This window comes from Zootoca vivipara, chromosome 11 (genome assembly GCF_965207765.1).
Source record: "Zootoca vivipara chromosome 11, rZooViv2.hap1.1, whole genome shotgun sequence".
Lineage (NCBI taxonomy): Eukaryota > Metazoa > Chordata > Lepidosauria > Squamata > Lacertidae > Zootoca > Zootoca vivipara.
Genome location: NC_142594.1, coordinates 37,856,126 through 37,984,138, shown reverse-complemented (window position 1 = coordinate 37,984,138; position 128,013 = coordinate 37,856,126). Strand labels below are relative to the sequence as shown.

Genomic DNA, 128,013 nt, shown 5'->3' with positions numbered 1-128,013 from the left:
TTCCCACCAATGACACCCCTCCTTGACCAGCTCACGACCCTCTCAGTAGTTTTCCAGGACCCCAATGTTCTCTCTGACTTGCTTCTCCTTATCCGGTCCCAACCTGTCAAATCCTGCTTCCTCCTGTTTTGCCTTGCTCTGCCCTGTTCCATCCCACTCTGCCATGACCTACTACCCTGCAATGTCCTCCTGTCCGATACGTGTATCCTATCCTGACGTTTAGCGTGGCTTGCCAGCGCTACACTCTTTATGATTTATTCCTGCACTTTTGACAGGTTGACGCGGCATGCCGACATCACCCTGAAATCGCTACTACACAAGTCCCTGAGCAACCCACATGAAACTGAACCCATTTTACCATGCCACTACTCTGTCTGCATTAGAAAAAGCAGCTTATTTCCATGCAAACATTGGACTGTTATTCCACAGGCAGCCTGCAGAGAGCAAAAGTGGAAGGACACTGCCTTAATTGCTTACCATCTAAATTAGCATCTTTAACTTCTTTCTTCTTCCATAATGACCTCTAACTGATGCATCATCAGTGTCAAAATAATTGTTAACTCTATACTGGGGAATAGCAACAAATGATGCTTCCATGAAGGGGGGAAAATCCCGGCAATGTAACATTTTTGGTACTCTCTATTTGCGATGCTTTCCTGCAAAGCACAGGAACTTTTCCAGTTATCCTCTCCACTGCTAGATCAGACTAAAGGCCCTTCTAGTCCAGTATCCTATTCGCATGGTGGTGAAACAGGTGCCCCTGGGAAGTCTGCAAGCAGGACATGAGCACAACACTGAAAATTCCATTTGTTGTCCCTCTTATGAAATTATCAAAATCAGAAATTCTTGTGAATTGGATGCTGGTGTCAACAAAAGTGAAAGCGAATGAGGTTGTTTAGATACTCAATAGGAGTAACAAAATGCACAAATTCCCCAATATTTATACTAGGTACTCCCCATTTGCAACCACCGTGGCAACTTGCAGTGGTGAGTTCCATAGTTTAACCCTGCACTGTGGGAAGGTGTCATTCCTTTTGTCTGAGCTGAATTCCACCCCCCAATCTTTCTGCTTCAAGAGATGAACATGGTTTACTCACAAAGCTATCCATCAACCACCAACCCTCTTGGGCTTGCTGAATAAAAGGTTGGCAGTGTAAATCCACGTGATGGGGTAAGCTCCCAATGCTCTGTCTCAGCTTCTGCCAACCTAGCAGTTCGAAAGCACGCCAGTGCAAGTAGATAAATAGGTACCACTGCAGTGGGAAGGTAAGCAGCATTTCTGTGTTCTCTGGCTTCCGTCATGGTGTTCCGTTGCGCCAGGAGTGGTTTAGTCATGCTGGCCACATGGCCTGGAAAGCTGTCTTTGGACAAACACCAGCTCCCTGGGCCTGAAAGCGAGATGAGCACCACAACCCCATAGTCAATTTCAACTGGACTTAGCCATCCAGGCATCCTTTACTTTACCTTTACCATCATCACAAAGGGAACAGCCACCTAAAGCAAGAAACCAGACAAAAATAGTCATCTAGCTAACTGATGTGTTAATTTCTTCTACTGAACTAGGTGACTCAAACAATTGGCCAACACTAATCTTTCACTGATTCTTTAACATTGGCTATCATCCCGAATGAGATGTCTTTCATTCCCAACCTAAGATGACTCAAAGGACAACAGCGGCAGCTATGGGCTCCAGCACACTTCATTTTTATTAAGCAGTAAACAATGAAAGAACTTCCGGGGTGGGGGAAGGGAAGGGTCAATTCAAGGGAATAACATTTCTCCTCTGTAATAGAACACATAGCAAATAAGGTTTTCAAAGACACGCATGCACCAAGGACAAAGATGAGAGGATCAAGCTCTGCTATTACGTAACTGCGATTCATCATCAGGATTTCTATGAAAGATAAATGCTTACCTTCACAAGACAGTCAATACATGCTAGTGGACCAGGAAATAACAGATGCTAGACATTGCTTAATGCAGTAAAAGGTAGGAAAGCGGCTGGTGGTTAAAGCAAGTTGGAGGCAGTAATGTTTCTGAATACCAGCTGCTAGAAACCACAGAAGGGGAGAGTGCTGGCGTGTTCCTGCTTCTGGGTTTTCCACAGGCATCCAGTTGGCTGCTGTGAGAACAGGATCCAGAACTACCTGGGCCATTGGCCTGACCCAGCAGGCTCTTCTTATGTCCTTATGTCTGCATCTGGCTTCACCACCAGCCAATGTTTTGTTCCTGCCCCCTCCCCTTGCTTTACCTAGCCTGATTGAAGAGTTCAGGAGGACCTGAAAATGTGTGTGCTATTTTGTAGCATTTGGGTTGCAGAGAAAAGCAAAGGTGGAAGCTCCATCTTGTTTTTAGGAACCCAGAGGTGCACCTCTGTGAAGGAGCCCAAATAGCATGATGGGTGGACCTGAGACAAATGCTTAACTGCTGTGCTGTGTGAACTGACAAACGGTGCTTATTTATGCCTCTTCCCCGGCCACCCTCAGAAAATAAGGAACTAAGAGAGCCAGTGTGGTGTAGTGATTAAGAGCGGTAGACTTGTAATCTGGGGAACCGGGTTCGTGTCTCTGCTCCTCCACATGCAGCTTCTGGGTGACCTTGGGCTAATCACACTTCTCTGAAGTCTCTCAGCCCCACCCACCTCACAGAGTGTTTGTTGTGGGGAAGGAGGGGAAAGGAGATTGTTAGCCGCTTTGAGACTCCTTCGGGTAGTGATAAAGTGGGATATCAAATCCAAACTACTCTTCTTCTTCTTCTTCTTCTTCTTCTTCTTCTTCTTCTTCTTCTTCGGGCCCTGAGCTCAAGTAACACTGGGAGCCCAGAGGTCTTCTGGTTGAGAAAGACTAGTAATAGCTCTGTTGGTAGAGCATGAGGCTCTTAATCTCAGGGGCATGGGTTCGAGCCTTATGTTGGGTGAAAAGTCCCTGCATTACAGGGGGTTGGACTGGATAGCCCTCGTGGTCCCTTCCAAATCTGCAATTCTGTGATCTCTCCTTGTGAAGACCGAAGAGCTGCTTGAGTGCTTGGCAAATCCTCTGGTGTGTGGGGTGGAACACTGGGGCAGACAAGTCACAACAGTTCCTAGAGTGTCCACCAACAGGAACTCACCTGGAGGGAACACCTGACTAAGTTCCTGTTCCCTCAGACATGCAAATGAGATGGATTAGTTAAGCCCCTAGCCAGCAGTCACTCGCTCTCTTAGCTACTTCCTCCTTCGATGGGAACACATCTCCAGAGAATCTCTAGTTAGGATGGTTCTCCCTCTTGGCCTGCAGCCAAGAGTGAGACCAAATGGAGTCTTACTTTACTAAGTAGTCTCCAGATGTATATACTTGTAACTTTTCTAAGCAAGCCTGCCTTTCTGAGATTATGCTGTTAACTCAGGATGAAACTGTAAGTAAACTCTATCTTATTTTATAAACACTGTGTTGTGTATTTCTTTTAAGAGGGACATAGGAGACCTTTGCCAGGAAGTGTAATATTGTACAGGTTTTAGCAAACCTGAACGCACATGCTTTGCTGTGCACAAAAGGGGAATGTCACTCTGCTGATATTGGAAGCTTGCTAACACAAGCTTGGATAGGATCTATCTAATAATATATCCTAATCCACATCCCTAACATTCCCACATGGTGCAAGCCCTACTTACTGAAATTACAATCAAATAGATTCGCCCTTCTTGTTTGAAATCACTCCTAAAAGAGGATGTCTGCAGACCACATTAGCAGCTGGGATCTTGTTGATGCTTCCAGTTTGTTGATGCCAAAGAGACCAGAAGCAGCGACTGGAGCTTCTTTGCGCCACCTGCTGGTTGGTATACAAATGTGTTGCTGGCTGACTGGCAGCCGTCGGCTGAAGTATTTGCCAAAGATGTGCTGACGTGTGGTATCTTCCCTGTTGAATATATTTTGGTGGGATATCTCAATATGCTTTTGTTTGATGGGGTATTTTGTCAGCAGTTGTTTGATTTGCAGGAATGTTTTGCCTGCCTTTTTGTGGTTCTCTTGGAGGGGGTGTCTGTCCAAGATGTTGCTTCAGAGATGGGTTTCTGCGGCACCCATAAATAGCTGCTCCCTCTTCCTACTGACACTGAAAGCATTGGATTCAATTTCCATCCCTCATTGTAACCCACCCTGCATTCAAACTCTAGACTAGGATGCACCCGCACAGTGCAAAAAAAAAAAGCAGATGGACGGACTGACTGTACACAGAGAGCAGAGAGGAAGAGATGTGTTGCTTAGGTTGCCGGTTTCAAAACCCTCATGAAATATGCTTCCAGGGAAAAAAACATGCTGTAGATGATCTGAAAAAGTTGCAGATGGGAAACTCAAGAAATGAAGTTACAAAGAACAGAAGGGGAGTGGAGAAAATGACAGTGCACTTATTTAAGACAATTAAACTTAATTGAGAGAGAAATGGCCATATCAAAAAAACCTTTTTATTTTTTCCCCCCAAGCGCAGTTTTATTTTGAGCGACTAAGAAGTGGGGTGTGGGGGAAAATAGCAAATGTCTCTAGATAACAGCATCTGCATTCCTATATCCAGCCCATTTTAACTACCTGGTATAAGTAACAGAAGCTAATGATTATACACCTTGCAGACGGCAGTGATGCTTTTCTGCCAGATGCACCAAATTAAACTGTTTCTCTGAGATGTGGTGCTTTGGATTTGTCTCTTCCCTGTCACCATTCTCTCCTTTTCTAACAGCAGCTAAATTTGTGAACTGCTAATTAAAGAAAGGGGCCTTCTCTTTATATATATATAAGGGAGTTGAAAGGGAGCAGAATCGAAGAACTCTCTCGCTGCAGCTCATCAAAGGAAGAAGCAAAAATGTGGAGACAGAGAGAGAGAGAGAGCAAGGAATTCTGTTTCACAACATTCCCCCAGAACGGAACCCATATGTTGTGCATTCGGGGTGGGAGGGCCAGGGAATGTGGCCCTCTGTAGAACCTGAGCTCGTGATCAAGGCAGATCCTTCTAAGGACGGGTGACTAAAATATACAAATTAATTCACATCTTTCCTTTTCATTAAAATAGCAATAAAAGTAACTGAGCATTCAGGTGCCACCCTTAGTAGCCTTTTCAGCATGCAAGCATGTATCCAACTAAGCCCTACTCAGAGTAGACCACCTGGCATCAATGCAGCTAAGTTAGTCATGTTCATTAATTTCAGTGGGTCCACTCTGAGTCCGCCATTGGATATAACCCAGACTGCTTTACTGCCAAATCTGCACAAAGGTCCTAGGAAGCAAGATCGTGAGCATCCATTGGATTCTCCATATATGCACACCTGGAGCACCTGCATAATAGAGCTTCCCATGCAGTCTGTTAGAGAGTTAAATTCTCCTCTACACACACACACACACACACACACACACACACACACACACACACACACAGCAGTCTTCTCCACTGAATGGTAGAGGAATCTCAAACAACCCAGAGAGCCAGCGAGGTGTGGTGCTGGACCTTGAAGGTGGAGGTTCAAATCCCCGCTCAGTCATAAAGCTCATTGGCTGGCCTTGGGCTAGTCACATTCTCTCAGCCCAACCTACCTCACAGGGTTGTTGCAGTGATAAAATGAGGATGGGAGAGAACTACAGTAGGTAAAGACAGTCCTGTGTAAATCCACCACTAATGCATTATGATTATGTCAATGACATGTTGCAGAATACTCCCCACCCACCCACCCCCAAAAAAGGAAAAAAACCACCAGTCCTGGGAATTGCCATTTACCCCTCACAGAGCTACAATTCCCAAACTTGGATTCTTTTGGAGAAGCCATGTGCTTTAAATGTACATGGGTGACACCAATGATCCTGTTTGATTCATTCAAACCAATAAAATGAAACTTCTAGTCTAAAACCAGAACAAACAGAGATCACAGATTATATTCAGTGATTACAGGCTTTCATTAATCAGTTCCTTTGTTGCAAAAAGATAACAGGGATTCTGTGTGGCTTCTTCCTACAATGTGGCAATGTACTGTAACACTCTGTTACGGTTACCAAGTTTTGTTCCAGGACTTCAGGCATAGAATTCTAAGAGGCCTCCAGTGACTCTCCCAAACATACAGCTAACTGGCCATAGGCTGCACAGCTCTCCAGCAGTACTACAAGAGCTAAGCCATAAGTAACCTCGCCCTCTGCGATTTCAGAGCAAAAGAATCCAATGGCAGGAGGGGAAGTAAGGCAGGCAAAGAGGCGAAGGAGACTGCAAAGATCAAAGAGAGGAGAGCCGGACCGCCTAGAAGGGTTTGGCTGCACCCGCGGCTCCTCCAAACTGGTGTGTTATATTGTGAGCATGTTCTGCAACATGTTATTGACATATGAATGGGGCATTCATGGTAAATTTATTCTGCTTTAGTTTGTTCTGCAATGCTTCCCCACTGGCTACTACATCATTGCTGTCTGGAGGGGCTACCATGCAACAGGACAAAAATAAACTAGAATATTTGTCATATAAAAGGTCACCGTGTCTATGCACTGACTGGAAATGAAGATGAATGGCTGCCCCAATTTTTTGCAGGTGCAAAGGGTATTGCAAGCAGGATCATATGTGATCATGAGCACAAATAATCACAAAAATGCAATAAGAAGGATGTCTGGAGGGACCCAAACAGCCCATCAAAGGGATAGTCTTTTGGCATACCTTCAGCATATTAGAATTTAATATTGTTGTGCATTTTTTTTCCTTACTTGCAACATTAAAAAAAAAATCTCAGCTGCTTCTCAGCCTTATTGCCATTTTCCACCAGGATAAATTTCCACTTCAGATGGAGATTATTACTTCATAAAAGAGGCTGCCAAGTTTAATTTTCATAATCATCGCATTGTTTTATTAACTGCTAGGAGGGTTATTTGCTCTTCATAGGAAGCTAAGGAAAGAAAAATGGCCTTCTCTCTCCCTTCTCCCTCTTGAATATGTACATAAAGAGGTGTTACTCACATAACAACTAACTGTCAAGAAAATGATATCAGGTTCTTCAGTTAAAAGCATACCTGGTGCAGTGGCAGAGCACATTTTGTATACCTATTTTTCCCTGGTTTATTCCTGGATCCATTTCTCCTGTTGGCAACTTTCCCCCTCTTGAATATCATACACTCTGATAAAATAATGGCAATGCTTGTTCCCCATACCTTATCCATGGCCATAGCCAGGATTTATGTTAGGGGGGCAGGACACTTGTGCGGGGGCAGCTTCCCCCTGCACCCCCTGGCTACACCCATGCCTTATCTAAACCCTGCTTTAGATTATCAAGAACAAGGTGCAGTAAGCCTTGGGCTTGCATGCTCCCTTTCCTCTGGGATGCACCTGAGGAGAGTGGATTTGCATTACAGCAAACCACAGTTCTGCATTACTAATGAACACAGGACACTGCGGTTTGTTCTAACCAAAGTCTTTGAACAAACTGCAGTTCAGTCAACAATTGCAGCCTTTCCCAGCTCTTTTCAGTGCAAGCAGCAACTTTCAACATCAGTGGAACTGTTAGGGTCAGACTGGGGAAGAAGACTGGAGTTGCCCGCTCAACTGAGTGAGCAGGAAGTCCCGCCTTCCAAGGCAGGCACTGTCTTATGTACTTCAACAGCCCTGGAGGAAGAGCACACAGGAATGGAGAATAGGCATCTCCATTGTTGGGAGAGTAGCCAGGCCACTGCTCTGTGCCCATATACACCCCACTGTCCCCTGACATGAGTGGTCCTGATTCCTCCATCTCTGGGCCAATTTGAATGGCTGGTAGGGAACCTGGAAGAAGTTGGGTGGCAAGGAAAGGGTGTGGTGAATCACAAACTATGCAAGCCTTGCATGCCGCATGGAATCAGCAAGAGCCTCCTATGTAGGGGGATTTTCTGCAATCATTCCACTTGCACCATGGCTACAATGCACTCCGAGAGTTAAGGTACAAAATCACAACTTTACGAAAATTCAGAGGGGAGGGAGGGTTGATACATACTCACTTAACTGGGCTACAACTGGGGTTTGACAACTTGTTTTCCTGGCAGAGCTACTTGTCCTTTAATGCCTGCCTATCAGGCAGAAATTCAGCGGGCGAAGTTTTCCCCATCATGTTGGCGAAAGGTTCAGCACCTGAATTTCCTCATATCTTAAGCTTCTGAAACGGATGCCTGCCAGAAGATTCCTCCCAAGCAGATTATATTAATAACATGGAGAATCAGAATAACAAAACTGGATTTCCTACACAGCGTCCCATATCATTCATACACCCTTTCATTACTTTCTCTCATTAATTACACCGCCGTAATCAAAGTAATATCAAGCAGCCAATTGGAAGAAGAAGTAGATGAGCTCAATTTCATACTCTGGGCTCACATTCTCTTTCCTCCATTTATCTTCATTAGCAGCATCTCACTGGACTTCTCAGAAATGAAAGATTATGCATTAAAGGGGGGGGGGTTCTCTCTGGGAAGGGCAGAAAGAAAATAGGAAAATTACACAGCAGTCACAGAGAATAATGCCCAGGATGTGACAAGATCAGGTTTGTGAATAGATAAAGGTAAAGCATTAAACTGCTAGGTTGGCAGAAGCTGGGACAGAGCAATGGGAGCTCACCCCATCATGGGGATTTGAACCGCTGACCAGGAAGCCCAAGGGGCTCGGTGGTTTAGACCACAGCGCCACACGCGTCCCTAGGTTTGTAAATATCGGCAACAGGGCTATCCTTTCCTGGGTTTCCTTGAAAAGTGGAATTGCTGTAAAACCAGTTTGCAGGTGTACCCTCTTTCTTAGCCTCATCTCAACATAGTCACGTGATACTGTTCAGACATTCCTAGACTACAACTCCCAACATCCTTGATGGGAGCTGTTGGAAGTCTCAACACGTCAGGAAGACCAGATATACCCACCTGGCTACCCATGCTAGCTAAGTTAGCTAGCATGTTTATTATAAGGCCAAAAAGATCCCACCCTGAGCTCTTTAAGGTGACATATTCAATTAACAGATTTGGCAATCAAAAATAAAATATTCGTCTTTCCTTCCAGCCCCTCAATCAGCTTCCAGTTCGCCGGCTGTCCCTTCCTGAACCAGTTAGTTTTGCATTGATTTTTTTTGTAGATGGCGGCACTTAATTGGATTCATTATAGCAGCGCTGGCCTGCGCTTAGCATCACCAGTGGTATGGAACATACATGCATTTCCCCATCCTCATTTTCAACAAGATGTCAGTCAGCCACCTACGAGTTTGGCAGAGAGAATTCCACTGGCAAAGAGAAGATATTCCCTCCCGCCACGCTGCTGTCATATCCTTGACAAACCTTATTGTATCAGGCAGATGGCTTATCTTTCTGTCAAGCAGCTCTTTTGTCATTAGAGTGGGAAATCTCCCTTGTAATGCATTTGCATGTAGGAGAAGATTCTTTGCAGGAGAACCTCAGAGTTATAAATAATGTTGGAAATGGAACGTCTCATCTAATAGATGATCACCTCACTGAATGTCCCTCCTTTTCACACACTCCAAATTCCCAGCACCCCTGTGGCTTTTTTTTTTTAGACACCAACACCTGTAGTAATGGATAATCCAATAACAAGATGGGAGACAAGGCTGAGTTCCCCAAAGGCCAACCCCGGGCGGAGCTCAGGAGCCTGTATTTATTGACAGCAACTTTGACAGCTAATGATTAACTTGTAATGCAGCTTCCAACCAATTACAGAGTGCAGCCTCGTGCATAGTAATGTTCAGGTACATGTCACTTCCTGCCAACACCCCAAAATTTCCGCCATGAAGTGGTGAACTGCACATCCCACACATCATGTAACTATCACATGCTTGCTCTTTAAACATCCCCCTCCTCTCTATCTTGTGACCCTCAGTACTTTTCCAAGGCTCTACCTGCTTCCACTGTTTCTCCCTAACCCAAGTTTGACCCATCCTGGTCTTCTCCTGTCAAGCCTCCTTCAGCCAGATCTATCCCAATCTTTCCAGATCCACTAAGCCCCATCCAGTGCAACTGACCTATGCCTTTACCTCCTGACCTGTCATTGTACTGGCTTGCCAGTATTACACTTCCTAATCCTAGTAGATCGGTGGGTGTGCCACGCCATTTTTCTAAATCAACCCCACAAACACCGACACACAAACACATGTATACAAATGTTTATCCATTTCTTCTTTATTAGGGTGGATAATTGCACATCACCCAAAAGACGGGGCCAAAGTTGATACCAATTTGCACAACTGGGCGGCCCTTCAGTAGGAGGGCTGCCTTCTGTGAAGGTGGGCAAATGGCCACTCTATTCCTTCCAGAGGCCTTCCCTTATTTTCCCCCATTCATTCATTTATTTCATAAAATTTATACACCATTTGATTGTTTAAAATACACACACATCTTGCAAGAGCCCTGGACTTTCTCTACAAAAAGAAGGAGGCAAACACGATAAATAAATATAATACTCAAAACAAACCAGAACAGATGCGCTAGTAGAAGATTATACAAAAGTGTTTGGTTATACAAAAGGGGATGTTTGAAAAGAGGCAGTTGAGGGGTCAGGATTGCAGAAGCAGCTAGTTTCTTTCTTTCTTTCTTTCTTTCTTTCTTTCTTTCTTTCTTTCTTTCTTTCTTTCTTTCTTTCTTTGAATAGCCTCTGACTCTTTGCAGAGAAGCTACTTCATCCATGCAACTTGGAGACTTCGTTGATCATGAAGCTTGGAGGCTCTCTAGAGAGTAATACAGTAATTGACATCTGCACAAGCAGTGTAGCTGATGAGCCTGTGATTTCTTCCCAAGGTGCTGTGGAGACTTTGTACTTCGCAACAAGTACCTCTGCGATAAAAGCCAAGTGGGCTCTGTTTTCAGCCTCCTAATGGAACAAAAACTGTGGCAGGAGAGAGGGGGAGAAGGGCATAAGATCCTGTCAAATTACTGCCAGAGCAAAAGCTGGCTGTCATTTCCCAAACAACGTTGCTTTATTAGTTGAACCCTACTCTCATACCGGTAGGGTACATGTGACATGACACAGGCATGAGATGGGCAGACTGGCAGGACTTCTGTTCCTTTGGGCAAGCAAAATCCTGCCATGTGATCCCCATGGTTTCTTTGCTTGCTAATTGGTAGAGGGGATGGAAGAGAAATGAGAGGAAACTGGTAGACAAATACTTAACATTAGCTTCTGGGGATTTTTATGTTGTCCAAAACACTGAAGCTGTAAGCCAGGCATCCCCAAACTGCGGCCCTCCAGATGTTTTGGCTTACAACTCCCATGATCCCTACCTAACAGGACCAGTGGTCAGGAATGATGGGAATTGTAGTCCAAAACATCTGGAGGGCCGAAGTTTGGGGATGCCTGCTGTAAGCTATCCAGGGTTCCGAGACCAGTAGATAGCGTGGCAGACCAGGACCCAAGAAACCAGGTTCGAAGGGGACAGCTGATTTCACTCTGGAGTCTGTTACCTGCCACTGCAATGTTTGGGAGTCAGATAATATGGGTCTGTGTACACATATTTGTCACTCTAGCTGGATTTCAATCCTTTGCTAGCTCTCCTATGGACTGTATGGGCTTTAGTATGGGATTGCATGGCAGGTGGCAAGAGCTTTGATGACAATTCAGTGCAAAACAAATAACTGTTAAGCAAAATTAATATTTCTTCATCACAATTTCAGGCATATCAAAAGGAACATAAAATAAGGATGAATGCAGATTCTGCTTCCTATATTTTAAAAATGCAGAGTCATGTTTATCTGGATCAGAGAGCAGAAAGGTAACTCTGCAAGGAACGAACACCCACTGCATCAAGCAGACTTTTATCATGTTAAAAGGACAAAACTGCCTCCAGATACTTTGCTATTTGGTTTAAATACTGTGGGACGCAGGTGGCGCTGTGGGTTAAACCACTGAGCCTAGGCCCTGGGCTTGCTGGTCAGAATATCGGTGGTTCAAATCCCCGTGATGGGGTGAGCTCCCATTGCTCGGTCCCAGCTCCTGCCAATCTAACAGTTTGAAAGCACATCAAAGTACAAGTAGATAAATAGGTACCACTACAGCGGGAAGGTAAACAGCATTTCCGTGCGCTGCTCTGGTTCGCCAGAAGCGGCTTAGTCACGCTGACCACATGACCCAGAAACTGTACGCCGGCTCCCTCGGCCAATAACACGAGATGAGCGCACAACCCCAGAGTCGGTCACAACTGAACCTAATGATCAAGGGTCCCTTTACCTTTACCTTTACACTAAATACTTAGATCCTCCCAAGCAGTAGATATTAAAAGCAGTATTTCATTAACATAGCCAAGCATCAATCCAGGTGATTCTGAAGGCAAATGCAGCTTGAGTTCAAAGGGAAGGCAAAGAATCTTTTCAAAACACATTCAGGGACAACCTCTGTAAACTGCATGCTCGAGACAGGTTGCAAAAATTAGTTTTAAAAACCCATTTGAGTCATTTACCTTCTCTGATTCTTTAGCAGCTCTCCTCTGAGGCTATGCAGGAAGGAACAAAATGTGATTTCTCCCTTTTTTGGATTGAGGTATTCTGATTCGCCTTGAATGAACATTTAGCAAAATTCAGACAAGCTTGTGATTATTATTTTTTGTTACCAATTATTCTATTTTTACCACAAAAAAGCAAAAATTAAGCCTTGGCAGAAATAGCCTTATTCTTTTTTTAGACTGGTCTCTGCTGAAGCTAACCAGAGCAAAAAAAAATAAAAAAATTAAATGAGCAGAGATATGATCACCCCATGCTTTACAGTTCAGAGAAACTAAACAGAGATGGTGAGTTTTTAAACAGGCATCAATAAATGTTCTTCAGATGTGTGGTGGCTGTACAGTAAAAGGTCAAAGATTCTATCCCATAGTGCCAATGGTTATTTTCAATAAAGCTCATTCAGCTGCTCTAAGGGCCAGCAAGCAGCAAGGACTGAACATCCTGGATTCAGTGGCAAAGAGGGCCATTCTCTTTTCTTTTAATACCTGCTGAAAGCACCAAGCCACAGGTGATATTTATTTTTATAGGTGGTATGGTGGGTGGTGGGGATGGAATGAAGACACTGTGAAAAAGAAGACTATGCAGAAATACGGATTTGCTGTGCAGACTCTTCAAAAGAAAGCAGCAGGAGATGTTTCTCTCTGCATGCAGCCTCTCTTTCTCTCTGTCTCTCTCCCCCAACCTCTTCTCTGGAGCCAGGCAGAAAGAATACAATGAGAAACCCAACATAAAGGACTCCAAAGAGAACAGATTCACAAATAACAACAATAGGGCTTCATTCCAAATGTTTTTCTCTGGAAAGACTGTCATTTATCGATCCAGGGAATTTGCAAACCCACAGACAGCTGGGCTCTGAAATGTTGCTTTTTCACCTGGTGAAGCAAATTGTGTTGAAGGTATTGTTAGGCTATCCATGGAAGGTATGAAATGTTCTTTGGCTCAACAGCTCCTCACCGTCTTTGTCTGGCCGGTTTTAGGAGGGAGGTCTGAGATACACTTTTATAAGATGTGGGAGGCTGATACATGAAGATGAAGGGGTGTTGCCCAACCAACCAGGCCTATGTATGGGAGGCTGGCGGGTACACTTGCCCTGGGCCTCAGAGGGCTAAAATGGTCAAAGGCCCTCGCCAAGGACTGGCTGCTTTATTGTTTGAGTTTATAACTTTATTCTAACAAGACTCCCGCCCTGGGCCTCAGACAAGCTCTGCATGGGCCTGCCACCAGTTTTGCCCTGACCTCTGCTAGTCCCTGCCTGCCTGCCTGCCACCCGTCCAGGGGGTGGCACTGTTGATCAGCTTTTTAAGGGTTGCCATATTCCAAAAAGTAAAAACCAAGGCACCCCAAAAGTTGTTGAGCTCTTTTTAGGAAGACCCCCAAAATTTTGTGCTTTTTCAAGGAAAACCCCAAAGTCAATTCCACCTTTTAAATCCTGGGAATGTCCAGGAAAATCCTGGCATATGGCAGCCCCATAGGCATAGACGATCTGATTGGTCAGTTAAGTGATACCTCGAGTTACAAACGCCTCGGGTTACAAACACTTCAGGTTACAAACTCCGCTAACCTGGAAGGGTTACCTCGAGTTGAGAACTTTGCCCCAGGATGAGAACGGAAATCGTGTGCGGCAGCAAGAGGCCCCATTAGCGAAAGCACGCCTCTAGTTAAGAACAGTTTGGGGTTAAGAACTTACCTCCGGAACGAATTAAGTTCGTAACTAGAGGTACCACTGTATTGTCTTATTTGATGGGGGAGGGACAGCTGCCCCCTGTGCCCCCCCCCCGGTCCTAGCTTTTTCCACCTCCTATGGCTGTGTGCGTACACATCATAAATTTAAAGCACATTCCCCCTGCTACCCCCTGAATCCTGGAAACTGTAGTTTACCCCTCACAGAGCTACAATTCTCAGCACCCACAACAAACTGCAGTTCCCAGGTTTCTTGGGATGGTGTGTGTGCTTTAAGTGTTTGGTAAAAAAAAAAAACCTACTGTTGGGCTTCTGTGCCTTCTGTTCCACCAGTTCCAGAGGGCCCCAGACACCGCTGGTGTCAGATTAGTTCCCTGATTGACATGTCCCTGCGCATGCATGTTGGTAAGCTGCAGGCATTTGGTTGTATGGGGAGATTCTGTGCATTTGCCTGCCAAAGAGGGGCCCATTGCTGGGTGGTGCAGAGTGCAGGCAAAGCACATACAAGAAGCTCCCAAATTCAATCATTGGCATTTCCAGTGATTAAAGGATCAGAGAGAAGGTGGAGGGAGGGCTGCTGCCTGGGACCCTGGAGCCCTGCTGCCCATCAGAGGAGATATTGCTGGGCTGGATAGACCAAAGGTTTGAGTTGGTTTAAGGTAATTCCATTAAGAGATGGTTTGCTGGCTTGTGGGGTAGAGAAAGGGGAGGACAAAGTTCAAATGTTTGAGAGATGCTGCTCTATATGCCTATGAATCCTGCAGCTGCACGTTCAGACAAGTGCGCCGAAGGACACACCACTTTGCTTTACAATGTTTTAATTGGACCGTGATAGAAATACGTTGCAGAGGTAGGTAACAATATGTGGAACTATGTTAAATTTACAATTGGGTGTGTGTGTTTTTAGGTTTTTGTTTTCCTTTAATTTGTAACGTTTTATTCTTAAATTTTGAAAAATCACATAAAATGCAAATCATCATCATCATTGCAGCAGTTTATTCTGGAGGGTATCAGAACAGATTTCAGGAAGGAGTCACAGTTGCAACATCAGCCTCAGTTGGTAGAATGCGTCCCAAGTAAATGAAGTTATCTGGGCTCTAGAGACAAGTTTAGATCAGTGAAGACCCCTGTTAGGCGTGTAATAACTCCCTCCAGCTGACTCTATTAGCCTTTCTCCTTTCTCTTCCGGTGTGTGCAGGATTTCGTCTCATGGAATGTGATCCCGAACAACTTGGAGGATTAACCTTCGTTTTGCTCACATGCTGAAGAGCCCCCTCAATTCACTCAAGGACATTCTTAAAATTCCTTTCCTGCAGCACATTGTTTGAAAAGCCATAAATAGCAGCTCTTCAAACACAATAGTGAAAGCTGAAACTAATAACAAAACAAAAAAAGAAGAGGAAGAAACCACACAATTTCAGTCTAAAGCACTGATTGTATGCTGTTGTTTCAAAAAAAGACCAAATTCCTCTGGCTTGCCCAAGGCCACCTAGTGTGCTTGGTAGATGAGCAGTGCCCTGAAACACATTTTGCCTCATTTTGCTTCTAGCCCCAGTGCCATCCTGGCTCAAAACGTATGCACCAGTTTTGAAATAGATTCACAGAAAGTGTGGGATGCAGGAGGACTAGTATAAAATGCTAGGGCACCTGTGTTTCTTGGAAACCCCACCTCCCATATTACAGATGGGGGATCTGAGGCATGAATTTCCACAATGACCTCTCTCTCTCTCTCTCTCTCTCTCTCTCTCTCTCTCTCTCTCTCTATATATATATATATATATATATATATATATACATACTTAGCTGGCCCTGCCACCAGTTGCTGTGGGTAATCCCTGTGACTGCCACCACCCTGTGTCGATCCATGACATATCCTGCCCTTCCCCACCCCACCCCGGCTTTTCCCTGTGATTCCCCCCAACCTGTCCCGTCCCATGACGTATCATGCCCCCTCTTCCCCCCACCCCCGGGTCATCCCTGTGACTGGCCCCACCGTGCCCTGACCTATCCCGTCCCCTCCCCCCCACCCCCACCCCCACCCAGGCGAGTCAGCACCTCCATTCGGCTTAGTCTGTAAAGGCTTCGGCCTAGTATGTAAATGGCAGCCGAGGTGCTGTTGAGAGGGAAGATTCTATAGGTGCAGTACCAGTGTAGCCGCCGCTAGTGGGCACTGGTTTGCAACCTGGTTCTTTTCCCAGCATGCACTTTCGGCTGAGTGGTGCATTCTGGAACAGGGTTTGGGGGGGGGTTTCAGCTGGCAGAGGTGTGGCACCTGTCTTTGAAAACCTTATAAGAGCCTTCGGACATTCGTTTTGGACGTTGTGTTCGAATTTGAACGCAATCAGTGAAGCGGTTTCAGAGAAAAGTGGATAGTAACCCACATGGCCAGTTTACATTTTTATATATATAGATATATAGAATAATAATAATAATAATAATAATAATAATAATAATAAAGTTAATTTAGAGTTAAAAATAGTTTTAAAATGCAGCCTCATTTTAAAATGGCCCTTATCAAATCCCAAAGGCCAGGCGGAACAGCTGCATCTTGCAGGCCCTGCGGCAAGATGTCAAATCCCACAGGGCCCTGGTCTCCTGTGAGAGAGGGTTCCACCAAGTCGGGGCCAATACTGAAAAGGCCCTGGCCCTAGTTAAAACTGATGTGGAAATGTAGAATACTGACTGGAAAAAATGAGAAAAATGAGACCCACAAAGGTCTTCTCTAGTGTCTCCCCTCCCCACTGAAATTAGACTGGGAATAAGCATCCTTTTGTAGCCAATAGAACAGATTATGGTGCCTGTGTGATTCCCACAAGAGTTTCTCTGTTTTGCATATATGCCTACATGGACCCCAAAGAGTTGGTAACGCTCTTTACTAGACAGTGGCCAATACCCTTAGATAACTAGATGAGAGAGAGAGAGAGAGAGAGAGAGAGAGAGAGAGAGTGTCTCGTATATAAAAATTCACTGATTTGCTTTAGAATTTCTAGTTTCATGGGAGTTGCTTTCTACCCTGAAACCTTGTGGATAGGTTGATTTGCCAGCCTCAATAAATAACTAAACCTCAATTGCACTTTCCCCTTCTTTTCTCCCTAATTGGTAGTGAAAGTCAGCGAGCTGCTTTCCCATGGGAAAGCTAAAGGATTAACTATAATTCGCATATACCAGCATACTTGTACTTATTAAAAAGGCATATTTACAGTGCGGGTGGCCAAATGAGGGGGTTGTGAATTGTAACAACAGCATTTGCAATAACATGGTAGAAAGCAAAAGGAGAGGTTTGCTTTAGCAGTCTTTTTGCTTAGAAAACAAAACCCTAAATTCTTTTTTAAAACTAAAGTTACCGCCTGGAAACAAAGAAGAGATTCTCTCACTGTAGTGGATGGTTTCTGACAAGGCAAAATCATGTCAGTGTTGCAATTAAAACTGAACTGCATCTGCTCTCCTTAGGCAAGCAGAATAGGAACTGGGGCACTGTAAAAAGCCACTCTGAAGGGGACAGATAAGGTGGGAGAGATTTTTATCCAAGAGAAAAAAGAGGGCACTGGAAGGGTTTATCTTAAAATGGTTGATGGAGAGAGAGAGGAGAGAGAGCAAGCTGCTTTTCCTAGATATTAATAAGCTCATTTTCAGGTTCCTCCCCCACCCCAAAGCTACACACTTCAAAGGTTTAGGGAATGGGAGATTTTTTTTCCCCAGCAAAGTATTAATCTCAATTAACTGTAACGAAGATTAATGAGCCAAAGAAGGAAACCAAGGTAGATACAATCTGCAGGGACATTTCTTACTGGTCAGCATGGGGAAGAGGTTTGCAACTGGGGAACATCACAGAGGAATTGGGGCAATGGCTTCTAAACAAGTATCCATGTGTAGCAAAGGGGGCTCCTGTTTAAACAAATCACATCAGTAGACACAGGGCCGGCGCGTCCATTTAGGCGAACTAGGCCATCGCCTAGGGCGCCAAAATGGAGGGGGCGCTGGCCAGCCTGCCCCCAAACCCCCCCAGCCACCGCCCGCCACTGCCGCCCTTGCCTGTGGCATCCTTTCTTATTTTTTTCTTCTCCCAACATTGCCGGGCGAGGGGCGGGCTAGCAAGGCGCCACGCTAGTGGCTGACTGGCATGACGCCCCTCCTCGCTGGCCCGCCCCTCGCCCGGCAATGTCGGGAGAAGAAAAAATAAGAAAGGAAGCTGCCGGCCGAGCAAGGCTGCTGGCTGCAGCTTCCTTTCTTATTTTTTCTTCTCCCAATGTTGCCGGGCGAGGGGCGGGCTAGTGAGCAGCCAATCAGAAGCTGCGGGCACCTCTGGGCCCAGCAGGAGGAAGCGGCCAGAAGCGGCCGAGAACAGGAAGTAAGCGGCGCCAGAAGCGGCACGGAGACAGCGTCCGCTGCCCAGGCCAGCAACATGGGCTCTGTGCCCCTTTTCATCCCTCCTGCCATTCACACTGGGGGGGGGGCAGAAGGTGACCTCACCTAGGGCGCCAAAAACCCTAGCACCGGCCCTGAGTAGACAGGGCTTGGCTGTGAGATGTGGAGTGCCCAGACTGTCACTATTTTCTGGGAGGGGTTCAAATGCACACCAAAAATTAAAGTTTGCACAATCAAAGTGGATTGAAGTGCTCTGTCACTCTAGCAGAACAAACCACTTTTTGTGGTTACAGAAGCAGTAGGTAAAGTCATTGAAAAGTGTGGGGTGAACAAACGGTCAATAAGAAAATGTGCAAACATCTCACAAGGAAATCAGGATGAATGCTCAATGTTTAATAACCACCCTATAAAGAAATCAGAACCCATGCTCGATAAAGGCCAGATATTGTCCAACCACTGTTTTAAGTTTTGTGTGAGGAAATCAAGATGAATGCTAAATAAACAGGTCATCTTGAGGAACCTGTGGTATTCCTCATTAAAGGAAGTTCCCTCTCATACCAGGTATTATCTATAATTCAGGAAGGAGGAGTTGGAACTGGCAAAACTGACCCCCCAAAAAATACTCCCTCTAACTTTCAAGACTTAGGCCCTAGGGGATAGCTGTAGACAATACCAGGAGTGGGTGGTGCTGTGGTCTAAACCACTGAGCCTCTTGGGCTTGCTGATCAGAAGGTTGGCGGTTTGAATCCATGCAACGGGGTGCCATTGCTTTGTCCCAGTTCCAGCCAACCTAGCAGTTCAAAAGCATACAAGTGCAAGTAGATAAATAGGTACCACTGTGGCTGGAAAGTAAACGGTGTTTCTGTGTGCCCTGGGATTTGTCACGGTGTCGGCTCCCTCGGCCTGAAAGTGAGATAAGTGCTACACCCCATAGTCACCTTTGACTGGACTTAACTGTTCAGGGGTCCTTTACCTTTACCTTACCTGTAGCCAATAACCAAAAGAAGGTAGATGAAGTGAAGTAAACTGAATGTGGTAGAGAAGGCAACAGATAGTCTCATACACATTAAGCAATGTAAGACATTCTCTAGGAGTAGATTCCTATGGTTGGAGTCCAATGGTCCATTCATAGGGTGGTGAGCATATGAACGGACTGAATATAACAGGCACTCAGGTTGAAAAATAATACCTTGAAGCACCATGGTGTTTTTATTAAATGTGAAGAATCACAGCAAACAGAACGCTGAAAGTGGCACATATTTTGCCCAATATGCAACAGCAGTCGTGACTTTTCCATTTAGTGGTACATTCAACAGGGAGCTGAAGACCATCGAACCTCCCAGAGAAGTGTGGCTCTATGATACACATTATCAAGTATATGTTTGCCATATTCACAGTCTAATTTTTGAAATATCTTAAGTTGTTGAAGCAGCCCAGAGCTTGATGGGAAATGAATGGACCTCAGTACTAGGGAAACACAGCTCTGCCTCCTTCTTCAGAATAATGACTGAAACAACGACTGTGGAATCGAGCAACCAAGGCATTCTCTTGCTAAATAATATTGTAGTGACAGCCAACAACTTGTATGGCTTTAATAAAAGAAGATTAGACAAATTCATGGAAGGGAAACTATCGGTGGCTACTAGCCACCATTTCTCTGTTCTACCTCCACTGTCAGAGGCAATATAGTCCTGAAGACCAGCTTCTGCAAAGCACAAGTGTACAACTGGGGAACTGAGGTTGACTGGTAGCTGTTATCTACCTCATGGCTCTCATTACATATCACTTAATGCCCTCAATTATTCTCCTTACATGGATTCCTCCTCTTCAAATAAGGCACCTCCTCTTTTCCTGTCTTACTAAGATCATATAGGCATTTTTTTTCCTTAATATTTTAATTTTTTTCTATTCTGACTTTCCTCCCAAAAGGAGCCCAGGGCGGTGAACAACAAAACAGCAAGGCAATGTGATTTTAAAACATTTAAGCCCTTTTTTTTACAGATCTGTTTACAAGAACACTTGAAACTATTTTAAGCGATCAAAATCACTCTGGCAGGAGGGGAGAACATCATGCTGACAATAAGGCTGTTTGTGTTCAGGGGGCATTTTGAATTGATATCCTCCTTTAAAGGAATATGATCCATCCCTTGAAAGAAAATATTATCCATCTCCATTAGCATGAAACAGAGTCAAAGCAATGTAATATCCAAAGGGACTTGAGACTGTTCCCTCAAGGAGATCATGTAAACACAAGAGAGCAAATGAACAAAACAGCCATTAGGCATGAGAGTGGTCAGTCACCTTTTTGTGTGTATATATATATATATATGCAATATAATATCATTTCTGAGCAAACGACTCAGACACTTCCTCCTGGGAAACATTATACCCTCAACAGAAGAGCCATAGGCAGCTGACAGATGGCTACAGGGGAATGACATAATGCCTGGAAAACGCAGGATAAGAGAGACACGATGGGGGAACCAAGTTGCTGATATTTTGACGCAAAGAATGTGAACTGTTCCATCCGAAATCATGGCTGGCCTACAGGAGTCCTCAGAGACCGAAACATTTCAGAGGCAAGTGTGTGCCTGTGCTTCCGTGAATGCCCCAGATTTCCCAAAGGAACAGAAGATGACTCCGTTAGGTGGTGATGAACAGGCGGGTAGAGCCACAGACAATCCACACTTTATTCCTTTCATTAGAAACTGTAGCACGGGCATCTTCAAGAGGAGCCTCCTGACCAGAGGACCTATATTCTTGCTAGCCTCCCTCAATTCAGAAAAGGAGCCTGCATGGTGGAGCTCCCAGCAGGTGTGTTGCTGCCGCTTACTGGGAGAGGAAGGGCGAAGTCAGTCAGCAAGTGCAAGCACACCAGCACAGCCAGGGCTGCTTTTTTTGGAAAAAATATCCAACAGCTTTCCTTGCCACCACACTCTTCCCAGTAGTAGTAGTAGTAATCATCATCATCATCATCATCATCATATAATTTTATTATTTGTACCCTGCCCATTTCACTGGGTAGCCCTAGGCACTCTGGGTGGTTTCCAGCAAATATAAAGGCCTAATAAAACATCAAACATTAAAAACTTCCCCATACAAGACTGCCTTCAGGTGCCTTCTAAAAGTTGTTTCTCCTTGACATCTGATGGGAAGGCGTTCCACAGGGTGGTCTCCACTACCAAGAAGGTCCTCTGCCTGGTTCCCTGTAGCTTCACTTGCCTCCGCAGTCTGCAGGAGCCTAACATTGAAGAACTACATGAGGTTCTCTGGAAGGTGGGGTTTACTGCACTGTGGTCTATCCAATGTATATAAGGATTCAGTTGGATGTAGGCACTAACAGAGTTAACACCTTGCTGAGCCATCGTAGTAGGACCATGTGACAGAGGCACCAGAAGGACACCCTTTGGATTCCACTCTTTGTTATAAAGTTCTCTCTTTTCTTGACCGCCCAGGTTAGGGTGTTAAGGATTCCATTCGTGCTCCAAGAATGGATAAGATATTTGCTGCCTACATGCTGCTTTGTGGTTAGAAGTGCCTCCCCACAGAACAGCAATGCAGGTGGTCACTCTGTGGCTCCTCTGCCACACTCATGAATCGAGTCACAACTACTCTGCATCGAAAACACACCTTAGAATCATAGAGTTGGAAGAGACCACAAGGGCCATCCAGTCCAACCCCCTGCCAAGCAGGAAACACCATCAAAGCATTATTGACATATGCCTGTCAAGCCTCTGCTTAAAGACCTCCAAAGAAGGAGACTCCACCACACTCCTTGGTAGCAAATTCCACTGCCAAACAGCTCTTACTGCATAGCTGCCAAGTTTTCCCTTTTCTCGCGAGGAAGCCTATTCAGCATAAGGGAAAATCCCTTAAAAAAAGGGATAACTTGGCAGCTATGTCTTACTGTCAGGAAGTTCTTCCTAATGTTTAGGTGGAATCTTCTTTCTTGTAGTTTGAATCCATTGCTCCGTGTCCGCTTCTCTGGAGCAGCAGAAAACAACCTTTCACCCTCCTCTATATGACATCCTTTTATATATTTGAACATGGCTATCATATCACCCCTTAACCTTCTCTTCTCCAGGCTAAACATACCCAGCTCCCTAAGCCGTTCCTCATAAGGCATCGTTTCCAGGCCTTTGACCATTTTGGTTGCCCTCCTCTGGACACGTTCCAGCTTGTCAGTATCCTTCTTGAACTGTGGTGCCCAGAACTGGACACAGTACAGAATTGCATTGGCTTTTTTAGCTGCTGCATCACACTGTTGACTCATGTCACGTTTGTGGTCTACCAAGACTCCTAGATCCTTTTCACATGTACTGCTCTCAAGCGAGGTGTCTCCCATCCTGTATTTGTCCCTTTCTTTTTTTTCTTTTTTTGCCCAAGTGTAGTACTTTACATTTCTCCTTGTTAAAATTCATCTCGTTTGCTTTGGCCCAGTTGTCTAATCTGTTAAGGTCATTTTGAAGTGTGATCCTGGGGTATTAGCCACCCCTCCCAATTTGGTGTCATCTGCAAACTTGCTCAGGATGCCCTCAAGCCCATCATCCAAGTCATTGATAAAGATGTTGAATAAGACTGGGCCCAAGACAGAACCCTGTGGCACCCCACTAGTCACTACTCTCCAGGATGAGGAGGAGCCATTGACCCCTCCGCACTTTAAACCATGCTCAAGGTGGCTAACAACAGGTTAGGAGTCCCTGGCTTGTGGGAGTGGCGGCAGGAGGAGGAGCCACCCACCATGAAAGCCACACCGCTGCCACATTCCCGGCTTGTCTGACCTGGTGCGACATCCGGACGTCATCTCACAGGTGACATCATAACATCACATCCATAATGGTTCCCTCTCACTTTGTTCACAAGCTGGCGCTTCTGAGTCACAGCGAGCAATCATCTGGCCGAGTGTGAGATGCAAACCAGGACAGAGTAGAGACTTAAGAAAGCACAGCAATTCAGATATGGAGGGAATTAGAATGACATGTCACCAAAGAGCTGGGAAGATTAATTTCATTATGAAGCTGTTGAATGTCATTTAACTTACCCTACTATTGGAGCAGGTACTTCATTATCCTGAAGCTGAGGCGCCAATACTTTGGCCACCTCATGAGAAGAGAAGACTCCTTGGAAAAGGCCCTGATGTTGGGAAAGATTGAGGGCACTAGGAGAAGGGGATGACAGAGGACAAGATGGTTGGACAGTGTTCTTGAAGCTACCAACATGAGTCTGACCAAACTGCGGGAGGCAGTGGAAGACAGGAGTGCCTGGCATGCTATGATCCATGGGGTCACGAAGAGTCAGACACGACTAAACGATTAAACAACACTATTGTTGTTGTTTGTTTAATAGGTCCATATCTCTCACTTACATAGCAGGCTGGTCGTTTTCCATTATATTTTAACTGGCTTCATATATATATATATATATATATATATGTATGTATTTACTAAGAAACCCCAGCAAATTTATCACAAGGCAGGAGCCTGTGTGCCATATGGTGCTCATTCTGAGATAATGAAATACAGTACCTGCTAAAGCACATAATGGCTCTCTTTTGTCAGTGAATGCAAATCCTTTTTGTTATTCATGGGTCTGCTTTCCAATATTTCCCAGGCCGATGAACAGAGTATGGCTGCTCATGTGGCTGGAAGATGCCATAGGCTGCTACATTTTTGACATCATAATCCATCAACTGGATTTTGCAAAGCAAAAATAAAATATCATATTCCCAAATACTGTTGTTCAAAAACAGATTATTATTTTTTAATTTTAGCTTTGTAGACCTGTCCAGCAGTGGAAGGAGGTTTAGACTAGACTCTTAGAAAATGGCTCTAGTTTATCTCACTGAAACACCTTCCGAAGACCCCTTTTCAGTATTTTACACTTCAGGGACTTCCTTTGATTTTTCCCCACTACCACCCTTTTGAAAATAAAATAAAATGGCCTAATCTGTTTTCCTAAATCAATGTTATGCTGTTATCACTTCATCCCGCTTGAATTAACTTGGGACCCCCCCCCCCCATGTGCAGAATGGAAAGACGGTTGCTTAGTTTCTATTTCCCTTCCCCATAGGCTGTGTTTTGAACTACATGTGAGGCTTCCTTGGGAGCAACTCAAGTGGAGTGCCAATTGTTATAAACAATTCAATGAGCCTCTGTGGTGGCAGATCCAGCAACACATCCTGAGTCCTGCTGGATTGCACTTGCCAGTGTGGAAAATGGAGTGTGGGTGTGTGTATCTTTCATTTTCTTTTGCTATAATAGCTCCAAGATTGTCCCTCTCAGAGGATCCAATGGGCTTTGGGTCCAGCTGGCTATCACCAATGGGAGAACTGCCAGCAGAAGCATCTTATCTGACTGGAAACTCTGCCCCCCCCCCAATTGTCAGTGCTCCTCTCCACCACTGGAGGCCAGCAGAGAAACAGCTACATGCCATTCAACAGCCCCACTTCCATGGGGGAACAGGGGTTAGGACTGCACTGTTTACATATTGCTCTGGTTACTGTGTAATATTAAAAACACATACCCAAAAATGCTCTGAAGATAAACAATGTTTTAGCAATTTAACTTTTAGTACAGTGGAACCTCGGTTTATGAACACCTCGGTTTATGAATTTTCGGTTTATGAACGCTGCAGACCCATCTGGAACGGATTAATTCATTTTCCATTACTTTCAATGGGAAAGTTTGCTTCTATTTATGAACGCTTCAGTTTATGAACAGACTTCCGGAACCAATTACACCCATGCTTCAGTTTACGAACGCTTCAGTTTAAGTACTCCGCTTACTCTGCGGACCGTCTGGAACGGATTAATTCACTTTCCATTACTTTCAATGGGAAAGTTCGCTTCAGTTTATGAACGTTTCAGTTTATGAACAGACTTCCGGAACCAATTGTGTTCATAAACCGAGGTACCACATCTTGTGGGGAGTCACGCCACCCTCCACTTACTGTATTCAAGGTACCAGAAGAAAACTTTGTTTGTTTGTTTGTTTGTTTGTTTGACCTTTCCTTACCTTCCCCACCCCAGTCTTTATCACAAATCAGGTGTTCTTAACCAGGCATCCAGGCATGGGCTTTAGGGAATCTGTGAACTGGGTGTTCTTGTTGTTTTTAACAATGCAATAAAATAAACTGCATGCAAAATTGTGTGTATATATGGTAGCTTTGTGTACATTTTTTTCTGGGGAGGGCGTCAATAGCTTTCACAACACTCTTAAAGAGGTCCACAACCCCCAAAAAAGTTTAAGAATCACTGCCATAGATCCATTTCCTATGTAATCACTTATAAGCTATTGCCGAAAGCAAAACAAATTTGAATAAAATGATCACCTCATTGTTCATATGTTTTGCAAGTTGTACTTCTAATGATGTGTGCATGCCCTGGTGTGTGTGTGTCCAGTTGTTAAGAGAATCCTCTAGGACTCTGTTGTTAAGCCAGGGTGTTTGCAGTCTCCAGGGCACAATAAACAAGTTGTTGCAACCCTGAGCTGCTTTACATTAAGCACAGCTGAGATCTGACAGCCAGACAGGAGGCATTCCTGTGACAACTGATATGCCATGTAAACTATTGCAAGCTTCTTCCCATGGAAAGTCAGCGCAGTCAGTCTTCCGATGGTTGGTTATGGTTTCCACAATCAGAAAAGAAAGAGAAATGTTGTGTAATATACAAGAAGCTTTAGTACCCCATTAATCCTTTCAATTCTCACAGTATCATCACATGCGAACCAAACCAGGAGCAAGTCTGGTGAGAAATAGGTTTACGTATCAGTGGAAAGACATATTCAAGCAAATGTCTTTCTTTACATATCTGCAAACACAGAGTTATTTATTGTGCAGCTCCCCAATGCATTTGTGGCATAGAATCATAGAGTTGGAAGAGACCACAAGGGCCATCCAGTTGCACATCTATTGCTTTGTAACTAAAGCCACAATCCTCAAAAAGTGCCAGGCACTGAGCACTCGCCAGTTTGGAGAAGGTTGGCTTTTGGCTGAGCGTTAAGGCAGAATAGTGCAGCATGGGTGGGTTGTCCCTACCCCCATTTATCTCCCCAAGTAGAAAAAGCTGAGTCATAGGGTAATAGACAACCTTAGTCACATTCAAGAATAGACAGACTGAAATCAACAAATTTGAGTATCTTAAGTCCATTGATTTCAGTACCATGACCCCAAGCTAAGTATGAGTTAATTGCATATCACTCCTATGTTAAAATCAAAACAAACTGAAAAGGGAAAGCATGGTGAAAATTCAGTAATGTTCTGCCCATCATGAAACTGTACTCCTGGGGGGATTCATTTATTTGTCCTTTTGATTCTGTATTCTTAAACTACACACACTGATTTGAAAACCTTTTTTAAAAAATTCAGTAAGGAACCCTGGAACATCTTTGAAGGGTTTAGACCAGTGTTTCTCAACCAGTGTGCCTCCAGATGTTTGGGACTACAACTCCCATCATCCCTAGCTAGCAAGACCAGTGGTCAGGAACGATGGGAGTTGTAGTCCCAAAACATCTGGAGGCACACTGGTTGAGAAACACTGGTTTAGACTGTAGCACTACAAATATTGATTTTATTACAGTTAAATCCCCCCCCCATTTCTTCCCATCATGGAGCCCAAAATGAACATACAGTTTGCAGGCAATCATCCATTCAGGCACTGACCAAACCCCAAATCTCCTTAGCTTCAACAAGGTGGTAGCCTTTATGGCACCATGGAAGTTTTGGGACCAGCTCTTTAATGGGAATAAGTGCCGATATGTTTACATGACACCACCTGTTTATTGAGCACCCCCCCCCCTAATTTTACATACATGCCATCCTAACCACTCCCTCTCAATGCGGTTGCTTTGACAATGCACCAAAGTAAGAGGCAAAGGTTGTCCCACCTTCCTGTGAGGAATTGCTTTTTCCTGCCTACAAGCTGAAATATGGGCAGTTCATGTTATGCCAGTTAAGCAAGCCAAAAGATAAAATAAAAACCCCACTCTCCCAAATCCTAGTCTACACACAATTAACCTGAAATAAACTTAATGCATTAACCTCAAAGCTCCTATTAATTTCCATTTTTTAAAGTTTATTATTCTAACTCTTTGAATTAATATGGCACTAAATTTACCCTACAAAGGATGGTTTTACATTCCTTTGTAGGGGGAGCAGACTAGAGTGAATTAAAAATGGTTCTGCTAAAATGACTTTATGATAATACGTGACAGTGAACGATTTGAGCGTATTACCCAGACAGCTGCTCTGCAAACAAAAAAAATTACCAAGGTGGTTTCAATGACACTCCAAACATTTAAGTTATGAGAATGATTCCCCCCCTTTTAACCATCTCTCCACTGAGAAAAGAAGTGTGCATAGATATATACGCACATACAAAATCAACTTAGACTAAACATATAAATGCTGTTTCCAAGAGCAGGGGGAAGAAAAATAAATGTGAAATGGTACTGAAAACATTTTAAGGAGAGAATGGAAGCCATGTGGGAAAGAAATGAAAATGCCAACCCATAGCTATACCCAGGGCCGGTGCTAGGGTTTTTTGTGCCCTAGGCGAGATCACCTTCTGCTGCCCCGCCCCCCAGGCGTCTGCCTCCTCCCTGCGGGCCTGGCCCAGCCTTCACCCCCTTCCCTTCCCAGCGCCCCTCCTGCTTACCTGCGACGTTGACGGCTGGGTTGCTCTGGCTGCACTCGGGCTTTAGCCACGGACCCCCGGGCGCAACAGCAGATGCTCCCGCCTGCCCGAGAAGTAGAACACAGTGACAGCACCTGGAGCCGAAGGCCCGGCTCTGGTGCGCGTGCGCCGAGGGAAGGGACTGCTCTCGCCCCACATGTCCTCCACACGCTGCTGCCCTTGGCGATCCGGGCACGCCTGGGCTGCAACGGCGCCGCTGCTGCCGCCCACCCTGGACGCGAGTAGGTGGCATTGGGGCGCAGTGGCCGCATGGCAGAGTGAGTCCTGCAAAGCCAGCAGAGCTCTCCGTCGTGCCAGCGCCCCCTCCATTTTGGCGCCCTAGGCAACTTCCTAGGTTGCCTTAATGGATGCGCCGGCCCTGGCTATACCAGCGGACTTCAGAGGCAAGGAATGAGGCTTTGCATAAAAGTTAATCAAAGGAAGTGAGGACCAATAGCTGGCGTACAAGCAAGAACTTTTCCATGCTATTACCTGGTGTGAGCATTAAAACCTTACTGCTGTATCCAATGTTTCTCCTAGTCAGATCAGACCCACTGAAGATAACTGACCCATTAATTTCAATAGGTCTGAGTATAACTAAGACCTCATCCACACTATGCATTTAAAATAACATCATACTACTAGTTACAGGTAGGTAGCCGTGTTGGTCTTGCGTAGTCTAAACAAAATAAAAAAATTCCTTCCAGTAGCACCTTAGAGACCAACTTAGTTTGTCATTGGTATGAGCTTTCGTGTGCATGCACACTTCTTCAGATACACTGAAACAGAAGTCACCAGATCCTTATATATAGTGAGAGGGTGGGGAAGGGTATTACTCAGAAGGGTGGTGGGAATGGGTGATTGGCTGATAGGTGTGGAAACCCGACTGTTTACGACTGCAATTGGTCTTACAGGGAAAATTTACGACTGTTTACGACTGCAATTGGTCTACACAGGAAAAAGCAAGGGGTGAGATGGCTAAAGAGAGCTTTATCATGTATAATGAGATAAGAATCCAATGTTTTTATTCAGACCAGTTTTCTCCATGGTTTTAAGTTTGGTGTTAAGTTGCAGTCCAGCAACTTCTCTTTCCAGTCTATTTCTGAAATTCTTTTGTAATAAGACAGCTACTTTGAGATAGAATGTCCTGGGAGTTTTGGCTTCCCCCAAAGAATCATGAGAACCAGAGTTTGCTAAGAGTGAAAAGAGTTGTTAGGATACTCCCATTTGCTTGACAGAGCTCCATTTCCCAGAATGGCTTAACAATCAATTCCTATTTCCAGGGAACACTGGGAAATGTAGTTCTGTGAGGGGAATAGGGGTACCCCAACAACGCTCAGCACCCATAACAAGCTATAGTTCTCAAGATTCTTTGGGGGAAGCCATGACTGTTTGAAGTGTTGTGATACTGCTTTAAACCTATAGCAGATACAACCCCCAGTTCTTTAGTACCAACCAATTGCTCCCCCGCTTTCCCCCCTCTGGCTGGACTTACGATAACCAACTATTTATGTACCAAATGCTTCATGTCTGTCGAATGATTAACAAGGCAAGGAGAGGAATAGAATGAGCAGTAGACAACAATCTCCCTATTTACAATCCATCCACCAAGCCCAGATTTAAAATAGTTCTCTAGCAAGTTTAAAAATCCCTCCCTCTTTCTTTAGATGCCACTAATTGCCGAAAGTGTTCCTAGTAGCTTAAAAGGCCTACATTTTGAGCTTGGATGATCCCAGGAGATCAGAGCTCTGCGGTTCCATGTATGTGTCAGCACATCCGTCACTCCTGCCGCCACCTTGGCTCTGGGAAGCTGGCAGGGGGATTGGAACTGACAGGCCTCCTGCTCTCTCAAGCAAGAGCAAAAAAACCTCATCCATTTCATTGCTCCCTGGACTCCTAAGAGCAGGCACAGCCCAAGTAGACAGGGCAGAGGAGGAGCATAATAGGCTACCCAGGCTTATTTGAATAAAGCAAAGCACGGCGGCTGCTTAGGTGGTTTCTCCTTGCATGGCATTTTAATATTTTCTAAGATTTCATTAAGACCGCAGCGGCAATGCAGACATTTGGAAGAGTCTGTCTCCCCCAGGCACCTGCTCCGGTGTGTGTGCCCATGGTGTAATGCAAAGGGGAACACTGATGCTCTCGGACTTTGTTCAGAGCAAAAGAAATGGCATCGTCTGTAGGAGCCCTGCACAATTGGATGAGGCGATAATGAGGCTTTCAAGCTCATTTCATAGCACGGGGGAAGTCAGAGAATGAGGAAAGCTTGCTATTCTATGGCTGTCAGCTGATGCTAAATTGGGTATTATGCTATGTACTGTTGCGGGCAGCCTGCGGGGGTGGGGGCCATGGCAGAGGTTGGGCACCCATGGGCACCCACTGCAAAAATGCTGTGGGCGCCTGGGTCGCTGGCACCAGTGACTCAGACCCCACTATAATAGCATAACAACCCATCTGTGAGAGACCGTCCTCTGCTCTGAGGAAGAGCTAGTCAGTGCTAAAGCTGGCCCAAAGGATTTTGCCCAACAATATTTTACGTGTGCGGTGCTTCTTTGCATTTCTTCTTCCCACCTTTTAAGGAATTGTGATGAATTCCCCACCCCACCCCCAATTTATAAATATTTCTTTTAACAATTATAGCTAACCTTAATGCAAGTCCAAACTTTGAAATGAATGTTAGGGGGAAACCTGGATGTATGGCAACGTGATATTTGATGTTAGCCGCCCTGAGCCCAGTCTTGGCTGGGGGGGCGGGGTATAAATAAAATTTACTTACTTACTATGTAAAAAGCAGCGAAAACACTATTTTGGGGGGAGGTTCCCCCCAAAAAGCTCAACAACTTTGTGGGTGTCAGGAATTTTACTTTTTGAAATATGGCAACCCTATTACATTACTAAACTACTGTTAGCAAACTGTTAAGGATGCCATCTTGTGGCTAACAGCTAAATACTGTTGCACAAAGTATCTCCCCAAAATTATTTGTTATTCCTTCCCCAGCCAACCAGAAACATCTGTTGAAGGGCTGTAGCTCAGTGGTAGAACATCTCATTTGCATGCAGAAGGTCCCAAGTTCTTCTTCTTCCTCTCATTAGCTCAGTCGGTATAGCATGAGACTCTTAATCCCAGGGTCATGGGTTCGAGCCCCCCATCGGGTGAAAGATTCCTGCATTGCAGGGGGTTGGACTAGATGACCCTTGTGGCCCCTTCCAACCCTACAATTCTATGACAGGGCAGAGAAAAACCCTGGAGAATTGCTGCAAGACCATGTGAGCAATACTGAGCATCCACGACTTCCCTGGGAACCATATGCTAACCTTTTCTATTTTCCTCTTCCAAACAATGATCTCACCTTTGGGAATATGGCATTATTATTTTTCAACAATACTTGTTTTGTTTCTTACACTGCATTCAGTGCGCATGCATCTAAATATCTGGCAGTATATAATCACTAAAAGGTGGCTACTGTGTTTACTAAGCATTTATTAAAACAAGCTTTTGGGCAAATGGGTGGGGAGGAGGAGGGGAAATATTCAAAGCGCCATAGGAGGCAAATGTCAAATAAGCCTACAGTTAGAAAACCTTCATGAAGTGGTTTTGTATTAAGGATTCAACGTGTTCCATGAGGACGTTCATATCAGCAGCACAGACCTGGTACTGCTGTTTCTCGTTCTTTTTCAGAGACTCTAATAGGCCCCTGTGGACCGGAGGCAAAGGGTTATAAGAGTTTAACAAGTGAAGCTGACTTAACGGAGTCTGCTTGATTTCTCCAATCCTCAATGCCTGTAGGACAGCAGGTGCAAATTTGGAATAATGGGCCGTAGAGGAAATGATCACTGGGCAAGTTTTATCTTGCAGTCGATCTGCAACCACCTTTGCGAGAGCTGTGTGCGTATCTAAAATGTAGCCTGTGGCGTCGAACACAGAGCGAATGGCACCCAGGCAGTCGTCCTCAGAGCACCAATCAGCCACCAAGTCCTGCTGAAGCCTGCCCAGGAAGTGTTCCTGCAACTGGAAGCAGCGCTGATTCTCCAGACTGCTAAACAGTTGCGTCACCAGCTGCCCATCACCATTAGCAATCAAGTGCAAATGTCGCTCAAGGTTGGAAGACTTCAAAATGTCCACTGCCGGTGACAGACTTTGCATTAATTGCCTCTCCTTTATATTGTACAGGCCTGTTTTTATGAATTCCGTCAAGACATTGTTTTGATTGGAAGCACAGATACATTTCCGTATAGGGATCCCCATCATTTGTGCATACTTAGCGGCTAGGATGTTGCCAAAGTTCCCTGTGGGAATGCAGACATCGACAGGGTTCCCAAAGGAAATGATGCCCTGCTCAACAAGGTCAAGGTAGGCAGAGGCATGATAGACCACCTGGGGAAGCAAGCGAGCCCAGTTGATAGAATTTGCTGCACTTAATGCTGTCCCATATTCCACAGTGAGAAAGCCGGTAAAATCTGAATCGGTAAACATATGCTTGATGGCAGACTGGCAAAAATCAAAATCCGATCTGACACCTATTACTTTTGTGTTTGCTTCCTGGTAGCCGACCATCTGTGATTTCTGAATCTGGCTAACTCCATCCTGGGGGAAGAGGGTGACCATGGCAATCCTTTGTTTATCTGTCTCCTTAAGCCGACTAAAACCATCCAGGACGGCACTTCCTGTGTCGCCGGAAGTAGCTACCAAGATCAAATAGTTACAGCTTTGGGGGATGCAATATGCAAACAGGTGGGGCATCAACTGCAACGACAAATCCTTAAATGAAGCTGTTGGTCCATGAAACAACTCCAGAAGAAACTGATTGCCTGCCAGGTGCCTAACGGGGGCAACTTTAGAACAGGTAAAATTTTGTCCATAGGCAACCTGAACTATTTCCCATAACTTGGAAGCAGGCACATCAGCAGGATGTATGCACCTTTCCAGTATAACCTGAGCTCTTTCAGCATAGCTTGCCCCTAGCAGATGTTGCCATTCTCCTGCAGTGAGTCTTGGAAGCCCCATCTCAGGAACAAAAAGCCCACCATCGGGTGCCAGTCCCTCAACAAGAACATCGCTGAAATATTTCACAGAGCCTTTTGGCTCAACCTTCTTATTGCATCTTAGACTCCTGGTGGAAATGAAGCCATCTGAGTCAGAGTCTTGGTACCGTTTCACTGCACGAAGCACTTTCTCTGCTACAGCGTCGGCTGTAATTCCATCCTCACAAAGCACACGGACATCGTACCACTTCTTATAAAACTGCTTCCGAAACTGGAGGATGTCTCTCAGTGAGGTTCCGGGCCCCTGCCCCACAATACGGTCTACTTTCATCAACTGCAACCGATCCATGATGCTTTGTGTCGGTACGTCCAGATAGACCACAACCCCATTTTTCTTCACATGCTCCATGCTGGCAGCATTCATTGGGTTGGAGCCAGTAAGGGAAACGACACTTCCAGATGCTGAAAGATTTAACAAGGCTTTTCCTTCCTCTTCTAAAAATTGCTCGTTGCCAACATCCTTCAATTTTTCTGCCACACTCATGTTCCAGGTTGTTTCAAGGACGTCGTCGTCCACATCTATGAAGCAGGAGCCTAGTTTCTGCCCTACTATTTTCCCCACTGTTGTTTTACCAGCGCCAGGGGGTCCCATCAGGACAATATTCTTGTCCCTGACAATAGAATGCCTAGACATCCATGGTGTCCGTGCAAGGGCAAAGCTTCTTGAAAAAATCAACTTTAAATACAAATCAGAAACCATGATGCGACTCATTAGCTTTAGATGCCGATTCCAGACCACATGAAACATCTTCTTCTTTTCTCTCGAGCCAATTTCACAAGGAAAGGAAACGCTTTAAAAGAAGAGGAGGGAAAAATCCAGTGAGCCAGAAATACTTTGAACCTTCGCTACTTGACATTTAAAATAATTACTAGAATGGGAAGACACTTCTGACTGCTCCATTCCCATCTTAGGGGAGCACCGTTGTTTTTTTTTAAAAAACAAGATCGCTCACCCATTCTGTGACCTGGTCATGACAAATAAAAGGTGAGGATTTTATTGAATTCCACCTTCTGTGAAATCTGTGCAGAGGGGAAAGGTTTTCCCTTTAAAGTATGTGGGTTTGTTGTGAAATTTCTACTCTGAAAAGTAGCCACATGCTTAAAAAATTAAGCCTCTGTGCCTTCCTGCATAAAATCCTTAACTTAGTTCATTTTCTGTGCGTAGGATAGCTTAACTGTTTCCTTGGCTAAGAGCCACAAGCAGAACAGGACAGAACCACCTCTAACACCACAGAGCTACAATGAATACTCAATAGAGGCACTACTGACTGTAGGCAGGAAATGTTCTCAGAATCAATAAAAAATCCTCAATGAAGCTCACGAAACTGGCTGCTAGAAACACCAATATCTACTCCATTTCTTAGACATATTGTACCACCCCTGCCCTCCCCTTGCCTTCAATTGCACATGTAAGGAAATATTTGGGGCACACTAACAGTAACTACCAGAGGATGGGGAAACCTGTAGAAGGTGGCAGCTGATTACAATGAATACTGTAACTTTTTATTTAAAACACACAAACAAAAGCACCCATGGGTGCAATTCAACTCCCACTGGAATGTCAAGACTTCCCCAGTCGTTTAAATGGAGCCAGAGTGTACTTTATGCATCTATATAAAATCCTTTCTTAGCATCCAAATACATTTTCTTCCTTTGAAACCAACCAACCAACCAACCAATCGTTTTGCTACGTAACTTACGGTTGCAAGAGTAGCTCACTTCTGTCCCGTTATCGTCTGAGCAGGCATTGCAAAACATTAATAACAAGCCCAACCGAATGGCATCTGTGACGTGCTCTTGTGGAGGAACTACGTATGGCTTTCTTTCCTTTTTTTTTTAACCCTCAATCTAGATGGAGCAGAATAAAAGAGAAAGATCAGAGTGAAGCAAATGCCGCACAAGCAATTGCTCTCCAGAGGCAACAGAAGAACAAGCACCGGGCAAAGAGGACTCTCTCCAGCCCCAGCACATGAACAGGTTGCCAAGAGTAGATTCGTTTTGTTTGCTCAGGGAGATCAACAGCGACGTCAACATGTACCGAAAAACAAACAGTGCACACACTTCAAGTCAGGAGACTAGGAAAACCTTGTATCTTTGCATTTTCAAAATTAAAACAATTTGGCCCTGAAAACAATATAACCCTGCATTCTGGTCGTGCTAGATGCTTAGCTCTTGCAAGTAAAATATTTTGGGTGAAAGCAGAGTTTAATGCAGCCTTTGCTAATCTGGTACCTTCCAGATGCTTTGGGAAACTCCCATCATCCCTAATCATTGGCATTACTGGCGGCTCAACATCTGGAGGGGGGTGAGTTCCCTACCTGTTCTAGACAAAGCTTCCTTCACTTGCTGAGCTACTTTAATAGTGTCAGGTGAACCATTCTCATTCACCATCTTATACTGCTCATTTCCCCCCCTTGGCATCCTCGGACATGTTTATTCCATAATAAGAAGTACAGTGGTACCTCGGTTTACGAACTTAATCTGTTCCGGAAGTCTATTCTTAAACCAAAACCGTTCTTAAACTGAGGCACGCTTTCCCTAATGAGGCCTCCCACCGCCAGTGCCCTTCCACTGTTCAGCTTCCGTTCTTAGACCGAGGTAAAGTTCTCTAACCTCCGGTTTTGTGGAGTTTGTAAACCAAATCGTTCTTAAACTGGACTGTTCTCAAACTGAGGTACAGTGGTACCTCTACTTACGAATAACTCTACTTACGAATGTTTCTACTTACGAACAGAGCTCCGTCCGCCATCTTGGATGCGGTTTAGATAGGATTTTCTCTACTTACGAATTTTTAGATAGGGTTGCTTCGACTTACGAATTTTTTCTCCCAATGCATTCCTATGGGATTCGACTTACAATTTTTTTTTAACTTACGAATGTGCATTCAGAATGCATTAAATTCGTAACTAGAGGTACCACTGTACCACTGTATGCAGTTCGTAAGACAGAGGGCATAAATGTCCTGAAGGGACTCCCCCATTCTAGTCATAGCACAGGGGCAGGGATATCTGTGGTCCTCCAGAGGTCGTTGGACTACAACTATCACTTGCAGCCAGCACAGCCAATGGTTAAGGAGTTGTAGGCCAACAGCATCTCCAGGGGTGGAGGTCTGCTCTGTCAAAGTGTTATAGTCAACTAGCATGACAAACAGAGAAGTACGACATTCACACAGCAATTGTTTTCCATACGTCATGCTCCCACTTTTTCTGTGCTATTCAAGTCTTCTGGGGCTTGGAGCAGGAACCTTCTCCCCAACTCTATTCCATTATCCAGCTAAAGCTTTTTTTAAAATAAAAAATAAAAAAATTCAGGTGCATTTCCTGCTGGATAACTAATTGCAATGAATCCCAGGTTATGGTTTGAAGGCAGATGAAACAGTTTGCTGAAGCTAGGCAGGGCTGAGGCTGGTCACTACTTGAATGAAAGAAAGGTGGGGTATAAAGGCATAAAAACATATTTTTTTAATTACATTTCTGTGGTGACCTTTACATAGACATTTAATATTTGTAGTGATTTTGTTTGTTCTACTGCATTACTAGAATACCTCCAATGTACTTTAAGTATAACTTTATTCTTTTTAAGTTGCTTAGTGTCTTTTATTTAGAAAATTTACCTGATGTATACAAATGAATGCAGGCCAGAGAGCTTATACCTCTCCAGTGGCAGCTTGTCTCTCTACAGGAACATGTGCTGATTACTTTGGGAAACCTAGATTTACATGCGACAAACAGACAAAAGGTGGTGACTGGGCCAGAAATCAGCAAAGTCCTTCTGCGTTGTGGGGCCATGACTGTGATTGTGCCAGTGCAAATATTTAAGTCACAGCACTTTGCTCTTCCCTGGCTAAAAAATGTGGCTGCAATTCACAATCTATGTAGAACACTGGCCACCTGGGACATGGCTGATTTTCTGAACTACACTATAAGTATTATATTTCATACAGTTCTTGTCACACACCCAAATGTGGCCCCGCTGAAATTTCCAGGCTGAAATTTTATGAATGCTAACATGGGCGTAGCCAGGATTGGGAGGGGAGGCAAGCCTTTTGTTGGGGGGGAGAACCCCAGATTGCTATGTATTATTATTATTATTGATGGGGGGAAGCTGCCCCTCCCTGCCCCCCTGGCTATGCCCATGAATACTAATGTAGGTACACATAAAGCTCCCATAAAGGCATTGCTACCCCACCTCCAGTAATGTGTGCTGACCTACTTTAACCAGAAAGCAATGAATTGAATATTTCTACAGCTCTGATTCCAAAACATTCAAATCTATCCCAATGATTTGCCCTTAAAATAGCATAGATCTGAGTGATGTCCCCTTGGAAACCCCAAAGGGTTTTTTCCATTACATTATCATTGCAATGCCACTACCGGTAGCAATGACCCCAATTCAAAGCAGAATCTGACTTCTAAGAAGGCTGGAAGAACAGGAGTATAGCAAGAACAGGAGTATGGCAAGTGAAGGGTCAATGTATTCATTTCAAATGTGATCATAACCAATATGAATTGTCTTAGTTATCACTGCTTCTCACCCAGCAGCAGCCAGCTTTCTTCTATAGGCAATATGTGTGAATCTTCTCAAATGTCGTTTTAGTTATTATTACATTTACATCCCACACTTCTGCAAAGGACATCAAGGAGCATAAGAAGCGTCTGCTGGATCAGACCAACGACCTAGTCCAATACTCTGTTCTCATACTGGTTAACCAGATACCTAGGGGAACCCTACAAGCCTAATTTGAGTACAAATGGTATTCAGAAGCCTATTGCCTCCAACATCCCCAGCACCAAATGTTAAGTGTGTGGCACTTACTTCAAGAACTGACTACCAGCACCTTTTTTTATTCTTTTTTTTTAAAAAAAAAGCACTGGGATCTGCCTAGCTCTGCTGAGCAAATTTATTGTATTGCCAATTTACTGGGCTGCAGTTGTGAACATATTCATGTAAAACTGTACATCTAAGCTCTGCGTAAGAAAGCCACGGGTTGCGCCTCTTGCACTTTACTGCTTTTGGTTTCTGCTGCTTAGCTTTCCCCCTCCATTATCCCCATGTGTGAAAGTTTCAGCCTACTCGCGCGGTGCATCTGATGCCGGCGGGCCCACCAGACCTCATGCATGCATGCCACAATTTTAACACCCTTTAAACTTTATTCAGCGGCCCATGACTTTTATCTTTGCTGCAGCAGAAATACTGTAAAGCAACGAAGAGGACCCCTTCTTCTTCAAGATATGGGGCGCCCAGCCGGTCTCGTCAGTGGGTGGGGAGGGAGGCTCCTGCTCCAATGCAGCGCCTCGCGCAGGATGGAGACCGAGTCTCTCACTTCAGGGCAACCAGAGGGCGACCCGCCCGTTCCCCCATTCCCTGCCAACGCTGCCAAGAGCAGAGGGGAGGCTGCTCCTCGTGAGCAGGGAAAGGATCCATGCACGTAGCATGGATCCGAAAAGGAAGGAGGGACCACCTAGGAAGAATCCGTTTCAAGGCACGCAAAAAAATAAAAATAAAAGTCCTGCCCTCCCGTAAAGCGCGTAACCACATGCAAGCAGACCTACCTGCTACTACGCGTGCGCGAACTCCCACGCCGGCGGCGTCCTCCTTCCTATCTCTGCGCTGTATCTCTACGGCGGCGTCCTTCCCCCCCACCCACGCTGCGCCTGCGCGCTATTCCTTTCCTCTCCGGACCCGCCCCCTCCCCGACTTCGCTTATTGTTCGCGGCACAGTCCCGGAAATGGCGTCACAAAGCCACTCTCCCGTTCCACACACCCGCACACAAGCGCGTTGCTAAGCGGCCGTTTCCAAGGGCGACCAAACAGTACCGCTCGTTCTCGTTCTAATCCGCGGCAGCCGAGGAGGCTTCGAACGGGAGCGGAAAAGGGGTCGGAGGAGAGAAAGGAGAGCGGGGTAAGGCAAAGAGGGGAAGGCGGGGAAAGGATGGGAAGGGCGGGCAGGTAGCGGGGAAAGCAAGAGGTACTCTGGGCGGGTGCAGACGGCGCGCGTGGGAATGCGGGGCAGGCAGGTCGTTCGCCCCTGGACTCTTTGTGTGTTGTTAGATTGATACACCGCCTTCTCTCATAAGGAGCTCAGAGCGCTGCACGTGCTTCTCTCGCACACTATTATTATTATTTGGTCCAAATCTCACACATTTTTAACTTCACAACAGCCCTGCGAGGTAGGTCTACTTGAGAGAGTGGCTGGCCCGAAGTCACCCAGTGAGCTTCTTGGCGAAGTGGGATTTTGTAGTCCAACAACATCTCAAAGGCTAAGATATCATCATCATCATCTCATCTCTGCACTATTCCCCTGCCTGTTCAGATAAGCAGCAGCAGCAGCTCTCCAAAACCTCCCTTTCCCAACTCTGTCACTTTGACAGCCTTTTAACTGGAGGTTTTTTTTTTTAAGCCCAGATCCTGAACGAAAAGCAGTTGTGTATTTTTGGGAACCATGACCCGTAATAAAAAACAATTGTACGCGCTTTGACATTGCATTATAGCATTTCTGGAGCCTATTCCGATATCCGCTTTTAACTTGCGCAGCATACATCTTGCACATATGACAGCTGACGTGTGGCAAAGCACATCGCCCGATCACTTGGCAGGGTGGTGTTAAAACTATCCAAGCTACCGCAAGGTGAGGTTTAACATAACTGGGGAAGTCATACACTGGTTTCCTCAGCCAACTGCAGTATAATAAGACCTTCCTCACCCACTCGGCAGGACAATTCAGGTGTTAGGTTGTAGAGTGATGTTACTTGGGAAAATGGGTGAGGAATCATGGTGCTGCAGATGTGGTTGGACGATTCTCTGCAGCCCTGATTACTGGTCATGCTGGTGGGGGCTGTCCCAACAACTTCTGGCCCAGAGTCAACTCTGTGCAGACCTAGAGAGGAGGCTGGGAGTGATAATGTGAGCAATATTAGGGCAAACCGTGGAACTGGGGTGGTTGAAATATTGAGGTCAAAGGGTAATAGTGACCAGCCAAGGAGGAATGTGCAAACGAGAATACTAGTATACAGTGGTACCTCGGCTTAAGTACACAATTGGTTCTGGAAGTCTGTACTTAGCCTGAAGCGAACTTTCCAATTGAAAGTAATGGAAAGTGGATTAATCCGTTCCAGACAGGTCCGCGGAGTACTTAAACTGAAAATACTCAAACCGAGGCATACTTAAACTGAGGTATGACTGTAGAGTGTAAAAGAAGGAAGGGAAGGGAAAGAAGTGGTATGTGCCTGCGGGACAGGATGGGGGGAGAATAACCGAAAGGAGAGGTGGAATGGTGTTTATGAGACAAAATGTGACAGGCAGTTTACTTTTTAAAAGATTTTTTAAAAAAATTTTTTTAATTATTCACAAGTTACAATACATTTTCAATCAATTTATCCCCTCCACAGACACAGATATTTTAAGACAGTTCACTTTAGAAGTCTGGGCAATTTAAATTATCTGCAGACTGTGTCACTGTGAAGATGGCAGCAATGTGCATGGAGGAGAGCATTTACAACCTTCTACCTTACAATCTGGATAAGTCTTGCAAGGCACCTAGGTATGTGGGTAAGGACACTTGGGACTCATTCTGACAAACCTTTTATACTTGTCAATCAGTGATATACCTGTAAAATAAAATGAATTCTAAGAAGGGACCTTTGGGTGCATTCACATGGCAGTTTATTCTGTTTTCACAACTTTCCCCTAACTCTTAATGTCTGCATTATATCTGAACTTTAACATGAAGTAAATAGCACTTCTGGAATTATAGTGGGATATAGTGCAAGTTTATTACTCATTTCTATGTTATTTACTTCAAAAAAATCTGTTAGCAAATAATATGGAAATGAGTGCTAAACTTGCATTATATTCCATTACAGTTTCACTGTAAACCACCATAGTTCTGGAAGTGACTTTTACATTGTGTGAAAGCTCAAATATAATTTTTGAGATTTTGCCTTTTCCTTTTTTTGCTTCCTAGTATTTAATGCTGTTCTCCTTTCGTTTCCATCTTTTTAATTTTTCAAGATATGCTTCGTATCCTCTCACAGCATACTAGTGTGGCTGATATATAAGGGAATTGCTGCAAATTGCAGTCAAAGAGAACACTCCCCAGCTCTGTCTTATGTGGTTAGGATTTTTATTGGGTGAACCACTAATGGCAGAATTATACAATGGACGCGTCTTTTTGAATATACGGCAATCAATAACCGAAATTTAATTTCACCAGCTCAGGCAAATGTTATGCCTTTCTCATTCATGTGGCCCAAACCACTTGAAGTCATGGCAGACCAAGAGAGAAATTCAATATAATCACTATAAAGTGATAAAATGAAAACAGTGTTTTCAAACCCAGTAAAGTGAAGCACTTTGGAACAGCAATTCCCTATTTTTGCTCACTTTTATTCCACTGTTGATTTAAGCCTGGATAGGTGTATAATACCAAGCTATGGCTTAATGGGACCGTGTGAAGGTGTCACAGTAACTTATTTCCTCCCCAGTCTTTATTATCCCATACTGTGCTCAACTAAGCCCAGTTTTGACTTCGCATGTCACCTGAACCTGGGCTATAAACTCTCCTTAGCTGTGATTCCTGCATTGTGGGGAGTTGGACCAGGTGACGCTTGGGGTTCCTTCTAGTTGTACAATTCTATGATTCCTTGCTACAGCCAATAACAAACTTTGCACAGGAGTTGGGAAGACGGGGGCAGAGCAATGTGACTACAACCTCCTCTCGAGGCTGCCCATTTGCATGGTCCTGATGAGCCATAGTTTGGCTTACTGTGTCATGTGAACCAGGTCAATGAGTGTTGCTGATTTCAGGCACAAATGAGATCAGAACAATATTACTTTATTTCTTTTCAGATATTTCATTTTTTACTTTGATAGTTAGACTACAGTCATTAAGGGACAGTGCTCAAGAACATAGTGGTCTGTGGGGGGGGGAATAGCCTGTAGCTTCTCTCTCAGTTCTAATTATTGTGTGTATATTTTCTCTTCACTAAAGATATGTTTCGGCATTGAAAACATATGTAAAAGATACAATACAGCAAAGTAAATCACCATGGAAAACCATAGGACCACCCAAAGTCCAGGTGCCAAATCCAAAAGACTTCCTTCAGAAACATTCCAAGGAACCAAAGTTACCGCAGAGTATGTTTCATTAATTTGTATATGTTTATTAAATGTATACCATTTGTATGTCTCTTTTTCCAGTGCATAGAATCATAGAATTGTAGAGCTGGAAGGGTCATATAGTCCCAACTCCCTGCAGTGCAGGGATCTAAACAAAAGCATCCATGACAGATGGCCATCCAATGCCTGCTTAAAAACTCCCAATGAAGGAGAGTCTACAACCTCCCAAAGGAGGCCGCTCCACTGATGAACAGCTCTTACTGTCAGAAAGTTCTTCCTTATGTTTAGCTGTAATCTCCTTTCTTGTAACTTGAAGCTATTGGTTCAAGTTCTACCCTCCAGACCAGGAGAAAACAAGCTTGTTTCATCTTCCACGTGACAGCCCTTAAGATATTTGAAGGTGGCTATCATATCTCCTCTCAGTCTCTTCTTTTCCCAGGCTAAACATGCCCAGTACCTTCAGCCACTCCTCATAAGGCTTGGTGCAAAGCAAAAGAACAAATCATGTAAAAATATCTGTAAATGCAAGATGAAAACTGAGCAGCTAAACAAAGCAGCCAAGAACATAAATCAGCCATTCCAATTCATTCTCGGAAGAAATCTCCAAAGCCTGGTGAGAAAGGATGTGTGATGTTAACTTCCTTTCTCACCAGGAAGTTTCCACCAGGAGGAAAAAGTATTCAGTTCTAGAGTGAGATCATCCCACAGACTTGGGGCCACTGCTGTAAAAGCCCTACTTCTAGCAGCAGATATAAGGATTGTCTGCAGAGATGGTAACTGCTGAACACAGGGAGCAGAGAGCTGATATAACAAAAGCCTACCAAACCTAAGCCTAGATATTTATTTCATTTTTATCTCATCCTTTATCTGAGGAGCGTTCAGCGTTGTTCTCCCCACCACCACCATTTTATTCTATTGGCTACCCCGGAAGATATAATGACTTGCCCAAAGTCAGTACCATTGCTAAGTACTGTAGTTATTTGTATCCCAGTCTCCCTAAGCCTAGTGTAATATTCTGACTATACCACATTGATGAGCATCCCAGGCCACGTAAAACTTCACTACAATTTTATCCAGGTTAACATCCAATAACATCTTCTGCATTCTCTTGGACACATGGGCAATTCTGTTCTAGTGATTTTAAGGACCATATGTTAGTTGGCTAGTTGTTTTTGTCTCTGCTCTGGATGTGCAAGGCTAGACATCAAGGCTTTTGTTAATCGTGCCAAGTCTTCATATTTTAAGCAAGACTTAAGTTGGCCAATCCACACCATGCTTGGGAAAGCTCCGCTATTATTAGAGATATCTACTGAGGTCCCCTTATAGTGCTTAAAATGGAAGAGTTTGCTTATAAATGTATATATTGTCAGAAAGAGTGGTTATAGAATGTGGCATTTTGTTTTCACAAATGAATTTTGGGAATTGTGACAAGTCCAGGAGCATTACAGTTGGACCCTAAGTAATCAGGAGCCTCCGTGTTGCTGACTCCAAATGTTTTTCTAATATTATTATTTGTTAGATACCTACTACAAAAAAAGTTTCAGTGTGACATGCAATATGAAAAATAGGGTTAGGAAAAACAAAAAAGATACAAAAAATTAACAAGAACAACAAGAAACACTTAAAATGTTCATAGACTAATTATAAAAGCAGCAGACAAGAACGCCACCTCCCTCCAACTACATACACACAATAGCAAATTTTTAAAAAAAGTTTGAAACTTCAAAATAATGAACGGGTATTTTCCTGTATCACAATATAGTTTGGGTTTTTTTAATGTACATTTAGTTAGCTTTTTAAGCCTTTATGGCAATATGTCATCAAGTTGTTTTGTTTCTTTCCACAACTATTTTGAAATGTATCTTTTGCCCTTCACTGGGATGTCTTGGGCAATGGCTTAAATATTGTTGATCTTGATAGTTTACAGCAGTTATTTTACTCATTTATCATCCAGGACATGACAAGTCTCTCTCTACCCAGTCCTTCGTGAGCTGTCACCTCTCCCTTCTTACACATCACTTCTTATACTTGCTGCTCCCCAAAATAATCCTCCTTATGATGCAAAGTGTCATAAGGAAACGAGCTGTCTAGGGCTGGAAGATCAGAATCCAGAAAACTGGAGGCAAAGGTGAAGGTTGAATTAAAGGCATAGACTTAGCAGAATCCTGTGCCACGTAGAAGAACATTTAAAAAAATGTAATTCATTTTGTTGCTTTTTTTTTTTAAAAGAACCAGGGAAAAAACATCAAGGAGTTAAGAGAGTAAAACAATTTGTGCCTAAATTGTCAGATCACCCACTCATGGGAATTCAGAGTTCAAAGAATTTCATAAGCACAAATGCAGCTAATGTCATCATGGGAGTGCCTAAGAAACCTCTTCGAGCTTGTGTTGACCGAAGACAAGGCGACAAATATGTCCTTGAAACTTCAGGACTCATTCCAAAATATCTCAAGAAAAAGGTATGCTTTATCAAAATGATGTGGTGTATTTACTAACGGTGAAATCCTCTACATGCCTCCTTAGAAATAAGTCCTGTTGAGTTATATGGGGCTTACTCCCAGGCAACATCAACCCATTTGCCTTGTGGGAATCCCTTGTGGACGACTGCAGTGCCCGGAGACAAGCAGTCAAGTTGTATATCCATAAAGGTAAAGGGACCCCTGACCATTAGGTCCAGTCATGTCCGACTCTGGAGTTGCAGCGCTCATCTCGCGTTGGCCGAGGGAGCCGGCGTACAGTTTCCAGGTCATATGGCCAGGATGACAAAGCCGCTTCTGGCGAACCAGAGCAGCACATGGAAATGCTGTTTACTTTCCCGCTTGTAGCGGTACCTATTTATCTACTTGCACTTTGACGTGCTTTCAAACTGCTAGGTTGGCAGGAGCTGGGACCGAGCAATGGGAGCTCACCCCGTCGCGGGGATTCGAACCGCTGACCTTCTAGGCTCAGTGATTTAACCCACAGCGCTACCCTCGCCCCATATATGTATCCATAGCAATGACCAAAACGAGAAAAGACTGCTTGGAGAAGCGCAGAAAGAAACGCCATGGTATATCTGCAGCAGCACAATTGGATGCCTTCATCTGCAACAAGACCTGTCTCTTCCATATTGTTCTCTACAGCCACAGCAGGCGTGGCATCCTTTCAACAGCTTGACCTCGCCCCCAAAGGCGCACTCCTCTGTCTTCCGAGACAGACAGATGCCAATATCAACTCCCAGGCATAGGACTGCAGCATAAGGCTCACTTATTTGCAATACTGAGTGAGCCAGATGAGCCATTGGTGTGATCCAGCAGGCTCCTCTTCTGTTCTTAGGGCATGAGCAAAATTTTTAGAAACCAGAAGTGCCTGACCCTGAATATCTTTGTCAGGAATCTTAATATTTTTAGCCAAAGTGAAGTAGTGGACATTAATGAGAAGTAGGAATATTTTTGAGTATTTTATAAAAGGTGTTAGATGTTTAATATCATAACTGAAATCACATGTATTTGAAAGCAACAACAGATCAACAAGATAATCCCATCCATCTCCAGATCAGTCCCTTTGCCCACAAGGGTACCAGCCACATCCCCCTTCTGCATGCTTCATTATTCATAGGAAATGGAATAATTTTTCTGCTAAGGCTCCAATCCTGTATCTGCTTACCTGGGAATTAGCAGCATTGAGTTCTGTGGGGCTTATGTCTGAGTTGGTATGTATAGGAGGATTTCACTGTGAATCTACAATTCTGAAGTCTAAAGGTCCCTAGCCAACATTTCTATAAATTTTAGTTAGAGGCTTTGTGTGTGTGTGTCCATTATTGATGTATTTCTTTTCTAAAGGTTTTGTTGTACTTTTGCAAACCCTCATGCCTGTTGATATGTCCCACTTGCATGTAGATGCTGCTGTTGGCTACATAAGGATTCATACCCAAATGAATGAGTTCACTATTAGTATATACTAGGATTAATTAGAAAAAGTTCAAAGTAGGCTTTTTCTTAAAAAAAAAGAAAAGCAAAAAAGTTATATAACATAAGGGTCGTTGTTAATAATAATAATAATAATAATAATAATAATAATAATAATAATAAATGAATGAATGAATATCTGGAAGGTGCATTTTTCTTGTAGGATTACGGCATTACTCCGAAATATGTAACTAAGCGAAATGAGGAAGTAAAGAGAGCTCAGGAAGAATACGATGCCTATGTCAAGGAAACTCTCAGACAAAGAGCCATGAAACGGCTCTCTGATGAAGACAGGGACAATCTTCTTGAGGTATGTGGGTTGACTTGAATTAGACAGACTGAGGCATAAAAGATACATTTGTACAGGCACGAATGGGAAAGGCTTTATGAATAGCATTGCAACTAAGAAGGGTAGATTTTCACTAGATGGAGCTCTAGAATAGCTCTGCAGGATTGAGCAAGTTGGATGTGACAGAAATGTTTACAAAGTCTATTCTGGAAGCTAGATTCCATATCATCACACACTTCATTGCATCAGCAGTAGTGGCCCATTGTGGAACCCAACTGCAGTTAAAGGCATGCAAAAAGGTTTTGTCCCACTTTAAAGAATAATCGGTAGCCAACATCTTCAGGTTTTTTTCTTATGTTACAGTGTGCGGAAAATAGTGTTGTGCAAGGCAATCTTTGCATGTTTAATATGAAGTAAATCCCATGGAGTTCAGTGCACCTCTCCCAGGAAAATGTATATAGGACTACACTGTTGGAGTGTGGGCCTATAAATGTTTACTCCGAGGAAAGCCTTACTGAGTTCAGTGGAGCGTAGCTTACACTCAGCTGAGTATAGCAGCCTTTCTCAAACCTGTGACTTCCAGCTGTTTCTGGAGTCTCAACAATCATGGCCAGTGGATAAAAATAATACGAGATGTCCAAAAACATCTGGAGGTCTCCAAGTTGGAGCATAGGATTGCAGTCCTATATATCTCTCTCTACTCAGAAGAAAATTGCATGGAGATCAATGGGGCTTATTCCACTGTAAGTATGCATTGCAGGGTGGTGAACTGCATCAAGTAACAACACAGCATTGGGCTGGGCAGAGAGATAAGCCCAGCCTCTTAATGGGAAGGGAAGCACCATCTTCCCCACTCTTCAGATCAATAGTCTGAAGAGGCGGAGGGGGTACAATTCCCTCACCCCTCTGTGATGCTAAACTGGGCAGAGAGGTCCCTAGTATGTGTCTTCTAGTCATGTATTTATGTATACTTGCATTTGCATGTGTGCTCTGATGTATGTATGCAATGTATATATGGTGTGAATATAGGGTATGAATATAGGGTGGCTTCCCAGAGGGCTTGTATAAGATTGCAGCCTTGTTGTGTTACTGTATAATGCTGCCGTATACTAATTCTTCTCTTTGTATACTCCAAATAGGGTCTCAAGAAGAATTGGGAAGATGTGCATCATGAATTTCAAAGCCTTTCCGTTGAAATAGATACACTACCAAAGAAACATCACAAAGAAAGGCTGGAAGCAGAGATGAAACAGCTGGAACATGACATTCAGACAATTGAGAAACACAGAATTATTTATATTGCAAACAAATGATCAGGGCATCCTTAGGAGGGCGGGAATCCTCTGAGATGAAAACAAATTTTACTTTCACTATAGAAGCACAAAGTACCCATATATTCACCTGTAGATTAATACTTAGGTTTTGACAAGTTAGGTAGAACTTTAGCTCTATATTATTTTTGAAAGTTTTAAAATATCTATTTTTTTCAAATAAATATATCTATTTATTTATTTCCTGATTGTTCAGTGACCTCTATTTAAAAAAAAATACCCTGAAAGTTTCATTGTTCATGTAACATGATGTACAGCAATAATTCAAATAAGATGATACATAGAGTATGGGAAATATATGAGTAATAAAGCGTTGCTAACCAGAGCTCCAAGTTCCTTCTATTTATGGTTTGGATTCTACATTACCCAACATCCAGGAAACAGTGTAATCTTCCTTTAAAGGTGAAAATAGGGGCAGTAAATGGAATGTGATGCTCACCAAAGCAGTTCTATAAATCCAAAGCTCTTGATGTTTAAGGCATGCACAAAGAACAGGTATATTCCAGGATTAAAGTATTACAAGATTTAGTGAACAAGACAAAGTTAGACTTATTGCAGCTCCTACATCTTTCCAAATTGTCTAGCTTTACAGCACTTCCAAACCACATTTGCATTTAAGGTTATGGGAATGTGAACAAGCTTTGTCATCACAAGTCCAACACACTTAAGATTTTTTGTGGGTTAGAACTGAGACATGAACTCTGCTTCACACATTACCTGCACTGTAGGCAACACGGATGGCATTTTACTAGGCTGTGCATTTTCCGGACTTGCAGAGCATTCTAAATTTCCCTTCTGCCAGGGTTGGATTGAATTACGGTATCCTTCCACTCAGCTCTGCCTTCTGAACCAGCCTCCCAGTGGCTTCTGACGTGTATGAAATGTGTCCTAAATGACATACAGGACATCCTCCTCACCAAACTTCACAGAAAGTCCCTGGAATTGCAAATATTCCTGTTAATTGCCTGGTTCATATACACCAGCATGGTACGGTTTGTTTAACAAATCACACAACTTGTACCGCGAATGATCAAGCAAACCATGGTTTATTTCTCCAAAGGTTTTTGTTTTGTTTTCCAGCTGTTCTTGTCTCATGCCTGTCTTTTAGTGAGTTGCTGGTGTGGGGTGGTCAAACAAACCATGGTTAAAGAAGCAATACCACATAATATCAAGCTATAGTTAAAACAAGTGAAGATTTGTAAGATTTGTAATCATAGCTTCAGATCATGGTGTTGGCAGTAAAACCATAGGTAGGCTGCTGGGCAGGGCTCAGGCATAGTGCTAAGCCATGGTTCAACAAACCATAGTTATGCCATAGTTTAGTGCTGAATGTGTCTCAGCAGCTTGGGACAAGGCAGCTTGTTCTTACTTTCACTTCATGGTGGGAATTGGGCAGTGAATAAGAGTCAATGCCTTATTAAATAATTCCCTCATTTATCAGAATACTGTAATGGCTTTTTTAAAAAAGTAATTAGATATACAGTAAGTCATCTCATAGCACAGGCTGTTTGTACTCTTATACTTCACCCAAATCCAACCTGAATAAAAATGTCTTGCAGCGCTGCTGCTGAAAGATGTATAGGATACATTCAGCTACAATACTGACCATTAACCAAGGCTAGGCAAATTAATTCGTGCATGAGCTATGTGCCATTGTATTTAGCCCACACACTCCCACCTTTCAGTGAGGAAGCAAAAGTGTTAATGGTGCTCCTCTTTCCCTCTTCTTACGCTGCCAGTGTTGTGCTCTGCCAGTCTTTGAACACCACAATGGAACAGGATGCTCTTTGCTACTTGATGCACATGGAAGCATCTATCAAGTCAACATATGGAACGGACATATCTTTCCATTTAAAACAGATGTGTACTTTTCATAAAGGTCATCAGTATGGCTGATTACCGGGGGTGGGGGGAATTGCTGTAACGAAAAACATTCAAGCTACAGACACATGGAAAACATTCTTATTCAATTCATTCTCTCCAGGAAGTTTGACAAAATACATTTAGAGAATCCTAGGAATGTTGTTCTATCTTTATGTATATGTAAAAGAACTGCCAGCGATTGGATTGGCAGTGTTTTTCAATTGGCTTGTGTGCCCTTGCCAGTATAGCAAAAGGAACAAAGGTGAATAAACACAATTGAGATTTCATTAGAATTCTTTCTTTCATTAGAATACTAAGAAGAATTGTCAAGTTGTTTTTATAGGACAATCTGTTCTCATTGCTGTTCGGTATATATTGACTTGCTCCAATTGTGAACATATGAAGCTGCCTGAGATCCTTGTTCTCTCTAGCCTGTGTCAGTCTCCCAGTATTTCAGGCCCAAAGCTATCTGAGATCTTTAGAACCTGGGACCTTCTACATATAATCTATGGCCCAGTCTGCATGTCACAGTAAACCATAGTTTAGTAGTGCAAAGGACATTAACCACAATCTCCGTGTTATGGTGTGTTGGGCAGGAGCAGAGGAGGTATTTCACTCCCAACAAACCACATTCTGTTGTGAAGGTTTGATCTTGGCTTACTAATTCTGGTTTGTATGTGTGAAATAAACTGTGGCCCCAGACAGAATACTTACCCAGGCATCATGATTTGATTCCTCCATGTGCTAGCAGGGAGGAGCTAAAGCAGCCTTATTGGTTCGTTCATAGTAAACCACTAATTTTGTCTTGGCATGATGTGTTAACTGAGCCAATGGCAGACCTTATTTGCCCTGAAAGGGTAAACCTGGGGCCGAGGGCCAAGCCACATGTTACACTCAATGCACAACTATTGTTTTAAAATTGCCATAGGCAGCACACAGGGAAAGGTTAATTCCTTTCCCTTGGCTTTAGTTCTTCCACCCCAAAACACTGTTTGCTTTTAACTGATAAGCAGAAAGTGGTGTAATGCTAAAATTAAAACCAGTGTGTGCAGTGGTTAGGGCATTGGGCTAGGATCTGGGAAGCCCAGGTTCAAATGCCCACCCAGCCAATAAAATCAATGGGTGATCTAGGGCAGGCTTCCTCAACCTCAGCCCTCCAGATGTTTTTGGCCTACAACTCCTATGATCCATAGCTAGCAGGACCAGTGGTTAGGGATGGTAGGAACTGTAGTCTCAAAACATCTGGAGGGCCGAGGTTGAGGAAGCTGATCTAGGGCAAGTCACTGCCTCTCAGGAAGATCTGGTCACTAGGCTTTTAGGAAGCAGCTAGTTTCCATCCCAGCTGTTATGTATAAAAAAGTTGTAACATTAAGAATTTGTTTGTTTTCGTCTTTTCTTCCCCAACCCCCCCCCCTTTGTGTCATGTCTTTTCAGATTGTAAACCTGAGGGCAGCAAATGTGCTGTTTTCATTTATCAGTAAGCCACTCCAGAAGACTTTCTGGCTGAAGAGTAGAGTATAAATGCTTCAAATAAATAAATACTACCACATTTGATTTGGCATAAGCTTCTGCGGACAAGAGATTATTTCATCAAGTGCATGGAAGGCTGTCTTCTGTTGCCATCAGTGCATTATGTAGGTGATGAAGTGGTCTTTGGTCCACGGATGTTTATCCTACAATATATGCTAGCCTTTAGGATACCACGGAGTCTCTCTCCCACTCCCTCCCTGGTTTATATTGTACAACACTCACCCATCTCAAATCTATGGGCTGGATACAGACAAAGGCTGCAATCTGGGAGAAAGCGCTGTTAAACCCAATGAGTTCTGAGTAGACATTAATAGTATTTTACTGTTACTTGAACTAAGGTCCCAATATACTTATTGTGACAAATTAGTCATGACTTAAGTCCCACCAATGTCACATGTCTACACATGCAATCCTGCGTCCGCTCAGAAGCCCCATTAAGTACAATAAAACTGATTCCCCAGTTAAATCAGCCTGGATCCAACCTCAGATGTGTAAGATTGCAGACTCAGAGACACCTTTAAGTCCCAGTGAAATCAATGCCCAATGTAGGGACACGGGTGGCGCTGTGGGTTAAAACACAGAGCCTAGGGGTTGCCGATCAGAAGGTCGGCGGTTCGAATCCTCACGACGGGGTGAGCTCCCATTTCTCGGTCCCAGCTCCTGCCAACCTAGCAGTTTGAAAGCACGTCAAAGTGCAAGTAGATAAATAGGTGTGCTGGGAAGGTGTGCTGCTCTGGTTCACCAGGAGTGGCTTTGTCATGCCGGCCACATGACCTGGGAGCTGTACACCGGCTCCCTCGGCCAATAACGCGAGATGAGCGCCGCAACCCCAGATTCGGTCACAACTCTGGACCTAATGGTCAGGGGTCTCTTCACCTTTAAGAGGAACCGTGAAAGTCAGTTCAAGGACAAATTCCAGCCAGGCAAAAACACTCTGTGCAGGGCTGGTGCAAGGTGTGGCTGAGGTATAGCCTGCTGAAATTCCCGATGCCCAGACACAGGGGTTTGGAGGGCCACATTGGCATAATATTCCCTAATATCTAGGTTAGCATGTAAGCATATCTATTATGTATTCCTTTTCTTACATTTATATCTCACTTTTCTTCCTTTCAACCTGGAACCAGGCCCGCTGCCCTTCACAAGGCAGCGGTCTCCCAGGCTTTAGGCTTCCTAAGACCTAGGTTCAAATTCCGCGCTCCCCAAAGAAGCCCCGCAGGGGTGTGTGTGTGTGCGCGCGCTGTGTATCATATTTCAAGCTGAGAGGGAGCCGCTGCTTTGAGCTGAGCTCCTTGAGAGAGGCTCCTTGGAGGAACTTTTCCTTCTAATGCCAGGCGCGGGCATTAGAAGGAAAAAAAAAAGGTTCCGGGGCTGAAACCGGGGACAGACAGCTCTTTTGGTCCGTCGAGGTAAAAGCAAGGTGGTTTGAGAGGCATTACCCCGTCTCTGCGCCAGCTGAAAGAAACCACCCTAAGGGCGGCTGTGTATGTTTGGGAGCAGTTCTGCAGAAGCCACGACGGCGCGGGCCACGTCGAGCAGAGACTGCCGAGTCTCAACCTCTCGCGGCAGCGGCTGGGGGCCCCTTTTCTTTCCCGAGCGAGGCGCCGCCTCTTTCCCCTCCTCCTCCTCTGTCTCAAGGCTCTCGCCAACCTCCCTTCGGAAGATGGCCGGGCTAAACAGCAAGACCCACGCAGCGGAGGCGCCGAGAAGCAGCGGCCGAGGGGTCGTGGTAAATGCGAAAAATAAAAATAATAAAAATCCCTTCTCCCCCCCCCTTTCCCTGCTCCCGCATCCTAAACTTTGCTGCCTCCCCTGTCCTTTCTTGCAGCTAAGCATCCGCTTCCGTCAGCTAACCCCTTTCCCTCCCTTTCATCTATCCAATCCCTGCCCTTTATGGCGGCTCCCCCCTCCCCCGTTATGAAACGCTCCCCCCCCCGCCCCCAAGAGATTATTTTAAATGTAAACTGATGAGCCCGCTTATCTGTGAGAATACCTCCCCCCACCCACACTGAACCCAGTTAGTGTCCGAGTCAACGTGCATAGATAGGAACTGGGTTGCGCGTGTATGCATTCTGGTACATTGAAATATGATGCATGTTGTTTGCCACTGCTTTCCATTGGGATTCACCCCCCCCCCGGTAAGTATGTGTAGGAATGCAGCCTTATTGCTAGCACACACACAAATATTTCGGATGCGATTTCCTCAGGGGTTCTGATACGTGTTTTGGTTAGAGGAGGCTTGTTCCCTCTGTCACCTTAAGAGTGTGAAATGCTGCAGCTGCAACTTCGTAATTTCATCTAAAATAGTCTTGGCTTTGTACTGGGGGTAGAAATCCATTCAGTGCAGCCACCACCACCCAAAAAACAGCAATGTGTCATTCTAGCACAACAAGTAATGCTTCTGTGGGAGAAAAGAACAAGAAGACTCTTAATTTTCCTCACTAGGTGCTGTATATGAAAATGTGAGTGTTTGTGCGTAGCAATCCCTAATTCTGCATCTGCAGCCGCCAGAATGTATTACCCCACTTGCAGCCATAATTACAGCATGGGGGGGGGGAGGTTTTGGTATTGCTTAGCCTCCCGGATTAACAGGTTCACAACAGGTGTGCTTAAAAGAATGTTAAGATACAGCGATCTTAAGGTGTGCATTCTTATCAAACATTAACTGTTTTCTATTCCTATGTACTCTTAAGGGTGCAGGTAATAAGTACAGCTGCCTTCTGAATAAAATAAATCATAAAGCCCAGTCCTAGGCATGTTTACTCTGAAGTAAAAGTGTTATTTTGGACAATGTTGCTTACTCCCAGGCACATATGCATAGCATTTTACTGTTACTCATGTCTCCAGTCTACTGACTGTTAATGGGCTAAGACAGTCTTGACCCTAAGCACCCACCTGGCAGACCTAGACAAAAAGGAGTTGCATGTGAGGGGCTGTGCCCTTCTTCTGCACTTGGTATAGATACCACTTACTATAGGAAAATGATGCTGGGCGAAATAGGCCTTTGTTCCATTCCAGCAAGCCTGCTCTAACACGCTTTATCTGCCTTTCTCTGAAGGACTTCCATTGAACCCGTCTCCTGTGTTTGCCTTGTCTTAGATTGACAGAAGTGTTTGTATCACGGAAGGAGGAAGCAAACCTCTGCTTTGGCAGTATTATATACGTGTCCACAGCGTTTTATGACGCTTATGTTCATTTCCTTAAACCAGGACTAGCCAGTGTTGCTCCTTCCAGATGTTGTTAGACTGTAGCTCCCACCAGACCTCATCATAGGCTGTGGTGGCTGGAGCTGACATGATTTGGAAAGCCTGGCAACATGGAGGGCACCATGTTGGCTACCCTTGCTTTAAACTATCCGAGAGTCCTGGGGTTTGGGCACATATAGCAAAGATCTTATGGTACTTGATACAGAATGGAAGATTTGTGTTAGGAGAATGAGATATATTTCCCCACAAGAGCTGCCTAGAGTGCAATGATATGTTGCTCCTTTCCACATGTCTTGGCACATTGTGGAAAACTCTGTTAAGGTGAATATGTTACCATTCCAAAAAAAGAATAATGTGTTTGTTTGTTTTTACTGCATTTGATTTACCAGACAAATGTCAATATTTTATTTATGCATTGCCTTCCATGCTCATCTCAAGGCAGTGTACAAAATGCAATAAAAACCAGTTTTAAACAATATAGAAAATAGCAAAGAAAAAAAAAACCAAATAGACACCTGCGGCAAAGATCCTTTCATCCTGCTGGGAAGGCTTGTCAGAACAAAAATGTATTCACTTGTTTCTGGAAAGGGCAGAATATGGGACGCCTGTCACATTTTGGCACAAATGCTGCTGCACAGAACATGAGCAGCTACACTAAAAGCTATCCTGTGAGTTACTGGAGACTGGGCTTCTGAGATCTTTGGAACCTGTGGAAAGGAGAAGCTCTCCTACAGCGAAAGAGTCTTAATGAAGTCGCAGCATTTCTTACTAAGTTCTTGTTCTACGGGTGTAGCCTCACGTACTTTTAATGCAGAACTCCTGCGCTCTCTTCGGCAGCACATATATTCTAAAATTGGAACGATACAGAGAAGAGGAATGCAGAACTCCCATGCAAACTTCTACATGAATTGAGTTTGTTGCTGTGTCGCTTGTGTGCTAATAATCTCTTGCAGAAGGTTACTAGCCTAGATTTTTGACTTGCTCACTCTAAAATGAGGACAAGCAATAAAGGACTAACCCATAGACTTTTGCAGGGTTGTTTTCCACAGTCATGTACCGGTAGTTACGGACAAAGCGACGTTTTAACTTTGAACCTTTGCCCAGATGAACCGTGAAATGATCCTTTCCAGTATCTTCTTGTGAAAGCTGTCCAAGGGAAACTCAGCCAAGGCGGGATGTTCCAGCAATAGTTCAGAGTGCATTTAGAACAGAGCACATACTGGTGCTTGGAGGCCAGAAGTAGTCTTCCCTGTTCTTGCTAGAATACTAAAAAGGCCCAAGAAGCACCATGTGATCCCCATGTGATCTTCTGCTTCACTCGCTACCTTCTGTCTGAGGTGAAGAAGAATGTTTGAGCGAGCCAAAGGCCCTCTTCCAAGCACAACCCAAGTAGATTCCTGCAGAGAGATAGATTGTCTCTGCATGCCCAAAGACTAATTTGCTAGGACTTGAAGCCAGAGAGAACGTTTCTCTCTCTCTTTTTTTAGAAGAGGGGTAGCAGAAACAACAAAGAGTTTTATGGCTCCATCAAGACGCAACACGTTTGCTGTGGCATAATTCTTTTGTGGGCTACAGCCCACTTCAAGAGGTGAATCAGGTTGCATCTGATGGGAGAGGGCTGTAGTCCACGAAAGCTTAAGGCGTAAGAAATGTGTTTAGCCCTGAGAATGCCACAAAACGCCACTACAGTGGTACCTCGGTTTATGAACACAATTGGTTCCGGAAGTCTGTTCATAAACTGAAGCGTTCATAAACTGAAGCAAACTTTCCCATTGAAAGTAATGGAAAGTGAATTAATCCGTTCCAGATGGGTCCGCGGCGTTCGTAAACCGAAAATTCATAAACCGAGGTGTTCATAAACTGAGGTTCCACTGTATTTATTGTTGTCTCTTTTGTTCTAGGTTAACCCACTTGGATCATTTCTTAGAATAAAGGCTTCCTATTAAAACAAGGCTGAGGAACCTCCCCCACCCCTACCCCCACCCTGGGAATATGCTGGCAGTGGGTTGGAAGAGGGACAGGGATGAGCAAGGCCGCCCCTTTCTCCTCTTTCACTTCTTGCCCACCCCCCACTTCAATTCTTCATTGTTCTCCTTGCCCAGCAAACTACCAGGAGAGCAGCAAATCAGTCTTGCCAGAAATGTGAATCAATCGCTTGCATAAAAAAAGGTAAAGGGAGCCCTGACAGTTAAGTTCAGTCGCAGACGACTCTGGGGTTGCGGCGCTCATCTCGCTTTACAGGCTGAGGGAGCCGGTGTTTGTCCGCAGACAGTTTTTCCGGGTCGTGTGGCCAGCATGACTAAGCTGCTTCTGGTGCAACGGAACACCAAAACCAGAGCAGTGCACAGAAACGCCGTTTACCTTCCTGCCAGAGTGATACCTATTTATCTATTTGCACTTTGGCGTGCTTTCGAACTGCTAGGTGGGCACGGGCAGGGACCAAGAAACAGGAGCTCACCCCGTTGCAGGGATTCGAGCCGCCGACCTTCTGATTGGCAAGCCCACGAGGCTCAGTGGTTTAGACCACACCGCCACCCAAGTGGTCCATTAGTTTCAGCATTTTTCCTCTTTCACCCCCCCCCCTTTCTGGGCTTCCCTCCCACATGAAATTAGGGTGAGGGCTGCAAGTTCCCCACCTCTGTGTTGAAGGATCAAGCCATGCTCAGCTTTCCATGACACTGCTTCTGCTAAACCAATTGCCAAATGGTGCTTAAACACAGAAGATGCAATCAATTTGTAGTGCATACAAAATTAAGTTTCTAATGAACATTTTATCTCTTTTACAGATTTCAGATGATTGGCCTGGGTATAGTTTGGAACTGTTTACATATCCACAGCACTACTATGGAGATCTTGACTATGTGCTCATACCACATGGGATCATTGTGGACAGGTGAGGATCTGAGAGTATGACATTTATGAAAGCCACATGTTCAGTTCCTCCCAAGGTAGGAACAGCCCATTTAATCTCTTGCTTGTTAAAATATTGACACCCCAATTTAAGCTGCAATGCTTACTGTAACAGCAAACCTAAAAGCTCGCTCTCTTCTTAGCCTGGGACCAGAAATAAGTTCCTGTCTCTCTGTCAGCTGGACTGTGCTGTTACCAGCTCTGCTTTTTCCTCTGACCTTGAGGCAAGGCCTGCAAGATTCAGGACGAACAAACAGAAATAGCTTTTCACATGGGATGTAGTTAAATTATGGAATTCTCTCGCACAAGAGGTAGTGATGGCATCTTGGATGGCTTTAAAAGAGGATTGGATGAATTCACAGCGGATGGGGCCATCCATGGCTGCTAGCCACAACTGCTGTGTTCCACAGTCAAGGAAAAGGGTAAAGGCACCCCTGACCATTAGGTCCAGTCGCGGATGACTCTCGAGGTGTGGTGTGCCACTCATTTTGCGTTATTGGCCGAGGGAGCCGGCGTACAGTTTCCAGGTCATGTGGCCAGCATGACTAAGACGCTTCTGGCGAACCAGAGTAGCGCATGGAAACGCTGTTTACCTTCCCGCTGGAGCAGTACCTATTTATCTACTTGCACTTTGACGTGCTTTTGAACTGCTAGGTTGGCAGGAGCAGGGGCCGAGCAACGGGAGCTCACCCCGTCACGGGGATTCGAACCACCGACCTTCTGATCGGCAAGCCATAGGCTCTGTGGTTTAACCCACGATGCCACCCGTCAAGGAAGCACACTTCTAAATACCAGTTGCTGGAAACCACAGGTGGGAAGAGGACATCTGATTGGCCACTGTGAGAACAGAGTGCTAGACTAGATGGGCCTTTGGCCTGATCCAGCAGGCTCTTCTTTATGTTGTTACGAGTATGAAGATGAGGGAGCATCCAGCCCAACACCTGCTCCTAGGGCAGGGATGTCCAACATGTCGATCGCAATCTACTGGTCGATCCCTTTGAGGCTTTGGTAGATCGTGGTAGATCGCCGGTCTCCTTCCGGCCCTACCCCCTCTCCCTCTGCTGGCCTCCATTGTTGCAGAAGGAGAGCCTGAGGGGAAGGCTGAGTTTTGAAATGAAGGCTTTCATGTTGTCAGCAATTGGAAGGTTAGTGGCTGCCTCTGTTCCTTCCCCCAATAGTGTGGTTCCCCCTCCCTAAAAAAAAAGCTCAACAACTTTGAGCTGAACCTCCCCAAAACGGGGGTAGATCACCACCAGATTTTTAATTTGAAATTAGATTGCAGTGTCTCTGAAGTTGGCCACCCCTGCCCTAGGGGAGCAGGGCCTAAGCATGGTGCAGTCAACAAATATCGCCCTCTGGCAGCTAATTTTAAGAGGATTTATTAAAAACCAGGCTTAAGGGAGCCAAAAGGAGAAAGCAATACGCAGAAGAAATGTTCCATGTTTGTGCAACCCAATGCAACTCTTTACAAACAAGCTTCTGGTCTCCTCATGAGTAGTATCATGGCTGGTCAGGAGGACAGTGAGAGACAACGGACTAAGGCCAACATTCAAAGGAATAATTATTGCCAGATTTTGCCTGTGAGATGACCTGGTCTGCCAACTGCTAGGAAATGCAAGCTGAGTGACCTGGAAGTGTTTAAAGAGACAGGCTGGGAGTAGGCCACAACTGCACCATGGTTACCGCAGTTACTGGTATGTAAGCTCAGTTGAAATTGGGGAGGTGTGTTTCCAGAATAACTAACTCGGGTGGAGATACTGAATGCCCATTCAAGAAGGCGGACTCAATGATACATTAATGCAGCTCTGGTAAAGACAGGGTCCTTTCATGGTATTGCATGGATGGGTACAGATTTTTAAGTCTTGGTTCTTTAATTATTTCATTTATTCATCTATATCTTGTTTTATTTATATACTACTTAATGCCAAAAGTAGGCTTCCAATCTTTTCTCATTTTCTGTGCTCAATAAGTACAAGTTGTGACTTGTTTAAACTAGATACATGTAACCAGTGCTTTTTTTCTAGAAAAATAGGTGCCGGTACTCATCATGACGTTGTCACAGTAAGTGTCACATTTTTTAACCAAAAGAGAGAAAGGTAGCAGTACTGTGTACTCTTGAGTACCCCCTGGGGGGAAAACATGTAACCCTTCTTCTTAATGAGACGGTTACTATTCTGCATCAAGCTAACATTGTGTGTGGCTTTATTCAGATGTTATGGCTATAATGTGGCCTGCGCTAACCATGGTTGGAGCTTCCAGATGTACAACAGGCCAACCATGGTTTAGAGTGGCTTGCCCACTTTCATTTTTCACCCTTTCAGCACTCACCTTGATAAGTTCTTAAGTTCTTAACTTGAGACGTCTGCAAAGTTGGTATACGGGACAGAATGTAGGATTAGGGTACTGTCTCTAAGCTCGATTGTTGTGAGGCTAAAATGGTGGGGTGGGGTGGGGGCATATATGCTGCCTTGAGCTCCTTGGAGGAAATGTGGAATAGAAGAAAAAAATTATCTGTATTTTCTTCTTTGTCCAAGGAAGAGCAGCAATTATAATCATGCAAAGTAGGCTGTTCAAAGACACCGTGATATTCCAAAGGCATATAGCTGAGTTTTATAGTCAAATGTGGATTTGTACCTGCATTTTCCACATCCATACCCAACACTCTGGGTACTGTACTGTACTGTACTGTATCGCCTACCTTTAAATATAAATACGGGCTTTAATGAGAACTTGTCTAGTTTATACCTTTTAGAGAATAACATTATTATTATTATTATTATTCAAAATTAATTTTAGAAAGCTCTGGCAAATTATATCTTTGTTATTCGTAGCTGGGGATTGTTAACTGCTAAGCTGTCATCTAGAATAAAGTTTAAATACTTAATTTCCGAGATGTTTTGAATGCTAAAGCTGAAATAGCTTCAGGGCCAGAAAGTCACTGGAAATCACTCAAGGTGCACTTTGTAGTCCTCAGAGTAGCAAAAGGGTTAGGAAAATGAGGAGATCTTAAAAGACAATTCAGCACCTCCTTCTGCATAAAAATAACAGCAACCAGAGGTCACTAATCCCCTTACTGGGTAATCAACATATTTTAAATGCCTGAATTAGCAGGTGTGGAAAAAGAACTTCAACTGTGAGTGAGCAATTGTAATTTCCTCAGCAAAAAAAATTAACAAGCTGCCAAGAAATCGCCACACACCCTCCTTTGTAAATATGAAATGATTTTCTGTGTGTGAAATATGTGTGAGCATTCTACTGAGTTCTGATTCTTTTGGACCAAGAAAGATAGCCTTCACCTGTGTATGTCTACCTGCACCAGGGGTCAGCAACCTTTTTCAGGCGTGGGCTGGTCCACTGCCCCTCAGACCATGTGGTGGGCTGGACTATAATATTTTTTTTTGGAGGGGGGTGAATAAATTCCTGTGCCCCACAAATAACCCAGAGATGCATTTTAAATAAAAGGACATATTCTACTCATGTAAAAACATGCTGATTCCTGGACCCTCCACCCTTGAGAAGGCGATTGGGCTGCATCCGGCCCCCGGGCCTTAGGTTGCCTACCCCTAACCTGGACCTTCAGATCCTCTTTAGAGACCCTCCTCTATATGCTGAGTGGGGTTTGCAACTAGAGAAAAGGACGTTTCTGTGGTGCCACCCATACTGTGAAGTAGTTTCCCAAGAGAGGCTCACATGATCCCATCCTTATGGCCTCTTTTTGGTGCCCAAGTACATTCACCTAGGTCTTTTCGAAGCAACTTGTGTTTAAAGAGAGAGTGTTGTAAGCCTATTCTTCCAGTGGTTGAGTTGTGTTCTGTTTTCTACTCCGAAATGCTGGTTTTCGTTTTGTTTTCCTCGGCCGGAAGGAAGGTGTTATGCTACATTCTGTGGTTTCCAGTATATTTTAATTCATTTTGTATGTGTGTGTATGTGTGTGTTGTGTTGCTTATGTCGAAGGAAAGTCATATAAATTCAGCAATAAATAAAATAAGTACAGAGGATCCCAGGAACTTTGCGGCTAGGCTTTCTGGCTATTTTGCTTGTCCTGCACACATGGAACTTGATTTTTTTCTTACATGTGCCTTGATATGCTGCTAATATTTGTGCATAAAAATGAGAGTTATGTGTGACCAGTTGCACCAGAATTTGGGTGGCGATGATCATTTGAATACAGATGTAGTCTATCTGCACCGAATTATTTTAAATGGCATGCACATTCAGACGCCCATCTCCATCCATATTCTGGCGCAACTGATACTGAAGTTGAATCAGGGTTAGCATGTTTTTTTAAAATGAGACTGTGAACTTTACTATTTTTTTTATTGCACCATAGAATATACTTGCATTGAAAAAATCACAAGTCTTACCATATATTTATCCCTAATTTCTGCTTTAGGACAGAATGTTTGGCCAAAGATATCATGCAAGACATTGGATACAATGACATTGTAGTTCTCTGTGTACTTAAAGGTGGCTACAAATTCTGTGCTGACCTTGTGGAGCATATTAAGAACCTCAGTAGAAATTCAGAAAGGTTCATCTCCATGAAAGTTGACTTTGTCAGACTGAAAAGTTACCTGGTAAGTAATGATTTTGCTTACTTAAAGGGGGGGGAGAACCCCTCATGAGTTGCATGTGATCTGATTACAGTTTGTATACATGGATTTTATTTTATTTTTAAGGCACGCATCAAAGTCCAACCTTCCCAGTTTTTGCTGTTGCAGGTGTCAATGAATAAACCGATGTAATGTAATGAATTAACTTTTCTCCTTTCGTAAATAGAATGGGAATTTGGGAGAAGACACACTCAACTCAAGATCTGGTTGATTTTTTTAAGGATTCTAAATGATTTACTCCACTACAGCTTTATTGCATCTGTTATTCCTTCTCTCTCAGTGAAATTGAACCAGCCAACACAAAGTTCCATTTTTTAATGTTGGCTTTATAGAGAGAGAAGGGGGGGGGGGACTACCCCCAGAGTTCATTGGGTCAATATAGGAACCGTATAGGAAGCTTGCGCGAAGTCCATTGCACTGTAACTCCAGGCTAGAAACTGGATCGGTAGGAGCACTTGAGATGAGGTCTGAAGGGAAAGAGAAATAAAAAATACCAGCCGCCAGGAAAACCAGTTATGCTATGAGCAAGAGTACGAGGGTAACTAACCCATTAACCAGTGGCCTTGGAAAAGGTGAGAAAGTGGTGATGGAGAGTAGAATGGTCCTGACCAGAGGCCTTGGAAAGAGTGAGAAAGTGGTGGAACCTCACGTTATGGACGTGAAACTAGGGAGAGGGGCCTTACATACAGGGGTTGATGATTCTCACGTGAGAAGCCATATCAATAAATAACCGGGTATAAAATACACTTCCGTATTGAAGAGAAATATTTCAAGTAATGTCTGAATGTAAGATAAAGAAAGGTAGTGATTAATGGATATTCATGAAGTTATACATAAATGCACGATATATAATAAACATTCTTAAATCAGAGTAACAGGTTATAATACTTAAATAATACTCATATGGTATACAGTGGTGCCTCGCAAGACAAATTTAATTCGTCCCGTGAGTCGCTTCATATAGCGAAAAATTTGTTTTGCGAAGCGGCTCCCATAGGAACGCATTGAAGTGCGGTTTCCCATAGGGTGCCTCGCAAGACAAATTTAAAAAATATCGTCTTGCGAGGCACCCTATGGGACGAAAAAAATTGTCTCGTGAAGCACACCATAGGAAACTTCGTCTTGCGAGTCTCCATTGAAATCGCAAAACGCATTCGTCTTGCGAAAAATTAGTCTTGTGAGGCATTCGTCTAGCGATTTACCACTGTATAATGTTATGTTTAAGCCTATTTAAGACCACAGCATAGATGTGCCTTAGGTTTGACGCAAGACTCAAGCCAAAATCCAAAGAAAGAGTGAAACTGGGCCCAGGTGGTGGAGGTGGGACTGAGATCTGGCACTTGTTTCTCTTACACAGCACCATCCACACACCCAGTAGCAAATGGCTAAGGAACAGGGAGGAGTTTCTAAAGCAGTTTTTGATATGGAATGTGGTTCCACAGATGTTTGAAGAAACTATGTGAGCAATTCTAGCACAAGCCCCTTGGTCAAACCAGAGGAGCACTTTTAGATCTTTGCCATTTTTTACAGTGAACTATTTGTTTTTGTCACGAATCCTTATAATAAAAGGAACAGGAAGGTACCAGTAGAAGCATCCCACCCACAGGGCTGGCCCCAGACCAAATGCAGGGAACATCTCCACCAGCCCCCTCTCTTTGCTCTGGTTTTTGGGTGTCTTGTTTTTTATTGGATTCATAGCCCATTTCATGACTCGGCACAATTTGCAATCATGCAGTTTACACCCCCAGGAGCTAGTTAAGTTAGCAGGGAACAAAGAGTAGGATAGAGCTCAGAAAATGGATTGTTCCCTCCCCCTCTCCCCCCAAGGATCGGTATTAGGACCTGCGCTTTTTAAGCAGTGATGTGAAGAACAAGTTTGCTGTTGATACTAAGTTGTTCAGGGTTGTTGAAAGAAAAGAAAAAAAGGATTCTGAAGAACTCCGAAAGGACCTCTCCAAAGGGTGAATGGGCTGTAAAATAGCAAACACAGTGTAAAGTGCTGCATGTCAAAAAATATTAAATTCACATATACATTCATGGGGGGTGAACTGGCAGCGATTGACTAGGAGCAAGACTTTGGAGCCGTAGCAAATAGGTCAATGGAGATTTCAGCACACCACGCAGTAGCTGTGAAAAAAAGGGCAGATTCCACGCTGAGGGATCATATTGAAAGGAATTGAGAATAAAATTCCCGACATCATTAATGCTGTTATGGGGTGCAGCCACATTTGGAATGCTGTGTACCATTGTGGCTGCCTCACCTCATAAAAAGAGAAACTGTAGAGTTGGGAAAGTTGACCCAAATGATCAACTGGATGGAGCAAGTCTCCTAAGAGGAAAGGTTGCAGCATTTTGGCCTTTTTTAGTTTAGGGGAAAGGGCAAATAAGGGGTGACATGATAGAAGAGCATAAAATTATGCACGATGGAGAGAAAGCGGCTGGAGAAAATTTGTCCTCCCTCTCATAACATTGGAACGCGTGGACAACCAATGAAAGCTGAATGTCGAGAGATTAAGAACAGGCAAAAGAAAAGAGTACTGTACTTCTTCACCCAGTGCATACTTAAACTATGGGGTTCGCTCCCACAGGAGACAGTGATGGCTAGCAAAATGCATGGCTTTAAAAGAGGATTAGACAAATTTGTGGTGATAAAGACTTCTAGCCAGGATGCTTCTAAATACCAGTTGCTGGAAACTGCAGTAGGGGAGAATACTCTTGTGCTCAGGTCTTGGTTTCAGGCTTCCCACAAGCATCTGGTTGGCCACTGTGAGAACAGCATTCTGGGCTAGATGGGGCATTGCCCTCATCCAGCAGCCTCTTCTTATGTTTATCCCTGTCATAATAAGGTTAGAATGTTGCACATATGAATCTGATTCCAGTTGCTTACACACACACACATTCACTGTCCCAGTAAATATTAATATTAATATTTATTTATACATACATACATACATGCATACATACCCCATCCATATGGCTGGGTTAACATCAAACATTAAAAACTTCCCTAAACAGGGCTGCCTTCAGATGTCTTCTAAAAGTCAGATAGTTGTTTATTTCCTTGACATCTGATGGAAGGGCGTTCCACAGGGTGGGTGCCACCACCAAGAAGACCCTCTGCCTGGTTCCCTGTAACTTGGCTTCTCGCAGGGAGGGAACTGCCAGAAGGCCCTCGGAGCTGGACGTTAGTGTCTGGGTTGAACAATGGGGGTGGAGACCCTCCTTCAGGTATACTGAGCCGAAGCCGTTTAGGGCTTTAAAGGTCAGCACCAACACTTTGAATTGTGCTCGGAAACGTACTGGGAGCCAATGTAGGTCTTTCAGTTCACATCTAACGCCAAGCCAAACCGTGGCTAAGTGTGAAGGAGGAACTTGCTGTCAGAATCATGGCCGTTCCTCCCCTGGTGCTGCTGCTCTGCAGAGTGCTATATCACGGTTTGGCTTAGTGTTGCATTCAAAATCCAGGCTCATGGTTTGTATGGTTAACAAGACAACTAGTTAACTAGATAGCTGGAGACCGATTCTTCCCCTTGTCTCCTCAGAGGTCACTTCATAAATCCAGCCCTGCACCCCAACACTGGGCAGGAGATGAAGATAGCAGTCTTGCACACCCCAGGAATACATCCCATTCTGCTGCCAACCCCGGGGGGGGGGGCTGCATTCAGTTTATGCACCTATATTTGTAGACACATTTATATCAACCAGAATCAATGCTGGTATGCTTTTCATTATTTTTCTGTGTGGGATCAAACCTCCTCGCTTTCCTTGCTCTGTTTTTCCATTGCATTTTAACATCTCGGTTTTATTTTTAACTGATTCACTTTCTGTGGCCAGATAGTGGTTTTCCTTGAACACATTTACTCCCCAACCCCGCCATTCTCTTCCAGCTTCCCCCTTACTAACCATTTCCTGTTTCTCTCTCTTTATCTCTCTCTCTTTCTTAAGGGAGTCCTGCTGCTTTCTGTTCACTTTCCATGCAGCTGTGCTCTCTTCTGTCTCCAACTGTTTGTCTCCGAGAGCCATGTCCAAGTCTTGTAAACACTGGTGGGATTCTGATGTCTTTTCTTGCTCCGCGTTCAGCATTCATGGCTAACAGGTTAGTTCATCGTAGACAATGTTAAATGGAAGCGGGGTGGGAGAGATAATCTGGATTTAACCACTTAGGAAATACACTACAAAGTTTTAGTGCAGCTTCTCCCCCCCCCCCGGCCTTCTTTTTTCTTCCTGTGTGCAAGGAGAGGCATTTGGCAACTGCCAACACTTGCTACCTTACCAACACAGCCTGACAGAAAGCCTTGGCTGCAACCCACAGCAAGCAAACACATCAGAACAACGCAACTCGGCCAGGCTTTCTCCCGCTTTCTCAATACCGGACACAAAGGCAAGCGCTGGACAGTTTCAAAAGCCGTGCAGGGGGGCAGGCAGTGTGAATATAATTTCTTTGTGCACATGCAAATGGAGTCTTTTTGGATGGCAGGTACCGCCTGAGCCAAAGGAGGTTCCATCTGCCTTCACAAGTATATAAAAATTCCAGCTAGAGGCAAAACTGCTTGTGGATGGTGGTTGTTTTTGCAAAGAATTTCAGTTGAAAAACACCCCTAAAAAACCCATAACCCTTGAAAAGGTTTTTCAGCACTCCTTTTTTATGTTCATTTGTGAAACTCTCCACTTTCTTTGCCTATTTTTTAAATTGATTTTTGAAAATATGAACCGACGAACCATATATTCTGCCTTTCTTCACCCCCACCTTTCAATGTGGCCCACAGCGAGAAGACGAGGGAAAGGGGTGATTATTATGTGTATCTATTTGACCTAGCTCTGTATTGTGATGCTGTGGCTCCAGTGCCAGGCTTGTATTGTGCTTAATCTCAAGTGCCTTCACTTGCCCTCAGCGACATCTTTATATCACTAAATCTGATTGGTTAGGTAGATTGTGACATTTTTCTCATTCACCATGTGATCCCTGATGGGCTAGAATTGCCCGGGAAGGAGGAAGAACCACAAAATATTTGCATATGATATAAAGGTTTTGAGAGAAAATGTCTGCACAACTAGTACAGCAAGATGAAAACTAACTGGGAAATACTCATTGCAGTTCCATCCTTAAGCATCAACGTGGATTTATTGCTCATTTATACTCAGGCACTCGGCCTGGAACTTGATGAAAGCAGGGCTTTTTTTGCAGCCTCCATTCAGCTGCAATGTCCGCACAAGCTCCATTGAATTGAATGGGAGTTTGCACAAGAACTCACCACGGCTCTTGTACAGCTCCTGTTTGGCTATGTTCTGCCTCCACTGTAATAATAGTAGTAGTAGTAGTAGTAGTAGTAGTAGTAATAGAAGAAGAAGAAGAAATATACTCGGAGCCGAAAGTAAATTTCATGCTCTTTATTCGGCTTGTAGTAGCAATAGAAGAAGAAGAGAATATTGGCTCTTTCCCCAAAACGTCTGCTTATATACATTATTTACACAATGGGCCTTGCATGATTGGCTACTTCAGGGCTGCTCCTGTGGGCCAATCAGGTTGTGGATTGACTTCTGCCAGCAGCCTGATTGGCTGCTCCTGCAGGCCAATCAGGTTGCTGATTCACTTCCACCTGGAGGCTCCTGCAGACCAATCAGACTGCTGCATTCTGGATCCTATTGTTCTAGGATTCAGCTCAGTACATAACAACAACAACAACAACATACATCATACATACATACATACATACATACATACATACATACATACATACATACATACCCTGCCCATCTGGCTGGGTTTCCCCAGCCACTCTGGGCGGCTTCCAACAAAAGATTAAAATTACATTAAAACTGTAAGGGGCACTATGCTTCTGATAGTAGTTGCTGGAAACCACAGCAGAGGAAGAGTGTTGTTGCACTCGGGTCTCCTTTGCAGGCCTCTCATAGCCATCTGACTGGCCACCGTAAGAACAGGCTACTGGGCGAGATGGACTCTGCCTTGATCCAGAAAACACTTGCATTCTTACTTCTTTCAGAGGGGCTTGGGAAGGATTTGCCTTTTCCTAAGTCATGCAGCCCTTTCGCCCTTGCCCTCCCCTCTTTTCAGCATCCCTGAACAAATTGCGAGAGTTTTCAGTTAACCATAGTTTTCCTGTTTGGACCAAACAGGCCACTGTGATTTAGGCTTCAGAACAATTCAGGCTTTTAAACCTTGGTTTGAAGTTAGGTGAAGATCGGGCTTGTTTCAAAAACCTGGTAACCCCTATGACAGGCACCCCCAAACTTTGGCCCTCCAGATGTTTTGGACTACAATTCCCATCTTCCCCGACCACTGGTCCTGTTAGCTAGGGATCATGGGAGTTATAGGCCAAGACATCTGGAGGGCTGCAGTTTGAGGATGCCTGCCCTATGACTTCTGCATTTCATTCTGGCACACATGACTGAATGCAGCCATTGTCTCTCACCAGCTAAGGCAGAGATGAAGAACCTGTGGCTGCCCAGGTGTTGTTGGACTACAGCTCCTATCATGCCTGACCATTTGCTATCCTGGCTGGGGCTGATGGGAGTTGGAGTTTAAGAAGATCTGGAGGGCTACAGATCCCTCATTGTTACATATTTTCAAAAATATTAGAGAGAAGCCCTCGTTTAAAAGTTGCTAAATGTGACTGGTATTTTAAATAAATTTTCACTGTATTTCTACAGAAGGGATGCAGGCAATTTGAAAAAAAAGTGTTATATGGTCTCCTAGGAGAATATTTTTAGTAGTGACTGATGAGTATGTGTTTCAGCTTTGAAAATGGCATTTTCATCTTCTGTTATCAATAAAGCAACTCTTTGTTCATTCCTGTGTTTATAGGAAATCTTCAAAAGAAAGTTGTTTTGCCGATGTCTAAATCATGTGGTAGAAAGTGTAGAAGATATGTGGTTTGAGCTAGCTTGCTTAATCCTTTGAAACTCATCACAATTATTTATGGTATCCAGAACATAACTAATTTTAAAAATGTGACCTCCCTACCGAATAACAACCAAGATACACAATGGGTGCATTGATATGTGCACACAAGCAAATACATTGATATTATATGTTTGTCCCCCCCCCCACATTCCATTATTTGCAATTTATTTTACAGTTTTTCATTCTCGGCGGTGTGTTTTCTCAGACAGAAGGATCCATGCCTGAAAACACTTGAGAAAAACATACAACAATGCGGGCTTTGTGCTTGAACCTTTTAGGGAATCTGTTTACATTCAGCTAATAGTTCAGGTTTTGGTAAACTGAGATCGGGGTAGCCAAGGTCGTGGCTTCCAGATGTGGCTGGACTGCAACACCCTTCATCCATGACCATTGGCTGATGGGAGTTGCAGTTTGACAACATCTGGAGGGCACCATGTTGGTTCTCCCTGCTGTAGACTTATAAGACATGCTGCCATTTCTAATAAAGTTCTAATAAATTTGTGGGCTACACTAGAACTCTGCAGATCAAGTTTTCTTTTTCAAAAGTGATGAGCTGACAAGCTGGAACGTGTCCAGAAGAGGGCAACCAAAATGGTCAAAGGCCTGGAAACGATGCCTTATGAGGAACGGCTTAGGGAGCTGGGTATGTTTAGCCTGGAGAAGAGAAGGTTAAGAGGTGATATGATAGCCATGTTCAAATATATGAAAGGATGTCATATGGAGGAGGGAGAAAGATTGTTTTCTGCTGCTCCAGAGAAGCGGACACGGAGCAATGGATTCAAACTTCAAGAAAGAAGATTCCACCTAAACATTAGGAAGAACTTCCTGACAGTAAGAGCTGTTCGGCAGTGGGATTTGCTACCAAGGAGTGTGGTGGAGTCTCCTTCTTTGGAGGTCTTTAAGCAGAGGCTTGACAGGCATATGTCAAGAATGCTTTGATGGTGTTTCCTGCTTGGCAGGGGGTTGGACTGGATTGACCCTTGTGGTCTCTTCCAACTCTATGATTCTATGAGCTCAAGACAATATATGTAATCCTGCCCTTCCTCTGAGCTCCCTCTCTGGCTCTCAGTCACCAAACCTACAAAGGTCCTTTGTCTCCACACTTCTTGCCAATGGTACACAGTCCTCCTGTCCCTTGGTCTTGCCTGCATTGTGTCTACCCCAGGCATCCCCAAACTGCGGCCCTCCAGATGTTTTGGCCTACAACTCCCATGATCCCTAGCTAACAGGACCAGTGGTAGGGGAAGATGGGAATTGTAGTCCAAAACATCTGGAGGGTGTGGTCTACCCTCTCCTCCCCCAGTCCCCATGCTCCACTTTCCCCATCTCCAACTATTTCTTTAACACGCTTCTCTGTTCTGTTTGGAATTCCCTTTTTGTTATTTGCTTTCCACCCTGCTTCCTACCTTTTGGCCCTTATTTTGGCCACTCTGCCTCCAGGGTCCTGGTCCACCCAGCATTCCCACCTACTTTGGAATAAATATTTATAGGCTCGGGCTGCTGGGATGTGTTGCTGTGCTTGGTTTTGGTTGTTGGTTGTTGTTGTTTTTGTACTTTTGGCATTACAAGGAATCAGATGCTGCAGCTATGAATGAAGTAATGACTTCCTACCGGGAGACCATCCATTGTGGTTTCCTGGCACGGAAGCACAATCCGAAGGGACACTTGATTACTGCTAGATGTTCCACTGCTAATTTAGACGAGTTTCAGTGTTTCATTTATAATGGGGGTAAGTGTGTGCTCTTTTCAGGCTGAAGGACGTTTCCCAAGCGAAATAACCGCACTAAAAGCAGATCGGTGGCAAATTTTCTAAAATGCAGCCTATGGAAACTTCACTTAATTTGTGGCCGGTAGGAAAAAGAAAAGAAAAGAAAAACCATAAAAAGCTTGCTAACCTTTAGTGGCATTCAGTCAGTATGCTCAGTGCATTTTGCCAGTTATCTATACGCAATTGACCTGGAAAATCGAACTCATGACTCTCCTTGTAGGAAAACGCACACATGGGTGTGTTTTTTCACCCTGCTCTGTGGGTTACAGGAGAATCTCCACTATTTCAGTTGGTTAAAGGCTTTTCCTTGGAAGAAGCCGAGGTCAAGCATTCTGTTCCCTGTGCTTTCATATCTGCGGTCAAAGTGGTGATTTGTATTGTCTTCATTCACAGTATGCGGTCGTGGATTAATTACATATTGGCGCCTGCCTGGTGGAGTGAATTGCCATCACCCCTGAAGCCAATGTTTGCACTAATTTAAGATGAGTTTTTTAAAAAAATGGGTGGGAGGGCCAAATATAAGAAGCCAGTTAGCGCAGAATTTGGCCCTGCAGTACAAGCCTTGGCAAGGGGTTCTTGGCAAGGAAACTTTCCTTTTCTCAGTTTTGGTAGGAGCTGCTTCAGCATTAGTAAGAAGAGCCAAACAAGGCTATTATTATAACATATTGGGAATTTTTGAATTGGGCAAGGTTACTATTAGTGATGGGGAAGAACTGAGGGGTGCCCTGCGGTTTGAGGGAAAGGCATGGATTTGATTTTTTTTTAATGGAGGGGAGGATGGGGACCAAACTGCACTTGTTATTCAGTTGTGTGGGGTTTTCTTTCTTTTCTTTTTAAGCACTGCTTGCAACCCTGGTTTGTTGGGTGTGCTTAAACCACAGTTTCCTAGTTTGGGTGCTATGGCAAACTGTGGTTTAACAAATCAGGAAGTCATCAGTGAAGTCCTTGGAATAAACACAAGCACTTGTTCGTTCCTGATCATGGCTTGTTGGGCTGAGAATGTGATGTTTAAACCAGACTATTGGCACAGATGCTTTTGGAGGCCATCTCCATTGGGAGGAAGAGAAAAGCAGACAAGCTCACTTAGGTCTTCAACCAGTGAATTTACATCCACAGATGGATCAAGTGGTTCTTGACCAAGTTGGATTTCAGCTACAGCTGAATGTGGCAAAAGATGCGATGGGCATGGTTTTCTAATTAGACTCTCAGTTTATCCATTTCCACAAGTGCTGCAACATGGCAGGAGAAAGGCAGGAGCCATTCTAAGCCCATGGCTCTGTATTTCGGGCTGTGTGTATTACGTATTAGGCAAAGAGCATTCAGCATCCTGAGATTCTTAGTTTTCCATTTAAAAACATGAAGTTGCTAAGCCTGGCGTAACCCAACACGATGCTCTTCTGAAGTTGTTGGAATACAAGTCCCATCATCCCTGACCATTGCCCGTGTTGGCTAGGGCTGATGGAAGTTGGAGTCCCAACAACATCTGGTGTGCACTAATGTTTGCTTAACCCCACACTAAGCTGTGTGACGGCAAAAGTGTGCTTGAATGTTTGTGGGAGTGTTCCTACAGGTTTCATTGGAGAGTGAGAATTCAGTGTTCTACATAAAGTCCCTCCCCCATCTTAGAAGAATCAGAATAAATATGCTTAATACCTTTCAGTGTATATGTAGACCAGGCCTTCATTCCAGTACCCTTTCAAATGGGGTAGTTGACTCATGGGCCAAAGGATCCAGCTTTTCTTGATAGTTTGTTCCCATGGTACAAGTTCCTTTTGCCACCCTGTGGGAGGATGAGCAGCATATACATTCAAACAATAAGAATAAAGTCCTGTTGGTGTAGATGCTTTAATTTTAACACACGCAACCCTGCCTTTGGCCTATAGCTATCTTACTGAAGGAATAGCAGCAATCCCTTTGGGGTTTCAGAGGACCCCAATATGTTCATGCAGCCGTAAATATTAACTAGTGGAAGTGTTGCTTGGTAATTCTAAGAAGGAGGAGGAAAAAAATCAAGGTAGTTCTGAAACCAGTGGTTAAAATCACTGCAGTTTTAGAAGGTTCAGCCTGCCATCTTGATTCAAAATGGCATCCACTTGTATCCAAATATAGTCAGATACTTGCTTCTTGATCTCAGCATCCACCATGCAAATGAATCAGGACAATGGGCCCATCTAGTCCAGCATTCTGCTCTTGGAGTGGCCAACTAGAGGCCTTTGGGAGTCCTGCAAGCAGGACCTCTACACAAGGATATTCTCCCCTCCTGTCATTTCCAGCAACTGGTATATCTTAAGGATCCAAATGCTTAGAGAACAGACTAAGAAAAGAAACAGTTTTCCGAAGTATATAGTGGTTTGTTTGTTTGTTTGTTTGGTTTTGTTTCTATATGAATGACAATGCTTAGAGAGCATTTCCTTTCATTTAGCTCTGGAAAAGGAACATTGTTAATTGGAGCAAGCCCAGAAGCATTATAATTTCTCCCAAGGAATTTTATGACATCCTCTGCTGGCATCTCTCAGGCCAGTGTTATTTAAAATAGATCAGATGGGGACCCTGCCTTGCAAGGCATAAGCCAGAAAGAGCCTATTCAGTCTAGTTCAAGAATGTGGCAGTAGCAAGGAGGCATATTTCAGCACGACACATCCAATTCCATGTTCTTTCATGTGCCTCATCCATAAGTGGTTCTTGTAATTAAACACTGGACTAGTTTGAGTTGGGATAGCAGAGCCTTCAGATGTCCAGGAACTGAAAGAGACCTTGAACAGTGTGATTAGAAGGCAGAGGGCCTCATGCTTTCAGAGAACAAATGCACTTTGTAGTATTCATGTCTCCATCTGCTGACGATCCCCGTGGTTCTGGTTCCATTCTTTTGGAGTTTGGGTCTCCTTTCCAGTCCATGGCCCATTCTTCACAAACCTAGATCTCAAGCATTACTTGCTCCTTGAACCCCGGCTTTTGCAACTGACCCAGGGTGTGGTCCGAAGCTAAGCAGATCTGGGTCTGGCCAGCATCTTGATGGAATCATCTGGGAACCACATAAACCCTGCTTTGCGTTGTGTGACAAAAGGATGTAGGGCAGGATATAAATGTAGAATTGCTAACTTGCAGTATCAGCTTGTCCTTAGTACCGACATTTTAAACTATTTATTGAAAATATGCAATTACATATTTATCGATTCAGTGGGTATGTGAATGATGTACAGTGGTACCCCGGGTTACAGGCGCTTCAGGTTACAGGTGCTTCGGGTTACAGACTCCGCTAACCCAGAAATAGTACCTCGGGTTAAGAGCTTTGCTTCAGGATGAGAACAGAAATCAGGCTCTGGTGGCGCGGCGGCAGCAGGAGGCCTCATTAGCTAAAGTGGTACCTCAGGTTAAGAACAGTTTCAGGTTAAGAATGGACCTCCAGAACGAATTAAGTTCTTAACCCGAGGTACCAATGGCCTATATGATGATGCACCTCCTCCACCTGTCCAGCTGACCTGTGATAAACTGGAAGGTCTTTCTGCTCAGGTATCTTAATTGCTGTCCACCACCATTTGTCATTCCCGGGTTTACCCCGGGATTAGATTCAGTACCTGACCCCACTTCAGTCCTCGAATGGTTCCAGTTCCTGAATTCCCCAAGGAGGATGTTTGTTTATTTCCAAACTCACCCAAGGGTCATCCATATCTGTATATTCCTAAGTGTTGATAATGCCTTATTCAGGGGCAGCAGGCCACTGAATACCAGTTTCTGTGTTAGAAAGCTTTTGCCTGCAGACTTCCCAGAGACACCTGCTTGGCTGCTGTTAGAAGCTTGATATCCAGCAGAGCTCTTCTTAAGATTTCTAAAAGAATTACTCTATTTATAAGCAACCTCAGAGTTAGCATTTTCAGTAACAAAAAAAATCTTTTGCCATGCATCTTATGTGACATTAGCAATACAGTTCTCTACATTTCTACGCAGAAGCTGCAATCGTTTACATGCTTACCTGGGATTAAGCCTCACTGGTCTCATTGGGACTTATTTTTGAGTAAATATGCATAGAATGGCACTGTAAACTGTAGGTTTGTGTCTCTGCAAAGGGGCTTTGAGGTCAAGCTGAAAGTGGTGATACTGTTGATTGTGGCAGAATATAATCGTGTGCTTACTTTGTTTTTCCACTAGCTTTTTTTTTTTTTTGCCTCAAGAAGTTATTTGTGGGATTAAAATAACCCCCATCTGTTGTCTGCAGTATATGAATTTCCGGAAAGGGGAAGCCATGAACTTAATGATTTTAGTCTTCTGGCAAAATTATTTCAAGTATGCTAATGTTCACAGAGTGTGAATTTTAAACAATATATATTCATTTTCATTAGTACACAATTCTCCTACTATTCTCTGCACATGCTTCTGTTCCTATGCAGAGGGGGGGGAGCACATTCACAACAGGAACTACGGTACCTTCTGCTTTCTGCTGTGAAAAAAGTATTCCCTGCTCTTGAAAAAAAAAGTGCTGCCTTGACAATCACCCAGATTTGCATAATTGTTAATGGATGTTTATCCTGGAGGGAAACCTGCTCATAGCTGCCAAGTTATCCCTTTTTTTAAGGGAAATTCCCTTATGCTGAATAGGCTTCCTCGTGAGAAAAGGGAAAACTTGGCAGCTATGAACCTGCTATCCATTTGCCCTAGGAGGCAAATGGTCTGTATATGAATATTTTGCCCTATCCTGTAGGTTGGGGTTGAGGAACGTTGGGCGCAGGGAGTAAATGTGGCCCTCCGAGCCTCTCTGTATGGCCCTCAGAACTCTTCCCAGGTCATACTCCCAAGGCCACACCCTTCACCAGCCTTGCTCTGCACCTTCTTCCAATTGCATGGAATGTGTCCTTGAACTGCGATCGTACCTCTTGCTTGCTAGGCCAGACAGTGACATGAGTCTGGCGACACCCCCACTTCTGCAGTGCAGCCCAAAAAAGATCACAAGGGCTGAAGAAGTTTCTCCAACCCTGTGGCACTCCAGCTATTGCTGAGTTGTCATCGCCTCTGACCACTGGCCATGTGGGTAGGGCTGATGGGAGTCGGAGTCCAACAACTTCTAAAGGGCCACTGGTTTCCTACTCCTGCCTTAGGCATACCTTGTGCTAAATATTGCTACTGTCCAACCCCTTATGCCGCCGCGAACATCATTTTGCAGAAACCTCCCTGACCTAACAGGAGAAAAAACAACTGATCTGGCCAACCCATATAAATAGGAGCACATTATCCTGCAAAAACAGAGCTGTCATCGAGTGGAAAGGCATGTTCAGCTGCAAATTAAGAAGCAGGGGCTCCCTCTCTCAATTCTCCCCCCCCCAGTCGAGACAGATGTTTTTATTGGTAGACATCTGACCGTGTTTCTCATATTATAAGTCATGTCTTATATTAATTTTTTCTTCAAAAAAACACGACATGGCTTATTTTTGAGGGATGTCTTATTTTTTAATAAAGTGCACGCGGGCGCTGTTTGCCGGGCTTGTCAAGCCCAGCAAACAGCGCCCGCCGATCTTCGGTGACAGGCGGGGGTGGGCGGAGAGCGGAGAACGATCTCCGCTTCCCCCCACCCCCGCCTGTCACACAGCACAGGTCGGCGGGCGCTGTTTGCCGGGCTTGTCAAGCCCAGCTAGGAGCGCCCGCCGATCTTCGGTGACAGGCGGGGATGGGGGGAGAGCGGAGAACGATCTCCGCTTCTCCCCCACCCCCGCCTGTCACACAGCACAGGTCGGCGGGCGCTGTTTGCCGGGCTTGTCAAGCCCAGCTAGGAGCGACCGCCGATCTTCGGTGACAGGCGGGGATGGGGGAAGAGCGGAGAACGATCTCCACTTCCCCCCCCACCCCCGCCTGTCACACAGCACAGGGCCGAAGATCGGCGGGCGCTGTTTGCCGGGCTTGTCAAGCCCAGCAAACAGCGCCCGCCGATCTTTGGTGACAGGCGGGGGTGGGGGGAGAGCGGAGCACGATCTCCGCTTCCCCCCCACCCCCGCCTGTCACACAGGACAGGTCCGAAGATCGGCGGGCGCTGTTTGCCGGGCTTGTCAAGCCCAGCAAGGAGCGCCCGCCGATCTTTGGTGACAGGCGGGGGTGGGGGGAGAGCGGAGAACGATCTCCGCTTCCCCCCCACCCCCGCCTGTCACACAGGACAGGTCCGAAGATCGGCGGGCGCTGTTTGCCGGGCTTGTCAAGCCCAGCAAGGAGCGCCCGCCGATCTTTGGTGACAGGCGGGGGTGGGGGGAGAGCGGAGAACGATCTCCGCTTCCCCCCCCACCCCCGCCTGTCACACAGGACAGGTCCGAAGATCGGCGGGCGCTGTTTGCCGGGCTTGTCAAGCCCAGCAAACAGCGCCCGCCGATCTTCGGTGACAGGCGGGGGTGGGCGGAGAGCGGAGAACGATCTCCGCTTCCCCCCCACCCCCGCCTGTCACACAGCACAGGTTGGCGGGCGCTGTTTGCCGGACTTGTCAAGCCCAGCTAGGAGCGCCCGCCGATCTTCGGTGACAGGCGGGGGTGGGCGGAGAGCGGAGAACGATCTCCGCTTCTCCCCCACCCCCGCCTGTCACACAGCACAGGTCGGCGGGCGCTGTTTGCCGGGCTTGTCAAGCCCAGCTAGGAGCGCCCGCCGATCTTCGGCTCTGTCCCCCGATGCGCGACGGCTCGGGGAAGCAGGCAGGGAGCTCCTGCTGGGTCCCGCGCCTTCGCCTCTCGCTCGGTCAGGGCTACACGACATGGCTTATTTTCGGGGTATGTCTTATTTTTCACCAACCCTTAGAAATCCTGTCATGGCTTATTTTTTGGGGATGCCTTAAAATATGAGAAACACGGTGAGAAAACTGTACTTTTCAGGGAGTTTGGATTTATCAGATATGCATGGTTCACAGCACAGGGTTACTGAGCTGCTCTAGCTGGCAGATAATCCTGCTCATCCTCCTTTTCATTCATGTAATTAAATTTGGAGTTTAAATCTTCCCTGCTAGTGGTTGAACAGCATTAAAAAAAACTGTCTTTCTTCTGTCTCCTTCCCCACCCCAGCTGAAACTGCTCACGCAGTGACGCCATTGGGTGGAAGGTTAATCTACAGCAGAGTGGAGAAACACAATATATCACATTGTTTCTGTGCTCTGAAAGAACTCATCATTAGAAAACATCTCACTTTGTTGTAGTTGCACTGGCCTAGTCGCCTTATGCAGTGTTACGGCCAGCCATCTGCAAGCACCATTCAGCTGTAGTCACCCAGAATCAAGGATGGAAATAATTTCTGCTTGCGATTGAAAAGCCGCACAAGATCAGCCAGGCCTTCATTCTGCAAATCTGCTATTAACACTCTTTCCATCTATGCATAGATGGGCAGTAAGTAGGATCGCCACTGGGATGAGCATTTTGATAAGAGTGCAATATTGGCTAATAGAGTAGGCACCAGCGGTACTATTACTGCTATTATTATTATTATTATTATTAGATTTAATCACATTTTTTTTGCTCTCAGAGTGACTTACACCGCAAAAATAAAATAAAAATCAGATATAGGGACAGGAAACAATAACAGGGCCATCCTAACCTATAATTTGGCTATTTCAAGGCCGAGCAGAACCAAGTGTGCATAGTTATATGTGCTCTGGTCTGGGGTCCACTCCCTGTTTGATAAACATTGTACTAGCCCTTATGACAGTTGCTTGTAATACTTGCCAATATAAAGGAGAAGCTTCACATCTGTAGCGGGGTGGGGGGGCTGTTTACTGAAAAGAAACTTCTTGCTGTTATCACAGCTTGTATTTCGCCTCCATGCTTTCTTTGAGTGCATTATGCACTTTGAAATGTACAGTTTAAAGACCCACGCTTGCACTTTCCCGCCCCCCCCCCTTAGACAATCTTCCGCACTTAACCCGAACAATTAAAAAAACCGACTTACTTAGCTATTGATAACTTACCTTTGGAGGCTATCATGAAATCAGCAACACAGACCAAATTGAAATGCACCCTGCTGCTTGATTCCTTTATTTATTTCAAGTGTCTAGGAACGGATAAGGCCATCAAAATGTCACCGCTCAGACAAAACAGCTCTGCAGTTCTGTTAGAATTAGGATGCCACCAGGGCATTCCGGGAGCTGCACTTTCGTTGTTGTGTTCTCAGTCGTCCAACAAAAAAAATTCCAAAAAAAGAAGAAGGCGGCTGCATCCTTTACAAACACCTATTAATCATGGCACATTGTCCATTACACCAGATCTTTTCTTAGGGTCTGGTTCAAGGGAAAGAGATTTCCTGTTTCTAGCATGATGAGTATTCAAATTCCATTTTCATGAAATGTTTCATCCGGAATATGCTGTAAATGCTTCCCAACATGCTAAAAATAAATGAAGGTGTGTACACTCTTAGGGACACTTAAGACTTTTCTGCAAGGAGCAACCAGAAGTCTGGGCACATGGTTGTCATTCTTCCAGCATTGACTGGAGGCTAATATGTGAGTCACACCTAGTGGTGCTGGGGAAATTAATTTGGTCCATGTTTTTAAGCACACTTAACCTAACGCGTGCTCTCTAGCAGAATACAGTCGTACCTTGGAAGTCAAACAGAATCCGTTCCGGAAGTCTGTTCGACTTCCAAAATGTTTGGAAACCAAAGCGCAGCTTCTGATTGGCTGCAGCCAATCGGAAGCCGCAGAAGCACCGTCCGATGTTTGGGTTCCAAAGAACGTTCACAAGCTGGAACAGTCACTTCCGGGTTTGTGGCGTTTGGGAACCAAAACATCCAAGTACCAAGTCATTTGGGATCCAAGGTACAACTTTATGTGGAGTGGACACAGTTATCATTTGGATTGTGCAAACAAGCGTTTAAAACAACCAAAAAACAATAACCCTAGGTTAAAAAAAATATAATTAAAGACAAGAGCAAAATAGGATCACACACACAAAAAAATAGCAATAGAAGGAGAACAGTAACTTAGCCCAAACCAATTTTCAATGGTGAAAATGTTAAAAGGCTTTTCAGCTTGCCTTTTAAAGGGAGGGGGCCAACCAAATCTCTTTAGGGAGAGAGTTCCATGACATGGGTGCAGCAGCTGAGAAGGCCCTGCCCCATGTGCCACCCAGCCACAACTCTGAAGGCAAGAAGGCAGTGTTGAATACAATGGATGGGCAGGTTCGCAAGGAATGAGGAAGATGCCCTTCTAATTTAGGCCTTGTCCAAGAGTATCTGACATCTTCTGTGCTTTGGACTGATTGCGATGCAGTGAAGATGAATAAAACCTGGTCTATAAAAATCTATATTGTTGGCGCATCCCAAACCTGATGTACTTTAAAAGAAAAAAAACCTTTTGCACTTTCTAGGAGCACCATATCAACAGGTTTCTTCTGATGGAGGAAGGGGGTGAATATAACAGCTCGGATGATAGGCAACTAGGGATGTAGTAAAAGGCCTGTCCATAGTTTTAATGAGGCGGAGTGCTGGAAATTTATTGCAGCCGCATTTGTGCCATTATTAAGTTAGCCTTTGTTCTGCCAGAACAGTTTTTAAAAGATTCCATTTTCTGCTCAGCTACTGCAAGCCGGCAGATGTGTGCTGCTTTGTGCAACTTTCACATCGGCAGCCCTGTTTGTGGGACTTCTCTCTTTCCTGAGACCACCCAATTCATTGCACATGTAGCTTCAGATGGATTCAAGATCCCTCTGGCCTCCAGAAAAGAAAAGGAAGACTGTAATAATAGACTAACCCACCCTGTTCAAAAGACATGATCTAATACTGGAAGAATTGGCAACCTAAAAGTCGCTGCTGTTATGGAAGCTTTGAGAAGGTGGCTCAAGAAGCGTATTATGCCGGGAATTTCTCTCTACAATACACTTAAAGGAGCATATACAGAAAGCTTTAAACATTGCTTTTGGGGTTTGTTCTTTGAAATTCTATTTATCTGGGAAGTTTATAAAGTACAGGATAAGGGGATAAGGCTGCAATCCAGCTTCTGGTGATATTTCTCATAATTGCAGCTGGAGAGGCAGTGCATTTATCCCTGCCACAGGTTTCTGCCATGGATGCATTCTTGCAGTCGTACCTTGGAAGTCAAATGGAATCCGTTCCAGAAGTCCGTACGACTTCCAAAACCTTCAGAAACCAATGTGCAGCTTCTGATTGGCTGTAGGAAGCTTCTGCAACCAATCGGAAGCCATGGAAGCCCTGTTGGACGTTCGGCTTCCAAAAGTAATTCACAAACTGGAACAGTCACTTCTGGGTTTGCGATGTTCGGGAGCCAAAAGGTTCTGTTAGCAAGTCGTTCGACTTCCAAAGTACGACTGTATGTGTGATGGCTCAGCTAAGTTCACAGACAGGCTGCAGTTGGGGATCCCAGGCAGGCAGGCTTAAGATTCAGAGGCAGAGGGTGTGGTCTATGATGGATCAGGCTATAGAGTAGGCATGCGTGGAAAATGAGAGGGATGGAGCAAGTCCACTTAGGAGCATCTGCCAAGGACCAACTGAGCACATTACTTGGAATATTACTGTTTTATTAAGTCTTGTAGGGTCTTGATTGGTTTGAAGGGTCAACAGACAGTATCCATGCGGCTACTGAAATCTAGAGGATTTAACTGAGCCACAGAATTCAATTTGCTGATGAACCAGAGTGTTGATGGTATAGATGATAAGGCACAGGAGACTGGCTGCTGGAAACTTGGATTCAAGCCCACTAAATATTCCCAGCCAGCTTGCTGTGGTGGCTACATTTGCATGATGAAATGTCAGTTGAGTAAGCCAAGACATGCATGAGCTTCACAGCCACTTTGTTCGTGTAAGCCAGGAAGCTACAGGTAACCATAGCTTCCTAGGGTGTCTGAATCAGGAAACCAGGGTTAACAGATAAAATATGGCTTCCAGATCCTGGCTTCTTTGGATGCTATTTACCCTAGTTGCCAGTTCAGACATAACAGGAATTTGAAGTAGCTTAAGCTTCCTGGCTCATTTACAGTACAGTGGTACCTCGCAAGACGAATGCGTCTTGCGATCTGATGGTGACTCGCAAAACGAATTCGTTTTGCGAAAAATTTGTCTTACGAATCGCAGTTTCCCATAGGGATGCATTGAAATTTAATTAATGCATTCCTATGGGCAAAAAAAGAAGTTTCAATGCATTCCTATGGGAAACTGTGATTCGCAAGACTAATTTTTCACAAAACGAATTGACTCGCGGAACGAATTAAATTTGTCTTGTGAGGCACCACTGTAGTTGCTTGTGCAAAGGGAGCATGTAGGTTGTCCATAAGCCAGGATTTGATGGTGCGAATGCATCCACCGTCTTCGGAGGGAAGCCTGAAGTCATCCACAGCGCCTTCAGATATTCCTGAGTTCTGGCAACGTCAGAGAGCATAGATGAAGGTTTGCTCAGATAAAGATTAAGGTGTTGTTGATGCCTTTCCCGCCTCTTCTTCGCCTGGGTTCCATCATCTTCATAGGTCAGCCATTGTTAGATGTCTGCCCTCTATAAAGTTTTCAGAACAGATTTAAAACATGTTTCCTGATGGCAATTTCTTCAATTTGTCACGGGAAGCTGTGATGAATTGTGGAGCAAAATACTGTGAAGTGGCTTGAAAGTTGACTAGAAGAGAGTAAGCAGCACATAATGATTCATGGCAATATTTTGGATTTAACTGGAATACAGAATCGGTGATAAGAACTGCTTTCCCCCCCCCCCCAATATCGTCTTTAAAGTTCCGAAAAAGCATGGGAATGAACCCTCTAGCTCAGAGGGAAGTCAGTGTGGTGCTCTCCCAATCAGTGTTCATCCTGATGGGAGCTAGAGTCCAAGAACATCAGGGAGGCAGTAAATTGAATCTCCCTCGCTGATACCATTAGAAGACAGTTGTGAGTCCAAGTTGACCTTTAAATATGATGGAGTAAAATCCCAATTTTAGGTTGCTAAACTTTTTATTTATTGTATTTTTAGCCCTCCAAGGCAGTTTACATAACACAATATAAAATGCATTTGAAATCACCAAACAACATCCATACAGTGCCTGGAAGATGAAAATGCGGTTCATTTAACTGTCACTGGTGTTAAGATGGCTAACTTTTTTGTATCCGTGTAATCTATCCAAGGGCTTTTTAGTTTCCACTGAGATTGTTTTTATTTTTGTTTATATATTTAATAAATTTTGTTTGTATTTGTTGCATCAGTAACAATAAAAATGGGGGAGGCTCAGCAAAAGAAAAAAAGAAACCGAGTTAAAGCACAACCAGAAATAGTTCAAAAACAAAGCATAAGACAACTGTAAACGGGATTAGCAGTTTCAAATTTAAAACATTTAAGGAAAAACCAATTTGGAACACTTTAAGGTATGCTTAAAGCTTTGCATAGAAGAGGTGTGGCTCAGTTCACTGGGGAGGGAATTCTTTAACCAGCGGGTCACCACTGAAAAGGCCCTTCAAGAGGGGGGGGAATATTAATATAGAGAGTGGAATTCAGTGTTGCCACTTTCGATCCAGTGGAGGTGCCCACTAACATGTGTAAGAGGGACACACACACCATTCTTGCTGCAGCCCTCTCAGCTCCATGAAAATCTGTTCCAGATTTTCTGGAATGTAGGGTGGGGGCTTCAGGGGAGAGAGGGAATTAGAAAATTACCTCTTTCTCTTATTCATACGCCTCCACTGGATCATAAGACAAGCAGAACAGCAACGTTGGATTTCACCCATTGAAATCACACAAGAAAAGAGAATATCAGCAGCGCTGGTGGACTTTAGGATGATATGCATCAACATATTAAAGCTACTCATATAATGTCACTTATGAAAGGCAGCTAATGCAATACACAGGCATTTGCTTTGACTTCATTTGCACATCTGTTCCTTCCATTGTGGCGAAATATTCTGCTTTGGCAGGAATTGCAAATATGGTCACAAGAATTACATAGCAGTTTCCCCAGTAGTTGCCAGTTCACAGCTATACAATCTTTAACTTCTCTTACTGGATAGTATTATCCTGTGCTGTGAAAGACTCTTGGATTCACTTTTGCAGTTCTTTGCCAGCAGCAGAGTTCTTGCCGCAGCCAAGAGTGTTAAAATGCAAAGGAAGTATACTTCAAAGTCTTTGAAAGGGATTTTATCATTTTATTTTTTTAAGTAAACAAAAGACCATTTGCTTGTTTGTTTATTACAACTATTAATTACTCTGTAGGTCTAGAAGAGTCTTATTCCCAAAACAGATTTCTTATTGGTGGTTTTACCTGGGGGACGGGACACACACACTTTTTCTAGTTTGGAAACGTTAGAGAAAACACACATCTTTTTCTGCAGCAGTAGGATGTTCTGTTTTCCTCACCCTTATTAATTTCAGTTATAGATCTCTTCAAAAAACTTCTAGGGTAGTTCACATAATACAGTGATCAATATTCCAATAGTAACCTGAAAACTCCCCCCCCCAAAAAAAGTTTCCCTGAGATTAGACCATCAACTACAGTCATAGTATCGGTATTTAGGTGCCTCCTTTAAAAAAAGTATTTTGCAAGGTGTTTGGTGATTAATTGCACACTGCTACTGAGAGTATATTGCTGGTATGAATTTATTGTAACCTTTGTTTCTATTTCATGGTTTTGTACAGTGGTACCTCGGTTTACGAACTTAATTGGTTCCAGAAGTCTATTCTTAAACTGAAACCGAATAGTTTGTAAACAGGGCTGTTCTTAAACCAAGGTATCTGGTCTGAAGGATAGTTGGTAGCTGCCCTGAGCGAAGTATAATAACAGACAATAAATGAATCAATTCTATAGAAATAGGTTTCACTGAGATTGGTCTGTGGGCCCTTTTCGGGTCAACTCATTAGGGATGAAGATATTTGTCAAAGTTAAGAGTGCAAGTAAAATGTGATCTACTTTTATTTTTCAGAATGACCAATCTATGCAAGATACACAGATCATAGGGGGAGATGACTTCTCAAAGCTGGCTGGAAAGGTTTGTAAGATTTTTAAATAAAACGAGGCCATTATGACATCAGGATTGAACTAACACTGAGGTTCAAAGATAGATTGATTAGCGCAGTAAAAAAACCTAAAGAAAAGCAAGAGGAGCAAGATTGTAATAATTACCTGCTCCGAGAAAGGCAGGGCAAAGAGAAACAGTCACCTTGGTTTCAGCATGACCAAGGGTGCAGAATCGCAGCTGGGTCCACAACTACTTTCAGCGCTAAATACATACTCTTTAGTGACTGAGTATTATTGACAGTGAACATGTGAGCTACTGATAAACATCCCCAAAAGGATTCTAGCCCCGCATCCTGGAGGAAAAGACATTGTCTACACATAATAGTAAATTGTCATTAGCGCTACATGCCTGAAGTGGACTTGCACAGCCAGGTGGAGAAATTTGGTAGTGTTTAGTTTCGCTTTCAAGAGGATCCTGGCTCGCCATCGCATACTAACCAGAGATAACAGTTTACCGCAAGCTCTGGTGAGCTTCTACACAAGCCAGTTCCAAGCCATGGGTTAAGGGGTTTGTGATAAACCGCAATCTCCTGTTGGTTTATCACAGCAAGCCAGGATTCTGCAGAAGCAAAACAGAAGTGCTAACCCCTGGTTGGCTAGTATGTGGCCCTCCAGATACTGTTGGACTGCACCTCCCATGATCCATGACAGCAGGTTGGTGATGATGGGAGTTGAAAATCTGGAGGACTACAGGTTCTTCACCTGCCACAGAGTGACAGCTTGGTCCGGTGCATGTCTAAGTGCCATTGCATTCTGTTGTCCCAGGTAAGTTGGAGCATTATTCCCTGCCATCCCAAGATACCCTCCTGCACATGTTAAACAATTATGTGCCTTGCTTCAACATAGGCCAGCATGAACATTGTCATAGACTGTAACTAGATAACTGAGAAGCTGCTTTTGATAAGTAAATTCAATGTATGCAGTCAATCTGCATAAAGGCCATTTCAGCAAGTTCATTCAAGTACTTATGTCCACTCAATTTAATTTAAACAACAGCCCATCATTATTATTTTGCTTTTCTCAAGCTGGCGAAATAGCTGCTTCTAGCCAAGGAGCAGCTAGAAATATTGTTTTGCCTAGATATAACCCTGTGTTTCAGAGGGCCAAAAAAGGCAATATGTGGAATGCATGATTGCATTTAATACCCCCCTTCTGTTAACTATAATAGCCGCAGAGTGGCCTGAGCAGGATTCAGACTTCAGGAAGGGAGGTTAACCCTTTCCAAACATCCTGCAGTCATGCTATTCTCCCCATGAGTAAATCTACCATCAATTACAGCTTTTCACCCAGCACAATTGGCAACATGGGGTGAGTCATTTTGGATGAAACTGCAGCATAGGAGGGAAGGGTTAAACACTCTCACCCCCAAAATACACCACTATCCATATCCTGCTCCTGCTCTCCCACAGCTTCTGTTTTCAAAGGCAAAGGCAAATTGAATGCAATTGTCTTGTTTTGGCCCTGAACAACATTTTAATAGCACCTTGGTTTTGACAATGGTAAATCATGGGACTTGTCAATGGTTTGAATCTTTTTATGTGCTGGAAGGCTGATAAGCAATTTATTTTTATTTCTCCCCATTCTGCATGCACATACTGATGTTTAAAAAAGGGGGGAAATAAAATATTTTTGTTCAGGGACAAGACTATTTTAATCCAGGCCTAGTTATACGCTGAATCACTTGAGGAGGAAGGATGACTTTATTTCATTAGGCAGATGGTCTGTGTGGGAAAGTGATCAAAACGGCAAGCCTCGGGATGAATTTGGTCCGGAAACCACTAAAATTAATTTACACTGCCAGTGAAATTACTCTTGTGTAAATAGGACTGGTAACTGATTGAAGACTTTTAGTTAATTAATCATCTGGCTTTTAACAGATTAATCAATTACATTTTAATAAATTGTCCTATTACCAAAATCTCAGTGTCTTTTTCTCTTATTGAAGGAAGTGTATGATAACTTCATGATTTACCACCCATTGTCATCAGTATTCTTCTTTTATATACCAATAATAATAATAATAATAATAATAATAATTTATTATTTATACCCCGCCCATCTGGCTGAGTTTCCCCAGCCACTCTGGGCAGCTCCCAATCAAGTGTTAAAAACAATGCAGTATTAAATATTAAAAACTTCCCTAAACAGGGCTGCCTTCAGATGTCTTTTAAAAATAGGATAGCTGCTTATTTCCTTGACATCTGATGGGATGGCGTTCCACAGGGTGGGTGCCACTACCGAGAAGGCCCTCTGCCTGGTTCCCTGTAACATCACTTCTTGCAATGAGGGAACTGCCAGAAGGCCCTCAGCGCTGGATCTCAGTGTCTGGGCTGAACGATGGGGGTGGAGACGCTCCTTCAGGTATACAGGACCGAGGCCGTTTAGGGCTTTAAAGGTCAGCACCAACACTTTGAATTGTGCTCAGAAACGTACTGGGAGCCAATGTAGATCTCTCAGGACCGATGTTATGTGTTCCCGGCAGCCACTCCCAGGCACCAGTCTAGCTGCCGCATTCTGGATTGATTGCAGTTTCCGGGTCACCTTCAAAGGTAGCCCCACGTAGAGTGCATTGCAGTAGTCCAACTCTATAACTAGAGCATGCACCACTCTGGCAAGACAGTCTGCGGGCAGGTAGGGTCTCAGCCTGCGTACCAGATGGAGCTGGTAGACAGCTGCCCTGGACATAGAATTAACCTGCGCATCCATGGACAGCTGTGAGTCCAAAATGACTCCCAGGCTGCGCACCTGGTCCTTCAGGGGCACAGTTACCCCATTCAGGACCAGGGAGTCTCCCCCACCCCTGCCCACCCCCTGTCCCCAAAAAACAGTACTTCTGTCTTGTCAGGATTCAACCTTGTCAGGATGCCATCCATCCTCCAACCGCCTCCAGGCACTCACACAAGACATTCACCGCCTTCACTGGTTCTGATTTAAAAGAGAGGTAGAGCTGGGTGTCATCTGCATACGGATGAACACCCAGCACAACCCCCCTGATTATCTCTCCTAGTGGCTTCATGTAGATATTAAAAGGAGAGGACAGAACCCTGAGGCACCCCACAAGTGAGAGCCCAGGGGTCTGAACACTCATCCCCCAACACCACTTTCTGGGCATGGCCCAGGAGGAAGGAGCGGAACCACTGTATTACAGTGCCCTCAGCTCCCAGCCCCTCTAGACGGTCCAGAAGGATGTTATGGTCGATGGTGTCAAAGGCCGCTGAGAGATCCAGCAGAACTAGGAAACAGCTCTCACCTTTGTCCCTAGCCTGCCAGAGATCATCAACCAGCGTGACCAAGGCAGTTTCAGTCCCATGGTGAGGCCTGAATCCCAATTGGAAGGGATCCAAATGGTCTGCATCCTCCAGGCGTGCTTGGAGTTGTTCAGCAACTACCCACTCAATCACCTTGTCCAAGAATGGTAGAGTTGAGACTGGGCAATCGTTGGCCATATTGGCCGGGTCTAAAGATGTTTTTTTAAGAAACGGTTTAATGACCACCTCTTTCAGCGGGTCTGGGAAGGCTCCCTCACAGAGGGAAGCATTCACCACCCCGCAGAGCCCATCGCCCAGCCCTTCCCAGCTCACTTCTATTAGCCAGAATGGGCAAGAATCAAGGAGACAGGCTGCTTGGACGGTTTCACTCGTCCAAGCAGCCTGTCCACATCCTCAGAGGTAACAGATTGGAATTGATCCCATGTAACATGACTAGACAGGGCTCTAGCACTGACCCGCCCCGGCCCTGCTCCCACGGTGGAGTCTACCTCCTTCCAAATCTGAGCGACTTTATCTGCAAAAAAAACTTTGCAAAAGCATTGCAGGAGATCTTGGGGTCCCTACCGGGCCCCGGTGACGAAGGTGGTTCCGATAGATTGCGAACCACCTGAAAGAGTCTCCTGCTGCTGTTTTCTGCAGATGCAATAGAGGCGGTGAAGAAGGTCCTCATTGCCATTGCCACTTGGTAGGCTCGATGTTGAGCTCTAGTCTGTGTCCGGTCTGATTCAGAATGAGTTTTCCGCCACCGGCACTCTAGCCGTCTCAGCAATTGTTTCATCGCCGGGTGGTATAAGAAATGGTTTGTGAGGATTATTGCGCATCAGTATTGTGAGGATTATTGCGCATCATGTCAGTTGCTACATGATTAGTAAGTTAGTACCAGAACCAGTGCTTAGATTTTTGCAGTGTTGAGTGTTAAAAGAGGCAAGGCTTCCTGGATCTAAAAGAGGGAATTTCAGTAGCTGTAGCTTGTTATGCAATCTACACCCGCAGCAGTTCTCTCCATTTGGCCCAGGGGTGGCTAACTTGTGGTTTCCAGATGTTGATGGATTCCCATCATCCTCAGCCAGTGTAGCCAATAGTCAAGTACTGACATTGGGAGGGCCACAGGTTAACCACCCCACCACCCCATTTTATAAGCCTGCTTCATATGTTCATTAGCAGTGCTGGTAAACAGAGCATAGGGTTGCAATTTCTTGCAAGGCTGAATTAGCAGGTTCTCACCAGTCCCCCATCACATCTGCCTACCAGTCTTACTAAGGACGTTACGTGTGTTCCTTTCAAAGATTATGTAAATGTACCAGGTTTATTATAAATATCCTCGTTGTTCAACATTGAGCAACCTTTGAAAATCTGCCACAAACAGAACCCGGCTCATAAACTGTACGTGTTTATTTTCATCCTTGCTTACAGATGACTTGAATAATGCCAGCTGACAGGATTAGATAAAGCTTAATATCCTTTTTCAGAAAACCTTTCCTCCCCCCCCCCATTTTCTAAAAAGAGGCTTTAAGCCAACTTTTGATATATATTTAGGAATCAAAAGCTGCATGGAGCTAAATATTAACTACCTGTATCGGGTTTTGTGCCTGGAAGGTTAATTTTGAAGACCTACTTCGTACAAAAAAAGAACCCTGCTGGGTTTTGTTGTCAGCAGTTAGCGAAGCTTTCTATAGCTTCAGTGTCAGCAAGACTTCAAAAGTATACTGCCAGAGTGTGGAGAAAGAGACCCCCTGGGGCATTCCTAGTGTGCCAGCCAAATGCCCTCAAAAAACAGTGGATATACAAATACGAAATATAGGGATGGACTGCAGGTCCCATGATCCCTGACCACTGACCATGCTGGGTGGTGTTGGTTGAAGTTGGAGTCCGACAACATCCAAAAAGCCACAGGTTCCCCTCACCTGTAACTACTTGCCCAAGCTGAGGGTCAAACTACAGTTAGGTTAGTAGTGTGTTTCAGCTACCACACTTAGAATCATAGAGTTGGAAGAGACCACAAGGGCCATCCAGTCCAACCCCCTGCCAAGCAGGAAACACCATCAAAGCATTCTCGACACAAAACACATATTAGGAGATAGCACCTTTTTTTTAACAAAAGCATCCCCTAGGATCTGCTTCAGTTCTTTCCTCCCATGCCATTTACTTGCATTAAATTGTCTCCCCAACGCTGTTATTTGTCCCTGAAGGTGTTATTTGCTGAGTCAGCCTCCCAGCCCCTTTGTGGCTATATTTGATGAAGGAGAAACGTGTAAAGTACAGTCATAGAAAACACACTTTCTTATGTGCGTAAAACTACTTGACATGTAAATCTAGCATTACTAAAGTCTCAGCAAGAAACAGTCCCAGCAAGAGGATTCCTCAGAGTGGCGGTGGGAAAGCTGTGGCCTTCCAGATGTTGCTAGACTACAACTCCCATCATCCATGACTGCTGGCCATGCTGGCTGGGACTGATGGGAATTGGGAGTCCAACACCCTGTGAACCTTAGGGCAGCCGCAGGGAATTTATAGCCCTCCAGAAATAGTTGGACTCTTAATTCACAACCCTAGCCAGGGATTGGTTAGGGATTAGATGTGTAGCTCAACAAGATCTGGAGGGCCACAGGCTCCCCACCCCTGCCTTAGAACTGCAACTTGCAAAGCTTTTAGCTTGAGCTCCCTGGCCTCCTGTGCCAGATCTGCAGCCATCATTTATATACAATACCCCCTTCCAAAGGTTAGTCAGTGACTCAAGCTATACTGGATCCTAGTTCCTCCCAGCCAGTTCCTGACCAGATAGCCAGTTGTCTGTTTTCCCAATATTTGATATGAACCCAGGGATTCAGACTCCTTTGGAGAATGCAACTTAGGGAGTGTGGACCTTTAAACTACAGTATACAGTTTAGTTGTCTGGAGTGAGCCGGCAGTAAATCGCACTGTGAAAGCTGGAGTTAACTCTTCATTAGCAGAAACAGGAGTGTCAGGCCTAATGAACCCAGCAACTCATCTCTGGTAGGTCTTGCTCGCATGAAGCAGTTGCTGAGACTGAAGGTCTTCATCTCCCTGCAGCTGCCTAAGTGCTGCTCCTCTCCAGCAATCGATTGCATTTTTCCAAGCAACCAGAGACTGCGTCTGCATTTCACCAACCTCTCCTCTGCCCTTTTCATGCCTCTTCTGATTCTGGGAGACAAGCGGGGAGGGGAGCTTGTTGCAGTAGGAGAGGGAGCCAACCTGACTCATCTCTGCCTCTTGGCCTCTCTCCTCCCACCCTCCTGCTTCAGCTTCAGCCGCTGATTCTGGACTTCTCTCTGCCGCAGACTCTGCCAGCTCACTGAGCCCTGTTACCTCCTCAGCTTCTGACACATCCTCTTCCCAGTCTTCTCCCTCTGACCACTCATTGTTCTCCCACCACTACTCCCCAGGATCTGAGCCTTCTTCCCTTGGTGGTCCCACCATTCCTCTGTGTCCAACCAGTCCATGACAATAGTGCCTGCAAACATGGTTCTTACTTGGGGAGGAAAGAGCCCAGTCTGTGCCCAAACAAAGAGCACGAGAAGGACACCATTAGGCATGTCAGATTTTAGGAAGGGCCTGTAAAAAAAATTAATTACCCTCACTTCCCTGTGCAATTGCCCAGGAGAGAGAAAGTTGGCAGCTTCATCTGGCTGCTCTGATTGCAGGGAATCTGTTTCCTGACGGAATTCTTTGCAGGTCTCGAAAGCCCACCTTGCCCCGCTCTGTTATTGTAATGCAGCTGACAACTACCGGCCTACCCTCAGCAGATATAATTAGCATTGTTACATTTTCTGCAGCAGATGAGATGACTCAACACCTTCCGAAGCAGAACCAAAAAAAAGGATGCTGCTGGGAAAAGGGAGAATCAATTTGAGTTATAGCCAGCAGGACCCACATGTATCATCTTTCATCATGAAGCATCTGCCTTCTGTTCATCATTAGCAGCATGAAGGTTACTGATCTTATTGGAGCTGTCACATTGGAGCTGGATGTTCTGATTCAAATTTCTTTCTCTATCTCTTTTTTAATCCTTCTTACCGATCTAGGCTGCATAGACATATGTTCTTGAATTAGGAGATAAATCTAGGGATGGTGGGCGGGGGGGTTTCTTGCAAATTGAACTCTGCCATACCTAAGAGGGGACACGGGTGGCGCTGTGGGTTAAACCACAGAGTCTAGGGCTTGCCGATCAGAAGTTCGGCGGTTCGAATCCCCGTGACGGGGTTGGCTCCCGTTGCTCGGTCCCAGCTCCTGCCAACCTAGCAGTTCGAAATCACGTCAAAGTGCAAGTAGATAAATAGGTACAGCTACAGCGGGAAGGTTTGCCAGAAGCGGCTTTGTCATGCTGGCCACATGACCTGGAAGCTGTACGCCGGCTCCCTCGGCCAATAACGCGAGATGAGCGCCGCAACCCCCCGCAACCTGGACCTAATGGTCAAGGGTCCCTTTAGCTTTAGCTTTATACCTAAGAGTGTGGCATGAGGGGGGGGGACACCTTGATCTGATATTTACTACACACCATTAAAGCAACGCTAGCAGGACCCTTAGCTCACAGTTGTAGAACATACAGAATATGTGAGTGCTGTTCTTTGTGTGAAGCAGCAGAGGATGGCCAAGGTCTCAGATTCAATCCTGGCATCACCGGGTAGAACTGCAAGAGTACCCAGTGTGAAATTATTGAGAGCCGTTGCCAGTACTGATCTGCATGGACCCAACGGTCTGACTCTGTATAAGGCATCTTCCAATATTCCTTTGTTTACTTAGAAGCATAGCTGCCAAGTTTTCCCTTTTCTCACGAGGAAGCCTATTCAGCATAAGGGAATTTCCCTTAAAAAAAGGGATAACTTGGCAGCTATGCTTAGAAGTCACCTATATTCACTCCTTGATATGCTTACTCCTTGATATGCGTGTGCAGGATTGCAGCCTCACCGTGCAACTTTAACCATGTTTACTCTGAAGTAACTCCCATTGAGTCCAATGGGGCTTACCCCAAGCAAATGGGTGTATAGTACTGTGCAGCAAATCTTCTGTTCTTTTATATTTATTTGAAACAGTTACCTCCCATCTGTGCTCGCTCAAGGCAGCTCACAGCTCACACCATAAATTAACAAACTGAAAACATCAAAACGCTAAGACAACAGTAAAAAAGAGAGAGAGAGAGAGCAATACACTAGCAGCAAAGATTGTTTAAAAAGAAAAAAAGGAGATGCACATAAAAACTAATATACTTTGCAAACCAAAAAGAAGCTTTTACTAGCTTCTGGAAGCCATTTAAGGAGAGGGCAAAGCACACCTACTTGGGCAGAGAGGTCAGCAGCCTAGGAGCGTCCACAGAAAAGGACTTGTCACTGGTCCCAATGAAGTGTATTTCAGGGGGTGCTGGGATACAAAAGAGGGCTTCTGAAGATGATCTCAGAAAGCGGATGGAATTGTATGGGAGATGAAGTCAGGCCTTCAGATATCCCGGTCCCAAAAGATGTTCACTTGCCACTCAGGTGCAGCCCAAGACATTCTGCCACCCGAGGCCAAGGGCAAGGTGACCATCCCCACATATAGAGAAGCCAAAGAAACAGGCAGTTGAATTTTACTTCAATATTGGTGATGGGACAGATCCAATACGGCGTCTGCTAGCTTGCGGGGAGAGGTCAGGGCAGCTCTCGGGATCTGCCACCTGAGGCAATTGCCCCATTCTGCCTAAGGGTAGGATGAGGTAGGGAACCATCCAGGTGTTATGGGACTGCAACTCCCAGCAGCCCTGCCAGCATGGCCAATTGTCAGGGACGACAGGAATTGGGGTCCAGCAACATCTGTAGGACCTGCAGGTGATGCAGAGTTGCCCTTTCTTCCAGTGCTGAACTTCACCTACTGCAGTGGTTCCTCGCAAGACGAATGCCCTGCAAGTTGAATTTTTCGCAAGACGAATGCGTCTTGCGATCTGATGGTGACTCACAAGACGAATTCGTTTTGCGAAAAATTCATCTTGCGAATCGCGGTTTCCCATAGGAATGCGTTGAAATTTAATGCGTTCCTGTGGGCAAAAAAAAAAAAAGAAATTTCAATGCATTCCTATGGGAAACCGCGATTCGCAAGACGAATTTTTTGCAAAACGAATTGACTCGCAGAACGAATTAAATTCGCCTTGTGAGGCACCATTGTATTAGGACCTTCCCAGCCCACTAAAACTTTTTCAGAACAGCAATTTATGAAGATACGATCAAGTGAAATCTTCTGATTTATATAACTAGCCATATCTGATGTGAGTTTTGGTGTGTGTTTGACTGTATCATCCCACTCTGTTGATTCATCTGCTGACTCATTTTCATTTATTAGTAGAACTGCAGTGCTAAGATGAGCTGTGAATGAGGAGGTGGCATGGCTTGCGCCTGGTGTCTTGATTCTGTTTTTTTTTAAAAAAAAAAACACCAAACCCAGCCACCTCCAAACACAACATGGTGCACAGATTTTTGTAAAAATGAACATGGAATTATCTGAATGGCTCTGGAATGATTCGTTTTTAAAAACAAAATGCATGTCTTGAACATGAACAGCAAAAATAAAATGCAGAGGCAAGCCAAGAAACAGTAAAGACACCCCACACGGTTGTAAATGAAATCCATTTGGCAAAAACAATTTTGGTTGCATTTAGTAAGATGGTTATATTGCTTATAGTTCCAAAGCTTTATTTTGAGCCTGGTTTTTGGTACACAGCTGATTACACAAAAGCTATCAAATCTCAAATGTTATCCAGCTATTCACTGCCCTTTTATCTGTGTACAGTTTCAGACTATTTTGCTGATGTTCACTGATAAGGTGCTACTGCATGAAACCTTATTGGTGATATGCTTTCAGTGTAATTAAAGTCAATATAAGGATTTAGGTGTGCGTTGCAGCTTAAATATTATATTGATAACCTCCACAACCATTTCCCCAAAACAAACTGCTGTCACATCACAGATTAATTTATGTATATAAAATTGGCTTTGAGAGCCTATGGTTGTACATGTTTACAGTTGTACGTTACGATCAATCCGGACTTAAGTTAGCCACACTTGGGTCCTACTGAAGTTTGCAGATTGATTTCATTGGGGAAAGCGCAACTAACTTCGACTGGAACCAAGCCAATATATTTTCCATGGTGCCATGTACCACTCTTGATTACTTAAACACACACACACACACATTATTATTATTATTATTAAAAGTATATCCTCCATTAAATGGTTGTGACTGAACTGCCTGATATCTGGCCACAGTTAGGATGTCAGGAACTGCAACAACTCCAGTTCCATTTCCTTGATATTGTATTATGAATAAGTCATTTCTGTTCCTTCAGTGTCCTTATAGAAAGGGAAATATTCTCATTTTGCTAGCCCCCAGCTTCAACAGCACAGTCTTCTTGGGTATATCTTATAGCCTCAACGGCATAGCCTTCTCACTTTCTGCCCACCAGCACCCTGTACATTTAACAATTTAATGGTAGATAGAAATTCAATGGGTGCATCTTTTCTGAGGGTAGAGATGCCACAATAGAAAAAAGATTTATGTCTATTGTGCAAATATTGAATGCTTGGGGGGGGGGGGGGAGTTGCAACCAGTTACATTTAACAGGCACAAATCTAGCACAAGCAGATTTGCTGTTCATGAAGCAGTATTAGAGTAACACCCCTCTAGGTAAATGCAAAACCAGATTGTGAGATTCAGATGCTGGCACAATTAATACCATATAATGATTAACACAGAGATGGTTGGTGTTCACTCTTCATGATTACAAAGCCTGCCTGGTCTCCTCAAGTGTTGGTTTGCAGCTACTAAGAAGGCCCTTTCTTGAGTTCCCACCAAACATGCATCAGAAGTTGTCGGGACAGAGAAAAGGGCCTCTGCAGAATAACTCGATTTGCACTGCCCTGACCTCTCTGGTGCCTCGCCCTTCTCTCTCTTCCTCCTGGTAAGCATCGGTGATGCACTTTTGGAGAACCAGCATTACAACTGCCCACTCCCCACAAGCTGCTGCTTGTATGGAAGAAGGCAGTCCTTCATGTTACACCTTGCAGCCAGAGGCTTTACTTTTCCTTCCCTTGCACTTCTTGTTCTTGCCGTAACAAACCATGGTTTGTTGTTATGTCTGAATCAGACCATCTTCCTGTGCTCCAGCAAGGAACTGCTTGTAAGCTTGGCCAAGAGCAAGACCTTCCAGCCTCCTTTTGCAAGGATTTCTGGCATTTGGAGCCCAAGGAGTCCCAACAAGTGGTGCCTAGCCCTGGCATCAGGGTGGAGTTGAGAAGAGGACTTTGGGTATAATTCTTTCACCAAAGTCAACAACAACGATCTGCAGTAAAACCTGCTGAGGCAGGCGAGTCAAGATTGTGTAACTTTACAGCGTGGACGCGCCATGTTATTAAATTTATTACAGGACTACCAAAATAGAGTTCTAGTTTATCAACATTGCAGAAGAATTATCACCAGCTGCACATGAGCCTATCATTGGCTGCAGGTTGATTTCCTGTGGAAAGAAGCTGGAAGTAAATAGAAAATATATGTCTGGCCATCTGGAAGACAGAAAACCACTTCTGAAGTATTCACTGCTATGTATTAATGCCTCTACCCTTGTGGTCCCTTCCAACTCTACAATTTTATGTTTCTCTTTAAAAATAGTTCATTAGCTAATCCTCCCCCATTTGCTAATATTGCAGTATTATTATCTCATGGCTTGAGTATTTGCAACTAATTACAGGTCACATTTCACCGTGTAAGGCACATCAGTAGCATGTAAACAGGTTTGGAAGGTAATGACCTAATTCAAATGATCCTATCTCAGTTTAACGAGCCAAGACACTGAATTGAATAAACTTGTATGTATGATCACAGACCCTTCTGCCTTTCCTGGCATGCTGCAGTTAAACCAGGGAGTTGTTAGCCATAGTTTCCCATTTTATCCAAGACAGGATTATCAGGTTTAAAACAAGCTAGTACCGTATCTAAATAAACATCAGAATGAACATCTGGTTTGTTGTGGAGCTGGAAACCATAGTTTCTTGCTTGAGATGAAGCTGTAGTTAATTGAAGACTTCCATATTGCATGATAGATAATATGATGATCCACCAAAATAACCCTTGTGCTGATGGTTCCTGGCTGTTAGAGATGGAAAGTTGGACTGTGCAAAGTCACAAATTACTTTGACTGATGCTATACTCTGCAATTGTGTGCTGGTTTCATTGGGACTGTTCACGATGTGAGGTCCTCCTTTCCAGGGATGTCTCATACTACCTGGCCTTGAGAAGCTTAGGGGCCTGCACCATTTGAAGAACGCATTGACGTCCCATTCTTAAACCACCACCAGTAATCTAGAGATGGTATTGCTGGCTTACGTTATAGGGCTGTTGAATTTGAGATATAGAGTGGGTCAAGCAGGGGTGGGTAACCTGGAGCCTCCAGATGTTGGGCACCAACTCCCATCAGCCAGCAGAGCCAGTGGTCAAGGGCAATTGAGGTTGTCATCCCAACATCTGGAAAGCCACAGAAATAAAACAGGAAAACTGCAAACATTGGGATGATGGTTCACCTAAGAATTTGCAATAGCAAAGACTTAACTTCGCCCACTCAATAAAAGTAATGCATTTAAATATTTATTCAATATTGTTTAAGTGGGATTTGGGAGATCTCAAGTACACAGTAACGTTCTGAAGCTAGTTGCTTGGAGACATACTAGCAAGACTAATACAAGCCTATTGTCAATCAGAGTACATCAGGATCTTGAGGATTTTGTATATTCTCTTTTCAATTGCTCAGTTCTCATATCAAGTAAGAAACAAAATTCTACCCCAGCTGCTGTCAAGTAAGGAAATATTGGCCAGACCTTCAAAAGATAGATTTTTTGGGGGGGGGTTAGCAAACAGATGTCAAGAATATTACTCTGCTCAGCAACTTTTGCCTTAGCATTATCTAAATCTCGTAATGCTAATTTGAGCTGGCTTGCCTCTTGACCATTGTAAAACACTTGCAAGATAACAAGTTCCATTATTAATTGTTTAATGTATTGCATTTTTGCATTCCTGCTATGGCCTTTGGCAAATACTGAAATAAAACTGACCTGTTGTAGATGAGGCATTTCCTTTAAGAAAGGCTAGGTGTGCTAAGATAGATCAGAAGTCCAGGCATATATATATATATATATATATATATATATATATATATATATATATACCTAATTTTATTTGTATGCAACCTTTCCATAGTTCAAGCTTGCTTACAACATGAAAAAACGTACATCATTACAAGCATAACAAAAGTAGTAATAAGCAATAAATAAAACCTCAAAAAGTTCACAACCGAATTGAACAATTTCCACATAAATCATAATAAGATTAAAATAAAGGTATTGAGTCTGTTCAGTAGTCTCAGCTTCTGCAGCTGGAGTCAGACAGGGCCCCACCCTCCTAAGCCAGATGGGAAAAGCCTGCAAGGCCGGGAGCAGGTCTTCCAGGACTCACCGCCAAGATTGCATGAGAGAGGGGCTGAGAAGATGAAGAGGTGTATGGAGACTCAACATAACAGCAGGTTCAGCAATACTTGCATTCTGGCATCCTGAAAATTATGGAGAACTTTCCGAGGGAAGTGAAAGATCTCAGGTGGACCTCGTTGGGAAAGGCCTGTCAGTCCAAAAAAATACAATGTGCAAGAACCTGGTAGCTTACATTGGAGCAGGAACGTAGACAGAGCCTAGAAGAATTTGGCGGTTCAGGGAGCAGAGCCCTGTCTAAAAGCTGCGTATATTCCTGCTGGCAGTGATGATGGACCTGTGGCCCTCCTGATGCTGTTGAACTCCAGTTCCCATCAGCCCCAGGCAGCATGGTCAATGGCCAGGAAGGATGGGAGTTGGAGTCCAGCAATATCTGGTTAGCCACAGGTTTCTCACCCTCTGCCAATCCCTTTAAATATCACACATACACACACACACACACACACACACACACACACACGAGTTGTCAGACCATTGTTTTTAATGCTTGCCAGTTGGCAGACCTATGTATGAAACAGTTATACGGACTGAGCTATTGGTCTACCTAGCCCTATGTGTTGGCTGCTCTTTCATGACACAGCTCTAAGGTTTCCAGCAGTGGAGCTTTCCCAGCCATGTTGTTTCTTAGCTGGAGAGGCCAGGGGTTGGGCCTTTGACATTCTGCATACAGAGTGTGTGTGCTGTGGTTCTGGGAATGAAACTATTCCCATTTTCTTCCCTCTCCCCTTCCCTGGTAGGAGACTGTGTCACCTCTCACTGCAAGAAAGAAAGAACTGGGTCAGAGCTGTTATTGGGTATAGAGCGTCCCCTTGCTGTCTGCCGGGGACAGGGACTCTCCTTGCTCCCTGTACTTGGTTGGTTGGCTTAGCCAGGGCCACCCTTGCAGCTCTGCATCATCAGATCTCCCTTTTCCTCCTCATCCTGGAGAAGACCCAGAGAACATAGACTCCAGTTCCGCTAGTGGCTTGCTGTAGATTCACTTTGTTCTCCTGCCTAACCAAATTTCTTTTTCTCCCCTTTGTTTGTTTGTGTTTCAGAACGTATTAATTGTGGAGGTAAGTTCGATAAATAGGTACTCTACAGCTCCGGCGGGAAGGTAAACGGTGTTTCCGTGCGCTGCTCTGGTTCGCCAGAAGCGGCTTAGTCATGCTGGCCACATGACGCGGAAGCTGTACACTGGCTCCTTCGGCCAATAAAACGAGATGAGTGCCACAACCCGAGTCGTCTGTGACTGTACCAATGGTCAGGGGGCCCTTTACCTTTTTTAAGTTCATCTATTTGAATTCTCTAAAATGGGTGGTGGTCCTTTTGGGTACAGTACGTCTTGTACCACTTAATGTATGTAGGTGCAGATATACAAAGAATCCCGCAAAGTCAACAAAAACCTTGCTAGCACTTTTCAAAAGCCATTCCGCTATTGGCAAGCAAACCTTGTTGCTTCAGTCCTCGTTTACTTGAGGTGAGGGAAGTGCTGTTGGTGTCTTCAAAGAAGGTCACCTCTCCTCTGGTAGCTGTGACACCTTTTTTTTGGACGATGAAAAAGGTCCAAAAGAGGCTATCCCCCCCCCCAATCCCAATTCAAAATAATAAAATGGTGTTGATGTTGCAGAACTTTCCAGCTATTAGCTAACCAGGTCAGTTTCAAGACTCTTGTGTTAATATACAAAGCCCTGAACAACTTGGGTCCAGGATGCCTTAAGCATCGCACAAGCCCTAATATCCCAGCTTGATCACTGAGATCATTCGGAGAAGCACTATAAGTTGTCCCCCATGTTACAAAGGATCAGCTGATTTAAACCTTCTTCCATCTTACTGCACTTTCAACCTCCTGTGAAAATTATTTTTGCATTGTCTTTAATGGGGTTTTATTATACTTGCACATATTGTTGTGTACCACCTTGATATTTCATATGAGTAGACAGCATATAAATATTTTTTATAAATAAATAAATGCCCCAACTCCACACACACACACACCAGCCTCCTTTTACCTTTCGTGCTCCTGTGGTGCAGTGGGTCTTCGCGTCTGGCTGTAACCAGGGGCTGTGGGCAGGATTCCTTCATTTGCAGAGGGTTGGACTAGATGACTCTCGGGGGTCCCTTCCAACTCTACAGCTCTATGCTTCTATGCTTTGCAAAGGATATCATTGGAACCGGAAGAACGATGAGAGCTCTCCTCAACAAAATTGAAAAATGCAAGCCCAAGATGGTCAAGGTGGCAAGGTAAGTGTGGTATTTGGGAGGGACCACATCTCAGTGGGTGGAGCTGCCTTCGGTAGCGTGATGCCCTCCACCAGATGTTTTGGACTACTAGTCCCATCAGCCACAGCCAGCACAGCCAATGGTTGGGAATGATGGGAATGGTAGTCCATGTAGAGGACACTGCATTGACTGCCTCTGCTGTGCAGGCTACTGCTCAGAGGCTTGTCTCTTTCTCTGTGGGAGGATGGATGTCAGAGGCAGCTGACTCAGCTGCTAAGGGAATGAGAAAGGAAGTCCTTTTGGGTTTGCCCTTGATGAGTCTTCAGACATCTCTGATGGAGGGGAAGTACACTCATTTACCCTTCTGCTGAAATTGGGGTGAGGTGGGGAGTTTGCCAAGCTAAACAGAGCTCACCAGCCATGCATGGTTGCTCATCAGAGTCTCAATGTTTGTTTCTGCTACCTGTCTTTGGAGTGTCAAAACAGGGAATGGGGTTGGTTCTTGAGCAAGGACCATAATCAAAATAGTGGATAATACTGAGCTTGATGGACAATTATCTGACCTAGGAGGCCATAATATATGGCTGTTGGGCTGTGGTTCAGCTTAACATTAGGACATGGTGCCCTCCAGATGTTGTTAGACTGCAACTCCCATCATCCTTATCCATTGGCCAAGCTTACTAAGGCTGTTGGGAGTTGGTGTCCAACAACATTTTGAGGGGCACCAGGCTTAGTGGGTTGCAAGTTGTACAGGCTTTAAGGAAATGAGAGACGGGGACAGAAGAATATATTTAACCAAGCCAAAATGTTCAGGAGTTATGTGAACAAATCCTGCTTTTAAAAATGTTTACATTAAAAAAAATTCTTATTTATTTAATGATAGTTTGCTGGTGAAAAGAACATCTCAGCCTAATGGATACAGACCGGACTGTAAGTGCTCTCCTGTGGATTTTCTTTGCTTCCTGATTGTGAAGGAGCTAACATGTTCCATTGTCCTGTTTTCATTAAATAGGCAAGGCGTAACACACCCGGTCCTTGGAGTGTTGTTCAAAAGTGATGCTAGGAATAGCGTCTAAACAATGGAAGTGCCACCTTGATCAGAAGAACTATCAATTCCCCTCCACTGTCCTTATTTCATTACAGACATGTATAAGAGACGGCGTGGGGAATGACCACATTTTAAAACTGATTTCAAAGTCGTGCCACTGTCAAGAATCACAAGCTTGACATTGCAATATGGGCTGAGAAAGAAACATTCACAACGCTTCTGTTTCCAAGAGTGTTTGGGGTTAAATGGTGGCAGTTTAACACCAGCTTCAGATAAGTTTAAAACTTGCCCAGTAGCTGCATTTTATTCTGAGATCTTATAATGAAGGAGAGTATATAAATCTAGTTGTTGTTTTTTTAAGCCCTTAGCATGGCCGTTGGCCAGGATACAACACACTGTGGCTTTAAAGTCCTACGTTGTCCAACTGTATCCCCAGCTGCAGACAACTGCGGATTGTTCCTTGAAGCTGTCAGAAAAATCATTTGGGAGTTAACTTCCCTGGGGACACATCTCTGCTTGGTTAAGAGCTGTAGTTAGATTTCTTTCCCCCCTCAATATTAGCTAACAGGATTCCTTTTAGACAGACTTGTGGTCCTTTATATAGCCTAATTGGGTACATCTAGACAGCTCTGCTTCAGTTACAGTAAAGTGTTCCCATCTCAGAGCCCCAAACTCGCAGTCACTGGGATTTGGCTCTTGTATACATTTTCCAGGTCAGTGAACTATTACATAAAGGAAGTGTCAGGGTTTGTATTTTTAACAATACAGACATTTTGCCCTTTTCCCCCTCTCTTCCAGATTATGGATTTGAAATTCCAAATTTATTTGTGGTGGGCTATGCTTTAGACTACAACGAGTACTTCAGAGATCTAAATGTAAGTGTTTCCCATTCCTGAAAGAATTTTTTTTTTTATAAACTGACTTTCAAACCAAGCCAATCTAGAACTGGGTTTCCTCTTCTGTGGGTAACAATAAAAAATTGTATCCTACTTCTGCAGCGCATGGTGCTTTTTAATCCTTGTCCTGCCTGCCTTCATGTACAATAGTTTGCTTCACGAATAATGCTAAACCATAGTTTAGCTGCGGGAAGCCTTGGGCTCATGCTGTCCTCTCCACACAGCTCTGAGAAGAATGGAAATATCCATTACATAAGATAAAAACACCTTTTTCAGCACTCATACTTGCAGCATTATTTCCGTCAGTGGGAGAATGTGATTTATTTATGTCACTTGACACAGCACACTAGCGATCAGAGTGCAGAATGCAGCTCTTGCCTAAATGCTGTTGGTTGACTTTGTGGATTGTGATGTTAAAACTTTTCGTTTCAGCACATATGTGTTATCAATAACCATGGGAAAGACAAATACAGAGTCTAAGAAATAACCGGCTAGCCTGAACTGGAAAACTGGCAGTCCTCTTGAAGCATCTCCTGAAGAACAATTGAACTGACATCCGTCTCATTCAGCCTGGACTAAAAAGTGCCCCCTTCTTTCTAAGGGGGGGGGGAGGAATTTGCTGAAGTCAGCCACCCTCAACTCCTTGAGCCTTTGTAGCAGAACTTGGACAAGGCAAAGACCGAGAAGTCATTATCTTTATATATATATAATTTAGTGTTATAAGCTAGCAAATAATTAGTTAATTCATTATAATTAGTTATAACTATAATTAGTTACTATGAGATAGTAAGTGAGATGGCATTTATTTGTTGGCTTGCTTATCCCTTACCTTGCTCCAATCTTCTTTGTGAACATACTGAGGGCAGCTGCGCTATTCACAAAGCCATTCTGCGAGGATCCGTGGCTTTGTGCCTCCCAATGGTGCAACTTGCTGCTTCCAGTTCTCTCCAGTAACCTATCTGTGCCTTTTTCTGAGCACCTTCTTTTAAAGTTTTCTTGAAGAAGCTCGGTGTACATCAGAGGTGACGAACTGCAGGCCCTGGGACCAAATGTAGCCCCAGACACCTTCGTCAGCTCCTTGGGACTTTCTGCAAGCCACACCCTCTTTCTGCAGTTCACCCCTCCCCTCACTAGCTCTTAGAATCATAGAATTATAGAGTTGGAAGGTGCCCTGAGGGTTATCTAGTCCAACACCATGCAACACAGGAATCTCAACACGCAGTCTCCCATCCAGTTTGGAGCCATGCCTGACCCTGCTTAGCTTTGCAAATGTGCTAGCAGTTCTTTGCACCCAAGTGTTTTCGCCTGCCTGGAATGTGCCCTTGAACTCTGATAATGCCTCAAGTTTGCCTGGGTGGAAAATAAGGGGAAGTGTGAGTATGCATAAAAAACTAGTCTGCTCTACAGGAGTAAAATGCACGTTTGTTGCTCCATTCAGTTTGGCTTCTGGCTCCACCCATCACAAGCATGTGGCCCTTGGAAGGTTCCCCAAAAAGGGAATAAGGCCCCTAGTAGGCTGAAAAATGTTCCCCATTATCGTCACAAGAACCTTGTGAAGTAGCTTAGGCTGAGGGAGAATGTACTGTCCTCAGACTCACCCAGGGAACTTAGAGGCTGAGTGGGGATTTGAACCTTGGTCTCCTAGGTCCTAGGACAATACTCTAACCACTATGCCACACTGGCTTTTAGGAGGCTTACAGTGGCATGCAAAAGTGCAGACGATATAATAATTGTGCTCTAAATTAATCCGTCTGTTCATCATGGCCACACGCAGTTGCCCTGGGCAAACCTATAAAAGGTAGCTTGGCTCTTGAATTTTGTTGTCAATAAGGTTCTGTTTTGCAGGATAACAAGATTCTTGAATCATGCTGTGAGAATCACATTCAAGAAACATCAAATATACATTATGTTAACGGTGTGCCGGTTCTCCCAGGAGTACACATTGATCGATCCCTGATCAGTTGACATCCCAAAAGCTGGTGCTGCGAGTGGAGCAGGAACTAGTGTAAATGGCTCTCCTCTACTCCCATTAATCCCCACAGTGACCCTGTGAGGTAGACTAGGCTGAACAATATAGACTGCCCCTAAGTCACCCAGTGACTAGGACTAGGGCAATACCGGTTCAACATTATGATATATTGCCAGCAAAACATCGCAATATACCGATATATCACAATGCTTGAAATGAGGATCGAGTTGTGTAGAGTCACTCATATGTGATTCATTGTTCTAGGGCTACAGTCCTAAGCACAACTTGCTAGGGAGTAAATTTCATTGAGCATGGAAGCACTTACGGTATTTTTTTTTAGTAAGCATGCTTTAAGCCATTTGTATTTCCAGGGAATGTGTTTCCTAGGAAGGTAACTGGTTTTAATTCATATCTAGTCCCACACTGCAGAGTCACCAAGGTATGTGAATCTATAAATGGGTGTGTTTCTGATGAGCCTTTGTTACCCATTCATCCAAAATCATATGGAGCTCCAATATAACAACGTTGAATCTTAATGAATCTTTGCGAGACACTTTTGATCTGACCTTTCAAGGGGAGATGATGGTGTGTCATGAATGCATGGATGTACTCAACTGTGTTTAATGCACTGAATTTTAATTGGAACCAAACAATGGCAGCCAAGCTTGGGTTCCCAAACGGCATCCTTTGTGTACAACATAGGAAAGTCATAGATTAGACAAAAAAACCAAGACCCTCTATGAGTGCACATTTCCATAACCGAAACTAATCATGTACAAAGGGTTGCTTAGATGGCATATATTCTTTCTCAAATGTTTTCTCTCTCTCTTAATGATCCTGTTTTTTTCACAAGCAAATAACCTATCTATGAATATGAATATGGGTGTGTTGATACAGAGGTACGGAAACAGTCTTTTCTGAAGATAGGAAATATTTCAATGTAGCAAAACTCAAATCCCTATTAAAAGCATCTTCAGCTTTCCGGGCTTTTGAGGTTTCCCGTTTCCTTTGCCATCATCTGCAAAATATATATTTTTTCTAATTTACCTGTTGCACTCATTGGAAGAAGGTCATTATGTGCTATATACAAACTGCTCTCAATAACTTCCTAAAGGAAGCCAGTGCAAAAATATAAAAATCAAATACAAGCAGCTTTGTTCAGAACAGCATGGGGCCTATTGTTGTTAGACTGCAGTTTCCTTTACACTAATAAACAGTAAGGGCGCTTTGCTATATTAGAGATTGCTTTCGATTTCCCATCGCCTCTTCTTCAGCACAGATTTGCACACCCCACAGAAGCCTTTACAATGCACACAAGTGCTTTGGGGGAAACCAATGTAAACATTTCCTGTGTACCTCTGCTGTGGCCTGTACATTTTCCCTAGCTGAATAAAATGAACTGAAGTAACTATGGTATTTCCACCATTGTGTAATTAATTGCTCTCACTGCCCCATATTTATACATATACAGATTGGGGGGGGGGGGTTGAGGATAGATTTTTCTGCAAGTTTCCATTGTGAGAGAAAACAATTCCCACTCAGCTATCTGTCTAAGACAGGCATCCCCAAACTCGGCGCTCCATCTGTTTTGGGACTACAACTCCCATCATCCCTAGCTAACAGGACCAGTGGTCAGGGATGGTGAGAATTGTTGTCCCAAAACAACTGGAGGGCCGAGTTTGGGGATGCCTGGTCTCAGAGAGCAATCCTAAACTCCCTGGAAGGGTGGCATTGGGTTCATTGGACCCTACAGATCTCCCCCAGATAGGAGGAGCATGCAAGTTCAGGCCAATGGTCCAGCGAGTCCAGCTTCCTGTTCTCACAGATACCCAGATGCCTATGGGAAACCTGCAAGCAGGACACGAGCACAAGAGCCCTCTCCCCTCTTGTGCTTCCTGCAACTGGTATTCAAGAAGCATTCCTGCCTCCAACTGTGGAAGCAGAGGATAACCATCATAGCTAGTAAGCATCGATAGCTACCTCCTCCATGAATGAGCAGAGGGAGATCTCTGTGCAAAGGAGGAATGTTAGGAATGCCCTAGTGTGGTGGCAGCAAGCTCCACTGCTGTTCTGCAGGTATAAACACTGCCCATGATGGAACCTGAAATGGTGTGTCCCAAGGGCACGTTGGGGAAGGCGATGACTCACAGAAATCTAAGCATCCTTGTTCCCCTGACCAACAGCAAGAGCTGCACCAGCCCTGGAGCTGGCATAGTTAATTTTTCCCCTGTTGAAGTTAATGGGAGGGAGATATTTTTTGAAAACCTGACTGCAGCAGGGAAAAGAAGAAATGCTACTCGCCTCACAGGGTGGCAGATTCTCCACCATGCAGAAACTCTCAGGCTTTAAAAATACCATAATTCACATTTATTTTAACACAAAATTAAAAACATTAGCATTATTGGTTCTTAAAAGCCTGAGAAAAGTGATGTTTTTGCTTGGCAGCTAAATGATAGCAATGAGGGTATCAGGCAAGCCTCCTTAGGGAGGGCTTTTCAAAAGCAAGGAGCTAACGCTGAAAAGTTCCTCTTGTTGTCACCCGACACCAGGCATCCTGAGGAAGACCTCAGGGTGGTGATCTCAGTGGACTAGCCAAATTGATGCAGGAGAAGGTGACCTAGCAGGTATTTGGGTCCTAAACCATGTGGGGTTTTAGGGCTGATGACCCAGCTCTGACACAGACTCTGGGCCAAGCAACTGGATTAATGGTACAGATAATACTGATTGAGGAATCTATCTTTGCTTTGTATATATATTTTTATTTACATCTTTGCATTTTAGTCTGATGTACTGCATACAATTATTTTAATGGTTGTTTTAGAAAATAGGGGGGGAATAAATAAAGTAAAGTAGGGGAGATCACAACTGTTTATACATTTTATTCCTAGTCCCTGTGAAATCTTTGAGTCGCTCGTATCCAGTGACCTTCCAAATGCTATCATCAGTAGAACCAACTGATCTTTTTCAATCATGGTTGCATCTCTTGACTCATGAACTAGTCGGAGGGTGTTTATTCTCCCAATCAATTTAACAACATCTGGCAGATTATATAAGGCGAGGGGATGTTCTTTATAAACCGTCATGGACAACATGTTTCTCTGTTTTTGCAGCCATCCCGTTTTCTCTGATTCCCCTCTCTTGCTCTCTAATAGCTGACATCCTTCCACACCCCGCCCCCAAAGATAAAAGCAGAATTGTTGCATCTTCCAAAGTGACATCAGCAGTTTGGAGTGCTCCCTTTCGACAATTAATTCAACTCATTCATCCTTCAGTTGGCTGGATCCCAAAGCTATCTGGGAGAAAATGACTGATGATGACAAAACAAACACCATCCAAAACAGCTATATCTATAACCAGTTTAAGGGCTATACTTTTAATGGGAAGCTTCAATCTACAAAGCAGTCCAGATCTATTGTTTCTGCTTGAGGAAGTATGTTGTGTCCCAAGTACCCTTTCCCCATGATTCTGCCTTGCAATTCTGATTTTAAAAACCACCTAATTTGATTGGTGTCTTTCATAAACGATGATAACATGCTCCTCAACATATAGGGCATGCATGCAACATCAAGCCATGCACATGGTGGAATCTTCTGGGGTGAAGGGTGCTCTAAAAAGAGAAATAGTAAATAAATAACTGCAAACACATATGAAACATGCAGCTTTCGCAATGAGAACATATAGGCACCACAAGTCTTGCATAAATACACACTGGTGACTCGTGTCCACAATGCTGAGAGATGCACAACGCAGCGTGTACATGCATGTTGCCAACCCAGACAGTATGTATGATGAAAACATGCACGGCAAATGCAATTAAGTTCTGCTCCTCTCCATGCCATCCACGCTGCCTAACATAGGCATTTGGCCAGCACAGCCTGCTGTCTGTGCCACTGTTATCACTACATTGGCACAGTGTGAAGTTTCTGTTCCCGCACCACACAGGCCTTTTGCCTGCACCTCCATCACAGCCAGGAACTGTAACTCAACCACAGGATTGCTCTGCTAGTGAACCTTATTCATGGGTCTGCCACAGCTCTAAAGGCAGAGTAGGGAACTCCATGATGGCAGGGGCCCACGGAAGGAAGAACATGAATGTAACTTGGCAGATGGAAGCACTTCCCTTTGCCTAGGCTGTTTCCTTTCCTGATTCCTCCTCCTCGGCTGTTGCATCCTAGTGCGGGGGTGTTTGCAGCCAAAGGAAAATAACGCCAATTGGAGTTTTGGAAGGAGCCTCCCCACCCCGACGCACAAATGGCTCCTGTACCAGTTCCCACTGTGCAAATAACAGGGCAGAAGAGCACATACGGCATGTGTGAAGAAGAAGAAGAAGATCAAACTCTGAATTCAAGCCACTGTTATTATTAGAGCACTGCAAGGTAACTCTGGGGAAATTGCATCTTTTTTTCTTTGGTGTGCAAACAGTAACATGCAATTAATTAATTATTATTATTATTATTATTATTATTATTTCCATTGTTATTATCAACAAGAACATTAATAGTAGCAGCAATTACTATAGCCATCGTTAATAATAGTAGTTATTATTAATAGTAGTTATTAATAGTTATTGTTATTGTTAGGCTTTAAAATGGGATTAGACAAATCCATGGAGATGACTACCAATGGCTGCGAGTCATGATGGATATATGTTGCATCCAGTGTCAGAGCAAGGATCCCTTTGAATGCCGGTTGTGGGGCTCACAAGTGGGAGAGTGCTGTTGCACTCATACCCTGCCTGTGCGCTTCTGATAGGCATCTAGTTGGCTACTGTCAGAGCAGGATGCTTGATAGGCCTTTGCTCTGATTCATCAGGGCTTCCTATGTTCTTATGTTCCCCAAAGGGCTCTAGCATAAAAGCAACCTCAGTGACCTTGGGCCCGTCAGTATCTAACTATCTAATCCAGAGTTGTTATAAGAATAAAAAGGGGGCAATCATTTAAGAGGAGGAAATTGGTCTAAGAGGAGGATGCCTTGGAGTCTGATGAGCGGACGACCCTTACAGGTAATGGCAGCATAGGAGGGGGATAAACTGGAGCAGGCCTGGTGGCTGTTAGCAGGGCCGTCTTAAGCCCACCCAGCGCCCTGGTGCTAGGTCCCTCCAGCGCCTCTCCAAGGGCCTGGGAGTGCCAAGCGGACTGCAGCAGCAGCGGAAGGCCACCTCCGAGGACTCCGCGCTGCGCTTCCTTCTCGTTTCCCCAGCGCTGGGTTCCGCTCAGTCAAGCTTCACCACCAGCGCACACACTGCGGGACCAGCAAGAGCTGCTTGGGTGCTGTGCGCGCGCTGGTGGCGAAGCTCGACTGAGCGGAACCCAGCGCTGGGGAAACGAGAAGGAGACGCAGCACGAAGTTCTCGGAGAAAGAGCGCAGTCCTGGCCAGATCGCCAGAACCCTGCGCTCACTTGGCGCCCTTCCAGCGCCCTCCAGCGCCTGGCGCCGTGGTTCTCCGCGCTACTAGGCTCTATGGCTAGGACGGGCCTGGCTGTTAGTCCCTCCCTGCCAAGTTGTCTTCCCTGACATCTGCACCACACACTTAAAAGCACACAACTTTCCCCAAAGAAAAGGCTTTCTGCCTTTTATTGAGTCAGGTGATTGGTTCATCCAGCTCAGTACTGTCTACACTGATAGGCCAAGGATGTCCAGGATTCCAGACGGGGTTCTCTCCCAGCCCTCCTTGGAGATGCCAAGATTGAACATTGGAACCTTCTGCACGCCAAGCAGATGCTTTGCCACTGAGCTACAGCCTTTCCCTGGACTCTGTGGGAATTGTCCTTTGTTAAGTGTACTGGTAGTTTTAGCTTTGTGAGCGGGGTGGGGGTGGGGTGGGGACAGGGATGGGACATTCCCAGGTAGTCACCATGAGTTTTAAATGTGCATTGGGTGTGCTTTCAAATGTGTGGTGTGGATGCACCCTAACACAGTTATCAGCTCTCTTACCTACTTTACAGACTGAAAGAAGCAGAGAAAGCGGATGGAAATTTAATTTTCATTATTTTAAAAGAGGCTTCTGGTTTGTTTCCAGCTTGATCAGAGTGGAAAGGCTTGCTGGCATGCTGAGCGCACAGCAAGGGACTCTTTGTACCCACCAGCGTGCCCAAACGCTTTGTTCCCAAAGCTGAGACAACAGATCTGCTATGAAATAGAGCCTTTGGTTGGAAATCCTTCCCTGGCTATTGGACACGCAGATGAGCCATGCTACCAGCATCAAGCACATTTCTTGATCCAGTAGCCCAGTGCGTTCTTGACATGAGAGGGAGTGGCTGCTTGACCTAAGCAGAGCCCACTTGGGACACCCAAGCACAGAATATTAGCCCAACCCTAATATAGCAGACACATGGCTCCACATCCCAAAAGGAGACGAGCCAAAGTCTCAAATTGGTGGGTGTTTACTTCTATTTATGTAAACGGAACCAGAAGTAAGAACGTGTTTCCTGCACAGAAAGGGAGGAGGAGGTCTGGGTACATTCGTGGAGCTGCCGCCGCAAAACAGCCCAAGCTGTCGCTCTCCAGAGAGATGCAGAAATATTCAGTGAGTTCACTCTCTGGCACTGCCTAGACTCCCATGGCGGCTCTCCAACCTTGTCCTGAGGCAAGGTGAAGTCACTCTTTCTGGCAGGGAGTTTTATGGCCAGAAAACTCTGGGCGAAGTTTGTCCCAAAGATGTTGCCTTGTAACCATAGCTCAGTGTTACGCAGGGTGTCCCAGGTTCAAAACTTGATATCTCCAGGTAGGGCCAGGACTGTCCCCTACCTGAAACCCTGGAAAGCTGCTGGCAGTCAGTGAAAACTGTAATGAGATATCTGGGACAATGGTCTGACTCAGAATAAGGCAGCTGCCTATGGACCTGTCCCCAGTGGTGGGGGTGGCAGCAGTGTCAGAGAGAAAAGTTTCCTAGCAAATGCATTCTTTCCAGATAGGAGAACAAGCAGACCTAGGAAGACTATAGAGTGGGATGATCGCAGATGCACTTTCAACTTCAGGGCCACTACTGCAAGGATTCATCAATAGGAGTATAGCATGATGGGTATAGAGTATGATGGGCTGCATCAATAGGAGTATAGCATCTAGATCTAGGGAAGTGATAGTACCACTGTATTCTGCTCTGGTCAGACCTCACCTGGAGTACTGTGTCCCGTTCTGGGCACCACAGTTCAAGAAGGATACTGACAAGCTGGAACGTGTCCAGAAGAGGGCAACCAAAATGGTCAAAGGCCTGGAAACGATGCCTTATGAGGAACGGCTTAGGGAGCTGGGTATGTTTAGCCTGGAGAAGAGAAGGTTAAGGGGTGATATGATAGCCATGTTCAAATATATGAAAGGATATCATATGGAGGAGGGAGAAAGATTGTTTTCTGCTGCTCCAGAGAAGTGGACACGGAGCAATGGATTCAAACTTCAAGAAAGAAGATTCCACCTAAACATTAGGAAGAACTTCCTGACAGTAAGAGCTGTTTGGCAGTGGAATTTGCTGCCAAGGAGTGTGGTGGAGTCTCCTTCTTTGGAGGTCTTTAAGCAGAGGCTTGATAGGCATATGTCAAGAATGCTTTGATGGTGTTTCCTGCTTGGCAGGGGGTTGGACTGGATGGCCCTTGTGGTCTTTTCCAACTCTATGATTCTATGATTCTGTTTCTTTGTTGATTTAAAGCCGCAAGAGCATATGCTAACCTATCACTAAAAAGGCACTGATTGCAAATATGTCTCCGAAACATCCAGTGTTGGTCTGGAGCAGCTTTTTCTTTGTGACAATTGCCATATTGGGCAAATGAAAGGTGCCCTGGAAAATGAACCACTCTAGGATCCTTGTCCAGTGCCATCTGCAAGGTACCCTCTCTAAACCTTGCAAGCTGTTATCAGAGAAATTGGCAGCCAACGAGGCCGGTGTGCCACATGAGTAGGCAAGAGGGTAAAGGCAGCTGAATTAAGGCCTCTCTTCGAGCACGAACAACAATATTAGTCCGCTTGGTATTTATATGCCATCTTTCATCCAAATTGATTTCATGGTGGTTTACAGCAAGATCAAAGAACAAGCACAAAGTAAAAATAGAACACACTAGGGGTCCCGCTTACCGAACACAATGTGTTCCCTGGAAATTGTTCGTCAGGCAAGCGTTCACATAAACAGTCTAGGATTTTCATTGACTCCTATGGGGAAATTTTCAATCTGGGATTTTTCTGATCTATCACCCTGCTTTTTCAATGGTTTCTTCCTGAAATAGCAACAGCCAACTAGCCAAGGAGAGACAAAGGAAAAACCTGATTTGTCTCTCCTTGGCTAGTTGGCTGTTGCTATTTCAGGAAGAAACCGTTAAAAAAGCAGGGTGATAGATCAGAAAAATCCCAGATTGAAAATCTCTTCTGCTCTCTGATTCTTCTGATCTTGCTCCCTCCCTCCTTGCCTGGTTTCTGCCCCCAAATAGCTGCCACCAACCAGCGAAGCACAAACAAGAATTAAGGAGGTGAGTGAAACGCAGGCTGTTCAGATATCTGTGGAATGTATACTGAGGTTTGGGCATAATTCTTTATGTTTGGATAAGTGAATTTTCACATAACAAGCAGGTAGATATCAGGACCTGAATGTACTCACCAATTATGAACCCCTATAGTCTGATGTAGCTTCGCAGCAGCACCTGAAGTGTCTGGGATCCCACACCTCCTATAGTGAATTCTAAATACATAAGGCGGCTCCTGCACAGCCCTTGGGAAGCTCTCTAACTACAGCCATACCTCAGTTTAAGTATGCTTCGGTTTGAGTACTTTCAGTTTAAGTACTCTGCGGACCCGTCTGCAACGGATTAATCCACTTTCCATTACTTTCAATGGGAAAGTTCGCTTCAGGTTAAGTATGCTTCAGGTTAAGTACGGACTTCCAGAACCAATTACACTCATACTTTGGGTTAAGTATGGTTAAGTACTCTTCAGGTTGAGTACTCCGCGGACCTATCTGGAACAGATTAATCCACTTTCCATCACTTTCAATGGGAAAGTTCTCTTCAGGTTAAGTACGCTTCAGGTTAAGTACAGACTTCCGGAACCAATTGTGTACTTAAACCGAGGTACCACTGTATTTTGTATCTCAGGTTCCCTAGTAACATGATGGCTCTATAATCAACCTTTGAGAAATGCAGGGACTCTTGGGTCTTCATACAACTATCCCCCCACTTTATGTGTCATGATCACATATAAACATTTTCCCTTCTGCAAGTAGAAATTAACTATTTTATGAATGTAGCATTCCAGGTTAGATTGGAAAAACCCATGCCCCTGCAAAATATCGAGGAAACACTGATAAGGCACCTGGTCCAAGGCACAGCCAAGGCTGTGAAGCCATTCTTCCCCCACTTCAGGAAGGGGGGGGGAGTTCATGGCCACGGCTTCCCATAATCTACCATCTAAGAGTCCACCAGGTTGACAGAAAACCTGCTAATGCAGGGAAGGGCAACCTGGTATTATTGGTCTCCAACCCCCATCATCCTGACCTGTGGTCACTGGTTCCTCATCCCTGGTCTAATCCTTTTTGACCGCTTTCTCTGATTTTCAGGAAAGAGACAGGAAGTTTAAAAGTTTCCCCAGAAAATGCACTCTTCCCCTCCCCCTTTCATATTTTATGGGTGCTCTACATGTGAAAAATCGTGGAAAGTGTAAACTGAGAACTGCTAGGATGCTTTTATCTAGAAGGGGAAATAAACCAAATGTGGATTGAAGAAATGAAAGAGTTTCCAATAGTGAAAGGATAGTCTTTAAACCCAGAGATTGGCTGGGGGATTATGAAGGCATCTGGGGGCAATTTATAGAAGATTATGTACATGACACATAGTGGCACAGTGACAGGGGAATGGAAGGCGAGGGAAATAACCCACGGTGCTTTCACAATCCCTGGCTGAGCCTCCTTCTGTCTTCTGTGCACTCCCGTGCTTCAGATCCATTCTACTGCCATCTCTTCCCGAATAGAATCAACCTTGGCATTTGCACCTCTGATCAGTCTACAGCTGATGACCAGCAAAGAGCCTCTGTTACGGAGCCCTGTGCCTGAGAGGATAATGAAAGCTCCGCCTCAGATGCTAAGATTCTGACCTGTTCAATTCACACAAACAAGCCATCGCTTTCTGTCGGCAAGGGCCAAGTGCATGTGAAACCTGACAGGGCTCTGCAGCAACTTTTATCTTCCTCCGATCTTGGCATTTGTAATTTGATTGATATTTATAAATTGATTAAAACTCACTCAAACGAAATATTTCTTCACCCGCGGCCCCGTCTGCACACTTTTATATGTTTAAATCAGCATCACACCACTTGAAACAGCCATGGCTTCCCTGCAAAGAATACTGGGAACTGTAGTCTGTTCAGTGTTGTTAGGGGTCCCCATACCCCCCCCCCCAGTTACAATTTCCAGAGTGGTGCAACAATTAATACCTCTTTCTAGGGAACTCTGGGAATTGTGGTTCTGGGAGGGTTTTTTTTGGGGGGGGGAGGCTCTTAGCCACTCTCAGCACCCTTAAGAAACTCCCAGGATTATTTAGGGAAAGCCGTGACTGTTTAAAAGTGGTATGGTGGTGCTTTAGATTTATAGTGCAGCCTAGGTGAAAGGTACCGGAAACAGCACCCATTTGCGGGAGTACTCAGGAAACAACTACAGGGGAGGGCTCAAATACCGGTAGTGGGACAGCTGCCCAGAAATCCTCTATAATCACTCTGGAGGTGGCAAGGGATGACATTTGCCCATTTAAATGGGCCTGGATTTAATGACTGAACAATCGTAAGATTTCCCCTTTCCCATCAATGGTTCAGACTAGGAAATCTTTCCAGACAAAGGACCCAGCTATCCTATATGTCTGTCCCCCCCCCGTGTCGCTTCTTCACGTAAATTGTAAGAGTGATAAATAAACACCAAAGCTGACAGGTTTTTATGAAGAGCAAGTGAATTGAGGAGCTACAAAGAAGAGAGACAGGAATGGTCGAGGATACAGTACCAGGAGGGATTCAGCAGAAATAATGAGCTGAATATGGACAAAGGAAAAATGTGTTGGGAGGCCAAATATGTGGAAGAAAGAAAGAAAGAAAATCCTGACAGTAAGGACTACTAGACTGTGAACTAATTTCCCAAGGGCAATGGTGAGGGATCCATAGCCTGAGTCATTTCAACTGGACGAGACAAAGAACGGGAAAATTAAGAAAGTGGAGGGCAGTTTTGAAGTGATTGGACCTGGGGAGGTCATGGCGGGGGAGCGAGCAGGGAGCAAGCGAGCTCAACTGCTTGATGATGTGAAAGCTCCTTTCATTCGCAATTTCCTTTATTCTGAAATGAAATAATATGCCTCATTCAAGGGCCAGTTCAGAACGGGCTGCTGAACCTGCAGCTGCAAAAGTGCTCATCCCTCCAGGGACAGGTTGAAATGCTAATATGATGCTTACTGATCCCAGTATTGTGTGTTCTGCAATAGGGCCTTCTGCTTCACGCTGATTGATAGCAGCCTCATGTGGAAATAAATGCAAACCTGCTCCAGAAATCAGGAGATTGTCCCGTGTTTTCAAAGCACGCTGTGGAGCCCAGCAGGTGAGTCTGGAATTAGGAGAAGGAAGGAGCTGGGGCCTTCCTAGACACCCACGACACCTCCCCCCAAAGTGCCAGAAAATAAATGAATTAGGAAATCGCCCCTCTTGCTTAGTCTAGGACAGCTATGAGGCAGTCATGCCATAGTGAAAGTTTGTATGATATATTATAAAAGATTTGGCTCCCTAGCATTGAGAAGAAGAAAGAAACCAGCAAGTCTAGGATTTTAATGAAGCTGCTGCTCTGTGATAAAAAGCTTCTGGAACATTCATGGCACAGTATACAGCATCAAGTGAAAATGTCATCTTAGGGCCCAACAACATAGGAGAATTGCAGGGCCGGGCTTCTAAATGTGAGAAAGTTTGAATCGCCTGAAAAAATGGTTGCTGGATAATGTAAAATAAGCAGCAGCAACTACAAGGCATGTGGGAAGTTGAATCCTCCCTCTGCCTGCCACTTTACCCTGTGCATTTGTCCTCAACCACCCACTCCCAGATGTTTTTCTTCCAGCTCTGCTCATTTTTGGTATCTGTTAAGTTCTTATTTAATATAAGGCAGGGTTACTCACTTTTGTAGGCTCAGAGGTTAACCCACAACTGTATTGGAAAGTGAATGTAGCCAGAATAACAAGCTAAAGCGTGCAGTCCTCACTCTAACTGATAATAACTGGAGACAATGTTTAACTCTGCCACCCAGAGTGGCTGGGGAAACCCAGCCAGATGGGTGGGGTATAAATAACAAATTATTATTAAATTATTATCATTACTCTACCATGACCCATTAATATAGTATTAGAGCCTGGCTGAGGAGAAATTGCCTTGAGTGACAGACTACAAAGGGAATTGTGGTAAAGGAGGTAGCAATGGGATAAGAGATTGTCATCCCCAAGAATAGCCCTACTGTTAGGCAGAGTGAGGTGACTGCCTCATGGGGCAAACGCTGGAACAGGTAAGAGCAAGCAGTACTGAAGTAAGATTAAACTGCAGATCCCAGCAGCACTTCGGTCAGTGGCATAGACAAGTCAACAGTGTTTTCCACAGTCAAGTGATGAACATGTATGTGCACACTGCCCCATAATAAAATGTCAGGCTACACAGTGCAACATTAGGTGCTGTTTGTTGTCTCTGACATAGGGCCAGTTCCGGCATAATGCCTAATCATTATCTGCAAAGGCCAACCACAGTTTGTTATGATGTCCAGATTGATAAACCATGGTTTGCAATCAGGCACCAAACCCGGATCTGAAACTATGGATTAAAGCTGGTCTTGAGTTGTTTGGGTGCGCATGTTTCGCCAACCTAGATTTAATATGTGGAAAAGGAAGCCGTTATCTGACCACTGTGCCAGGTGCGCAGGGCCTCATTTACCAAGCTAGGATCAGATCGTGGAAGAAGCGAAGGAATGAAAATGAATAATAGGAGCCCTTTATGTTTTGTCTGTTTCCTTCAGCAAGACTCAAGCTGGCAGTCAGTAGCAACTGCCTTCTGTTCCTTGTGTGGTATTGGTTTACCTTATCTTGGCACTCTGGCCTGAATGTTGCCTTCCTTGCAGAAAGAGCTTCTTTTTTTAAAGGGAGAAACCGCTTTGGACACTGTCAAAGTAGTGTCCACCCTAAAGCAAAAAATTGTTTTTGAATCGTTCATCAGATCTGCTCTTCTAGTTTTTAGATGTTCTTGTGTTTCAGTGTTAGAGGAGAGTGCAAAATATGGTCTGAAGCTCAATATCAAAAAACCAAGATCATGGCCACTGGTCCCATCACATCCTGGCAAATAGAAGGGGAAGAAATGGAGGCAGTGAGAGATTTTACCTTCTAGGGCTCCATGATCACTGCAGATGGTGACAGCAGTCACAAAATTAAAAGACGCCTGCTTCTTGGGAGACAAGTGATAACAAACCTAGACAGCATCTTAAAAAGCAGAGAAATCATCTTGCCAACAAAAATCTCTATAGTTAAAGCTATGGTTTTCCCAGTACTTTAGTGATGTATGGATGTGAGAGCTGGACCATAAAGAAGGCTGATCGCTGAAGAATTGATGCTTTTGAATTATGGTGCTGGAGGAGAATCTTGAGAGTCCCATGGACTGCAAGAAGGTCAAACCTATCCATTCTGAAGGAAATCAGCCCTGAGTGCTCACTGGAAGGACAGATCCTGAAGCTGAGGCTCCAATACTTGGGCTACCTCATGAGAAGACCCCCTGGAAAAGACCCTGATGTTGGGAAAGATGGAGGGCACAAGGAGAAGGGGACGACAAAGGATGAGATGGTTGGACAATGTTCTCAAAACTACCAACATGAATTTGACGAAACTGTGGGAGGCAGTGGAAGACAGGAGTGCTTGGTGTGCCCATGGGGTCATGAAGAGTTGGACACAACTAAACGACTAAACAACAACAACAACAACAAGCATTACTTTTACTACTTGGTTGGTTGTTGCTCTGATCTCCTTTGGGAGGAAGGGCACAATGTAAATTCAAGTAACACTTGAATTTGAATGCAGAAGGTCCTAGGGTCAATCCCCAGCATCTCCAGGTGAGACCAGGAGAGAACCTTGCCTGAAACCTTGAAGAGCTCGGCAAGCCAATGTAGACAAGTGCTGAGCTACATGGACCAGTGGTCTGACTTAGTATATAGCATTTTCCTATGTATGAATGTTATGTTGGATGCAACATGGTTTGACCATGAAATTCAGCTTCCTGAAAACCTTAGCTTTTACTTTGAAAAATTGGTTCAATTCTCATTTTAAGACAAATGTAGCTAATATGCACTTTCTGAAGCAATATCCAAACCAAAACAAAGCCATCCTTCAGAATTTGCCCTTCCCCGAACTTTACAATCCAGTTCTCCAGCGAAAAAAGGTACAAAAACGCATATATTCAGGTGTGCATAAAAATGCACTTATTTGCAGAATAACATACAAAAATGAATTTTATTGGGGGAAATTGCTTTGCAAAAATGTGTATATTAGGATAAATTGTAGACATATACAGAGAGAGAGAGAGAGAGGGAGAGAGAGAAATTCTCACTCAGATGGTAATGAATTCTCAGAAGAACTTTTAAAAAGACAAATATCAAACAAGTGGGAATATAAGAAGTGAAATTAAAACTGGAAAAAAATGAGAAACTAAGAGAAACCAAAGTTGACAGATTTGGCTTTTCCTATTTGTGATATACGAAAGCTGCCTGACCCAGTGAAGCCGATTCAGAATGTGCCATTTTAGAAGCCAGATTTCAAGTACTGTATACTTGATCTTCCTTCTCTTCGTCTCCCACCTTATCCTTCTGCTACTCACATGCCCATACCTGTGCCGTTCATCTTCATGTCAGCATTTTGCAGACTATGGTTTGTAACACCCCTAACCCTCCTCCTGAATTTTTGCGTCAAGTTGTTCCTTCCTAGCGGCCTCTGTTCTGCTTTTGGTGCTCCCGCAGTCCAGTTTCAAGGCCTCTGAAATATTCACATTGCAAAACCTCTGTCGCATTAAAATCAACAATCAGCTGGAAGTCATCCTTCTTTCATTATATTTGGCAATCGAATCTGGAGCTTCTAAAAAGGCCTCCACCCTGCAGCTGTATCTCATCAGTGATCCTGCTTAAATGCAAAGAGTTGGCCGGGACAGCAAATGTTCCCCAACTGCAACCTGTTTCCAAGTGACATCTCAGAAGCATTTTTAGAAACAACTTTCTGTGTTGCTCCGCAGCAGGGGTGTGTGGAAAACGTGCTGCTTTGATTCTGAAGTGAATCTGATGTGCTTCCCCAGCTGATTAAATGGACTGGTTCATGCACACATGTGATTCTCAAGTCGCAACACACTACCGTGTTACTGAGTGGCAACATTTGCATGTAAGAATCATACACAGAGCAAACACAACACAGGCAGAACATTTCCATAGGCTCACATACACACACAGCTGAGTTCATGTACTTTAGCTTTGCACATTGTTCACTGCCATTATAGTGGTACAGAAGTACTTTTATAAATAAATGAAAGAGCTATGTCAGGATGAGACCTGGTGTTTGTAGTCTTCTCCCATTGGCTCTCATAGGAGAGAATAAGGAAGGAGATAGCTCCTCCAGCTCCACTTTTGGTCCCCTTCCCTTCCTGAACTTTAGGTGGCTTAGTGCTGCAGAGCGATTGCCAGCAGACCAGAGGCGGAGCTCTGTGCCTGCACACCGCCAGCCATAAGATGGTTCTGCAAACAATCAAGTAATATATGTATTTGTGCGGGGTGGCATGAACTGAGCACTGAATAAATAATCGACTTTCATAACACCTCAGACGGTGCTTTTCAAGGACGTCGGCTCACACATTCAATTATGAATCATCAAGTGTAGGATAATCAGTTAAGAAGAAGAAGAAAGTGTGAATACGCACTTGTGAGCCAAGCCTGATGATTATGTCACTGAGTAATGAGAAACCGAACCGTGTACATATGTGTATAATCCCTACACTGGGATAGATATTATTAAGGGTGGGAGAGAAATACCATACATACTATTTTTTTGGGGGGGGGGAGGTTTACATCAACCTCCATCTCAATGTGGAGCAATGGTGAATGTACAAAGCGTTTCTTGCCACTTGTTAATCAAGGTGAAACTGAGTAGGAATATCAAGCATGCATTAATTGGCACAATGTCTATGTTGCTAATTAACCTCAACAAAGGAATGACTCAGCATTTATGTCAGCTTATCATATAATGTTCATTACAACACATGTAGACATGCAAGGCTCAGTCCTTCCTTTTGTCTGAATCGTCCACCATTCAGCTTCACTGAGTTACCCCAGCTTCAAGCATTACGTATATGTTTCTTGCATCATGCAGCAGGTACATGTACAGTGATACCTTGATTTGCAAATGCCTTGGTACTCAAACAACTTGGAACCCAAACACTGCAAACCCGGAAGTAAGTGCCCCCTCTCCACTCTTGCCACTGCTCACTTGTTTAGGCTGAAGAAGTGAACAGGAAATGCCAGCTTTTTTCAGAAGCTAAACATGATCCGTTTTGAATGTTACACTTCCGATTTGAGTGCTATGCTGAGGACTATCTGTTTTTGCTGTTTATTTTGCGTTTTTGTTTTTGCAGCCCTTTTTTGTTTTTTTGTTTATGACTGTGTGGAACCCAGTTCAGCTTCTGATTGTGTGACTGCAGTACATTGTTTATTACTTTCATTTTATGGATCAATGGCCTTGTTAAAGTTCGTGTTAAATTGCTGTTTTAGGGGTTGTTTTTAAAAGTCTGGGAAAGATTAATCCATTTTGCATTACTTTCTAGGGGAAAGTGTGCCTTGGTTTTGGAACGCTTTGGTTTTGGAACGGACTTCTGGAATGGATTAATTTTGAGAACCAAGGGGCCACTGCACACCTCTGTAGTGTCCCTTTAAACAAAAAGCACCCTAAGAAGACAAAATGGAAGTGGCAGATACTGTGATAGCAATGTGAGAGTGTCCTTGTGACACTTTTAGAAGAATCACGGAGCCCTGGAAGAAGCAGAAGCAGTAGAAGGAGATACGAGTGAAATGCACATAATGTGACAATGTTGGTTCTTGGTTCTGCAGGGCTCTGGGGCAAACTGTCCTTAGTGAACTCTGCCTTTTCTTGCTGTTGTCACCACAGCCAACTCACTTGCCTTCTTCCGGAGAACATTTCTCACAGCTGCCCAGAGGGAAGGTAAAAAGGTAAAGGACCCTTGACAGTTAAGTCCAGTTGTGAACAACTCTGGGGTTGCGGCGCTCATCTCGCTTTACAGGCCAAGGGAGCCGACATTTGTTCACAGACAGTTTTTCCAGGTCATGTGGCCAGCATGACTAAGCCACTTCTGGCGAAACCAGAGCAGCGCACGGAAACGCTGTTTACCTTCCCGTCAGAGCGGTACCTATTTATCTACTTGCACTTTGACATGCTTTCAAACTGCTAGGTTGGCAGGAGCTGGGACTGAGCAACGGGCGCTCACCCTGTTGCGGGGATTCGAACCACCGACCTTCTGATCAGCAAGCCCTAGGTTCTGCAGTTTAGACCATAGCACCACCTGCGTCCCTCTTCTTCCTATCTTAATGGTAAAGGGACCCCTGACCATTAGGTCCAGTTGTGACCTACTCTGGGGTTGTGCGCTCATCTCGCGTTATTGGCCGAGGGAGCCGACGTACAGCTTCCAGGTCATGTGGCCAGCATGACAAAGCCGCTTCTGGCGAACCAGAGCAGCACACGGAAACACTGTTCGAACCACTAACCTTCCGATCAGCAAGCTCTAGGCTCAGTGGTTTAGACCACTGTGCCATCCGCGTTCTGTCCCAGAGGGAAAGGACAAACCAATTGGAGGAAAATGGCCCCCTCTCCACTCTTGCCACTGCTCACTTGTTTAGGCTGAAGAAGTGAACAGGAAATGACAGTGAGGAAGAGGAGGAGCTCCAGGTATTGGCCCTGGGCTCCTTACAGGGACATGGGCCTTGGCGGGTGCCCAGTGATGCTGACCCGATGCTGGCCCTGGTCATTGAGCTGGGATAAGGGGTAGGGTCCATGCATTGGTAGTGCACTCTTTCCTGGTAGAAGCAAATGCTCAACCTAACACTGACCTCAAATGCCAGCACCCTGCCTTGCAAGTGTGGTTTCATATTCACAAGAAGTAATTGCGAGGCATTGCCATAGGAAACAAGCGCCTTTAATAAGAAAAGTGTAGGCAGTTGTAGACTTTGGCAAGCAAGAGCGAGTAGGAGGCCATTTGGCTTCCTGGAATACCGAATCATATTTGGTCAATAGGAGATGATAATGCGTTTCTTCACCCCCTGGGCCAAGGGACTTCCGCAAAGATGGAAAGATCCTTTGGTTCTCCATCTTGCTCATCCCCATTTTGCCTTTTCAAACCTCCTGCATCCGATGGTATTAGACAGGCATAGAATCCCAAGAGAATTAGTGTGGCGGCTGCAATTATCTCCATTGCATAATTAAAAGCATTGCTGTCCTTGATCACAGACCACTATGACCCAGAAACAGGGAAGAATATGGTGGCCCTGGTTGCATCGTCTTGGCGGCATCCTGGATGGCGGACTGGGTGGCAGGAGAAGTTGGGCGGCTAAGATGAATTAGAGGGTACGGTAAGGAGTGAGGAGGAATGCTTGCTACCCTTCAGCCCAGCCTGGGTCTCCATTTTCCTTATCCTTTCACTTGCCTGGAAGAAGCTGTTCACAAAGATAAGCTGAGCCACTTTTATGAAAAAGAGGCCCTCTTCCTTCAATTTGGGGTAAAGGTCTTTCTCACCCATGTGTGTGTGTGGGGAGACAGCAGAAAGGAATCAAAACAGCCAGCGATCAAAACTGCCCCTGGTTCAGGGATGGTACAAAGTAGAAAATCTACAAGTAGGACCTGATGCAAAGGCCATGTTTGCACCATAAAAATTGCCCTAGTTGCTATATGTCCGGGTTTTCCTGGGCATTTTGCCAATTCCCGGGGAAACCTGGATGTATGGCAGCCCTACACTGAAAGCACTATAATAGCACTTTAAATAGTGACGTCTTCCTCCAAAGAATTCTGGAAACTGTCGTTTGTTAAGTGTGTTGAAAATTTCTTGGGAGACACCTGTTTCCTTCCAAAAAGCAACCATTATTAGGGTGATTTAGCAGTCAATTCCACTTCCCAGGCAACTCTGAGAATTGTAGCTCTGCAACTGGCTGGGTATATCACTAGTTAAAGGTATTGTCTATCATAATTTCACCAGTTTATTTACAAGTGACTGACTGAAACAGGTAAGAAAATGAAGCAAACTTCCTATGACAAATGAGCTGGTTGCTTGTGGACGTAATGTGCTTTCCTGCTTTTGAGCTGTGCCAATGCGGCTAGGGGCAGAATGAAAGAAAAGGGGGAACGAGAAAGAAATGGAGGAGGCAAAATGTGTGTGTGTGCGTGTGTGCACATGAGTGATCAATGATATGCAGGCATGTGCATCTACAGATCACCCCCAAGAGAATGCAGCCCCAGAGCGGGGAAATATTCCCTATCCCTCAGATAGATGAAGCGAGTCTGTTTAATAACATCCTTAAAATAAAATATAAAAGTGGATTCCACCGTAAGACAGTTACTACAAATCAACTGGCTTTAAACAGCAAGTAGTTGACTGCAGCGGAGGCCAGAGAAAGGGAAAGTATTACTTACAGCTACCCAGGCTGCAGGAACAAACAGGCCTCTGATGCTTCAGAAAAAAAAGAGAACATTGATTGTCAGCACAACATCATTAATCATGGTGCTAAATTGCCTTATTGTGGAATATAGTATATCGGAAGCAGCTGTCAGATGAGCACATCCAAAGGCTCCTGATGCACTTATATTGATTTTCAGCGTATTGTCTGTTCCAAATGTAAGATGTAATTAGATAACTGCTGGGTGAAATCCTGGCTGCATTTAAGTCACTGGGAGATTTGTAATCGATTGGCCCGAGATTCTACTCATAGAGCATTATAAATATCAGTAACTTTCAGCCACAGCCTCATTGACACTAGTCCTGTTGAATAAATGCTTGCCCAGAATCTAGCAGTCATATCCTATGCATGGAAGTTAGCTTCCTCTCAAGTAAGCATGCATAGGATTGTGGCTTTACCCTTCCTTTGCCTCCTGTGAAGATTAAGTTGTATTTTGTTTTTTGAATAAGGCTGACACCTGAAGGAAGGAGGAATTAAGAGCAAAGGGATCTTGAGAATATGTTTACTCAGAGCCCAACAATTAGGAGCTCTGTGAGTAGGGTTGCCAGACTCAATAGAGGACAGGACTTCTGTGCCTTTAATTGCCCTGCTCTCTTTTGAGTCTGGAAAGCTTAAAGAGAAACCAGCAGACCCTTTGTTTAATTTCCAAGCAAAGGGTCTGCTGGTTTCTCTTTAAGCTTTCCAGACTCAAAAGAGAGCAGGGCAATTAAAGGCACAGAAGTCCTGTCCTCTATTGAGTCTGGCAACCCTATCTGTGAGCCCTGGAAAATTTGCTCCCTGCCTTGTAGGCCTTTCCTCATCTGACTTGGGAGGACAGGTCTACAAAAACTGAGGCTGCTCTACCCTTTGGGCTGGAGTTTTGTTTAGGGGATTGTGTTGCAGGGTTGCTGTGATAGATAGATAGATGATAGATAGATAGATAGATAGATAGATAGATAGATAGATAGATAGATAGATAAGACAGATATCTTTATTTTAGATCTAATTGTGATTTATGTGGACATTGTTTAATTTGGTTGTGTCTTTTTGATGTTTTATTTATTGTTTATAACTACTTTTGTTACGTTGCAATTCTGCAATTTCTTTTCATGCTGTAAGCTGCATTGAGCATCGTTTGAACTATGGAAAGGCGACATACAAATAACATGTATGTAAGATAGGAAGATCCTGCCAACCTAGCATTTCGAAAGCACATCAAAGTGCAAGGAGATAAATAGGTACCACTACAGCGGGAAGGTAAACAGCGTTTCCATGTGCTGCTCTGGTTCGCCAGAAGCGGCTTTGTCATGCTGGCCACATGACCTGGAAGCTATACGCCGGCTCCCTTGGCCAATAATGCGAGATGAGCGCGCAACCCCAGAGTAGGTCACAACTGGACCTAATGGTCAGGGGTCCCTTTAGCATTAAGATAGGAAGAAGAGGGATGCAGGTGGTGCTATGGTCTAAACTGCAAAACCTAGGGCTTGCTGATCAGAAGGTTGGTGGTTCGAATCCCCGCAACAGGGTGAGCTCCCGTTGCTCGGTCCCTGCTCCTGCCCACCTAGCAGTTTGAAAGGATGTCAAAGTGCAAGTAGATAAATAGGCGGGAAGGTAAACGGCGTTTCTGTGCGTTGCTCTGGTTCGCCAGATGACCCGGAAGCTGTCTGCGGACAAATGCCGGCTTCCTCGGCCAGTAAAGCGAGATGAGCGCCGCAACCCCAGAGTCGTCCGCAACTGGACTTAACGGTCGGGGGTCCCTTTACCTTAAAATAGGAACAAGGTAGGGAGCTACTTATATTGAGCCAAGCCATCTAGCTTTGGATTGCCTGCACAGACTGGCAGCAGCTCCCCAGGGTTTCAAACAGAGGACATTTCCACTCCTGACTGAAGATGCTGGGGATTGAACCTGGGACCTCTGATGTTGTCTCATGGAGCTGTGTCCTTTCCATCGTGAGGCTCCGTGCCATCGCTCTGATTGGGAAAGGGAAATTGGCCAAGCAGCTGGATGCTAAGAAGCTGAGCAGTGAAAGGTCCCAGGCAGGCAGAGAGCCAAAGGAGGAACCTGAGAGGGCGCGTGAAGGAAATACAGAACTAAGAAAACAAGAGGCCTACTAGGAGGGGCTGATGGGAAAGCCTCTGCAGAGCAGCCGGGGCAGGGATCAAGTGGGCTGGAGAAGCTCGGAGGGCTGGATATTGTGTTTGAGAAGAGACAAGTTTCAACAAAGCTAAACAAGCAATGGCAGGGAGGAAGGCTAAAATCCTCTGCTCACTTACATGGGAGCATGTACCATTGAATTTAATGGGGCTTCTGAGTAGCCATGCAAAGAACTGCACTCTTATGGGTTGAATTTAACTAGCCAAAGATTTGGTTGCGTGTTGTTGTTTTTAAAGGCTTTTCCAAATGCAAAGATGCTATAGTTTTCTTCTATTTACTTCTAGATAATTTTATTTATGTCATTGTTATTTATTTGGATATTTATATTCTACCTTCACCAAATAGTCAGGGACATACTGTCGAAAATAAATACGGCTTGTATAAACTTTTTTGTAACAGTGCATTAGCACACTTTTTATATACGTATCTTCCCTGCCCCCCCTCCTTTTTCTAAAAAAGAAAATAAAGAAAAAAACTGGCATGCTGAATGAAATGGATCACAAATGATAGCTAGCAACACTAATATTTACTTATTTGCTAATTATTTATCAAATTATTTCTGTGCTGTTTATGATCTGACTCCAGAGAGGAAGTGGTGACTGCCAAAAAAAATTCAAAGGAAATCAAAATTAATCCCTTCTGGTCCTGCAGATGGCAGAGTACAATATGAAGTTAACTTTCTGTGTTAGCAAACAAAAAAAGGAATGCAGAGGTGAACAAAGTAGAGGTTATAATAACCCCAATCAATTATAAAACATTAATGAGAGAATTTCCTAATTTCATTTTCAATAAAAGTGAAGTTTCTAGCCCTCATGGTGAAATATAACTTGAAATATAACCAAGTCATTAGCCACAATGTTTAAAGTGCATGCATTTTTTTTGCTTTTTTGTTTAGCCTTGTGTACATCATGCGAAAACAATATAAAAATCCACAATAACAAAACTATGCATTGTGAGTTTAAAGCAGCTAACTAACTGAGCACAATATAAATAAGAGACTTCCAGGTATCTTTCCTGCTGATACAGAGAAGGGAGAGGAAGGGACAGCACAGAGGTGTTCACAACTGGGAAAGCATCTGATGAACAAGCACATAAGATCGCTTGCTTTCTTTTTCTTTCTTTCTTTTTTCTTTTTGTAAAGAATTTTTATTGCAAAGTAAATACAGCAATACCAAGCCATACATAAACTATAATATAAAGAAAAAAGAAACAAAAGAAGAAAAAAGAAACAAAAGAAGAAAAAAAGGGGAAAAAAGAAAAAAGAAAAGTAGACAGTAAGAGAATAAAGAAAAGTATATTTCAATACAATAAACACTATTTTACAAATTAATAATAGTAATAGACTTCCATCACTCTCACAACACTTCCTTTCCCATTTCATATTTTATCTGTATTTCAGTATTATTTTCATCTTAATATATAGATATGTATATACCAGTATCGAAACAAAAAATAAAAAAAAATCCTTAGAGAACAACTAAGTTTGTCATAGGTATGAGATTTCGTGTACATGCACACTTCTTCAGATACACTGAAACAGAAGTCACCAGACCCTTATGTATAATCAGAGGGTGGGGAGGGGTATTACTCAGAAGGGTGGTGGGAATGGGTGATTGGC

The 128,013-nt window shown here is 44.3% G+C and overlaps 3 protein-coding genes across 6 annotated transcripts; 2 read left to right on the top strand and 1 right to left on the bottom strand.

Moving 5' to 3' along the window:
• Positions 1–31,613: 31,613 nt before the first annotated feature.
• THNSL1 (threonine synthase like 1) lies at positions 31,614–38,873 on the bottom strand. Its single transcript, XM_035129482.3, has 3 exons — positions 38,748–38,873; positions 34,896–35,043; positions 31,614–33,986 (listed from the first exon to the last, which is right to left on the bottom strand). The coding sequence occupies exon 3, from the start codon at positions 33,941–33,943 to the stop codon at positions 31,724–31,726; it is 2,220 nt and encodes a 739-aa protein (XP_034985373.2). The 5' UTR covers positions 33,944–33,986; positions 34,896–35,043; positions 38,748–38,873; the 3' UTR covers positions 31,614–31,723.
• A 160-nt stretch (positions 38,874–39,033) lies between these two features.
• On the top strand, positions 39,034–48,204 carry ENKUR (enkurin, TRPC channel interacting protein). The gene is made up of 6 exons (XM_035129626.3): positions 39,034–39,097; positions 40,584–40,735; positions 42,185–42,330; positions 44,542–44,771; positions 46,423–46,569; positions 47,688–48,204. Exons 2-6 carry the CDS (start codon positions 40,659–40,661, stop codon positions 47,859–47,861), a joined length of 774 nt encoding a protein of 257 aa, XP_034985517.1. The 5' UTR covers positions 39,034–39,097; positions 40,584–40,658; the 3' UTR covers positions 47,862–48,204.
• Positions 48,205–52,711: 4,507 nt separating this feature from the next.
• On the top strand, positions 52,712–105,938 carry PRTFDC1 (phosphoribosyl transferase domain containing 1). Of its 4 annotated transcripts, XM_035129182.3 has the most exons (9): positions 52,791–52,998; positions 57,262–57,368; positions 61,779–61,962; positions 84,540–84,605; positions 99,452–99,469; positions 100,555–100,637; positions 101,500–101,546; positions 102,463–102,539; positions 102,993–105,938. In XM_035129182.3, exons 1-9 carry the CDS (start codon positions 52,933–52,935, stop codon positions 103,038–103,040), a joined length of 696 nt encoding a protein of 231 aa, XP_034985073.1. In that variant the 5' UTR covers positions 52,791–52,932; the 3' UTR covers positions 103,041–105,938. The 4 variants fall into 4 exon arrangements, 2 of the variants coding, with proteins under 2 accessions (XP_088509493.1, XP_034985073.1); XR_015946256.1 differs by lacking the exons at positions 101,500–101,546; positions 102,463–102,539; positions 102,993–105,938 and adding an exon at positions 65,944–66,094 and having other exon boundaries at positions 52,713–52,998; positions 100,555–100,607; XR_015946257.1 differs by lacking the exons at positions 84,540–84,605; positions 99,452–99,469; positions 100,555–100,637; ... (1 more) ...; positions 102,463–102,539; positions 102,993–105,938 and adding exons at positions 65,944–66,094; positions 66,234–66,348 and having other exon boundaries at positions 52,712–52,998.
• Positions 105,939–128,013: the final 22,075 nt, after the last annotated feature.

What these genes read in the sequence shown, in the direction of transcription:
- THNSL1 (XM_035129482.3), bottom strand. Translation starts at nt 33,943, where the DNA reads ATGTTTCATGTGGTCTGGAATCGGCATCTAAAGCTAATGAGTCGCATC.
- ENKUR (XM_035129626.3), top strand. Translation starts at nt 40,659, where the DNA reads ATGGCAGCAATGTGCATGGAGGAGAGCATTTACAACCTTCTACCTTAC. An exon ending in CAAAATATCTCAAGAAAAAG is followed by an intron (nt 44,772 to 46,422) that starts GTATGCTTTATC and finishes TTTTTCTTGTAG; the next exon opens with GATTACGGCATTACTCCGAA. An exon ending in ACAGGGACAATCTTCTTGAG is followed by an intron (nt 46,570 to 47,687) that starts GTATGTGGGTTG and finishes TACTCCAAATAG; the next exon opens with GGTCTCAAGAAGAATTGGGA.
- PRTFDC1 (XM_035129182.3), top strand. Translation starts at nt 52,933, where the DNA reads ATGGCCGGGCTAAACAGCAAGACCCACGCAGCGGAGGCGCCGAGAAGC. An exon ending in TCAGACTGAAAAGTTACCTG is followed by an intron (nt 61,963 to 84,539) that starts GTAAGTAATGAT and finishes TTTATTTTTCAG; the next exon opens with AATGACCAATCTATGCAAGA. An exon ending in AGTACTTCAGAGATCTAAAT is followed by an intron (nt 102,540 to 102,992) that starts GTAAGTGTTTCC and finishes TTTTCGTTTCAG; the next exon opens with CACATATGTGTTATCAATAA.